The 127,636-nt window shown below is 34.0% G+C and overlaps 9 protein-coding genes, 3 long non-coding RNA genes and 1 pseudogene across 17 annotated transcripts; 4 read left to right on the top strand and 9 right to left on the bottom strand.

Annotated features, from left to right (window-relative positions):
- Window positions 1-11,527: 11,527 nt before the first annotated feature.
- LOC140817278 (protein MIZU-KUSSEI 1-like) lies at window positions 11,528-13,264 on the bottom strand. Its single transcript, XM_073176919.1, has 2 exons — window positions 13,018-13,264; window positions 11,528-12,938 (listed from the first exon to the last, which is right to left on the bottom strand). The coding sequence occupies exon 2, from the start codon at window positions 12,638-12,640 to the stop codon at window positions 11,849-11,851; it is 792 nt and encodes a 263-aa protein (XP_073033020.1). The 5' UTR covers window positions 12,641-12,938; window positions 13,018-13,264; the 3' UTR covers window positions 11,528-11,848.
- Window positions 13,265-17,729: 4,465 nt separating this feature from the next.
- On the top strand, window positions 17,730-18,035 carry LOC140815979 (uncharacterized). The gene has a single exon (XM_073175043.1). The coding sequence runs from the start codon at window positions 17,730-17,732 to the stop codon at window positions 18,033-18,035; it is 306 nt and encodes a 101-aa protein (XP_073031144.1).
- Window positions 18,036-29,680: 11,645 nt separating this feature from the next.
- Window positions 29,681-65,810, bottom strand: LOC140817585 (uncharacterized). Its single transcript, XR_012114813.1, has 2 exons — window positions 64,288-65,810; window positions 29,681-30,184 (listed from the first exon to the last, which is right to left on the bottom strand). It is a non-coding gene; the product is annotated as an uncharacterized lncRNA (long non-coding RNA).
- LOC140817583 (flavanone 3-dioxygenase F3H1-like) lies at window positions 30,238-32,698 on the top strand. The gene is given in 4 exon segments (XM_073177345.1): window positions 30,238-30,360; window positions 31,075-31,487; window positions 31,734-31,749; window positions 32,181-32,698. Coding segments are annotated over 4 exon segments (876 nt in total). The 5' UTR covers window positions 30,238-30,252; the 3' UTR covers window positions 32,520-32,698.
- On the top strand, window positions 33,716-35,667 carry LOC140816716 (uncharacterized). Its single transcript, XR_012114613.1, has 3 exons — window positions 33,716-34,400; window positions 34,504-34,566; window positions 35,113-35,667. It is a non-coding gene; the product is annotated as an uncharacterized lncRNA (long non-coding RNA).
- Window positions 37,392-39,530, bottom strand: LOC140816818 (uncharacterized). The gene is made up of 5 exons (XM_073176289.1): window positions 39,262-39,530; window positions 39,042-39,172; window positions 38,882-38,969; window positions 38,714-38,794; window positions 37,392-38,275 (listed from the first exon to the last, which is right to left on the bottom strand). Exons 1-5 carry the CDS (start codon window positions 39,457-39,459, stop codon window positions 37,568-37,570), a joined length of 1,206 nt encoding a protein of 401 aa, XP_073032390.1. The 5' UTR covers window positions 39,460-39,530; the 3' UTR covers window positions 37,392-37,567.
- LOC140816856 (tubulin beta-1 chain-like) lies at window positions 47,023-50,054 on the bottom strand. The gene is made up of 4 exons (XM_073176336.1): window positions 49,458-50,054; window positions 48,313-48,582; window positions 47,510-48,096; window positions 47,023-47,427 (listed from the first exon to the last, which is right to left on the bottom strand). The coding sequence occupies exons 1-4, from the start codon at window positions 49,654-49,656 to the stop codon at window positions 47,341-47,343; spliced, it is 1,143 nt and encodes a 380-aa protein (XP_073032437.1). The 5' UTR covers window positions 49,657-50,054; the 3' UTR covers window positions 47,023-47,340.
- On the bottom strand, window positions 51,387-63,840 carry LOC140815885 (arginine--tRNA ligase, chloroplastic/mitochondrial-like). 6 transcript variants are annotated; one of them, XM_073174896.1, is made up of 19 exons: window positions 63,708-63,840; window positions 60,780-60,965; window positions 60,008-60,078; window positions 59,692-59,831; window positions 59,445-59,520; window positions 59,260-59,361; window positions 58,961-59,176; window positions 58,110-58,190; window positions 57,661-57,744; window positions 57,370-57,474; window positions 56,711-56,889; window positions 56,309-56,393; window positions 56,013-56,199; window positions 55,830-55,899; window positions 55,558-55,627; window positions 55,215-55,304; window positions 52,197-52,265; window positions 51,808-51,906; window positions 51,387-51,606 (listed from the first exon to the last, which is right to left on the bottom strand). In XM_073174896.1, exons 2-19 carry the CDS (start codon window positions 60,826-60,828, stop codon window positions 51,496-51,498), a joined length of 1,884 nt encoding a protein of 627 aa, XP_073030997.1. In that variant the 5' UTR covers window positions 60,829-60,965; window positions 63,708-63,840; the 3' UTR covers window positions 51,387-51,495. The 6 variants fall into 6 exon arrangements, with proteins under 6 accessions (XP_073030997.1, XP_073030999.1, XP_073031001.1 ...); XM_073174898.1 differs by lacking the exon at window positions 63,708-63,840 and adding an exon at window positions 61,383-61,692; XM_073174900.1 differs by lacking the exon at window positions 63,708-63,840 and adding an exon at window positions 60,581-60,668 and having other exon boundaries at window positions 60,008-60,082; window positions 60,780-61,347.
- A 16,290-nt stretch (window positions 65,811-82,100) lies between the features above and the next one.
- Window positions 82,101-85,492, top strand: LOC140817176 (uncharacterized). Its single transcript, XR_012114726.1, has 5 exons — window positions 82,101-82,413; window positions 82,570-82,638; window positions 83,754-84,935; window positions 85,139-85,327; window positions 85,361-85,492. It is a non-coding gene; the product is annotated as an uncharacterized lncRNA (long non-coding RNA).
- LOC140817174 (uncharacterized) lies at window positions 84,571-85,760 on the bottom strand. Its single transcript, XM_073176808.1, has 2 exons — window positions 84,996-85,760; window positions 84,571-84,884 (listed from the first exon to the last, which is right to left on the bottom strand). Exons 1-2 carry the CDS (start codon window positions 85,620-85,622, stop codon window positions 84,783-84,785), a joined length of 729 nt encoding a protein of 242 aa, XP_073032909.1. The 5' UTR covers window positions 85,623-85,760; the 3' UTR covers window positions 84,571-84,782.
- An 834-nt stretch (window positions 85,761-86,594) lies between these two features.
- On the bottom strand, window positions 86,595-93,045 carry LOC140817173 (uncharacterized). The gene is made up of 4 exons (XM_073176806.1): window positions 89,326-93,045; window positions 89,159-89,246; window positions 88,172-88,299; window positions 86,595-87,115 (listed from the first exon to the last, which is right to left on the bottom strand). The coding sequence occupies exons 1-4, from the start codon at window positions 92,766-92,768 to the stop codon at window positions 86,842-86,844; spliced, it is 3,933 nt and encodes a 1,310-aa protein (XP_073032907.1). The 5' UTR covers window positions 92,769-93,045; the 3' UTR covers window positions 86,595-86,841.
- Window positions 93,046-98,578: 5,533 nt separating this feature from the next.
- Window positions 98,579-103,417, bottom strand: LOC140817175 (proline-rich receptor-like protein kinase PERK10; annotated as a pseudogene).
- A 12,488-nt stretch (window positions 103,418-115,905) lies between these two features.
- LOC140817021 (uncharacterized) lies at window positions 115,906-119,561 on the bottom strand. The gene is made up of 8 exons (XM_073176577.1): window positions 119,193-119,561; window positions 118,157-118,281; window positions 117,471-117,508; window positions 116,846-116,956; window positions 116,680-116,759; window positions 116,421-116,457; window positions 116,247-116,288; window positions 115,906-116,175 (listed from the first exon to the last, which is right to left on the bottom strand). Exons 1-8 carry the CDS (start codon window positions 119,304-119,306, stop codon window positions 116,090-116,092), a joined length of 633 nt encoding a protein of 210 aa, XP_073032678.1. The 5' UTR covers window positions 119,307-119,561; the 3' UTR covers window positions 115,906-116,089.
- Between the last annotated feature and the right edge of the window lie 8,075 nt (window positions 119,562-127,636).

Below are 127,636 nucleotides of genomic sequence, written 5' to 3'. Positions count from 1 at the left end.
GGCTGTATTTTTTTCAATATTGGTACATATTTGTTTTTCTGTGGGCTCTATATGGTGTGATTGGAAGTGTTGGTGAATGTTATTTGGCAGCATTCTTGCTCCTAACCCTCTCGACATTCTTCGTAAATTAACTTGCCACTACTTATTTAGTTTTGTACTCATTCTCGATATTTGTGATACATCTTGTCTCACATGCTAAAAATTAAAGATTTAAAAGTAATTTATAGTGGACTACAATAGACTTTTATAGTTATGTGAGTTAATCGCGACGATGAATACGGAATAGTTGTTATAAAAATTCTTTGTATTCCTATATTATGTGCTGCCCAAGTTTGATCGGATCGAACAGACTAAGCTGGTCCAGCCCCATGCGAGTTGCCAAGTATAATTCGTTGCACAGCTCCTCTCTAGAATTTGTTATAGATTCATTATAATCTATCAGAACCATCCAGTGGGAAATAACATAATTATATTCTAAATAAAGATTTGTTGTATTTAAAATTTTGTTTTATGCTAGAAATTTAACTTACATCGCGTATTATAAATATCACATCTTGTTTTTGGGTAGCACCACCAATATTTCTTAAAATTTAAATGGTTTTTTATTATATATATATAATTTAAATGGTTTTTTATTTTATATATATATATATATATAATTTAAATGGTTTTTTATTTTATATATATATATATATATATATATATATATATATATATATATATATATATATATATATATATATATATATATATGTGTGTTAGTGTGGCCTCAAAACCCTCGTATTAATAGGATTAACGTTTATCGTTTCAGGTGTTGGCCTCGGATGTCCGGTGGAGTAACCCGAACAGGGTTGGTGAATCGGCCACAAAAATTAAGGCTTCGCGATGAGTTTGTTTTGGGAATTGCTTTTTCTGTGCTGGGATATAGTATATTAATGTCCACACAGAAAGTTAAAAAAATGAAAAAAAATAAAAAATTCCAGGTGTACAGCCATATGGGCTGTCGCCACGAACGCTCACCAAGGGGTGAGCAGTGTATCATTTTCGTATATATATATTTGAGTGTGGCCTCAAAACCCTCGTATTAATAGGATTAACGTTTATCGTTAGATCAAAAACTATGTGAGTAGTGATAACGGTGTAACTCGGCGTAAACATCACACGTCGATTGCTCTATTGCTTCCAACGAAGACAACCAATAATCCCACGAATTGATTTTCAGCATTCTGTCATGTGTCGTGCTCTTGTTGCACGAATGAAGGAAGAATGGCCGGACTGCCGGCAGTTAAGGCATTTGGACAGCCGTTAGTTGTCTCTCATAACAACTGACAACTTCTTGAATAATGTTATTATTATTATAACTATTATTATTATTAATGTGAAAGCTAGCTGGTGCTTGGTAATTTTACGTTAGAAATTTGCTAGGTAATGAGATAGACATGATCATCAACACTTTTTATTTAATCTATGCACAATTTATTACATTTAAGATGGCAAAAAATAGCTTATATATTCAGACCAAATCGGTCGTTTAAAGAATACAAAGTGAAGTATATATATTTAAATAGAATAATTTTGATTTAATTCATATTGAATTTATATTGTGATAATCACTACAACGAACGAGTAAGGATTTATATTTGAAGAAATAATAGATTTTTATCGCAATCGTATCGAGCAGTAACAAAGATATGGCTTCTTGTTAATAATTTAAACAACTAGTATGTACGCATATATTAAATTTTAGTGTAACAAATTTTTATATAAGTATATTTATATTGAAAGTTTTTTGTCCTAACCGAATGTTGTTTTTGAATTTTGAGTTCTCGAACATTTTTTATGAATTGTTATATTTTTTAAAAAAAAATTACAAAATAATCTTCAAACATACCAAAAAAAGAAAAGAAGTAGAAGATGTAAAGATCAAAAAAATCTTAAAATTAAGAAGGTTAGATTTCAAATTCATCGTCAAAACAAGTTATTTTCTTAAATATATATTATGCCGTTGCATTGAGAAACTTCGACTTTTAGTAAATGGTGGTGATTTAGTATATTTTAGGGGATAAAATTTATTTATTTAAAGAAAATTTTGTATATTTATTAAAAGAAAAGAAAAGAAAAGAAAAGGTGTCACCTTTAAAAAACAAAAATTGCCAAATGAGCTAAAAAAAAATCCAAGAAGCAATTGTCAAGAATATTTTGTTTTGACTTTTGAAGCTCAATAATTTTTTATTACCAAAAATAAAATGAGCCACCGACTCTTCATCTTATCGATGTAATTTTGAAAAGAAATGTGCAAAATATTATTTAATATTTTAACAATTTTGAACTGGGATATCATAAAATAATACAAGGAGTGTAAATATATTGAAACTTATATTAAGTTTCCAAAAAATTCCAGATGTCAATCCCTGTCGGGTTAATTTTAAGGGAACCCCCAATATTAGTTGGATTTTATTTATTTATTAATAATTAATTCTTCTGTCTTTGCACTCAAAAGATCGAGCAAAGCATTAAACATGGACCAAAATTAAAGGGAATTTTGGACTTCTTGTTGTATATTTGCAGACATAGTCTTTCCTAACAATTCATATATACAAACCATTTAAAATCAATTAAAAAAAGTAATGATCAATATTCTTAGTAAAAAAATTTCTGGGAGTTAATATCTTAGAATTTTTTTAAGTACATTTCAAATAACAAAAATCATTATAATATTTTATTATCATTATTAATTTTATTTATCATATATTGACTTTGCATATTTGACAAGTTCGCAACGTGGCACATGATTCCATAAGCGGGGTCGGAGTAAATTGATTTAATATAAAACTCCTATTAAGCGATCTCACAAGTTAATATTATAAGACATAAAGTCTATTTGATTTACTCATGAAAAATATTACTTTTTATTGTAATATTATCAGACTCATGAGACCGTCTTACAATAGACAAACTTTTTATTTAATTGTTCCCCGAAAGTCAAATTATAATATAATATAAGAAATCGTGACAATCTTACATGCGAGCTGTGTAAGAAAAATAGACGAAAAAATAAAAAATCTTACGTAGAAGAAATGAAATTTCTATCTTGGACTTCCAATTATCAAATAAAATAGAAGCCGGCATCAAATTAAACATAATTTCGTTGACATTTTACATGATACATAGTCCATATTTTGCTATTGCGTGACACACACATCATAAATTTAAATTATATCTATTAATAGTTCTCAACTCTTCACATCGCAGCCTCCCACACCACCTAACGATCATGCATGCTTCCTTAACCACCAACATTTTTATATAAATCCTTCTTCATATTCAAGAAAAGGCATTCGATCGAGTTTCTCCGAAAACCCGAAGATAGATAAAGAGAAGAAAGCAAACCCTAATATGGCTTCTTCTTCATGCTCCTCAAAAACCCTAATCACCCCTTTTCGAACAATTCTTTTGTTGATCTTTCTCGAATCTTTATTGATCAGTTCTTGCTTTGCTATCAGGACAAAAGGGGTATTGATGCAGAAGGACGACGTTTCCGCGATGCGTTTGTCCACGTATTCTCGAGAAAAGCAGAACATAGAGATTGATCGTTTGTTCTTCGCTAAACTTCCTAAAGAAGTCCCTATTCCACCTTCGGCTCCGTCCAGGACTCACAACTCCGCGCCTGAAAATCGATAGAAGTTCCAAGTTAGCCTTTTTAAAAAAATCATCAAATGGGACTTCATACTTCGGGTTATTATTTAGTAGCATTTAGTTACATGATATATTTCCATACATGACATATAGAAATTTTCGAATATTTCTAGCTTAAAAGTTGGTGATTATCTTGAATTTTATAATATAGTTTTTAAAGTTATATAAATGTAGAGATCAGTTGGATTTGGAATGTATGTGTTACGAACTTATATACTACAGAATTTGTAAAATAAGATATTACTATTTGATGATTTATGTTAATTTGTCGAAGTCATGGTGCCGGTGATTCTATGTAATTAACATGTCCAAATCTGTAAGCACAACCCACCCCAGGAGGAACCCAAATCTGGCTTTGTTCGGAACTGATTATCGACTAGGAATGTTATAAGATATGAGTCAAGTTGATTCATGTTCTTATCTCTCATTCGAAAGTTTATGAACCAGTTCGCGAAATTTTGCTTGAGTATACGAATTTATAGTATTGATTCAATACTATAAATTAAGGAAAATATTATGTTTATTATATATTGATATATTTTACTTTTGTTTTCTGCTCGAATTTGAATCAGATCAACAATACTAGAACACTAATGAACCAAGATATGAGTTCGAAAAATTTTAAAAATCCGACTCAAACCGTTTATACCAAGAGCATGGCTGTCTCTTTTGCATGGTTGACGTTTAGGTTGCATTTGGATTGAAAGATTTAAATTTGATAAAATATTTGTTGGGCGAATTTAAAATGATTTCATCATATTGAAATATACTTGAAATATACTATTAAGATTTAAAAATAATTAGCTAAAAGATTTAAAATCGATTGTAGAGTTGATTTATTATTATATTTAAATTTACGAATAATAATTATTATTATTATATTTAAATTTACGAAAATGAGGCAAAGTTTTGTTGGGAAAAATATAAAATAAAGAATAGTTTTTCATTAAATAAATAAAAAAAATTGGATTTGAAAAATGAAAACAAGCATGAGACGTAAATTGCAGTGGGCCGAAGTCAGTCCCAGGAACTATCATTGACAAGCCCGGAACCCATGCCAAGCACAGTTCTGGGCCGATACAATCATGGCCAATCCGTTTGGAATGTGTAGTCACCATCGGACCTCCACACACCAGTTTTTCAATCCAACAGAGCAAGATTTGTTATCAATAAATTATTTACTGATGGTTTTTTTGATCGATCAACTGTCGTTTTGGAACAATTTAACTGTAACTAGTTCAAATACCATGTTTTCATCACGATCGATCCTCTATCGTTTTGGAACAATTTAACTGTTAAGCAGTTCAAATACCATGTTTTTATCGTTCTTCTAACAGAAGCAATTGTCGTTTTCGAACGACTGTTCTTAGATGTGATCTATGTTACATCGATGGTGAAAAAAAAAAATTAAGCTCGGCACCAATGGATATTGGGAAAATTTATGGATTCTTATTTTTCTTGATTTTTTGCTTGTATTTTTAGCATTTATTTTTTAAAATATTTGATATTGTAGAGAAAATTTCTATGGATCGCTTTTATTTTAAGGATAAAACATTGATTGTCAACATTATTGGCACCAACATATACATAAATCTATATGGCTATCTTACAAAAAGTAAAAATTGAGTGTATTTAGAAAATAATAATGTATAAATATAATTATCCAACGTATACGTATATCTATATGACTATATCTTTTAGATACAGTTTGATACATAGAATATGATAAGTAAGGGATATATAGTATAAGAATAAATCAAGGATAAATATAATGATAAGATAATATGTTGAATATTTGGTATGATTTTAACAAGAGTGATTAAATTTATATATTGAATTGTAATGACAAAATTAACCCTATCACAAAAATTTATATATATTTGTGTGTGTGTGTGTGTGTGTATATATATATATATATAAATATATATTTACACACACACGCATATATACATGTAGGATTATTTATCAATCACACCCTTATCTCATGTATCAAACAATGCCTTAGTGTATATAATACAAGAGAACTATGTACTAACTATATGGAGTTATAAAGTAATTTTGGATTTGTTTGAAACATCTTTCAACTTATCAAATTAATTACATTTTTTATTATTATACTACAATAACATTTTTCTTTTATTTTATTTTATTTCCTGCCATTTTAGTTTAAAATTTTATAACCTTTATTTAAAAATAAAAAAAATGCTTCATTTTTTTAAAATTTTTTTTGGAACATATGCAACGTATGTGTCATGATCCGTTTATACTGTATTAAAGTTAAACCTTATATTTAAATATTTTTATGTGTTATTGAAGCCCATCATTTTTATTCTTCATGATTTCATCTATCAACCCCTCATTCTTTCTAATTTTTCAATCAACCAATCAAATTATAAAGAGTGAGTCTTGTGTGAGACCGTCTCACGGGTCATAATTGGTGAGACGGGTCAACCCTACCCATATTCACAATAAAAAGTAATACTCTTAGCATAAAAATTAATACTTTTTCATGGGTGACCCAAATAAGAGATCCGTCTCACAAATACGACCCGTGAGACCGTCTCACACAAGTTTTTGCCTATTATAAATTATTAATGCTTAAAATATTTATAAATATTTACATTTTTACATTTTTTTCGAATTCAATAAATATAAATAAATGTGTGTTTGTATTGTTCATGCAGTGTAAGTACGTTAAATGCTAGTACTATTTATTAAAGTTCAAATAGCTTTATTAATTAACTTTGGTTTTTATAATTTCCAAATTACCCAATAATCATCCCACTATATACACTAATATATCACATTTTTCTTTATGTTTTATTTTATCTCGTACAATTTAAATTTAAAGAAAATTATAATTTTTATCTCGTACATGTATCGTGTGTACCATGATTCGGTTAATACGTATGCAGACATATGTATGTATATATTTGACATGATAACAATAAATTCAATTGCCAAACCAAATGACATACATGTAGATATACATATCATGTGAACAATTAGGTCAAAATTACATGATTAGCACGAATTAAAGGAAAAGATTATTTACTCATATAGAAAGCATGGATTTCTTGAAACTATTTATTAAATTCCTATAATAATTATTATTTTTTTATTATAATCTTGATATTGTATCAGTCAATAAAGATTTGAATATACCAACTTTGTATCAGTAGTTTAAAAGAACACTTGAAGCGTTGGGCGATCGCACACGGAGCCGTTTTTCAAAAAAGTGATTCCTCTTAGGTAGCATCGACTTAATCTTTTTGCCTGTTAAAAAAATAAGCTGTCTAGTCGCCACCCGATGTAATTTATATAATTTTTAAAAAAAATCGTTCGACATATTTTTCAATTAATTTAGATCAAATTAAAATGATGAATATATCATGGATTATGAGTTTAAACCTGATATAGAGGAATTATTAGATAATAATGACGACGAATAAAAAAGTTTAGATATTTAAATTTAAAAAATCATCTAGGTATCGCCTAAGCGCCTAGTCGCTAAGCGTTGGTTGGCCTTCCGAATACAGAATACTACATACCCTTTTTTAATTAGAAATTGTTTTTTTTCAGCAAATAAGAATTATCCAACAAAATAAACGTGATCTAATTATTGGTAGATATTAGATTGTAGGCAAAAATTTGTGTGAGACGGTTTCACGGGTCGTAATTGTGAGACGGATATCTTATTTGGGTCACCCATGAAAAAATATTACTTTGTATGCTAAGAGTATTAGTGGGGTGTATTCAATTCAGAGTTTTGATGACTTTTAATAATTTTTTTAAATGATGGACTTTTATGGATTTGATAAATTTTTATTGACTTTTATGGAATCTCACAGATTTATAAACAGATTTATGTGGATTTATGTAGACTTTTTTGCAAGATTTTTATAGACTTTTGTAGATTTTTTTTATAGAATTTTATAAATTTTGTACTTAACTATAACATATGATTTTTTATTAATTTCTTTGAACTAATAATTAATTGACATATATAACATATTCAATTTGAAATTATTTTCAATATTTATATTAATAAATAAATTTACTTATTTAAAAGTTAAATCGTTTAATCCTTACATATGTATATATGTGGGTTTATATGCATGTTTGTAAATTTTTTAAAATACATCAATTGATTAACATGTAATCTTATTTTTAAATTGATAATATACATGTGAAAATAATATTATTTATTATTGTGTGAATATAATTTTGTATACTTACATATTAATTGAAAATACGAAAATGAATTTAAAAAATCATTGTTGTTACGAGACTATTCAATTATTAAGAATTAAAAAACATATTTTTATCATCTTTTATTATTATTGAATATTACATTAATTTATATAAATCATAAATTAAAAATCACAAAATCAATTCTATAATTCAAAATTTCCCGTGTTATTAAAATAAAAAATTATTAAATGAACAATCAGCCAAAAAATGAAAAATTTGAAAAAGAAAGATGAAAATATATATAGAGATACACTTCGAAAATTTGAGAGAGTAATAGAAATAGATGAGAGGAGAGAAGATATGAAGAGATGTGATATGAAGCGACAAAGATAAAAATAAATAGTTTGTGTATGAATTAGAAGTTTTAAAAATTCATTCAAATCTTTGGGGTGAACCAAATATAATTTTTTACAATTTGTAGTTGTACCTTAGGTTTTAATGTTTGTATGTAATGAATTCCATGGAGTTATTGAAAGTCCATGGAAAATTTGAATATCTATAGACTTTTATAGAGTTTATAAAAGTCAATGTTGAATACCACTTGACTTTTTAAAATTCCATGAAAGTCTATTTTGAATACCACGAGACTTCTATAGAGTATGCAAAAGTCTTGATTGAATACCTCTAGATTTTTAAAATCTACAAAAGTCATTAAAAGTCAATAAATTTCCCACGAAGAATACACCTCTCTTACTTTTTATTGTGAATATGGGTAGGGTTGACTCATCTCACGAATTATGATCCGTGAGACGGTCTTACATGAGACTTAGTCTTTAATTTAATACGTTGGAAGAAGTATTGAAGAATTCAAATATCTACAAATAATCTCAAATTTGGAGAATATTTCGTATCACGCGAAACAATAAAATCCCAAGGGCCTACGCAAATCTCTTCGCTGGCAAGCTTTGACTACAAATAGAAATTTTGTCGAAGAATGCCCTTCAAACTATAACCCATAAATATATTATTAAATTTCATTTCATTCTCCATAAATTTTAAAGCATGACCAAAAAAGGTTTTTTTTTTAGATTAAAAAATAATGAAATTAATTTTCTAGAAATTATAATACATAAATAATAATATTTTTTAAATTGAAGGGCAAGTGGGTCCCATATAAAAAGCCATGAAACTGATAATAAGGGGCGTGATCGATGTGTAAAGGGAGATAATGGGACTTTTGTTTTGCATAAAAAGAAGAAAAAACTTTAGAAAATGAAGTTTGAATTTGTATATTTTGTATTGGGTTTTGACTAGCATAGTGTCACAGCTGTACCAAACACCACCTGATAAATTATCTTAATTTTTTTTTTTTTTTTTTATAACCACACTTGTATTCTCTACTTACATATATGTCCTCAAACAGAGCTGTGTGTGTTTGTTTGACGAGGTCTGAAGTAAAAATTTAAAAATAAATTTTTATGTTATGATAAATAATGATAAAGTTTAGTTATAAAATAACAAATACAATCAATTATTGTATTTGAAATAATTACATAATACTATTCGTTTAACTCTTTTAGAGGTAAAAATATTTATGAACACTGTATAATCTAGTTTCAGATCATTTCTTTATCAATTGACGACATAGCTAGCTAATTTAGTCTATTTTATGACATTATTAATCGAAGACACGTCTTTATAACTTTAATTCTGATAAGATTTTTGTTGATGCGACTGTTTATGCTACGGTTAACAAAATCTTATAGATAATATAAGTATTTGAGAATAAATCATTTAGTTTAGCCAAACACTGTAGTATATTAAAAAACTGATGAAGCTTCATACATTATGTAACGCCCCAAGATTCGACGACTGTCCTCACTGTATCAAGACAGATCTTTCCAGCGTGCTTATGTCCTCACTCACACGCACTCTGAGAAACTTCCCAGGAGGTCACCCATCCCAAAATTGCCCCAAGTCAAGCACGCTTAACTTTGGAGTTCTTATGTGATGAGCTACCAAAAAAAAGATGCATCTTCGTGATATGAGTAGTACCAATCAAATTTTTTAAGCCCTTTTCAACTGTACAGTCCATTACATTGACAGTCTCGGAATCCCTCTCATTCCCGTGTAGGTCGGTTTATTCATGTTCCCTCCACCTAGAAGCCTGCCAGGAGTCGCTCATTATCCGTGCAACTGATGGTACCGGCGATCACCCTCCGCCCTCTTCGGCCTCGGGCCTCACACATTATTTCATTGAGTTAGTTAAAAGCTAAATTGAGTTAGTTAAAAGCTAACTCTTTAATTTTTCCAAACTCAAAAAATATTTAAAGTCTGATATTGTTTAAATTGTTAAACCAAATTTGAAGAGAACATCCACCTGATAATATTTTCGTACCCGAATTGTATTTGAGTTCGAATATAAATAGAAAATATTCGAATTATTCTTTTTTTATTTAATATTGTTCCAAATTTTATATTTCTATAGGCCACAAACTTAACATATATGCAATAAATAAAATTGGACCCCCTCCAGTGTTGGACCCTGAGACGGTAGCCTCCTTGGCTTTATAGAAGGTCCGATCCTGGTCTCATCTCAATCGTCTCACACACACACACAAAAACTTAACATATATATATATATATATATATACATATATATATATATATATATATATATATATATATATATTTTGATATGCTGCACACCTATCGTGCACACTTTTGTGAGCAACGATGAGATGTCACTCACCCATTGGATGCACAATTTTTCTATATTTCATCACATCTAATAGGTGAGTGACACCTCATGGATGCTCACATATTAGTACACGGTAGATGTGCAGGATATCAAAACTAATATACATATAGAACCAACGTTCATCAAAATCCAAAATGATCTTGAGCATCAAAAACACAATATGTATGTTTTTAGGCTCAGATAAGCGTGACTTGACAATAAACTACATAATATACATATGAAATAGTTGATCTTTGTTGTTGGACCTATCATTAATCATATAAAATAAATTTTTTTGCCCATTTCATTTTTATAATCAATTATAGTCTTATAAAAAGAAAAAAAGACTTGAGCAGCCAACATTGTGATTTTAGACAATCGGGATGAGTTTGACGACATCAAGAAAACAATATTAAGTGGCGTTGTCCTAAATCATTCTTATGTCATGATTACAACACCACCAATACAATGAGTTGGCGCATACAATAATTTTTTTTATAGTTATTTAACATAACACGAAATGTTTTTGTTCAAGAACGAAAATCATACTTGAAGTTCAAGAAACCATGAGAACTCAAACTCATGAATGATTATTGTGTCGGACATGTGCATCATACCAATGATTTGCTCGGGGCAATCATTACACTCCATTTGTCTTTGCTCCATCCTTCATATATACATTCTTGATTTAAATAAACAAATGACAACTATTATACTTGGAATAATATATCAGCACCAATTCACCAAAATATGGCCATAGAAACTTGATCTAACTTGACAAATTTGATATAGAATTATCCATGAAAGTGGAGATAGTACTAATGATGTATGTGATATGAAACTAAGTTAAGATTAGGAAAAGTAATCATACAAAGTTTGGAATGAAACAAAAATAGACAAAACTTCAATGACTGCAAGTGTCTCAGGTTTGACATAGATAAGGAAATTTAACAGTAAAAACCCATCTCATACACAGATATACCCACCCCACCAAACTGCATTTGCCATTTACTATACCCTTTTCACCCACCCCTCACCACTAAACCAGTACAAATTTCCCATTTCAAAATGTCCAAGAACCCAAATTACATGGAGAATCTAGCCTCCGTTTTCTTCATAAAGACTAGTTTTAACCAAGTAAACTTAAGCTCAAAATGATATAATTAAACTAGATAAAAATAAATACTTGCACAGGTCAAGATCAGATACTGAAGAATCTCAAACTCTAAGTAAATAAATGCTGAGCTCTGGACCTCCATTGCCATCAGGATTCATCATGTAAAAAGCTTCAGAATCTTTAGACCCGACGACTCTTTCAAACTTAGCTCTCATATACATCAGTTCTCCATCTGATTCTGCTCCGTTTCCACGCCCGGGGAGCACCCCTGCGCCCATGGAGATCGGGCCGATGGCATTCAAAACCTTCCATTCTTCAGGCCCGCATTCCCTCTTCATCGCGTACCCGCATTTCTTCCCGTTGCAGTAAGTCCTCCACATGGGCTCCTCGATGAGCTTAAAGCCCTTTTTTTGCACCCTTTTCTCACACTCCAGCGCAATTCTGACCAGGCCTGAAGCCATCTCCTTCACGAGAATGCTCGTAGGCGTAGCTAATTCGACCAGAAACGCCGGGTTCAGCTTGAAATCTTCTTGAAAGGCGATGTGGACATGCCCACGCCTGTGGCCGAAAAGGGTACCCACAACTTTCGTCCCCAGGCCCGGTGTGAACTGGGTTTTGCCTAGAGCAAGAGCTGAGCGGAGCTTGAATGCCGCCATAACCGAGAGTTTTTTCCTTGGGACTTTTGCAGAGCCTAGAGAAAGTGAACGCATTTGGGAATTTATCTCCTCCGTTTTACCCTTTTCTTTCTCCTCAAACTTGGAAGAGGAGTTCAAGTTCAAGATTTCCACCATGTCTTCATCCCGTTCATCTTCAACACCTTTCTTCTTCCAGTGAAAATACCTCCTGGAAAATGAGAATGAATCATGCGGATTTCTAGTCATAATCGTCCTCATTTTCGAAACAATCAAACTTCACAACCAAGAAAACAAAAGAACAGATCAAAAAGGAAAGATGGGTTCTTTTTGTCTCGAAAGGTGGTCAGAGAAATGTGAAAGACAAGAACAAATAAAGAGGGATGAATTTTAATTTAATTCAAGAATCCTCTACAAGTCAATATATATATATATATATATATATATATATATAAATATATTTATAATGGGGAGTGATTATATTCTCCAGCTTCTATTCCCTTTTAGTCAGCTATGGCAGAGAGAAATCTGACAAAAGATGTTGAGCAGCCTCACCAACCTGAATAAAAATAAAATTAAAATTAAAATGAAGAAAATATATAACAAGAAAGTGAAAAATATCAAAAAACACAAACTACACAGAGGCGTAGGAAAGAGATGGATGCAAATATTTGAAGCGAAATGGGACAAATATTTGGTAGAGTGGAATGTGAGGGAACAAGGATTTATCGTGAAATCTTTCATTCAATGGTAGAGGCTGATGCAGAGAACAAAGAAGCGGAGTGGGGAAAGCTGCTGGAACAGGGAGAAAGATTGGCGTCGACCGATCCAAAAGACATTTCATTGGAAACTGATAAAGAAATATCCATAATTGCATTTACCACCTTCACTAATTGAAATCTTCAGTTATCGTCCAAAAATTGATATATATATATATATATATTGAAAATTAACATAATTATAGTGTATTTGGCTTAAACATATTTTAAATATCTTAAAATTTGTTTTGAGAAGTTGTTAAAATGTCGCTAAATTAAGATAATAGAGTTTAAAGAAGCTGATATTGAGACATTTTTATGTTGCAAATTATTAAAATTGACGTGACACAATAAATGTTTTTGGACATAACTTTGGCCGTGTGTACATATCCATGAAATAAAAATTTTATTTGATTGAATGATGCAATTTTTTAAGAACGGGCTTATAAATTACCGAACAAATTATTATATTATTTGTTTACCAAATATTTTTTCTCAGAAATTACAAGATTTCAGACACAAATGTGCAAAAATGTAGAATCAAAGGCAAAGATATGATTCAAAATATACCGAGCCAATAAAATTATATTTATTAGTCTACAAAAACAATGATCGCCTAGTTTTAATTGTTGAATTTTAGACAACAAAAGTAGATCCTTAATTTAATACAGAAAGTTTTTGCTCCACAGGCCCCTCCATTTGCACTACATGTATTATATGTAACTAAAATAATGATTATTCGTGATTAATAATAGATCAAATTCACTCTAATAAAATTTTATTAGACTTTTTAATTATTATTTAAATAAAAATAATATAAATACATTAAATATATGATTTGTAAATATCATATGTGAATTTTTAAAATAGATTAGATATTATAATTACGAATAAATTATATGAAAAATATTATTTATCGAAACGATTATGATATTTTTTGTTAAAAACTCGTTAGTGTCACAATGTCGCCGTCAGACTTTATATATAATACAAATATAGATTATCAGATAAATAAATAGATTTTCATTGATATTTCGGACACCAAAGTCTATTGGACCAACTAATCATCATCTGCATCCAACAACTAGAGATGAAATTAAGGTTAGTTTAGATACCTAAAAACAATAGTTAAGTGCATGTTGGAACTAACTTCCAATCTAAATATTTATCTAATTTCAGATTAATAAGCTTTAGAATAAACAACCCACATGATCGTTAAGTAGTCATTAAGACCTATGCATTAGGTGGAGAAAATAAGTAGTTTACTCGGCGGGATCATGGATTTCGAATACGACCATGTAGGATGTATCAAAAGGTTAATCTCCAAGTAAAACTCGAAGTTTAAATGAATTTTCACGTCGAATCGGGGACATTTTTATTCGAAAATCGACTGTTAAGCATGGTACGCAAGCTAATTGCGTTATGTATGTATGTAAACACTTTGGGCCAGCGAAAGAGTTAAGAGATTTATTCCTGCTAGGAGATTTCAAGAAGTTTGAAACTTCCCAGTATACTGGCCTCTCCTCACTTTTAGACCCCGTTAAATTTGTTGGACTCGTTAAAAATATATAATTTTTTTAACGATTTTAGTCTTTTTTTTTTTTTTTTTGCTTCTACGGGATGGGGTTACCAATTACAAATTGCTATTGCTGGGCACTCTCCTTTGTCTACTTATTCCTAGCTTGTCTTCATCGATAATCCTTCGTAGTCTTGGTGAAGGGATGTCGACCCTCCTCCACCCTCTGTCATGATCCAGTGATGTCGATGCCAACGAATCCGCCACTCTGTTTTGTTCTCTATATATGTACTGCACCCGAATTTCCCATGTTTTCGCTAGTAACTCTTGACAAATATAGACCAAGTTGGACGCTGGCGAGCAAGGGGCCACTTCTCCATTGAGCCACTGCACCACTGTTGCTGAGTCTATCCCGAGCTCCACTTTTTTGAACAGAAAATATTATGTTAGGGTTGGAGTCAAATCGAATTGGATCCGAAATCAGACCCGAAAAAATTGGGTTACGTTGGGTTCGTGTTGACCTAAATTAAAAATCAGGTTATCCATCAACTCGAACTCACACGAACCATTTATACTTTTTTTTTCATGACGCAAACATCCCATAACTTTTATTTTAGGGTTAAATTACTTTAAGATGCTTGAAGATTTTTTATATATATATTGATATCATAACTTTTTATCGTGTAATATTTATTTTATGAAATATTTGAATTTTCTAAACAATTGTTTCTTTTGTGAAAAATTCATAGTAGACAACAAAACCTTAAAATTATTAAATCCATGAAACATATTTATTATATTTAGGTGAACTTTTGTTTAAATTAAAATATTATTAATATATTATTTGAATTTTTATTTAATTATTTTGTTAAAGAATAAAAAATAATGTTTCATAATGGTTCGAGTTCGAGTTTATAGTTTAGGGTATGTTCATGTTCAGGTTTTTATTTAATTATTTTGTAACCGTAGCCATATAGCGACGGTTTTTGAGAAAATCGTCGCAACATATACTAAGTGGTCTCCTAATGCCAAAATCTTAGATCAGTCCCTGGATTTATGCCTCTCAGCACCGCGGTCTCCAATGGCGGAAACAATCCCAGCCATAGCATTTCTCAGGTTCAAGATTGATCGGCGTTTGATCACTATCAGAAAGAACTGCACGCAACAGGACGGCAATCAACTGCACCGATTTCGGTTCTGAAAGAACGTTGTTTGTCACCGTCACGAGCTCCATCCCCGTGATATCAAGTCCCGTCTCCTCCTTCACCTCCCTCACTGCGCATCCCTCAAAACTTTCGCCTGCAAATAACATAGCAAGATCTGAAAATTGAAGAGAAAATCATTCACTAACTAACACTAATTTGTCCCTATCACACACAGAAGATGAATTAAAGGATGACCGAATTCCAGGTGGCCGCCCGGAAGAGCGAAGGTGCCGAAACCAACGGCTGTGCGGCGGCGGCCGAGAAGCACTTTGGTGCCTTTAAACAGAAACACCCCAACACCGACTACTTGCTCCGGTGGCGATGGCATCATCTCCGGTCTCGTTAATCTTGTGCATATAAGGAGCAATTTGTCTCTTATGGCTTTTTATGTATCTGTGAGCAGTCTCATATGGGACTGCGGAGTATTTATTCTCGCGAAAATATTTTATTGTCATCTACAATTAAATTTTTTAATTTTAAATTATTTCGATTAAATTATACATATTTATCAAATTTTTAATAAAAAAAATAAGAAAAAATCCTCATACATAGATAGTTACTATGTAGGAATTAGGATATTACTATATCAATTTCTATCTCCGAACCCGAAAATCTTCATATCCAATTATCTTTATTAAATATTCGCTATTATGTTATCTATGAAACAAAGTAGAATTTTAAAAATTTTGCTAAATTTTTATTCTTCCCTCACTCTGTATCAATCTATCTATAGATAGATATAGACAACACAAAAGTGTTAATAAGTTTAGTTAATTGGCTATCATAAAAATTCTTATTAGACGATCTCAAAGATCAATTTTGTGAGTCGAATATCTTATTTGAGTCATCCATAAAAAAAAATATTACTTTTTATGCTAAGAGTATTATTTTTATTGGATATGAAGAGAATTTTCCACTATTTCTCACACTTGCAAAATGAACCAGAGTTCTGTACATATATATACATCCGCTAATGTACTAGTTAACCAACTAATTAACAGAAACAAAACAACAAAGTAACCGTGCTAACTAATAATTAACTGCCTAAGTATGTGAAAGCCAATAATTTTTTATTGTGAATATCGGTAGGGTTGACCCGTCTCACAGATAAAGATTCGTGAGATCGTCTCACAAGAGACCTACTCATTGGCTACATGGATCCTTTTGCGCACTATCCATATGCTATTATATCAATATCTATATTTAGACGATGCATAATATAGACAATGAATTTCAAGTTCGTTAAATAAACATTAGCAAAACTCGTCAAAATTGTTTCCATATGGTCATGTTCCACGTAAAATATATATAACGAACAACTATCATGTGATCATAATTGGATTTACAATTTAGATGAAGTTACAATCAGAGATAGAAACTGGTCGTGATATAAATTTATTTAGAGATATTTTTATCGAACGAGGGATCCGTGAAAAGAAAATAAAAGTGCTAGAGGAAGACAAATTTAAAATCAAAACTACAATAATAGCAAATTGTAGAAGAGTTTACTGATGGCTAAAAAATTCCTTCTTCATATCTGTTTAGCGATAGCTGTAGAGATTCGGTGATAAGACCAATTGCCAGACAACATACCTCTACAGTACACATCATGCAATTGCTGTGCACAACACACAATATACCAGGCCACCTTTGTTTTGCGTTACATTTTAGAAGAAGTCAAATTTCAATTTCAGGTTGTATCAGTTAAGTGATCAAGAGTATGCATGGCAAACAAACGACGTTAATAATTGTTAAATTTCATGACCCTTTAGGAACCTTCAAAACCTCATCGATTCCTTAAATAGGTGGAGGAGGTGAGGAGGAATGAGACAGTAATTAGCTTTGGTCCGGATGATTTGAAAGGCGTGAACATGCCCCACAATGATGCCCTGGTCATTCAAGCCCGGGTTGCCAATTACGTAATTATGAGAGTCTTTGTTGACTCGGGCAGTTATGTGAATGTGATTTTCAAAGATGTTCTTGTGCAGATGGATTTGCAGGGTTATCATTTCGAATCGGTGGAGACTGCACTGTTTGGTTTTGCCGGGAATGTGGTTTACCCGGAAGGGGAGATTGTCCTACCGTTAACTTTGGGTTCCAGGGATGTAAAGAAAATAGTGATGACTACTTTCACCGTGGTGGATTCCCTCTCTTCTTATAACATCATTTTAGGCTGACCAGCTATGAATGAGTTGAGGGCTGTGGCTTCCACTTATCACCCAAAAATTAAATTTCCTGTGGGAAGCCGGTAGGAGAAGTCCGGGGAGATCAGCCTTGTGAAGACCATGCACCAGCCGAAATCACTCCAGCCGAAATCACTCCATTTCAGCATGAAAATCGAGTGAGCACCTTGAACCAAAAAGTGGCCACATTCATCCGGGAGAAGTTAATGCAACCAACCATTGATCAAGCCATCAGCGTCATTCATGGAGCCATCAACGCAGCGTCATTCAGGGAGCCATCAACGCAGCGTCATTCATGGAGCGACTGGAGCCTACCTTGTAGAAGGTTGTTCGTGCCTATATAAAGGAGGGCTCCTCATTCGAATTGGAACATCCACTCTCGAAATCCTCTCTAGCAACACTGTAGTCTCGAAGCTCTTCGCCCTCTAGAAGCTCTGCCGCAATCTCGCCGTTCGTGTTTACGTTTCTTTGAGCAATCAAAATACTGTAAGTGGGTTTTTGCTACTATTTCGATTGGCATATTATATTTCGAAAATAGCTATGACTCTGAAAATTATATCGCCATATATATTCGTTCTGCTTCTTGGAATTTTTCGTTTATTGAAAGCATGTTGAGTATTTGTTAAGCACTGTAATGATTCGACTTAGAAATGGTAAAGGAAATTCCGAACTTTGAAATCTTTGTTTAGGCCCTGATGCGGTGGGTTATAATAACCGTTCCTTTGGCCTCGCCCCTTAGAGGAGTAACATATAGGGGACTGATCAGTTAAAAACCATAGAAAATGAGATGATTTCAGTGCTGTATCCGTTTTTTTTGTTGTATTGAAATTTGATAATTCGTTTATATGTATAACCTCGACATTTTTCATGCACGATTGGCCCCCCATTTACTGAGTATTTTCCCCAAAATACTCACCCCTTACTTTCCCACCCAGATAAGAATGAGAATCAAATTGAGGATGAGGAGCAAGAATACTTTTGGGGATGGTGAAGAAGCAGTCGAATTCGTGACGATTGATTATTCAATTTTATGATTTCAGTATTACGTATTTACGCTTCCGCATGTTTCTATTTCTTTCTGAGTTGTAAAGACGTTGAACTTTTGGGGAAATTTATGATAATAAACTGGTTTGGTATATGCTGTACTACGAGGCTAGTTGTTTTACAATTATGTGATTGCGAGACAACGCCAGTGTCGACTAACACCGGTCTCGGGGCGTGACATTTAAGTGGTATCAGAGCAGCCAGGTTCATAATCCGGTTGGGGAAGGAAAATGTTCAAAAATTCTTCGGTGGAATTTTATCAATCGGCCAATGCTATCCCCTCCGAAACGGCCCAAGGATCAAGACTCCCGACCCTTTCGGGTGCCCCAGCGAAAAATCGCGAAATTCCTTCGTTTAGGCCTCCGAAACCTCGATTTTGCCGTTTTAGGAAAGTTTCGTAACTCCTATAACTTTTCGTAGGAAACTCCGAATTCGATTCCGTCAACTGTTCTGGAACCCTTTCGACATATGCTTCGAATCCATATGTCTATCTCGAAACTTTCCATTTTTGGAAATTTTCGAAAAGTTTCATTTATTTTCCTTTATTTGACTCTATATGACTGACATTTTATTCTGGCCTATTTTTGATATTCTGAGCATTTCTTTTTTTTTTTTTTTCCAGGAAATGGCTCGCACACGTTTGACTGCCCGTAAGAATGTAGCTTCGATTACTCATAGAGAGACGTTCCAACTAGACAGTCCCCGACCTCGCCCGCGCGCCCAGTCCCTTATACGTTTAGATGTTTTGGCTCCAGCACGCCACGATAGGACGGTTAGGAGGCTGAGAGCTAGCAATCTGCAGAGGAGGAAGCAAGTGGAGGATCTGACTACCAAGCTATTGGCAGCAGAAAAGAGGATCGACCAGGTATATGAGATGTTCCAACTCGTTAATGAAGATAACGGCGAACTGCGAGAGTCCTTACAACTGACGAGGGGCCAAACCAAACGAGCTATGGATGAATTGGACCGACGTACCGTAGAATTGGCTGAAGCTCGTCACGCACGGGTAAGAGATAAGGAGAGAATGGAAGAGTCGTGGAAGGTGGTCACGCAATTGTCAGAAAATAACCAAAGGCTATCAAGGGAGATAGACGAAAGGAAGGCAAGGGAGAAGACACTCATCCAGAAGGATCAAGCAAACTGCGCGCGTGCAAAGAATGAGTTGGACAACGCGATAGGGAAGATTCTGACTCATAAGGAACAGATTGCTGAATTAGAATCGGAGAATCAAAGTCTGCAGATGCAGCTGGCAGAGTTTTTAGATCCGGAGATGCCGGAGGAGGATTCTGAGGAGGAAGAAGCCCCACCTGACGTAGCTGTGGGGAATGGAGAGATATCAGATTAGAATATTTTAGTGAACCATTTTTAGTTTATTTCCGTTGTCGCCATTTTCCATTCCAATAAATTCCCATTCAGTTGTTTATGTTTATTTGAGAAATCAATAAAAGTTGTTATTTCGATTACTTGTTGGCATCAATTTATTTTCGCACAAATTATTCAATGCATTCTATCAAATTTGTGCAACAAATGTCTTAGAAACTTGTACACTTGTAGGAAATGGCCGGAAGACCTCCACGAGCCAATCGCAACCCACGGTACGCCAACAACCACAATGACAATAATGAGAATCCGAATCCTGACGGAAATCCACCGCCACCACCTCCCAGAGTGGGCCTGAGCCAAGCAGATTTGATGGCTATAGCCACCATAATGGCAACAACTATCCAGGGTTTGGGAAACCCCAATGGTAATCAGCAGCCACAACCACCACCGGCACAGAATGGGATCAAGTATCATTATGAATCCCTTCGTAAGAACCGTTGCCCAGTGTTCAAGGGAGACGCCGACCCTGAAAGTAGCCAGAGTTGGTTGAAAAGCGTGGAAACCCAACTGCGACTGCTAGAAATACCTGAGGCACTTAAAGTAGAGGTGATAGTGCCATTCCTGGAGGATAAGGCAAGCAAGTGGTGGGAAACAGTCTCACATGCCCTGATAGCCGCCGGAGTAATCACCTGGCAACAATTCAGAGATGTCTTTCTCAAACAGTATTTCCCAACAGAAGTCAGACTACAGAAATTGAGCGAGTTTGAGAACTTCTCGCAAACTCCAGACATGTCAGTGGTAGATTACACCTCCCGATTCAATGACCTTGGAACTTATGCCCCGACAATCATGGCAGATGGAGTTCTGAAAATGCACAGATACAAAAAGGGGTTGAGCAGCCGTATTCAGTCATCCTTAGCAGTTTATCAACCTACAAGCTTTGCTGATTTAATGGGAGCAGCAATAAGAGCTGAGACAGACATCAAGCGTCATGAGGACGAGAACAAGAATAAGCGGCACCTTACTGGACAATCATCTCAAGGAAAACAACCATTCAAGAGACCCAATCAGTCCAATGGGTCGTTCAAAGGCGCTTCGTCCCACCCAACCTACCAAGAACTAAAGACGTGTCCCAAATGTAATAACCGTCATTCTGGAGAATGCCATAGACAGACGGGAGCATGTTTCAATTGTGGGAAATTAGGGCATCGAATCGCTGATTGTCCCGAGCCACTGAAGAGGGGTACCAAGCCTAATGCTGACGCTAACCCCAACAAGCCAAGGGAGAATAAGCACAACGCTCGTGTGTTTGCAATAACCCAAGAAGAAGCAGATGATGCAAACGATGTCGTGGCAGGTACTATTTTTGTCAATGAAATGCCAGCTTATGTGTTGTTTGACAGTGGTGCTACTCATTCATTCATATCTAAAAGATTCACTAAGAAACTAGGGCTTACCCCTGAAATACTAGTCGAACCATTTAGAGTAGCAACTCCTACTAGTAAGACAATCGAAACACATAGAGTACACCGACAGTGTAAGATCTGCATCCATGAGCACCTATTCCAAGCAGAATTGATACAACTGAAAATGGTGGAATTCGACATCATCTTAGGAATGGATTGGTTAGCAAGAAACAATGCGATGGTAGATTGCAAGGGAAAGAGTGTTAGGCTCCGAACCCCGAGCCAAAAAGAGGTCGTGTATCATGGCAAATCCAAGGAACGGAAGTCACTTCTTTCCGCATCCCAAGCATGGAAAGCCGTGAAATCCGGAGCAGATATCTATCTAGCAATGATTAACGTAGTGAAGGAGGAGATTGAACTTAAACCAGAGGATATCCCTATCGTACGAGAATTCCCAGACGTCTTTCCGGAAGAACTACCAGGGACAATCCCGGATCGTGAAATTGAGTTCGAAATCAACTTAGTGCCCGAAGCGGCACCCATCTCCAAGGCACCATACAGAATGGCACAAGCTGAACTTAAGGAGCTAAAGGAGCAACTTCAAGAATTGCTAGACAAAAAGCAGATTCGACCAAGTGCGTCTCCATGGGGAGCTCCAGTACTTTTTGTCAAGAAGAAAGATGGGAGCATGAGGCTGTGCATTGACTATAGGGAATTGAATAAGATCACTATCAAGAACAAGTACCCTCTTCCGAGAATAGACGACCTGTTTGATCAGCTTAAGGGAGCCACAGTATTCTCCAAATTGGATTTGAGGACGGGCTACCACCAATTGAAGGTCAGGGCCGAAGACATCCCAAAGACGGCCTTTCGGACAAGGTATGGACACTACGAATTCACAGTGATGCCTTTTGGTCTGACAAACGCACCAGCAGCCTTTATGGACCTAATGAACAGAGTATTCAAGCCGTTCCTGGATCGGTTCATAGTGATATTCATTGATGACATCCTTGTCTACTCTCCTAGCAAAGAAGATCACGAAGAGCATCTCCGCCTCACTCTTCAAACTTTAAGGGAGAAAGAACTATACGCCAAGTTCAAGAAATGCGAATTCTGGCTAAACAGTGTGTCCTTTTTAGGGCATGTGATATCGGAAGCAGGAGTATCAGTGGATCCAAAGAAAGTGGAGTCAATTCTAGATTGGCCGAAACCGAGAAACGCCACAGACATTAGAAGCTTTCTTGGATTGGCAGGCTATTACAGGAAATTCGTTGAAGGATTCTCTTCCATAGCCATACCGTTAACAAGGCTTACTCAAAAGAATTCTAAGTTCATTTGGGATGACAACTGCGAGAAAAGTTTTCAGACATTGAAAGAAAAGCTCGCGTCTACACCAGTGTTAGTCTTGCCCACTGAAGATAAGGATTTCACCATCTACAGTGACGCATCGAAGGAAGGGTTGGGATGTGCACTCATGCAAGAAGGAAGAGTGATTGCCTATGCATGAAGGCAGTTGAAGCCGCATGAGCGAAACTATCCCACTCACGACCTCGAACTGGCAGCAGTCGTCTTTGCTTTGAAAATATGGAGACATTATCTCTATGGCTCCAAGTGCGAAATCTTCACGGACCACCAGAGCCTCAAATACTTGTTCACCCAAAAAGAATTAAATATGAGATAAAGGCGATGGATTGAGCTGTTGAAGGATTATGACTTGACTATAAGCTACCATCCAGGCAAGGCAAACAAAGTAGCTGATGCTTTGAGTCGGAGGAATATGAGTAAGGTTACCTTAGCTGCACTCTCCGCTCAACCATGTCTGCGAGAAATCGTCAAGTTGAACCAGGATAGAGACCCAGTTCTAGCAAAACTTAAGGAACAAGCTAAGGAAGCAAAGTCTCAAGATACTCAGATCGACGACAAAGGAGTCCTTTGGATGAAAGGACGATTGTGCGTACCAGACGTAGATAACCTTCGAAAAGAAGTAATGTCAGAAGCACATAAGTCGAAATTTTCAGTCCATCCTGGCAGTACCAAGATGTACAGAGACTTAAAGAAGAATTTCTGGTGGAGTGGAATGAAAAAGGATGTTGCGATATTTGTTTCCAAATGTCTTGTGTGCCAACAGGTCAAAGCAGAGCACCAAAGGCTTGGAGGACTTCTTCAAACTCTAGAAATTCCAGAATGGAAATGGGAACACATCTCCATGGACTTTGTGGTTGGGTTACCAAAGTCTAGACAAAGCCATGATGGCATCTGGGTAATCGTAGACAGACTCACAAAATCTGCGCATTTCTTACCAGTCCGCATGAGCTATAATTTGGACAAGCTAGCCACGTTGTACATGAATAATATCGTACGATTACATGGAGTCACAGTCAGCATATTGTCAGACAGAGACCCGAGGTTTGTATCTCGTTTTTGGAAAAGTTTTCAACAAGCCATGAGAACTAAGGTCACCCTCAGTACGGCCTACCACCCTCAGACCGATGGTCAAACAGAGAGGACAATTCAAACTTTAGAAGACATGCTGAGAGCATGTGCCCTAGACTTTAGCGGTAATTGGAGTGAACATCTGCCTCTGATTGAGTTTGCTTACAATAACAGTTTTCACAGCAGCATCGGAATGGCGCCGTATGAAGCTCTGTATGGGCGAAAATGTCGGTCACCACTATATTGGTATGAAGTAGGAGAAAAGGCCATCACTGGACCCGATTGATCCAAGAAACAGTTGATAAAATCGCTACAATCAAGGAGAGACTTAAAGTGGCACAAGACCGACAGAAAAGTTGGGCTGACTTGAAAAGAAGACCAGTGGAATTCATAGCGGGAGATAAAGCATACTTGAAAGTATCACCAATGAAAGGTGTGGTTCGATTCAACAAACCCGGGAAACTGAACCCTAGATATGTTGGACCTTTTGAAATTCTAGGGAAAGTGGGGACACTTGCATACAGATTGGCATTCCCACCGAGTATGTCTAGAATCCATAATGTTTTCCATGTGTCACAACTAAGAAGATATGTTCCGGATCCAAGCCACATCCTCGAAGCTGAACCACTCTTAATCGAGGGAGACTTGAATGAAGGCCTTACTTATAAGGAAGTCCCGATCAGAATTGTGGATGCCAAGGACCAAGTGCTAAGACGACGAACGATTCCATACGTCAAAGTACAATGGTCCAATCACACCGAAAGAGAAGCCACTTGGGAACTCGAAGAGAAAATGAGAAACCATTACCCTTACCTTTTCGAAGGACAAGATGATCCAAGTTTCGAGGACGAAACTTACATTAAGGAGGGGAGAATGTGAAGACCATGCACCAGCCGAAATCACTCCATTTCAGCATGCAAATCGAGTGAGCACCTTGAACCAAAAAGTGGCCACATTCATCCGGGAGAAGTTAATGCAACCAACCATTGATCAATCCATCAGCGTCATTCATGGAGCCATCAACGCAGCGTCATTCAGGGAGCCATCAACGCAGCGTCATTCATGGAGCGACTGGAGCCTACCTTGTAGAAGGTTGTTCGTGCCTATATAAAGGAGGGCTCCTCATTCGAATTGGCACATCCACTCTCGAAATCCTCTCTAGCAACACTGTAGTCTCGAAGCTCTTCGCCCTCTAGAAGCTCTGCCGCAATCTCGCCGTTCGTGTTTACGTTTCTTTGAGCAATCAAAATACTGTAAGTGGGTTTTTGCTACTATTTCGATTGGCATATTATATTTCGAAAATAGCAATGACTCTGAAAATTATATCGACATATATATTCGTTCTGCTTCTTGGAATTTTTCGTTTATTGAAAGCATGTTGAGTATTTGTTAAGCACTGTAATGATTCGACTTAGAAATGGTAAAGGAAATTCCGAACTTTGAAATCTTTGTTTAGGCCCTGATGCGGTAGGTTATAATAACCGTTCCTTTGGCCTCGCCCCTTAGAGGAGTAACATATAGGGGACTGATCAGTTAAAAACCATAGAAAATGAGATGATTTCAGTGCTGTATCCGTTTTTTTTGTTGTATTGAAATTTGATAATTCGTTTATATGTATAACCTCGACATTTTTCATGCACGATTGGCCCCCCATTTACTGAGTATTTTTCCCAAAATACTCACCCCTTACTTTCCCACCCAGATAAGAATGAGAATCAAATTGAGGATGAGGAGCAAGAATACTTTTGGGGATGGTGAAGAAGCAGTCAAATTCGTGACGATTGATTATTCAGTTTTATGATTTCAGTATTACGTATTTACGCTTCCGCATGTTTCTATTTCTTTCTGAGTTGTAAAGACGTTGAACTTTTGGGGAAATTTATGATAATAAACTGGTTTGGTATATGCTGTACTACGAGGCTAGTTGTTTTACAATTATGTGATTGCGAGACAACGTCGGTGTCGACTAACCCCGGTCTCGGGGCGTGACAAGCCTTCTTCCCGGAAATGCTACGTGGAGTCAGTCCGGGTGGATCAAAGCAAAACCAGGAAGGAGGGGAAGAGGACGAGAATGGAGGAAGTAGGAGGGAGAATGGTTGGGCAGGGGGAAGTTCATTTTGTGGCTGAAGAGGAGCAGGATATTGTGGAGATCGGGCCAGGCCAGCAGATCCGGGTGGCTCGGGACCTTCAGCCATTAACCCGGGTCAGTTTGATTAACTGCTTAAAAGCTAATATTATTGTATTTGCCGGGTCCCAACAGGAGTTGAAGGGGATCTCATCCCTGTTATCTGAGCACCACTTGAATATTCTCCCGGGATCTCACCCGGTGAAGCAAAAGAAGAGAAATTTTGGTCCTGAAAAAGACAAAGTTATTAATGAACATGTGAAAGAGTTGCTGCGGGCCGGCTACATTCGAGAAATTCAATTTCCTACATGGCTCTTGAATGTGGTTCTGGTACCCAAGTCCACCGGAAAGTGGAGAATGTGCGTGGACTTCATGGATCTTAATAAATCTTGTCCCAAAGATCATTATCCCTTGCCCCAGATTGATCAATTGGTGGATTCCACCTCGAGCTATGAGTTGCTGAGTTTCATCGATGCTTACCAGGGTATCATCAAATCCCCCTGGCCAAAGCTGATCAAGATAAGGCCAGCTTCATCACCTCAGGAGGTACATTTTGTTATGTCGTAATGCCTTTCGGGTTAAAGAATGCAAGGGCCACCTACCAGCGTCTCATGAATAAAGTCTTTGAAAAGCAACTGGGAAGGAACCTGGAAGTCTACGTGGATGATATCTTGGGCAAATCTAAAAATGTTGCTGACTTTATTGCTGATTTGGAAGAGACTTTTGCCACTCTGATCAAATACGGAATCAAGCTTAACCCGTCCAAATGCATTTTTGGCATGAAGAGTGGCAAGTTTCTGGAGTTTATAGTGACAGACCGGGGAATCGAAGTGAATCAAGAGAAGGTTAAATCTGTATTATGCATGCCTTCCCCCCGATCTATCAAAGAAGTGCAGAAGCTGACCGAGAGGATTACTTCCTTTTCTCGATTTATATCACGGTCAGTACACAGGAGTTATCCCTTTTTCCAGGTCTTAAGGAAAGCCCAACAATTTGGTTGGGATGAGAAATGTGAACGGACCTTCCAAGATCTGAAGAGTCATCTAGCCGAGCTCTCCGTCTTGGTGAAGCCTGAAACTGTTCATCAATAGCCTTCAGTAAGTCTCAGACATTATTATGCTGATCGACAGAACCACACATACCAGCAGAGATTTTGGTCTTTATGAACATTACGCAGATTCGATTAGATCACTCTCATTTTTCATAAAGATCAACATCATCTGGAATGCTGTTTTCAGTAATAGCAGATGGTTCGTCTTTCCGTATAGCATAATCAACATCCATCCACCCTAATTGAAGAAGAATTCTTTCTTTCCATATTTTATAGTTATCGCCCTTTAGTTCGGGAATGTCACATTTCATATCAGAAAAACTCGTAGGTTGCATAACTGCACGAAATATCATATGCTTAAAATTTTGAGACAATATCATGTTTTACCAATGTAATTCATGTTTTAAAAATCTAATGACAAAAAATTTGCCTGTAGGCTAAAATTTTAATTCAATAAGATTTTTCTGTAACTTTATGATAAAACTATCAAAATGAATTTTCCTTAACTCCTGTGGGTAAATTAAGAAAATATATTTTGATATTTTAACCTAATTAGTTATATAAATATAATAAAAATCCCTGTGGGGTAAAATTTATTATGTCTATATAATTAATTACAATTGATGTCCATTATGTGATCCAAATCCACTTAATGCATAATTTTTCATAGTTAAGGATGATGTGGCTATTCCTCAATTATTTAAAATTATACGATTCACCGGACAAAATTTTAGCTTTACTTAATGCTTTATATAGTAATTATTTCGCAATTAACACTTTCCAAGAGTGCTCCCAGGAAAGATAGGTAGGGCTAAGGCCCTTTAAATACCTAACTCCTAGATAGAGCAACATTCCTCAGGGAAACCAGTGGCTAGTCAAGGCAATTTAAACCGATCTATGAAGAACTCCATCGGATCATTTTTTCTTACGTCACTTTATAATTATTATTCAACTTAATTATCCACATTTATGTGAATCTTTATAAGCCAAAATTTTTCATTAAATAACTTTATATTCACATTTTTACTTAATATGAACAAATATGTTTCCCATCAGTTTTTCTCTTCAATCAGAGTAGTGATAAAGTGAGGATCACATTTACGTGAAAATGTGGGCTTCTCATCAGTTTTTCTCTTTTATCAGAGTAGTGATAAAGTGAGAATTATTTGTTCATTTGTGAACATCTGAAATATTTTAAAATTTTATATTCACATCTTACTTGATATGTTCATTTCAAATTATAAACAACTCAATATAATTTAATATGAACATAATGTGAATTTTGATTTACCAAAAAAAAATTTCAATACAATTTGCATTTAAAAAAAAAACTTCAAAATAAATATAAATATAATATTAAATTTGCAGGTCCATATCAAATAAATATCCATAATATTTGACACAATATCTAACATGCAAAAATAATTTCTTAAAATGTATTGAAAATTGCATCGAACTTCAAATTATTTTAATGTATACAAATTATTTAACCAAAGGTTATATGTATACCGAATTAAACATATAACCTAATAACACATTAATCATTATTTATTAATTAATTATTATTATTAAAATAATAATAATAATAATTAAAAACATTACCGAGAATTGACAATTTTGTTAATTTTCGTGGGTCCCACATTTAATTTAATTTTTTTTTAAACAAAATTAAAATAATATAAAATTTGCATGCATTTAATTTTTCTGATGACTTCACGTGACATGTTGGATTCAATCACAAAGGCATTTAGGGCAACTCTAACGCTGCGCCAAGGCGCAGCTTTCAATGCTCCAATGGGGCTGCGCTATTTCGGGAGCTCTGCGCCAATTTGGCGCAAGGCACTATTTTTTTTTTTAATTTTTTTGGTTTTTTTTTAAATTATAAATATTAATATTAAAAATTATAAATATTATTTATATAATAATTATATATTATTTTAATAATTAGATATTTTTAAATAATATTATATTCAATAATATATTTAAAATAATTAAATAAATCGAATTAAAAAAATATTATGAGAATATTTTTTTTTAGACTAAGATTTGAAGTAGATGGGTTGGAGATGAATGTTATATAGTTTTTGCACCATTTTAGTGCAGAAACTGCACCAAAATAGATTTATGAGTTGGAGATGACCTTAATAATGGTTCAATCACGCATGCATTTTATAATGATTCAATCACAAAGGCATCTTCATTATATCGATCATCTTCATTCTCTCTGGAATAAAATTTTCCCTTCGTCTGAAATTTCTTTTCTCAAAAAATTTTCAGAAATCAGAAACATAATATTTTCATCTTCAAGATGCAGCCGAGAACAAATTCCAGGTAAGTTTCATATACAAAAACTTCAAAAGAAATTTTATGATATCGCGTATTTTTCAGAAAACAAATTTTAAAGGTAGAGGTATCACTGGCTCTGATACCAAATGTTAGAAATTTTTCTCAAAAATCATGTTTTGCACGTATATAAACATGATATATAATATACGGAAGCGGATCGAGAATTACCTCCGGCCATTGAAATTTTTTTATTTTCTCTGAGTTCCTTATGGTTGAAGCCTTCTAAGCACTTCACGTTCTCCGTAGATGGTGTATATTTCTTATGAGATGTGTGTGCTTAGGGACCTCAATCGTCTCTTTTTATAGGCGTTTTTTCATACCATCGATGAATGTATCGGGAGCCGAGATTCAGAAGGAGAATCGTGTACACATCTAAATTTTCTTGGTCGTCGTCAATATCAATTTGTACACGCTTCTTCTTTAACATGTCTCACGTTTTTCTTACAGATAGATCATGGAATCGATGTCAAACTCATAACAGAAATGACTCGTTTGGCTCGTGAGTTTTTCGACTTGTCACCGGAGGAGAAGCTTCGTTATGATATGAGTGGTGGCAAGAAAGGTGGTTTTATCGTCTCCAGCCATTTGCAGGTCTATACAGTCGTTGTTTTCATTTTCATTCATGCATTATCGAATTTTTTTTCATATATATTATAGTTTTGAAGCAAAAAATCCCATTTTAAAAAAATATGGTTAAAATTAATTATCTTTTTTCCCCTTATTTCCTTCTTATATATTGCTAGTGGTTTTGATTAATTTGCAAGACCATGCTAATTATTTTCAAGCTTTTTTACCACAATTTTCATTTATTAGAAATGTTTTAACGTGATATGTCACGGGGGAAAAGATTGCAATTAAAAAAAAACGTAATCAAATTCATTATGATTTTTGCATGCATAACATATTTGTAATTTTTAATAATTCATAAATATAAACATATTACGTTTTTCCCCCTAAATAAAAAGACAACGTGCAAACTCAAAAGTACCCATGGCGGTTGCCACAAATTAATAAAACGACTAACTAGATGGTCTAATGTATTATATATAGCATTTTCAAATTAAATTTAAATTTTTATCTGAAAAGTTCATAATGATTTGAAAAAAAAAAATTTAAAAAAAAATCGAGTCTATATTAGTTTTAATAAAATTAATAGTTATTTTCATAATGATTTGAAAAAAAAAAATTTAAAAAAAAATCGAGTCTATATTAGTTTTAATAAAATTAATAGTTATTTTCTTATGATAAAATTAAAAAAATCTAAAACCTCAATGATAAATAAGTTTTTTTTTCCTCTGTTTGAAGGATGAAACTGTGCAAGACTGGAGAGAAATTGTGACATATTTCTCGTACCCGATCAAGGCCCGAGACTAATCGAGATGGCCCGACAAGCCCGAGGGATGGCTGTCCGTGACGGAGGCCTACAGCGAGCAGCTGATGAATCTTGCTTGCAAGTTGTTGGAGGTTTTATCTGAGGCCATGGGACTTGACAAGGAGGCATTAACTAAAGCCTGTGTTGAGATGGATCAAAAGGTGGTGGTGAACTTCTACCCGAAATGCCCTCAACCGGACCTCACACTCGGGCTGAAACGACACACGGATCCGGGTACGATCACTTTGCTGCTCCAGGACCAGGTCGGAGGTCTGCAGGCGACCCGGGATGGTGGCAATACTTGGATCACGGTTCAGCCCGTTGCAGGGGCTTTTGTTGTAAACCTTGGGTGTGTTTGGTTGAGTAGATTAAATAAGGATATATTAATAGTCAAATATTTATCGTTAAAATTTTAAGTTGTTTTAATAATCATTTTGACCCGGTTTAAGATCCAATTTTATGGATAACTATTTGATAAATAAAATTAGATCTTAAATCGGGTCAAAATGATTATTAAAACATCTTAAAATTTTAACGATAAATATTTGACTATTAATCTATCCTTATTTAATCCACTCAACCAAACACACCCTGGGGACCATGGCCATGTGAGTAATAATTCCATTTTTCCCTTGACTAGATATCGATCCAGAGTTCGAATAACGTGACGTCAAAGTTGCATGGAAATTTTGTTTGAAGTGCTTATGTTAGAAGAGTGGAGTTAAATAACTTAGCAAATTAAATCAAATAAAGAAAATTTTTTGGGGGTTAATTTGTATACACCACTCTTATGAAATCATGAGATTGTTAAAAATCTGTCGTGACTATCAAAAGTACCTTGTATTTTCAAATCTAGAGAACACACACCAACAAGGACGTTTGTGCTCAAAATTTAAAAACACGGGGATGTATGTGTTTATTTTTAACGATCTCGGAATTTCACGACATGGTGTATGTAATTACCCGTTTTTCTTGAAAAGTTTTTAAAGAAATTGATTTAAGAGGGGAATTAGTGTTGATCTTCGTCCTGATCAAGTAGTATCTAAGTAATGGGAGGTTCAAGAATGCGGATCACCAAGCAGTAGTGAACTCAAACTTCAGCAGAATATCGAGAGCAACATTTCAGAATCCAGCACCAGACGCCACTGTTTACCCTTTAAAGATTAGAGATGGGGACAAACCGATACTCTATGAAGCGATAACATTTTCCGAGATGTACAAGAGGAAGATGGGCAGTGATCTCGAGCGTGCAAAGCTCAAGAAATGGGCTAAAGATATCCAAAAGACGCAAGAATTAGCAGAGGATGAGGTGAAGAACAATACCAGGCTTCATGTTAATGTCAAAACACCCAAAGGCATAGAAGAGATTCCTGCTTGACCACTTGATATAACTTTTATTGATAAAATACAGACTTCTTGTTTTCACTCGATCAATAATGGGGTTCTCATCTTTGGTTCAGAAGCTTATATCATGCGTAAGAAATTTGTAATATGTACAATTTGACTTGTTTGATATGGGATTGTTCGCACCAGAAATTAAATTTAGCACAATATATTGAACTCAAACTCAATAGGATAAAATTAGCCGAAGAAGATAACAAGCCCAATAAATTATAAACCCCTTAATTATCTGAAAGTTGGTGATTGAAATCAGAATATGGAATTATTCAAACAGAAGGAGAAGCTAGCTGGCTACACGATTCGAAGACGAAGATAGTGAAGAATTAAGGCACGAGTTAACAACACAATCAGATATAAGAAGAGGAAGAAAAATAACAAACATTGCTAGCAGAAGGACAAACAACAACCATCATTAAAAAATGCTCGAACAGTAAATATCTAGTCATTCAATTTCATTGGTCTAATTTCTTTATTTTGCAGTAATTTTCTTAATATTTCCAGTAAATTAAATTATTTAGGATTCAAGCAATTACTTTTTGTTTTTCAGGAATTTTTTTTTATGAATTTCATGTTTATCTGAATTTCCCTTGATTCTATTCTGTATGTATATAAATCATGTTTAGGAATTTTCATGCAATTTCCACTTTTATTTTCATTTTTCTATGTTTTTTCCCGTACATATTAGCTTAGAGCATCATAACTATCAATCAAATTATGGAATTACAATCTCTTTTGCTTTTAGAACTTAGATTTTTACATTTGTCGATCAAATTGGTGCAATCGCACATAGCACGCCTCCATTTACACAAAATTTGTGCAAACAAAAGTTGGCACGTCCAACGAAACCGAGTGAGTTGAAAAATAGACACTACAGTAAGTATCACAACTCATTTAATTATGCAATTAAATTTTTCGGGCTGTTAAAAATTTTTCAGGAAAAAATGAATTAGAAAATCTCGAATTCCTTCAAAAGAAATGAATCATCATTGTTGGTAAAAACATATAAAAAAAAAATTAAAACATTAATAGATTAATACATTCTCATTTTTTAAAAACCTAATATATTTTACTTTTATATGTTATAAAAACTCAGACACGTTCGATTAATTTTAAAATATGGTGTTTTTTGTTTGAGCATAAAGTCGATTAATTTTAAAATATGGTGTTTTTTGTTTTTAGTCGATGGTGATGGATAAGTAGCCCAAAAAAAGACCATTGTTCTTGAATAGGCCCAATCTGTTTGCTTAGCAGCCCAAGAGCACAGAGATTTCAGTAAAATGACATTTGAAACCCTTCGTTCTCCTTTCTCTCCGGGTTTCTCAAAATCCGAAAAATTAACGAATTTTTTCCTTTGAACTGATGATTTTCATGAATATTTGATTATTCCTTCTTGAAAATGCCTCGAGAAGATTCGAAACTCGTGAAGAAAGAGGAATTAGAAGATGAGGAATTCAAAAAGAGCATTGTGTCCACTGTTGCCAATCTCAAGAAGAAATCGCCTAGCAGCAATGCCAAGCTAAAATCCGAACCCAAAATCAAGAAATAAGTTAAAAATGTGAAAAAATAAGAAATTGATTAAGATTTTGAAAATCCCAGCTCAAAAAAATCCTCAAACAAGCCGGATAAGAAGGTAAAAAATATAATCTTTTTTTTTGGTTCGGTTTACTGCTTTTGGTTTATGATTATTAGTGGGTTTTGGATGAATGGAGAGATAAAGAAGAAAACGAAGAAAGAAGAGGTGGAGATGGAGATGGAGGAGAAGGAAGGAGGTAACGCAGGTGACACTGATAGGGATGCTAAGAAAAGGGAAAAGAAAGTATTTGATTTACCAGGTCAAAAGAGGGACCCGCCTGAGGAAGTAGACTTGCATTTTACCCCTTGAATTTCATGTGTTAATGTTGTAAAAAATGTGTTCGAATTTGGATATTTTGGAAGAATTTATGTGTTTTGAATTGGCTCAGAGAGACCCGTTGAGGATTTTCTACGAGACTTTGTATAAGCAAGAGTGATATGGCTTCAATATGGTAAGAAAGGTTCCTTTGTCGGCTCAAATTTGAATTTTACTTTTTGTGTATTCAAGTTTTCTTGTTTTAAGAAACAAGTATTCATGAATTCGGTAATATGTTTCACAAACACATCCTTTTAGTCGTTCATTTTTTAGCTTCGGTTTTCTCATGAAATACCTTGATTGAATACTACAAACTGTTGCTATATGATGATAGTATGGAAGCTAGTTTGTACCTGAAAATGCAAGAGAGAAACGAATTAAGTCGTTTCTTTTTCTTTCTATTATTTTTTTCCTCTGAAGCACTTTCATAACATGGCATTGAGTAAGTATATTCATGTTCTGAAGGAAATAAATGTGTTTTGCTGGAGGGAATTAAACTCTTGGTGTAATTTAGGGAATATGGCGTTCATACGAAATTTTTTACTCCATCGATTGCGGTTTCTTATCAACCTTTTGGTCTTCCATACCTCCCTTGCACATGTGCATATCATACAATGTGTTGGTTGTACATATGTGGTAGTCTTGTTTAAATCACTAGAGCTTAAATTTTATTTGTATACAGACCACCTTCGATATTACTATTTACAAAAATTCGCTGCGAACTAGAATGGATAAAGTATCCCGTCAAAAAACATTTGCTGATATAATTCCGGGATGATGGAGTCTGGTTTACTGAGAAAAAACAGAAACGGGCACAGCAACAAAAACTGTCGTGGTCAAGAAGAAATTAAGCAGAATCCGTTAGAGTTGTGAAGAACGTCTAGTTCCAAAGTTGTAATGAAGCAGTCAAAGAAACGCGAGAGCAAGGACAGCTCTTCGGAAGATTATACAGGTGACGATTATGAGGTAGGTTTTAAAAAGGAAAAGAAACGGACAGCATCTTAGAACAAACTTCGATTATTTCTCTTGATCTTCCTTGTTTCTTGACTAAAATGCTCTAATTTTACTATCGCCTTGTCCAACTAATCAACTACCGGGGAATCTGCAGTAATAGCATCTTGTTTGTTCCTCACATCCAAATTTTGGTGTGTTAATTTTTGCCTTTATTTTTCTTGAATGATGATTGTCATTGTGATGATGCAATTGCAGTACGTTCGAAGGATTTTGGTGCAAAATTCTCATCTCAACATTCTAATGGCTAACTGTTGATATCTGTGAAGCTTAGCTATCTTCTATACTAGTATTTAATCCAAGTAGTAAGGAGTCAAAATTTATCGCATTTATCTAGTGATAAAATTCTAAGTTTAAGATGGGATCTCGAGTTTATAATCCAATTATTATATATACATCCCAACTCAAAAAATAAAAATAAAAATCGTGCATTTTAAATTATTTAAGCTTATATTTACATGTTATATATATTGATGTGGAATTAATCTCCTGACCATTTTAAGATTATTATGGAATTAATCTCCTGACCAAAAAATAACAAATTTAGATTATATACGTGGGTAAAGATTTTTAAAATCTGTATAGATCGTAATCCCGCGAGGCGAAAGATTCTTAAGGCAAAGTTTGGCTCCTCCTACAAATGACAAAAACTTGTGTGAGACGATCTCACGTGTCGTATTTGTGAGACGGATCTCTTATTTAGGTCATCCATGAAAAACTATTACTTTTTATGCTAAGAGTATTACTTTTTATTGTTAATATGAGTAGGGTTGACCTGTCTCACAGGTTAAGATCCGTGAGACGGTCTCACATGAGACTCACTCCCTACAAATTAGGTTAGATAGCCTGAATTTTCCACCTATTGTTTTTTTAGTCTTTTAATTGATTGAGTTGAATTTTTTTTTTCTCAATATTTTTTTATGAATTGTGAATTTTAAAATCTGATGTGTTGAAGGGTGCAAGACGTCTTCCTATTTCAGCAATTATGCAGTTAACAATCGGACGTTGTGTGAAATATTTCTTTGACCGTAAAGAAAGAATTGCATGTATGGTGGCAAACAACCAATCGTGGCCTGATTTTGTATTCCACAAATACGAGCAATGGTCAATCAAATCAAGCTATCACAGTGTTAGCATATACGAAATCAGTGACAAATCTGCATCTGTAGTAACACGGGGACGACTAGGACACAATGAACATGTACAAGTTGTGAACTAGAGTAATCGTGATTGCTCGTGCGGGAAATGGACAATTTTTGGAATACCTTGCTCTCATGCCATATGTACAGCAAAGTGGTACAGATTGGACCCGATGGAATTAATGCAGCCGTGGTTTAATATGCACCAATATGTTAAAATATATGAAGGAAGATTTATCCCAATACCAGATGAAGCATATTGGGATGACGCAGAATTTGAATTAAACCATGATCAAGGTCGACGTGAAAAACGAAGAACTGGTAGACATAGAACATCAAGGTTGCATAATGAGATGGATCGACCAACAACAAGAGAGAGACAAACCTATGCACGTGGTGGCACGTCATAATCATGGAGTTTCATGTGTGATTTATCATAATAATATTAAGAGTTGTGTTGCAAGTTAAGTGTGATTGTGTATTAAGTGTGTAATATCAACGGTCTTTAAATAATTGTAGTTGTTGTCTTGGTTGTAATTGATATTTGATTATTTGCTTTGGTCTTTGTTATTTATTTTGTCAATAAATTTATATCACGTTATATGATTTATGTAAATATAAATCTGTATTAGAAAATACATTAAATTTTCAACTTGGTTAATTACATATAAGTCAACATTTTGTAAATAAATTTTTTTATAGTGTTTTTTAACAATATTTTCAAATATATGAATTGTAATTGTATAATATTTATTATACAAATGCCATTATATATCATATTATTTTCAAACATTGAAGTTTGTTTCCACGTTCAATAATACATTTAAAATAATAATACATTGCAAAACAATAAAAAATAGAAATAGTTACTTAAAAAATCCTTCAAACACAAATATCATAACAATCCAAAAGAAATATGCGAAAACAAAATGACAAACTACGATTGACGAGAATATGAAATCAACATGCATAGATGATATATTAATACTAGTAGTAATAGAAATGGCCAGTGCCGCAACCGTGTGGTATACGCACTCGTACACTTCTTCGCAAGTTAAAATGTTCTGTTTCCATCTCTGTATTACGATCCGTCTCTGTATTACGGTCTCTGTTTAAATTGTCTGGAGCAAAACTAGATGAAGTGGCGGAAAATCCATGGAAAGGAATCGGTGAACTCAAATAGTTCGGACGCATTTCGTGATAAAATGAACGTACTTCATTATCAAACTGTCGATGTTCAGAATTTAGAAGCTCAGTGAGAGATACACTACTAGCAACATCTGGAGTGTGAAAACCATATTGCATCAATGGTCGATAGTCAACATTATACACTGCTGAAGGCTGATGTAACGGTCCAGACATTTCATGAACACGTGACGGCCCATGCATGTAATGACCATGTGATGTGCCAGGGACGTCACATCCATGTGGTGTACGATGTTGATGTGAATCAGATGAGCTACTAGAACCCGATTCACGTCGTCGTCGACGGCTACATTCCTCACGATTTTGAAACGAGTTTCTACGTGGTATATCATGTTGCACTTCTTCTTCATTAGATACCCTATTCAGTGCATCACGAAAATGTCGTCCAATTCTCCAATCATCTTGAATGGCTTCTTCAAGTGCCTCCCTCGATTGTTCATGCACGTTAAGCCCTCCAAATCGATTTATGAGTGTGGTTGCTTCCTCGTCCTGTGTAACACAAATCAAATCAATTTAGAAAATGCTAGCAAATAAAGAAAATTAGTTTACATGGCTAAATTTTCATCAACACTAACCACAATGGCTCTGAAACATGCTTGTCCACTGGAGTAACCAACTCCTTCGCTGTTCGGAGAAATGAACCGTATAGTGATGTTGTTGTACCATTTCTTATATTGATAGTCCACCATCATATGTCCAGAGACGAGCATATCCTCTGCGATATGTTTTTCCTTATTTTTCCAAATCTCAATTGGACCACTATGAAATTCTTTCCAATCAAAATTACGGTGTCCTGTTCGAGATAGATTGTGTAGATCATCCCCCATCAGTTGCAGGTTCGGGAATTCGTTGTCGCATTCCAAATTGACGCAACACTCGATTTGGACGATACATTTCTACAATATCAAAACAAATGAGAGGACATACACATCGCCATATTTCCCCTTGATGTCCTTTAATGAATGCTTGCACATCAAGTGCTTCGAAATCGTAAACAGTCCAATTAAACTGAAATTAATAAAGAAAAATAAAAAATCAATACGAGTGTTATATTTTTGTCAGTATTAATATGGATGAATATTGATTTTCAGACACCTGGCCATCCTCCATAAGATCCAGTATCTCGCGTATAATCCGTACTGAGTGGGTAGATGTATGAGTATGACTGAAATGACGAGCCCACCTAAATAAACAAATACAATTAATTTTAAATATTTTCATAACTCAAATGTTAAATTGATTTGCAAAAGTTTACCTTGCTCCATAAGGAGCGATTGGAAGAATTGTATCATAATTGTTATCATTTACATCGGGGGGCGCAGAAACAATATGACAAAAACCATGTACATTAGGACTAATAGATGTCATCATGCTCCAAGCCCAAACCTGCATTAAACAAAATATCATCATTAAAAAAAATATATTTTTAGTTTCAAAAAATTGTCACATTATTGTAGACAAAATAATAAAGCTACCTGTAATATCAACAAAGGCCCGCATATTATTTTCCTCCCTATAATTGATGATTTACATAACTCTTGATAAAGGAAAGATAATACAGCGCTTCCCCAACTATACCTACTCACCCGAGGAATATTATGAAGTAGCTGTAAATACATAAGACTCACACCACCACCACGGGAGTAAGGAAACATGCATCCTCCAATTACCATCAAGGCTATACATCGAGTGTATTGCACCACCTCCAAGTCTGAATTGTCGATATGGTTTTCTCTACAATGTGCGTCTATAGGGATGGCAATGGGCCGGGGCGGGGGCGGGTTTGCCATTCCCATCCCCATCCCCGAATGCCATCCCCACCCCCATCCCCGCCCCCATCCCCGTTTTTTCGGGTTCGGGGAATCCCCAAACCCGAAACTTCGGGGATCAACTTACCATCCCCGTCCCCATCCCCATTTCAAAAATAATAATATGGCAAGATGATGACGGATTCGGATATTTTCTCAAACCAAAACTTATTATTATATATTATTATTTGATATAATTTTAATATTAATATTAATATCAATATCAACAATAATAATATTATTAATATTTTAAAAATTATATTATTAATACTAATAATACTATTATTTTATTATTGATAATATATTTTCGGGGCGGGTTCGGGGATTTCGGGGATGGGGATAGTAATCCCATACCCGCCCCGAACTACATCGGGGATTTAAAAAAAATCCCCGAACCCGAACCCAAACCCGAAAAAATCGGGGATCCCCATCCCCGTTTCGGGTTTTCCCCGCGGGGCCCCAAACCCGCGGGGGAAATTGCCATCCCTATGCGTCTAGAACAGCCATCGACAAGCGTCCTCCACTCACTAAAGATGCAGTGGGTGCGAAACCTAATAACTCGACACATTTTTGTTGCCATTCTTTAGCTGTGCGACTCATGTCGGTTCTCGTTACAGGTTGACCATTAATATTCAAACCCCATATTATTTCAACACATTGGAGTGTGACAGTGGCCTCACCAACACGCAAGTGGAATGTATGACTCTCACGTCCCCACCTCTCGATTAAAGCTGTAATAAGATGATTGTCAATAGGTCGAAAACCACATCGGAGAATACCATATAATCACATCTCATTCAGAAGGGTCAAGACATGATTATGAATTAAGCCAGAACTATAAAGTTTCGAAATTCAGTTATCCGATCATCTGACTTCTAAAATGGTATCGATATTATCCCTTGATATTGTTCTTGAGATATGAGTCTCCTGCAAGTGAAGGACATTCGGTTTGATATATGCCCCCATCTTGTAAGACAAAACAAGAATAATTTGTTATTAATTAGAAATAAAAATACAAAATCAAAATTACATTTTTAAAATTACAATATTTTTTTGAGTCCACAAAACTAATAAAAATTTGTTTTGTTTTATTTTAAAAATAAGTAGAATAATTATATACTGATAAAAAAATAATAAAAGAAACAAATTTATATTATAATTTCATATCAGTTCAAACTTGCTACAACATTTTTTAGTTTATAATATTTTTTAACATTTTTTATCCCTAAAATTTAATTAACATCACAAAATTATTTTTCATTTGATCAAAATTTTCATTCTATTTAAAAGTGAAGGATTAAAAAAAATTTAAAAATTCTCGGATTGAATCTAAATTATATTAATGTCCTAATTTATCTAAATTACGTAGTACTCAACAATTAACATTTGATTTGATAAAACAATAGAAATTATTTATTTTTTCAAAACACTCATTTTTCGTCTTAATAATTATATTAAAATTACGACTGATATAACTCTTCACGATAAGAATATAAAGCCATCCGTATCCGTTTTAACATTAAAATTTGTCACTTCTTTAAAAACATTACCATCTTAAATTATATGAAATAAAAAATATGAATGAAATATATAACACGAAATATAACAGTTGTAAATTTAATTAATAATATTGAAAATTTAATTTAATAAAAATCATTGACTTTATGATAGATGAAGAACTCCAAACTACTGATTTTTCAACACCTGCAAAATAAAAAAATTTAAATAAAAATTAAACTTCGTGTTGACACGAACAATTCTTTCCAAATTTCGTAGATTGCGCATCCCAATATTATATATGTGCTTTCTGAATATTGTCGTAGGAAGTGCCTTTGTGAAGAGATCTGATGAGTTTTCACTTGATGGAATGTGACGAACATCAATACATTTATTCTTCTCAAGCTCCTTGGTGAATGCGAAGAACTTAGGAGGAACATGTTTAGTTCTGTCGCTTTTTATGTATCCTTCTTTCATTTGAGCAACACATGCATCATTATCTTCATATAGTATCACAGGCTTCTCGTCAAATGATAATCCGCATGAGATTTGGATATGTTGAGTCATTGATTTTAACCACACACATTCACGGCTTGCTTCATGTAGTGCAATAATCTCGGCATGATTTGATGAAGTTGTTACAAGTGTTTGTTTCTGTGAACGCCAAGAAATTGCAGTGCCTCCACGAGTAAATACATATCCAGTTTGGAAACGTGCCTTGTGTGGACCAGATAAGTATCCAGCATTGGCATAACCAATTATACTTGGATTAGCATCTTTTGAATACAAAAGTCCCAAGTCTGTCGTTCCTCGTAGATAACGGAATATATGTTTAATTCCATTCCAATGTCTCTTTGTTGGAAATGTGCTAAATCTTGCCAATAAATTTACGGCAAAAGATATATCAGGCCTTGTACAATTTGTAATATACATAAGGGCACCGATAGCACTTAAATATGGTACTTCTGGACCAAGAATATCTTCATTATCTTCACATGGACGGAATCGATCCTTTTCTATGTTTAATGATCTAACAACCATTGGAGTACTTAAAGGATTTGCTTTACCCATATTAAAACGTTTAAGGATCTTTTCTGTATAATTTGTCTGGTGAACAAATATTCCACATTCTTTTTGTTCAATTTGTAAATCCAAACAATACTTGGTTTTTCCAAGATCTTTCATTTCAAATTCTTCCTTCAAGTATGACACAACTTCTTGAATTTCTTTATTCGTTCCAATGATGTTTAAATCATCAACATATACAACAATAATTGCGCATCCGGATGTTGTTTTCTTAATGAAAACACAAGGGCATATTGAATTATTTGCATATCCCTTTTTCATCAAGTGATCACTTAGCCGAGTATACCACATTCGGCCGGATTGCTTTAACCCATATAATGATCTTTGTAATTTCACAGAATAACATTCTCTATGTTTCTGTTCTCCCCCTAACATTGGGAATATTTCCTCATTAAAATGACAATCAGCAAAACGTGCTGTGAACACGTCGCCTGTCTGAGGTTCAAGATATCGAATGATTGATGGACTATCATAACCGATATAAATTCCAATCTTTCTTTGAGGTCCCATTTTCTTTCGTTGCGGTGGTGCAATAGGCATATACACCATACATCAAAAAATTATCAGATGAGAAATGTCTGGTTCTTTACCAAATGCAAGCTGCAATGGGGAGTATTTATGATATGCACTTGGTCTAATGCGAATTAATGCAGCAGCATGTAAAATTGCATGTCCCCATATAGAAATAGGGAGCTTTGTTTTCATAATCATTGGTCTAGCAATCATTTGCAGACGTTTAATCAATGATTTAGCCAATCCATTTTGTGTATGTACATGAGCAACAGGATGCTCAAAAATGATTCTCATAGACATACAATAATCATTGAAAGTCTGGGAAGTAAATTCTCCAGCATTATCAAGTCTAATTTTCTTGATTGTATAATCGAGAAATTGATTCCTCAATTTTATTATTTGAGCAAGTAATCTTGCAAATGCAACATTTCGAGTTGACAATAAACATACATGTGACCATCTGCTGGAGGCATCAATCAATACCATAAAGTATCTAAATGGTCCACATGGTGGATGAATTGGTCCACAAATATCACCCTGAATACGTTCAAGAAACATTGGTGATTCAGTTTGGATTTTGGATTGTGATAGTCTTATAATAAGTTTTCCAAGAGAACATGATTTACAGTGAAACTTATTATTCTGAAAGATCTTCTAGTCTTTCAGCGGATGACCATGTGTATTTTCTATAATTCTTCGCATCATTGTTGAACCAGGATGTCCTAATCGATCATGCCAATTGATCAGTATTGAAGAATTATCAACTACCATGTTTGATTCAATTGGACTTATGTATGTATAATGCAATCCAGTAGGGAGCATTGGTAGTTTTTCAACTACATATTTTTTTCCTGATTTGTATGTGGTAAGACACGTATATTTCTCATTCCCTTCATTCATTGTTTGAGTATCATACCCATGTGAATATATATCATTAAAACTCAACAAATTCTTTTTGATTGTGGTGAATACAAAGGATCATTGATCAAAAATTTTGTACCATTAGGTAATAAAAATTGTGCTTTACCACAATCTTTAATCAAGTCTACAAGACCTGATATTGTATTCACCATTGTTTTTGTTGGTTTTAGTTCCAAGAAATATCTTTTATCTCGGAGGATACTGTGCATTGTACCACTATCAGGTATGCAAACTTCAGCTTTGTTCGCAGCATTTTCCATATTTGAACTTCAAAAAAATATACAATGAAAAAAAAATTATTGACAATACATATGCAATTAATTGAAAAATACAACACATATCATAATTGTACAATAAATAATTATCATATGTATACATGAAAAATAAATTCTTTTACCCTTATATTTTACCAATATATTGTTCATTTTCGGAGAAATCATTGAGAAAATTTGCAGCATCAATATTTTTCATTTCTATCCCACCAAAATATTGATCAATTTCAGAGAAATCATTCATAAAATCATCAGCATCAAAATGAGTTGAATCACTCAAACGGTCACTACGTTCAGTGAAGTTGGTCTCTTTTTCTGTCCCCTTTATCGATTCTTTATAGAGCTTGCAAAGGTGCTTGGGAACTCGACAAATACGAGACCAATGTCCTGGAGTGCCGCATCTGAAACAAGAACTTTCAAATCTTTTTGAGTGATTATCATTAACACTCATATTCTCATGATGCCTTTTCGGTGGGTGGTTCGTGACGCTCTTTTGAGATGAGTTATAAAAATAACTATCTCGATTGTTCTCAAAACCACGGCCTCGACCACGGCCACGACCATTTCCTCGTCCACGTCCACGCCCACGACCTCGACCTCGACCAAAATCTTGTCTTTGAATTTGATTTTGATTTCCAGGTTTAAATTCATTTTTACTTACAGCATTTACTTCTGGAAATGCTGTTGATCCAGTGGGTCGGGACTGATGATTTCTCATCAACAGCTTGTTGTTCTTTTCCGCCACAAGAAGACAGGCGATGAGTTCAGAATATCTCGCAAATCCACGCACTCTATATTGTTGCTGTAGTGTTATATTTGATGCGTGAAACGTGGAAAATGTTTTTTCAAGCATTTCTGATTCTGTAACCTCATGTCTACAAAATTTTAACTGCGAGATTATTCTATACATCGCTGAATTTTAATCACTGACTTTTTTAAAGTCTTGGAATCTTAACATATTCTATTCATCACGGGCGGTCGGAAGTATAACTTCCCTTATATGTTCAAATCTCTCTTTTAATCCTTTCCACAGAGCCATGTGATCTTTTTCGATGAGATATTCACATTTTAAACCTTCATCAAGGTGTCGTCGTAAAAATATTATAGCTTTTGCTTTTTTTTGTGACGAAGATATACCATTTTCTTTAATGGTCTCGCTTAGACCCAATGACTCAAGATGCATTTCTACATCAAGAGTCGATGGCATATAGTTTTTCCCAGTAATATCAAGAGCGATGAATTCGAGCTTTGCCAAGTTTGCCATGGTGGTACTAAAAATTACGATGCATTTTATTATTTAATGAATATTGCAATATAAAGTAATGGATAAACAATAAGTACAAGTATTCGTAAAATAAAAAAACACATGAGGAGGATATTCTCCGATAAATACAAGACTGGTGAGTATGATAACCAAAATAATTAAAAATAACCTCATGAAATTCATCTTCTTTTTTCTTCGAAAATTTGATGAAGAATAATTTTTAGAGAAGAAGAGAAAGTTGGAATGATTGAATATATTTGTGAGATTGTATTTATAGAGCAAAAACTAGCCGTTTTGTTACCGTTTATTACCGTTGGTGTATAAAAAAATAATTGTATGTATTTGTATAATTTTATGGTAATAATATGGTGTATATAATATTAGTCATGTTTAAATAATTATGTATATCATATCACATTATTATAAAGAGGTATCATAAGTTATTTTGTTTAAAAATATTATAGGCTTTTATACTTGTCGTATCCCTTACCGGGAGTGTGGGATGTCGTCTTAACATCATCCCAGGATTTATAACAAGTTTTTGAAAAATTTATTTGTATTATTTCTAATAATAACATTATATTATATATTAAATATATACACAATAAATAAATAACAGTATTATAAATATTATTAATTTTGTTACTTTTTTCTTCTGTTTGGAGTTTGGAAAAGGATGTAGGACTTTTAGAGCTTCGTGATAATGTGTTGTGAAAAAGTAAAAATTTATGGTAAAAAATAAAAATCTCAAAAACTCAAAATTTACCAAACAACACACTTTATAATATTTTTCTATCTACTCAATTGTGATTTTCTTCACAAATGAGAGATCTATTTATAGAAATTTTTTACAAATAAACCAAAAATAAAATACATCATTACATACATCATCACACACTAATTTTCAATATTCAACACCTAATTTTACCTAATTTTCAACATTCAACATTCACATTTTCAACACAAATATTTTTCACATTTTTAAATAATTTTTCAACAGAAACAAGAGGTATAAATCCATCACTTTCATGAATTTTTTTTACAGAATAAGAAATTCACATTATTCGATTGCGAATTATGATGTGACAAATCATATAATAATAATTAGTATTATTATATATGAGATGGATGTTTTTGCTATTATTTTGGTTTATTTGGTGACCGTATTTATCTTCTTTACAGGCACTAAAAACTCGCCAAAGAAAAGAAGAGCCTGAAAGGTACATGGGAAGATTTCTGAACCTTGGAATGGATTTTATCCAGCATGATGAAACTATCATGTTGCCTCATCGCCAGCCGTTCGTTGCTGATCAGACGGCTCATAAACTTTATCTTCCATTTGGGCCCATTAGAACCCAAGTGTACCCACCTAATAATGGGCTTGAGTCGGTCAACCGTATCGGCCCAACCTAACTGGCTTTTGGGGTGGACTCAACTCAGCCGTTGGATGAGAATCAAGAGATAGCTGATAATCGGGTCAGATTGGCTGAAGCTAGGAGGATGAGGAAGGGAATAATCCAGATTAAGTCCATGAGGAACGCTTGTGGTATAAAAATACCAAGAACATGATATTAATTACTCTTTTTTCAAAATTTAGGATTGACTTAGTAGTAGAGAACTTTTTAAATGATCATTAATTCGATATTTGCATTCTTCTATTGGTATTGGTTTTCAAAATAGCATTTACCCCAAAAATCTTTTTTTGCCACATTTCATGTTTTGGCAACTGTGACATGAGTCTGAGCCTATGTGTTACATAGAGTTTCATTTAACTTTTAACAGAGGGAGGGGTCTCCTGGTTTGGCCCATAATTAATCTCCAAGCAGAATACACTGATCATACTGGGGGAAATATTACATTTACCAAACAAATGCATTTAAAACACATTGACAAATAATATTCATACTAAACACAGTACATAACATGAAACTTGTGGAAAACACATCAGCAAACTGGAAGAATGAGAACACAACAAAGAAAATGTTACACGATACATGGAAGAAACAAAACGGGAATGCGATCTCAAATCTCCTATTTCTAATAATATTTCATCTGCTAACTCATGTGTATAGATGAATGATAATGTGTCTTAAAATAATTTATTCCACATATCATCATCTAAATATATGAAATGAAACACAATTATGTGGTAGAAGATTTGAGAGCGCAGAAAGTAATGAGAATACTACCATATTAACCTTCGTAAACCTCTTCACCACCCTCGTGTTCATACTCTTCATCGTCGTCTTCAGTGGCATCTTGATATTGCTGGTACTCAACCTTCGTAAACCTCTTCACCACCCTCGTGTTCATACTCTTCATCGTCGTCTTCAGTGGCATCTTGATATTGCTGGTACTCAACCACCAGATCATTCATATTACTCTCAGCTTCAGTGAACTCCATTTCATCCATGCCTTCCCGGTATACCAGTGCAAGAAAGCCTTCGAACATGACAGTGAATTGTTCACTCACTCTCCTAAACATTTCTTGAATTGATGTCGAATTTCCAATGAAAGTGGATGCCATTTTCAGACCTCGAGGTGGGATGTCACACACACTAGATTTCACATTATTTAGGATCCACTCAACAAAGTATGATGAGTTCTTGTTCTGCACATTAAGCATCTGTTCATCCACCTCTTTGGTGTTCATTTTCCCACGGAACATGGCAGAGGCGGTCAGATAGCGACCATGACGAGGATCAGCAGCACACATCATGTTCTTGGCATCCCACATTTGTTGAGTTAGCTCGGGAACGGTGAGAGAGATGTATTGCTGGGATCCACGAGAGGTGAGTGGGGCGAATCCCACCATGAAGAAATGGAGTCGTGGGAAAGGTATCAAGTTCACTCCGAGTTTTCTGAGATCGGAATTGAGCTGACCAGGGAACCTTAAACAACAGGTTACTCCACTCATAGTTGCAGAGATCAAGTGGTTCAAGTCTCCAACTGGCAAAAAAAAATTTGTTTTTATCTGGGAAAAAAAATGATTCAATAACTTGCAGTCTCAACAGAAAGAGCTTGTTTGATACAGAAGATTCTTAGAAGAAAAGGTGACACTTGGTTGGGATTTTACTTTTTAAAGATAAATTAAAAACAACGAATTAAAAACCAAGAGATGTGGCTTTTTATATGATTTCTTGAAGTAACTAAATAGTTGCTTACAGCTAGGAGTGCTGAGCTTCAACGTCCTGAAACAGATGTCATAGTGCGCTTCATTGTCAAGTACCATGCATTCATCTGCGTTCTCCACCAATTGGTGCACAGAAAGTGTAGCATTATATGGTTCAACAACAGTGCCGGAGACCTTTGGTGAAGGGAAAACAGAAAACGTAAGCATCATCCTGTCTGGATATTCCTCTCTGATCTTTGAAATCAAGAGGGTACCCATGCCAGATCCCGTGCCGCCTCCCAGTGAATGGCAAACCTGGAACCCTGACCATGTGAAACCAATGAAAATTTAATGACTGTCTGGGGAATTCTTCTTCCCCTTGTTTTTATTGGAAGAATTGCATAGTGATTAAAAACTTGATCAACTATATTATAGAAGGGGAAAACACGTGAGATCCTCAAGCAACGAGCAATGTCATACTAACGTGGACAAAATGCAATGTGTTAAAACTTCAGCAGTACAGTAAGTGTCCCAATATAATTGGAAGCAATGAAACATACTAAAATCAAATACAATAGCAAAAAAATTATAAAAACTAATATTTGTAATTTGCATCTGGTATGGAGTTCCCAAGTCCCATTAACAATAAATATGGTTATACGCATATATCTCAATTCAAGAAGGCAGACACTCTGTGAGGCGCAAGCATAATTTTGCAACAGAAGGATGTTCCCCACAGACTCTACCATCAAAATGCAAAACAACGTAATAAAGTTGAACGATCAATAATTAGCTCATGAAAATCGACATTTTCACCCAATTCAACGATCACAAATGTCTTGATTTTATATATTAAAAAAACTCCAAAAGAGCATCCGAAAATTACAATAAACTAGTGACACGACTCAAGCACAAGTACAATTCCAAATCTAGATCAAATTCCCAGTAAACCAACATCACATGAACGCATTTATCAATACGCTCAAGATCTATCATCAATGAGCAAACCAAAGCTAACAAGGAACCCGAAAGTAAATTATGTATCACATTTTTTTTCAAATATTCCCATTTCCCACAAAAAAAACATAACGCCTCAAACCATGCAGATATACAAAATGTAACCATGCATCAACTGATTAATTCGCAGGATGACAATTAGGAAACAAGAAAAGAGAAGATGAAGGATCAGGTAACAAACCTTGCAAGCAATCACAATTTTCAGCCTCTTTCCTGACAACATCAAGCACCGAATCAATCAACTCCGCTCCCTCGGTATAATGTCCCTTAGCCCAATTATTCCCGGCAGCAGACTGTCCAAACACAAAGTTATCAGGGGGGAAGACCTGTCCATACGTGCCGGATCTAATAGCGTCCATTGTCCCAGGCTCGAGATCCATGAGCACCGCACGAGGCACGTACCTCCCACCCGACGCTTCGTTGAAATAGACATTGATCCGTTCCAACTGAGTGTCAGACGACCCGTCTCCGCTGAATTTCCCGGTCGGATCCACACCGTGCTCATCGCAAATCACTTCCCAGAATTTGGACCCGATCTGGTTTCCTCATTGCCCTCCCTGAATGTGTAAGATTTCCCTCATTTCTCGGTCTTCTTAAACCGTATTCTTGCCGTGCTTTTGCAAAATGTGAAATGTAGAGTGCGAGGATTTAACGGAGGGAGGTGGAGGTTAATATTTGAAGAAGAGACTCGTGGTTCTCTCTCCAAATACTAACTCAAAATCGTGCAGATTTACAGAGTTGTCAAGAAAATGATTGATGGGAAGAGGAATTGGAGGGAAGTGAATGAGAGAGCATAAGGTAAGGAGGCAAGCGACAAAGGAAAAAAAATGCGGGACCCACGTGTGAGATATTATGTTCGATCCAACCACTTTTTTAAAAAAAATATATACAACTGTTTTTTGGCTGTAATAAGTAATATGTATATATATATATATATATATATATATGGATCCATTTGTAATTTAAATAATGAAGTTTAAATATTTTGCAATCACTATAAATAAATGATTCTCAGCTTTTGATTTAGAGTAGATCTCTTGTGAGACGGTTTCACGGATCTTTATCTGTGAGACGGATCAATCCTATCGATATTCACAATAAAAAGTAATATTCTTAGCATAATTTTTCATGAATGATCCAAATAAGAGATCCGTATTACGAAATTGATCCGTGATATCGTCTCGCAAAAGTTTTTGTGTTTGACTTAAAAATGTCTGTGTTTCGTAAACTCAAATTTTGCAATAACTTCGACCTATATGCTATTCTATTTCAATTTTTAATTAAAAAAACAGTGTTAAAATCACTTGTCTATATATAAAAAATCCTCACTTCTCATATTGCCAGATTTGTTTTCAAAAACTGCTTATTCCCGAGTTTTCTCAATTTTGTATAATTAATAAATTTAATCACTTTTACAAAAATATGATCTTATGCAAACAATCTTAGTAAGACTGTTGGATTTTATTTGATATTTTTTGAAGTACATTATTGAATGGAAATATAAACTAAATTAATGGGATAAAATGTACTAATTTATCACAAACCGTTGAATTTGTGTTTATTAGATTCAGCAAATATTAAATAAATTTTACGTACAACACGTGCATCCAACAATTACTAGCAAAAAATAATATAACTTCATATGAGATATAGATCTTAAAGTTATTTTTCCCATTAATATTTATCATTTATGTATAAATCATCATCCAAACCTATTGAACATATGATTTTTCATTAAAAAATATCCACAAGTCTTAATTTATCATAATTAAAACACACAGCAGGTCAATTTTGTGACACGAATATCATACTCAACTTGATTCATAAAAAAATATTAATTTTAAATATCAAATCGATCTATCTCACTGAATACCTACTCATTAAAGTAATAATTCCACAAATAAATAGGACCAATAGTTGTACCACATATTAAGTAGACCACATGACTTAGTTTCAACCGTGTATCGTGCAAACATACAATAGCTGCATCAGATAATTTCTATGTAAAGATCATTCAATATTGCTTTTGCTGAAACTATCAAACACAAGGTAACAATGTATCTGAAAAAACTCACAAATGGCTTATAATTTGTGATTAAGGTAACGGAAATTGTAAAGCCTACAATTGAATATGAAACGTCTTGTATCAAATAAACTGACATAATATGCCTGTTCAATGACAGATAAATATCTCAAGAATTTTTTTAAAAAAATATGGCTCAAATTTTGTACACTGGGGTGATTCCAAGCACATGAAAACATTTTCTCATGACAATTGCCGTCGCCTCACATAGCAACAGTCTACTTGTCTCCTCCGCCGAGCCAACAACCTACAAGTTTAGTAAAATCATGTTTAAACACAAATTGTCTCACAATCCCTATATGTCAACAGATAGGCATTTGAACACCAAATGGTTGGGATCATGCCATGTCATAGCCATTGCTATGGCATGGCCATTTGGATATGAGAACGCCCTGCTCTGGATCAATTACCAGCATTTTTCTTGATGCAAAATGAATGAACGTCATACCTGGCAGTTGGTGTAGAATTTTGTGAAGTGTTCGGATAAATTGTACAAGTATTCACACAGCACATTCGGTAAAAGATTAGTGCATGACTCTTCAACATGCTGTAAAGAAGTGCAAAAGTATAGTAAGATCAAACGGAATATGATGATGTCAGAGTAGTTATCTCTATAATCAGGGCCTAGTTTACATAACAATTCACATCAAGTTAAATACTTCTTGTATGGCCTAAACTGATGGATGTATCAGTATCATGTGTATGTCATGTGGGACTGACACTTATTTCAAGTCCACAGGTGTATATTACATTCTCTCAATTCAACATAAACTCGATCTAATTCCATCAATAATGAGTGCATCCAAGAAGGAATATCATGGCAAAATAGTTAGTTACCTCCGCAAACTGTAGCAAATGAAGCCCCAACCTGCGTTCGTCGGGATGAGCCAAGTCTATCGACCCTTTCTGTTGCAAAAGTAAACAAGAACAATTGCTGTGAATCATGAGTTAACTTTGAATTTGGTCAAGCGCAAAATATGTTCCTCAATAGTGTATGTTAATTTCGACTTTGATATTTGAGTTTCCTTTTATGTAAGATAAGCAGAGAATAAAAGCAATTAGAACACATCACAGAAACACTAGAATGTGTATCACCATATTAAGATCAGAAGAATCTTATAAGTAAGTTGTGACGTCCCGAAATTTGAGATTCACATGAACCACGTGCGTGCAAGTTATTAAATTCCTTATTTATTTTATTAAATGGTTTTCATGCATGCTTAATTCATTGATTTGGGTTTTAATTCACGATTTAAGAATTTGCATTATTTTAATATTTATGTTTAATTGGTGCACGGTAAAATACTTTTCGAGTTTCATGTTTCAGGCGATTATTCGAGGCGGGATCGAGGAAAAGACCGGTGACGATTTTTAGCAATTTAAAGTGTGGTATTTTATTTTAAGTCAAGAGTGGGGCATTTTAAATAATTTATTAAGTTTTTAGTATTTTAAAAGCCTTATTTATGTATTTAGGAATTGTAGAGCTTGAAACTTTTAAAATTAGCATTTTTGTGTGTGTTATTTGAATTAAGGAGTTTATTTGAAATTAGTGTGTATTTTATTTCTAAGGAAGTGATGAGCTAGTGTGGGTTAACTTTTAATTATTGGTTAAATTTTTTTTAAACAATATTTTAATCCTCTAATCTAGCCACACACACACACTACACGATTTTCACACTTTTACACACACACACACACACACCGATACACACACACTCACACACATTCAGAATTTTATTATTTTGAAAGAGTGAAACCTAGGGTTCCTCAAGCTAGAGCAGCCGCCCCTTCCCTCTTCGATTTCCAGCAACTTTTCGTGTGTTTCCTTTGAGGATTTTAGTGCCCCGTTCGTCCCGGATCAACCTCGCATCCCTCCCCGCTTCGGTATCGTCGTCACGGTATTTTTGAATATCAAAAAGCACGTATATTCTGTTCTTTCTGCATCGATCTTGTCATATTATGTGTTGTGTTATTTTTATGCGTAAAAATTCATGTGTGACATTCGTCGTTTGAGCGGAAAATGGTTTGAATGCGTTTTGAAATACTTTTTAGATCTGAAAACTCGTAACTTACTGTTCTGTTGAAAACTGCGATTTTTCCGTCGGGATTTTGAGAAAACTTTCAACTACAAAATTGTAGAACTTTTTGATGCCTTCGATTTGATATAAAATTCGAGATTTTTGGATGAAAATTGAGTGAGTTATGGAGTTTTTCGTGGGACTGCTCAAGCTGCGACTTTTATGTAAATTGTGTTCTTGAAGTTATTTGTTGCAGGCTTCGTTGGACATCGCCGGGCTTGTGCTACTGCATTTAGATATGTTACGAGATGTATTTAGGTGTTATTTGGTGGTTCGTTCGGGTCGGGTTTGGCTTGGGATGTAATAGAAGTCGTAGGAAGCGAAACGATGCCTAATTACGAGTTATTGTTGTGTTGGAATTAATTGTTGATGCTTAGGGACGTTTGAGGCGTTTTTATGGGTTTGAATCAATGTAATAACATCCTAGGATGAGTCTAGAGGTGTTGGTTCATGGTCCTTAAGCTTGGATTGAATAGGTGAAAGGTTAAGTTAGTGAATTTTCGTGAATTTGCAAAGACAGAGGGTACCCGGACCCCTTCCCGGACCCCGGCACGGAGTCCGTGTCCTTTTTCCTTCAAAAATACGAATTTCCAGAGTCTACCCGGACCCGTACACGTGTACACCCTTTTTAAAAAAAAAATTTTAAAAAAAAACTTATTTTTTATTTTTTTTCTAGATTTGCTTCGGGGTTCTATATCATGGTTTAGCACCATGGTTAAAATTTATTTATGTATAAATATAGGATTTGTTTTGTGGTTTTACGTCATAGTTTAGTACGATGATTAAACGAGGTCAAGCCAGGAGCGAACTAGAATGTCCTAAGCTACTTATTCACTTTGGTGGTGAGCTCGAGTACCTACGTCTAAGACATGCAAGTTAAGTATTTAAAATTTATGTTAGTTTGTGCAGTAGCAGCCCCAAGTGAGATCCAACGAATCCCTCAACGCCAAGTAAGTATGTTGACGTGCAAGAAAATATTTCAAGTTTTTGAGGTATGCTAAATGTCTTGTGACCAAATTATGTTTAGGATTGGAAAGCGTTAAATTATGAACGGGGACCAATCCGCCCGTTAAATTATGAACGGGTTAGATCGTGGTTGGAAAGCGTTAAATTATGAACGGGGACCAACCAGCCCGTTAAATTATGAACGGGGATCTCATGTATGTGGCAGTGGATACGTCCCTGTCAGCCCAGTACTGTGGTTTGTTTGATCAGGCATTTATTATGTTATGGGTCACTTGCTTTGAAATATGCCTCTACGCAAAATGATGAAGTTATGTATGTTCAAGTATGCAGTATGTTTATGAAAGTTTATGTTGATGACACGTCTAGTTATGTACGTATGTATGTTCAAGTTTATTATGCAAGCTCAAGTTTCAAGTTATGTATGTCCTATTTTAAAGTTGCATGCGATTTTATTACGTAGTACTCGTTATTCCAGTTTATACGTGTTGAGTCTTTAGACTCACTAGACTTGATCGATGCAGGTGAGTATATTGATGAGGAGACAGGAGGTGGCGACCAAGGGGCAGGCTTGGACTGAGCGGGAGGCTAACCCGAGGACCGCAATGTTTAAGTTTATGCAAAAGTTAAATTACTCTGATTCTATGTTTGATGCGAGATGTTTTGAGAAAACTTTTCTTTTAACAAAATCTTTATTGGGAATGGATGATGTAGTGACGACCGTATTGATTTTATTTTCGTATTTAAGAAAATTTTTAATTTTTCCGCAAATTTTGAGTATGAAAAGTTACAGTCGTTACATAAGTCGTCCCACCTTTTTCAACTCTTCCATGTCTTTACCCGATTTCCTGATAATTGAACAGATTCGAGCATGTGCATACAGCAAATACACAGCAGTATTCCCCTGCCCAAAAAGGAACAAAGTAATAAGCAATAAAAAAAGGATAGCTGATAAGAATTCTAATTAATGTACCAGAACAAAGGAAAAAGCCCAATCAGGTGGAGGCAATAAGAGGAAGGACAGTTTTATTGATTTGATGCAGCAAAGAACAGCATTTCATTAGAGGCGAAAAGTAAATTTTGCTATAGTTATATTGCCCAGAATAAACTAATACCTCAGAATTTAGTATGCAACTCATAGAATCCAATGGGCATACCTTGTCATTGAGCATTTGATGAAAACTAAATGTATAATTAGTCGTCCTGTTATTCTTCAGGTCAGCATATCTGTTTAATATACAGCAAAAACCATTACTTAATGATTCCAGAAGTAAAATCTAGGGAAAATTACAAAGCGCTTCCTCTAAACCAAACATACAAGTGATCCGTATATGGATCAATTCTTTGTGATGAACTAAAGATGTTTATCATAGAGATAAATTGCTAATTTCTCGGGACTCTTCATTAACTCAAAATCAAGGACACTCACTTAACAGCCCCATATCCAATCGCTTCAGCCATTTCATCAAGTTCAACTTCAGTCCACTCTTTCGCCTTACCTGGCCAGGTTCAGATTTCAAAAGATTAATTTAATGGTACAAGTAACAAAAGATAAACAATTCAGCAAAGCAAATTGAGAGAAACAATGCAAGAATTGCACATGGCAACAAACCTCTTTCAGTTAAGGTAGCTTTGCATTTACTTTTGGCTTCATCAAGTAAATCAACTAGTTTGACAGTTTCAGTACTTCGAGTACGGAATCGTTTTCCATCCTCTCCTAAAACAAGCCCAAACCCTACGTGACTAGCTCTAGGATAACTATTGACATCAGCTGGAAGCCAATCAGCCCGTCTAGCTGCCTGAAAGAACAGTCCATAAAGCTCTGTAGCCTTCTCCAATACAGGAAGACGAACAGTGCGCCAATAATATAGACAAGATGCGTACAAGAAGAAAAATGTTCAAACTTACTGTGAAGAACATTTCGAAGTGCTCACGTTGGCCAACATCAGTTACATAGATAATCCAATCAGCCTTTTCTTCATTCAGTCGATACCTATAAAGAAAAATAAATCATTTCACACTTTGCATTGGCAGAAGTCGGTACAAACATCGAGTGCAAGTTTCGAACTCCCAAGTAAAGATTAAATACTAAAATTTAGTTAACCAAAATTAGTTTTTAGTAGACATCATTGATACAAATACGCAAAATAGTGGTAAAAATATTCAGACAATTATCTAAGAAATGTTTCAGAACAGGAAAAAATGGTTGAAACAAGATAATCAAAATTCAAACAATTAAAAAAAAGGAAAGAACACAGAGAACTGCCTCGAATACAAGATGAATCCATGTACACAAAATTCAAAGCTCACCACAGAGCAGCAAGATCAGTTGAGGCATAGTTGAAGCCACCATCCCTTTTCACAACAATAAGCGGTATAGCTTTTCCTTCAATAAAAATAACACGAGCACCTTCACTTTCCTGAATCAATCCCTTCTCACTCAACAACTCTAAAACCCGTGGAATATATGGATTGTAAAAACTTTCACCCTGGTGAAACGGACATGTTCAACCAAAAAATAAATCAATTAATTAACTTTAATAGCATCACATAAATATAATCAATCACCTACCAGGCCAATTACTACGTCATAAATATTAATAATTAAATTACAAAAATAATATATTTTGTATTAGCCACCACACCATAAGATTGCCTATCAACTGCATAGACTGCATAGTGCATTTTGGTAATACTCTGATGCGTATACAGAATCATGTTATCATAAATCTAGCATTCAATGGAATTGTTACAGTACAAGGTCTACACAATGAGCAATTCCAACTCTCAGTAGACGAGTTAGAGGCAGCAAACAAAAAATGAAATGGCGTCGTGCCGTTGAGGTCTCGAGGAACAAATGCACCCATATTACATATTTCTAGAACAAAATAATATTAAAAAAAACACACATTCCACTAAAATTAAAATAAACCAGTATGAATAACTTTACTCAGATAGTTGTGCAGTACCTTTTCCTCCAAATGTACTCCAAGCCGCTGATAAACTTTCTCATATCCTCTTCGGCTAATTTCACAAATGTGAGCCCACGCATCTCTATACTTCTGCACTCCGGTCTTTACCGTGTACAGTCATAGCATCAGGTACCAAAAACAAAAACACTGATCAGTAATTACATGGCTTCATGCTTTGATTTGACAAAAAATATTAACAGGTCATAATTGCTTGTCAAGGCTTGAAGCATGAAGAACCAAACAATTACAAGAACTCAAACTCAAATCCTTGAGCTATAATTAACACACCTGGAGACTGACCACCGCCCTTTGTGCCCTCTCCTTGAAATCGGGATCATTATCAAATCTCTGCTTTGAGGCCTTGTAGAATGCCTGATTAAGAAGAAAGACAGTGGTTCATGGGACCCTTCACCATAACTCCATTATTCTTTTATAGAAATAAAGCATTTAGATTTGTTCTCATGCACATAAGTGTAGCCAATATTCACTCTTCAAAAACTGAAATTTTAAAAGAATAAAAAGTTAATGCTAAAAAGAAATTCCAGAGTATATACAAGGCTAATAAAATGCAATAAAATGTAATGAGAATGAATATTCCACAAGCTTCTGGTTGCTCAGATCTTATGCAATCAGCCTGGTTACGTACAAAGACCATTTTCAGTCTCCACGTCGTTAGTGTAATAAGTGAGGAATACAACAATCTACAAGATGTTAGGTATTCATATTCATTCTCTCACCTCCAGATCTCCAATGGCTTGATCGCTTGAAACTTCTCCACTTGGAAACTTTTCAAAAAGGTACTCAATCAACATACCAAACTGCAAAGCATTTCCCACAACCTTTAGTGTTCATGATAGAAATAACAAAAGAATCTTTATAATAATCATTCACTTGCATCAGCAAATTATTGAACCATAAAATCAATTCCATAGTTGTCCAGAAAAGAGAAAATGGAAAAAAGGAACGAAGAACTATAGCAATCCAAATATTTTCCTTCTAAAAGACACATTCTACCCATAATTTTTTAACATATAATCTCATTGGTCATGTTCGGGTGACTACAATAGATTTGAGACCCAAACCCTTTCAAACTAATGTTAAGAAAAACCGCTAAATGAAACCATTATTTAAAGCAATAAAAAATTACAAGGGAGGTAAATTAGTCTAAGACCTCACTAGTAGCCAAAAAGATCCCCAAAAAAAACCCCGAGAATTACAACTTCACAAGAACTAACTTAAACCCTAAACTGAGCTACAAGGCTAATGACACATTACTAAAACAGTTACGTGGACTTACGAGAAGTACGTAAATAAGGCAATCCAATCCAATCAATCTTACAAAGAAGTTGGAGGTGAGCATTGAATTCATGTCCAGTTAGGAGTTGAAACCTCTGTTCTCAAATGCTTCATAAATAATTGAAGGGAAAAAACTTAAACATCAATAGCTAATCCACGAGTATATAGGATTGATTATTACCAAAAGCTACTCCACAAATAAATTAGCTCATACGAAAGGTGTTCATGACAAGAAAATCAATCATTTTTCTAAATAAGACCATAGCATCTTTAAGACTGATAATATATCCACCTGTGTGCCCCAGTCGCCGACATGGTTCCTCCTTAGAACCTCCACATTTGAGAATTCAAGCATACGAGCAATTGTATCTCCAATGATTGTTGATCGTAAGTGACCGACATGCATTTCTTTTGCAATGTTAGGTGAGGAGAAATCAACCACGGCTCTTTTCACCTGAAGCTTAGGAGCCCATGTTTCTATACCATTGACTAGCATATTTTGAATGCTCTGCACCAAAATTAGGTAATACTTTACTAAAAAAACACACACGCGAAAGTTTAGCTTAAAGAGAAGTCCTCTATGTTAATTACTTTTGCTATGTATTGCCGAGACACTACAACATTTATGAATCCAGCTCCAGCTATTGTGCATGAATCTATAATCTCAGACACGGGAAGATTTTCCCTGATGGCCTATAAAGCAAAAATACATTTTACAAACATTAAATTCTATAATAACACTTTCTTTAAGAAAACGCGTAAGAAAACATCAGTACCTGTCCAATTGGTTGTGGGCCTCTAAATTGAGTACCCTTGCCTTTAACTTTTGACCATAATCCCATGGCATTGTTGCTGTAACAACAAAAAAGGATTCCATAATTAACAAACACATAGATCATAGGTCATATAAAGTTATCTGATGCAAGATACAAAGAAAGAAAACGAATCATAAAATAAGAAAGTTGCGACCAACTTGCTTTTCCAATAGTTCTACACTATAACCTTAAAAGAAATGCACCATACCATTGATAATCACCAAACTCGGGTTTTTGGCATATAGCAATAGAGGGATCTATGTCCTCCTCCTCAGGGACAGTCAATCTCAATGACTCTTCAAATATCTTCTCTAGTTTTTGTTTAAGACTTCCCACAATCTCCTGGTCCTGCTCAAATGGGCATGCACCCAAAACATCAAAAAAGCTCACCACAAAAGTTGCAACCAATTTTCTAACTATCAAGTTCAGTAAGTGATGTGTCACGACATCGGAATTACAATATCAGTAAGTGTTTTGTTTGCCTTAGATGTGAAGCATCGTAGAAATGGGTTACAACAACTCACATTTGACATAGTTGATAGAGACTGTGCCTTCACCGAGCAGCAGCAAAGTTTTCGAGAAGTTCTAATAATACCTGTCTAGTTTCATGAGAACCACGAGAACTTACAAAAAAGCACCAGCGTGTTGTTGCATTTTGGATGAAAACATAGAAACTGCGGAAACTTAATGAAAGTAGCATCAACACACGACATAAATTAATAGATAGGTCACCGAAGGTTTGATTCTTTTGGGAGACACGTGTGCCATTCAGAATTTTGGAAAGGTGTTTAAAAAACATGAAATTTAAGCAACTATTACAAAACAGATGTGTTTTCATGCCTTGTACATTTGCATTCCCTGCAAAACTTACTCTGTAACAGTAACAATGATCCCATTGCATCACAACCATTCAGAACCCATTTTAATCAATTGCAGGTGAATTTGGACACACTCGCTCAGTCCAGACTTACTCAAAAAACCAATGTATATTATTTTAGAAATATCAACATATGAAACTTCAAAAATGTTCAGCAAAAATCACACACTTTGTGGTTATCTAATAAATTCACAAGCTCAGGTTTTGCGTATCACAAAACCTTGTATCAAGAATATGGGGCAAGCTTCAAACCATTGTGAATGCTTCAAGTTAAAGTTAACTAGTTCCTGTAAACTTATGTTGAACCACTGCAACGAAGGGATTCCAAATATCAGAATAATAGCAGTCCAACTGATCCACACACTCAATATACATAAAACGTGGAGAACTTTGGATGAAATGAGCGGAGAACTACATACCAACTGATAAACTTGTAATTGGGCTGGCAAAATTAGCACTTAGTGACATCTCAACGCCGAGTGATGATGAGGAAATAAATTATGATGTTCGACAAGATGAAAAGACGTGTATTTATAAAGCTTCGTGTTGGTGTATTGTTGATTCCAACAACAACAAAAAATCGTCAGTTCGCATTCTGAGAGAGCCTGCACACATATTCAAAAGTTTCGAACCAGTATAGAACACAAAATAGAAAATAAACCAACAGATAACAATTATAGATATAGCAAACAAGACCTAGCACTATTAATAACATGAAGTATATACTACCATACATTAATATCATTCACACCTTTCGACAAAGCCGTCTAGATAACTACAATATTAAAAAAAAGAACATGTTGAATAATACAAAATTAGGTTTCTTATTCACATCTTTAATTGACACGATATTTTTCTAGATCAAGATTTCGCAAATACTGAAAATTTGAAGGAAAAATCATCGTGTTTTTACTCGAAAACTAACACATTAACAATCTCCGAAAACTTGAGGAATCTTTAAAAAAATGGATAGAAAAACAAAATTCTTTTAAAAAAAGAAGCATTAAAGCTACTGACTGCACCTCAAATTATTCATAAGAGCAGAAGAACGCGCCGGTCGTGAGGTGTGGGAGCAGTTAGTGAGGGAGGAAACGAGAGAGGAGAGAGGAGGCGCCGATGAGAAGAAGCTTACATAAGAAGATTGTGTGGCGCTTGGCACTTGACTTTTGGGTTATTCTATTATTATAGATAACTGTATATATATCTAATTAGGGTGTGTTGGGTACAAGTGGTGAAATAAATAAATGATTGATTATGCTATAGATAACAAAATTGATATATTATTAATCAAACATTATGTGATACTATTAAGATTGTTCGGTTCAACATTTTGAAGATATGATTAGCTTTTAAATATTAATAAATTTACTATTATACCCTTGCTAAGTTTATTTATTTGTTGTACACATCTGAAAGCAATACATAATATTAGATAATAATAATAATAATGTTAATAATAAAGATATTAATAATATTTGAATTAATAAGTGTAAATATCATTAAATTAGATATAATATAATCTTTTATTCAATAAATAACGTAACCCACCACTTGGATTCAATAATCCACCTAAAATCTGAAATTACAGAAAACAAATATAATTAAACCCTTTTCAGTTTTAAGAACTTGAATCAAGCCGTTGGTCATCATTTCTAGTTCATTTTTTATTTTGGAACTGAAACCAAGTTCTAAATCAAAGATTTCGTTAAGGCTTTAGATATCTCCCTTATATGTGTTATAACCGAGTCGGACTTCCATGATTTTACAATCGTTCAACTACTCGTAGTTCAATCAATAATCATATACCATACTTGAATTTGATTTGTTTGTGTATTAGAGCACCAAAGTCTGGGCTTGAAAAGTAGGAACTTCTTCAAAAAATTGTTAAATGATCAGCTTATGATTATGAAATAGACAACTCTTTTTAGCATACTTGAGATAAACACCACTGAAATAGCCTCAATAAATCATTTTCAAACTTGATCCATTTTCAGTAGCTCAGATGGAGATGATCAAATCTCTTTCTATAAGCCGAAAATGCAAGTGATTCATCGACTCATATATTCATACATACTGTAACTATACAACAACAGATAGTACCAAAACCAAACCAAGCAACCTCATGCACAGACAACACAAGGAGCACAATTTTTTAACCTCTTCTTCCAAAACACAGGAAATCTCATAAAATCCCCTAAATACAGACTTTATACATCGTATATTCCATTCAGCAATGTGACCACAAGATATTTTTCCTCAAACATGGCAACTCGTTAGAAATACAGAGGTTGAGTAACTCGTTGGTTTGCATCTTCAATTTGATTGCTAACAATTCACAATAAATTTTCTTGTTTTTATCAGCCAAATAAACAATAACTTCTATCCAATCATTGATCTTTTAATTTCACAATATTTTAGATGCAAATACATATCAGAAATCAGTGTATGGAACAAAAATCTATAATCATCTAAAGTTTCATTATCTGCACTAAACGATGTCTAACCAATAAAAACATTAAGATGCTACATGAGATTACTTTCTCAGAAAGAAAACGAACCACATCTTCAAGCATTTCTTCTCGAAACGCAATGCCAACAACCAATCCACCACACTACTTTTTAAAATAAAATGTCGGGCCGCTTAGAAAAGTGGAGCACTCTTGGCACCAACGATTTTAGCCACACAGAATATTGGAATACGATCATTAAAGTGTACACTAATTGGCAACTCAAATGCGTAAGTCAAAAACCAATAAAGAAACGTAATCCAAAGACAGCTTAAACCTTAAGAACAAAAGAGTGGATTTATAATTAAGCAGAGATGGGAGCAACTCACAAGTAATTCACATATTCAAAAGCAAGTCCAGTGAAACATGGATCAGATACAATGAATGAACTATTGCACATTGACAGTCCACTGGTCCAGTGAAACACATTTTCGGCAAATCCATTTATTTACTCTCCAACTGATGAAAAATAAAAACTTGAAGGCATATTGGAATCAAGACAAACAAGCTTTAGTCTCTTGAGTAGATCAAGTCACAGAAAAGTCTATTAACATCAATGCACCTTCATCATACCAGGAAAGCCACAAAAAAACAAGTTTCTCTACTATTAATAACACGACCCAAAAATCTATCAAGCCCAAAGAGAAAACAAAACCCCCAACAAATAATAATATTTCACAATCCTAAAGCAATTCATCACGTTTAAAATGATTCCCACATACCAGAAATCATTCTACCTTGAACAAATCTCAATAACACCGATTCAGATATACAAATTAGGAGAGATCTTTGCGTTATACAATTTCGGTGTATATACGATTTAATCAAATGTATACTCACTTTTTGAGAAGAGGCGGCGACTGGCTGAGGGCTGAGCAGCTGAGGCGCAAAGGGAGGGAAGAGGGAAGAGCGAAGAGCCGAAGAGTGGAGACAGTAGAATATTAGAAATTAGAATTAGGAATTTAGTTTTTTTATTTCTTAATTTAAAATATAAAACATTATATATATATATATATATATATATATATATATATATATACTATTATATTAAGTGTGAGGGCCTTAGAATCACTACCTATGAGGACATCAAAATATTTAATTCCATTATTACCCTTCTTATCATGCTAAAAAATTTTTCAAGCTAAATCGAGCGTTACCTCCGGCCATTGAAACTTTGAAATTCTCTGATTTCTTTTCGGTTGAAGTCTTTTGTTTTACTCCGATTGAAGCCTTCTAAACACTCCAATCTCTCTATAGATGGTGTAATATTCTGTATGAGATTGTGTATCTAGGGACCTCAATGCCTTCGGTATTTATAGACAAACTCATACTTTATTATGGGAGCCTTATTGTCAAAGGAAGAGTCGTGTACGCATCTAAATTTTCTTGGCCGTCGCCAATTTCAATTTGTACACGCTACTTCTTTTAATATGTGTCACGTTTTTCTTACATTCTCCTACTTGACACATATATCTCATTTACCATAGGAGAAAACAAAATACATGAATCATGGCGATAGGTCCTCTAGAAGCGAATATTATCTTCCATGTATTACAATGCATTATGTCTCTTAAATCTGTATAACTTAATGAATAAACCCAATGTTTATTCGAGGTCCAACTTTATTGATATTTTTCTCAAGATAACTGAATATGTACATAACTGAATATGAGAAATATCATAACTGAATGTGTTTCATTATCAAAACCAAATGTATATAACATAAATTTATTATGGTATCAAATCCATCAGTAATTACCATATGATCCTTTAACATCTTAAATTTGCATGCCTTTAGGTTAAAAGATCATCAATTCAGTGCTAACGTATTCAATGACCATTTTATTAACACGTTCTCCAACGGTTTAAAATACATTATGTCGATATACTTAATTCGACCACCGCTTTAGTCACAAAGACCATAACTGAATTGCAGTAATATAATCATAATGGCTTAGACATAGAATTCATAATTCTAAGCCCATAATGAAACTCCTTAAAATACACCACACAATAGTACTTCAATGACAAATTTTGACTCAATAGTGGAAATAGCAAATCACCTTCCAAATTGTCAATTCGTCTCGCATAAGCATGTAAAACTTTAATACCATAAAGGTATCCCAAAACATTTTGCAGCTTTTTAGTGGTCAAATACTTATATTACTCTGATAATAATTAAGCTCACACTAACCTTATGGTATTCATAATGGCCCACAATATTCTCAACAAAACTTAATGAAGAGATAACATTGTAAAACCTGAAATACCACTAATGTGAGACATGTTTCAATCCATATCATTTTCTTAATCTTGAAATATTAAATATTCTTCATCACTAGAGAAGAATTCTTTATGTTGTTCGATATTGCCTAATGAGACTTTATTTGTTTCAAAGACTCATTTAAAAAATGAATAGCAATTGAACCAACTTTCTATGGAATTTATATGATTGATTTCACAATACACCTATTAATTGGAGGATGTTGTGAATAGCAATCAATATATATAACTTGTTTGGATGAATGAGCATCATAATGATCAATATTCTGAATTTGATCGCTCTCACTAATCAAGTCATTCTTAAGAAATTAATATCAGAGTAATAGCAATATGCTGCAAATTTAATGAATACATGCTAATGTTATTAAATGAAGCAATAAACCATATATCATGTTTTACCCATGTAAATCATGATCTACATATGAATCACTGACATAAAAATTGTCTGTGGACTGAATTTTTAATTCAATTAGATTCATACAACTTAATGATATAACTATTGAATTATATTCAATTCTTAATCCATGTGGATAAATTAAGAAAATAATTCAATATTGTATCCTAATTAATTATATTTAACATAACGAAATTTCTTGTGGGATAAATTTCAATGTTCAAATATAATTAATTACAATTTATATCCCCTATAACCAAATGTGATCCTCATAATTTATGTATAATTTTAATTTAATCAAAGATGTTGTGGCTACTCTTCATTTAATTAAAATCATACGAATCACAAGGATATTAAATTCTTTATGCATAAAATATTTATTCTTCATAATTATTCATCTCAAGGTATTATCAAAATGATGAATAATTTTATGCAATTTATGTCTCTTATAACTAAATGTGATTAAAAATGTATAATTTTAATTCAATTAAAGATGCTATAGATATTCTTTAATAAATTAAAATTATACGAATCACTAAGACATTAAATCATAAATTTTTTTTTAAATATTTATGCTCTTAATAAATGTCTTTCATGTGATCCTCAACCCACTTAATGTATAATTTTGCATAATTAAGGGTGATGTGGCCAAACCTTAATTATTTAAAATTAGACGGTTCACTAGACATAAATTTTGATTTTATAAATATCCTTTATGTGATCCTTAACCGACTTAATGTATAATTTCTCATAATTAAGGGTACTCTGGTTAAACCTTAATTATTTAAAATTATACGGATCACTAGATAAATGTTCTTTATGTGATCCTTAACCGACTTAATGTATAATTTCTCATAATTAAGGGTGATGTGGCTAAATCTTAATTATTTAAAATTATACGGATCACTAGACAATTTTATTTTATTATGCTTAATAAATGCCCTTAATGTGATCCAAATCTGACTTAATGTATAATTTCTCATAATTAAGGGTGATGTGGCTAAACCTTAATTATTTAAAATTATACGGATCACTTGAAAAAAAATTTGGCTTTACTTAAATCTTTATATAATAATATTTAGTAACACAATCAACACTTTCCAAGAGTGCACCCAGGAAAGATAGGTAGTGCTAAGGCCCTTTAAATACCCAACTCCTAGACAGAGCAATGTTCATCAGGGAGACCAGTGGCTAGTCAAGGCAGTTTAAACCGGTCTATGAAGAACTCTCTCAAATCATGTTTTCTCATGTCACCTTATAATTATTATTCACTTTAATTATCCACATTTATGTGAATCTTTATAGCCAAAAATTTTCATTAAATAACTTTATATTCACATTTTTACTTAATATGAACAAATATGTTCCCCATCAGTTTTTCTCTTCAATCAGAGTAGTGATAAAGTGAGGATCACATTTACATAAAAATGTGAACTCCACATCAGTTTTTCTCTTTTATCAGATTAGTGATAAAGTGAGGATTATTTGTTCATTTGTGAATATCTGAAATATTTTATTATATTATATTCACATCTTACTTGATATGTTCATCTCAGTATAATTTAATATGAACATAATGTGAATATTGATTTTCAAAATCTTTTTCAATACAATTTGCATTTAAATTTCAAGAATAAATGCAAACACAATATTAAATTTGCATGTACAAATCAAACACTTATCCGTAATATTGACATTATCTAACATGCAAAAATAATTTCTAAACATGTATTGAAAATTACGTCGAACTTGAAATTATTTTAATGTGTACAAATTATTTAACCAAATGTTATATATATACCAAATTATACATATAACTAAATAATACATTAATCATTATTTATTTATTATTATTATTATTTAAATAATAATAATAATAATAATAATAATAATAATAATAAAAATCCAACGACAATTTGCAAGCAAATTCAAATGAGTGGGTCCCGCGAAATTAAATAATTTTTTTTTAAAAAAAATTTATGCGGACACAACTTTGCATTATATAAATATGTGAGGTCCCATTCAATTTAATACTCTGTCTGAATAATTCATATTTCACCGAATTCAATTGACTCATCATCACTTTGCAATTTTTCATTTTGCTGCAATCTTTCGTCTTCTTCATCCTCCATTTTCAGAAAAAACCAGTAGCATCTTTTTCAGAATATTTTCCTCCCGAAAAAAAAAAAATCTCCAATATTTAAGATTTCAAGGAAGAATTTCAAGATGCAACCGGGAACACAATTCTCAGGTAAGTTTCTTAATATCATTTTATCTGATTTTCAACTTCAAGTTTTTACGTAAAACTTTCCCGATATCGAATTTTCAGAAAATGAAATTTCAAGGCAGAGGTTTCATGGCTCTGATACCAAATGTTAGATATTTTCTCTAAAAATCATGTTTCTGCACGTATATAAACATGATAAACAAAAATGCAAAAGCTAAATCGAGCATTACCTCCGGCCATTGAAACTTTGAAATTCTCTGATTTCCTTTCGGTTGAAGTCTTCTGTTTTCCTCCGATTGAAGCCTTCTAAACACTCCAATCTCTCTATAGATGGTGTATTATTCTGTATGAGATTGTGTATCTAGGGACCTCAATGCCTTCGGTATTTATAGGCAAACTCATACCATCAACGAGTTTATTATGAGAGCCTTATTGTCAAAGGAAGAGTCGTGTACGCATCTAAATTTTCTTGGCTGTCGCCAATTTCAATTTGTACACGCTACTTCTTTTAATATGTGTCACGTTTTTCTTACACTGCTCGCTGCAACTGGGGGAGCACGAGAACCAAGGCGACAGAAACAAAGGAAGAGGAGGAAAACTGAAAAACGAAGGAACCTCGGTGCCACCGGAAGCAACATGGTGTGGTGGAGAGAAGAGCAGAGCCCACGTGATATAGTCCCTTGGTTGTGGTGAAGTGGAAGTGATGCGTGTTTTTTCTTTTAACCGGGAACCGTACAGAGACTGGCCATTTACAAATTATATATGCTTTCATATACCACGTGATATATTACATTAAAGCATGCTATTGCGGAAAATGGCCAGTTTAATTCCGGAAGCAGTTAACCCCTGAGCCACGTGTCCCTTCAACTACACCACAGCCGGTCAATATCACGTGGGATGTGCTCATCTCTCCGCCACACCCGTAGCTTCCGGTTACACCACTGCTTCTTCGACTCCTCGTTTCCCTCGTCCTTCTATGTTTTGCTTGCCTTGGCTCTTGTTTTCCTCCGGTTGCAGTGAAAAGATCCCAGCAAAAAAGCTTGCTTGGTGTTTTGTCTGCGTCCTTCTTCTTCCACCTTTTCGGAGGCACCTATGCTGCGTTGCTTTCTCCTTGTACAGACTGGCAAGATTTTGCTGTGTTTGCTTTCTTCCCCTTCTCCCCGCGAGCTTATCTTGAACTCTTGGGTTTGTTCTTCCTCTCCTCTTGTTATTGTTCGTCTTTGGTTGGTTCGCTACCTTCTTCTGTTTTTTATCCGTTTGGGACTGAAAATCAACTGGCTGATATATTCACGAAACCTTTGGATTTTGAGAGATTCTCCAATCTTCGGAAGTCTCTCAGCATGTGCGTACAATAATCACACACACATGTTGTCACTGGTGTTGCCAACACCGAGGACAACACCATTTATGCACGACCATTATTAGGATACTAGACATTCTGCATAATCATAAATTATCCTTTTTTGTGTTATGTACATCATGTCGACAATTTTCTCAAAGTGTATACCCTGACTGTGCACAATCCTTCTATGATAAATGAGTGTTGTATACTCAGTTTCTAACTGCTGAGAAAAAAATTTTGAGAATTTCTTGGATATATCCAATACTACTGTCGTAAGTTGAGTCCCTCAAGGACACTTATCAGGTGAAAAAAATAAAAGAGGAACAAAATTTTATAAGCTTAGAAGAAATTGGAAAAAGCTACCTAGAGAAGTTCATTGAAGACCGTTCCTCTATTGTGGGAGCTACCACTTCTAAAGAGACAATAGAAGAATGGAAAAAGCTACTTAGAGGAGTCCTTTGAAGACCGTTTTTCTATAGTGGGAGCTATTATGCCTAAAAATTTTAAAAGAACGTTGTGCATGTCAGTGGTGTTGCACAATGGTGTTGTCAACACTTAGTACCAACACAGATTCACCTCCACATTGCCTGACACTTTGACTCATCATCTAAATTTAAGGCATCATTAGGATGTGCATATTTGTTTCGTGAATTCATTAAGTCTAGTAGGCTATCTGCTTCTAACACAAACCAGCTGATGAGATCTTTCTTACCCATTTTGAAGAGAGGTGACTTCTTATGTTCATGGGGTGTAATCGATGTGGGCTTGATTTGGATCATCTGTGAAAATATTTAAATGCACACCCAAACCTTTGTTATCTGTTAATTAAGGATTAAAATTGTGATTAAGCCGTGAGGAGAATTCAAAAAAAAAATATTACCGTTGCACTGGATTGAATCAGTTTCATTTTTACCGTTATTGTGCGTTGTTTCCGAATCAAATAGTTACCATTGCAAATAGGGTTTATATACTCCATCGCTTGAATTTGCTCTATTTACTTTACCCTCATCTTTCGTATTTGTCTCTATTTGTGCTTTATTTTCACTCACAATCACTCTGGAGTCGTCTTATATTCTGTTCCTCGTGTAAAATCGTCACATTTTCTTCTTTGATCATGGCAGATAATCAATTCGATCCACAGGATATCCGTAGTGAATTAGGAGCGAGTCGTAGTGATTCCCACCAAAGAGCAACACCATCACCAACACTACGGCCTGATACTCCTCTCGAAAACCCTCTGCAGATTATAGTAATTCTTCCAGAGCCTGTCCCGCTTGAGGAAATTGCTCCAGGTGAACCTGGAAACCCATGGGATCCGAACATAACAATTGATTACAAAGCTTATAGGCGGGCTTTTCCTCCACGGCCTTCCACTTTTCTCCGGCGATCGAAGAGGCATGCAAGATATAGCCCCAATTTTGACGCCCCGAAGAAACTGCAGATGGCCACATATTTCACTCTCGACCCAGATTTTTCGTCTGGAGACGATTCTAATGATAATAATTTTGAGATGGTTCATGGAAAGCGGTCAGCCCGCACGAAGAAGACAACTGCTCCATCATCCTCCGCTGCTCCTCAAACTGATAAATCTCCTGAACCCTCTCCAGATATAGGTTTCTCTTCTGAAGATGAACAATCACTGGCTGATTTCCTTAACAGCTTGCGTGACTCAAAGAAAAGACAAGAATCTGTGGATAGAGGAGGTGATGTTCAATCTGAGTCCCTCGAAACGAGCCAATCAAACTCTGAGTTTATGACTGAAGTCGAACAACCTGAGGACGACTCTGATCAAGCAGCGAGGACTGAGGAATTCACGGATGGTGTTGAGCCAAGTGCTAACAACACTGATCTGGAGGACTATAATCTTGCCTCCTCTTTCTCCACTAAGTTTTACTCGGAGCTGGTTGTGGCTCAATGGTACTTGTATGCTCACAGAGAGTTTATCGAGGAACGCAACATTGACTTCGAAGCATACGGTAAATACAATCTGACTGCCTTTATTCAATATTGCAGACTAAGTTCCACTGTCAACTCAGTGATGCCCTATGCTCGTAGACCAATCCTCGAATTTTACTGCAATTTGGTCTCCAGTGTTGGTGATCGGAGATCTGTTAAGTATGGAAGGGTGTTTGTACGGGACACCATATATGATTTCTCACCCTACACCATAAATGAGTACTATAACACTCCCACTCCTGAATATGAGGATGAAATCCTGCACATTGACGAGATTACATCGGCACTCACGGGGGGCCTCATCACTGAATTTCCTAGCCTCCCCAAGCGCCTTGCTGCTGCCAATCTGACCTCTTTTTACTCTGTCCTCCAAAAAACTGCTATTCGAAATTGAACTCCCTCATCCAATATACGGTTGTCACCATACCACAAGCAGTTACCCTCTTCACCATTGGAACATGGCGCAACTTCAATTTTGGACAGCTGGTATTCACCACGGTTCTTCAGTTTGCGGAAAGATGAATGAAATCAACGAAGCTCCCGTTTCCGTCCTTGATTTTTGGAATCCTGGAATCCCAAGGTTTTGTAAATGATGCTGAGGACCAGTTGATCGACATAGGAGAACCATTGAAAATTGCATCCGCTTATCTTAAGGGAACTAGAATTGTTGATCTTCCTTGATCTGCGACCGGTGCTAGACCGCGTACTACCCACACTACTCCTGCTTCTGCTTCACCAACTGCTACTGGTGTTGCTCCAGGTGTTGCCCCTGGTGTTGGCAACACTGCTACTTCATCACTCTTTGCCTCTGAAGACTATATCGTATTGATGGTTCCTGAGGTCCATGCTCACATCTCCTTCGGACTTCAACAGATCCAACAGGCTCGTGACACCATTGCCTCTGCAAACACGCAGATATCCCAATCCAATGCGACAATCGCTTACTATGAAAATCTGATTGCGCATTATCGACTACTCCTCGAGGTAGGCGTGCATTCTGGCCAAAAAGGGGGAGATGATGCACTACCCAAAATGGGACAAGAGGTTGCTGGTGGTCCTTCCTCTGGTGATAATGGGAACGACGGTGATAATGAGGAAGACACTGATGAACGAGTTGATTAGGCTTATGCTTTGCTCTTGGTTTTTGCTTATGCTTTGGACTTAGTTTTTGCTTTGCTTCTTCTTAGTCCTTTGTTCGTGTTTCATATATGTTGTTGAAGATATGAACTGGGGTTACTTGTGTTAAACATTGTTTTTTTTTTTCGTGTTTTGGTACGTGTTGAGCGTCTGAACTAACTTGTCAATCTCAGGGGGAGCTACTAGATTCATATCTCAGGGGGAGTTACGAATGTCCATTGCTTTCTGTGGAAGTTTTGTCCAGAAATGCAAAAAAGGGGAGATTGAAAGGAATATTTTATTCCGAAAATCTATTAAGATTTTATTTCGATTTTGCACTTCTCGACAAATTTGATAGATCTGTTTTCCTAGATATGGAGAATCCTATTATTAGGAATTATTTAATTAAGTAGGAAACTTATCGATAAGATATAAGGTATTTGTTTTAAATTTGAGTTTGATTCATATTAAACTCCAGTTTCCTTGTTTATAGGTGGGAAGGATCCTTGAAGATTTAGAGAGAGAGAGGTACTTAATAAAAAGGTGAATAATCATTGAAGGTAGGTGCGCGACAAGTAGAGAAGATCGACTGACGTCTACAGGAGCGTTGCTGGAATTAATTCAGCATTTTGCATTCGGAGCTTGAGTATTTCTAAAACACGGACCGTGTTGCTGATTGGTGTTGTCAACGCTCGAAGAACAATACTGATGCAGAGTATTGGTCTAAGGGTGTTTTTCGGTTTTGTTTATTTATGCATCGTGTATTTACTTTGAGTTTTTGATGCTTTTTAGTTCCTTGAATTGTCAAGGAATTTAGTTTTGTTTAATCTCACTAGCATTGGTTTTGGTGTAAACGATTTACTTATTGTCTAGTGAATTTTCGCCATGAGGCACCACACAAGTATTAGTGCTTGTACATAATTTAATCCAAGTGTCCGTCTATTAAATTTATATTAGAGTGTTAAATAATTAATTTTCGCTGCCGTGTTGTGTGCCGTGTTGACAACACTGAGCACAACACTGATATCTGATAAACTAATTTCAACATATTTATTTCCTGTAAATTTGTGCGCAGCAATCCTTTCAATGCCAATATATATACGTGGATTGAGTATAGACAGTTGCCGTAATCTATATATAGACTAGAGTATGTCATGATCCATTTTTCTCACATTTCAACAGGTGGGGCTCCTCTTTTTCTTCTCAATATTCTGGGATTCTTCCCACTTTTTAATGCTATATTCGTCTTCCCACAAGAAAGACCGATGCTAACAAGAGAACGTTCCTCAAAAATGTATCGTCTGTCGTCCTACTTCTTTGCATGAACGATCGGCGACTTGCCAATTGAACTTGTTCTTCCAACAATATTTGTTACCATCTCATATTGGATCGATGGCCTAAAGCCATACCTAATAACCTTCCTACTAAACATGTCCATCATCCTACTCAATGTCCTAGTAGCACAAGGACTCGGGCTAGCTCTCGGTGCTGTCCTAATGGACTTAAACCAAGGAAGAACGCTATCTTCAGTGCTAATTAATGCTCGTGTTTTTGCTAGCAAGTGGGTATTACATCTAGCACATTCATCGAATGGTCAAAGTACATTTCGTTTAGTCATTACTGTTACAAGCTTCTTGTTGGGGTGCAGTATCAGGAGGATGAATTTTATGAGTGTGGATAGAATTTAGGGTATTGCAGGGTGATTGATAATCCAGCTATAAAGAATCTTGGGATTGATAATCTGGGTTCGGATGTGGGTGTTTTGGTGGTGATGTTGGTGGGATATAGGGTTTTGGCTTTTGTAGCTTTGAAGTTGAGGCAACCTCAGTGACTCAAAAATTCATTTTAATTAACATTTTATTTTATATGTATTGAATCCATTGAGTGATGAAACATAGATGGACATGTAATTGTCAATATATACATCATGAGTAATATGTTGATAGTGCTAATACAACAAAACACGAGACGTTAGATAAACTCTTAGAGTAGTACTCTTACGGTAACTTGAACTCAACCATATAAATCAACAGCATGGATGTCAACTACTCAGTCCCATATTTTGTCACGGTGTCAAATATCCATGTGGAAAACAAAATGTAACATTTTGTTCATATAAGAATATAAAGACAAATATAGAAAAATTTGTGCTTGTTTATATGAAATAAGTATATATAATGCATTAGATGACATTAAATAGATGAGTATAACTTACATTCAATTCGATTTAGTTCCTGGTGACATATGTAAAGACAAGTCTCATACCAGCTCTCTAAGCAGAAGGAACTAATTATAGAATGAACACATTAAGAATAGTGATGACAATTTCCTCTAAACCTGACAGAGAATCTGATACCCGACTCGAATACAGAATGGTATGGCTGAGATTTTCACCCGATTAAATAAATGGATAATCGGGTACGAGGATAGAGGCGGATTAACTCATACCTATACTCGATCCGAATACCCTATTAAATATATGTATATACATACATACATTATGTAGTTATTTATATTAAAAATATTAATTCTAATTTTCTTGATGTTTAGTTTGCTATTTTTTTATCTTTAATTTTTTTATTGTTCTCTTAAAAATTTGGTAAATAAGCATAGTTTTATCGAAATAATTCCATTTTGAAAAAATATAATTGTAGACAGTAATTAGATATTTGAGTAGGATATGACCATATGGATACTCAATCCTCCGACTAGTATAAAGATAAGGTTGAAAGTTAAATATATGATGGGGATGAGGATGAGCTAAGGATAACAGTGGATACAATAAATTAGGATGAAGACAGAAACATAGAATCTTACTCGAACCCGATCAATGTCATCCCTAATTAAGAATTCGTAAAAAAAAAATGTTAAAGAACTAAAGGGAAGGATAACAAATATAAAGCAATAAAGCAGCAAATTAAATAATATAATAACATTAAAGATGACTTCCAAAACAAGACAAGTCTATCCTGAAATTGGAAATAATATGATTTATTTAAAAAAAATTGACATATTTTTTTGTGATTTATACATCTATTAATTTATAGATAATTCTATAATTACACTGTATTTGTTGACCTTGTTTAGTTTATAAATATATCATTATAGTTTTAAATGCATACATTACGGATTAATTGTGTTTTTGTTTCTTGATTCTTATTCATATTTTTTGCTTATTATGTATATATTTTTTCAAGAAAAAAATAAATATATGCCTGTTTAAAATTAATACTTTTATTTTTTATTTTTTTTGACGAAAAAATTAATACTTTTAATTAGAAACATAAAAAAGAGTGGACTCGGAAAAAAATAACGTTAAAATTTGTCATTGTTGAAATTATTAAAATAATAAAGAAATATAATACTAAGAAATAATATAAAACTAGCCATTAGTGCGAGCGATTATTTACATGCATGAATTTTTCAATTAAATTAATAAATTTTAAAACTGTTGAAATAATATATTTGAATATTGAAAAAGTAATAGTTGAATATTTGAATGTTGAAAATAAGAGTTGTAAAGTTAGAAATTTGTGTGTGATGATGTAGGTAATGATGTATTTTATTTTTGGATTATGTGTAATGAAACTCTATAAATAGATCTCTCATTTGTGAAGAAAATCACAATTGAGTAGAGAGAAAAATATTATAAAGTGTGTAGTTTGGTAAATTTTGAGAGTTTGAGATTTTTACTTTTTACCATAAATTTTTACTTTTTCACAACACGTTATCAGCACGAAGCTCTAAAAGTCCTACATACTTTTCCAAGCTCCAAACAGAAGAAAAAGGTAACAAAAATAATAATATTTATTTTACTGTTATTTATTTATTGTGTATTTATTTAATATACAATATAATGTTATTATTATAAATAATAAAAATAAATTTTTCATAAACTTGTTATAAATCCTGGGAGGATGTTAAGACAACATCCCACACTCCCGGTAAGGGATACGACAAGTATAAAAGCCTATAAAGTTTTTAAACAAAATAAATTATGACACTCATTATAATATTATGATATGATATACATAATTATTTAAACATGTCTAATATTATATATATCATATTATTACCATAAAATTATAAAAATACATACCTTTATTTTTTTGTACACCAACGGTCATAAATGGTAAAAAACGGCTAGTTTTTGCCCAATAAATATGATCTTACAAACACATTCAATCACTCCAACTTTCTCTTCTTCTCTAAAAATTATTCATCATCAAATTTTTCGAAAAAAAGAAGATGGCTTTCTCAAGGATATTTTTAATTATTTTGGTTATCATACTCACGAGTCTTGTATTTATCGGAGAATATCTTCCTCGTGCGTTTTCTTTATTTTTACAAATACTTGTACTTGTTGTTTATCCGTTACTTTGTATTGCAATATTTATTAACTAATAAAATGCATCGTAATTTTTTTTAGTACCACCATGTCAAATTTAACAAAGCTCGAATTTATTGCGCTCGACATCACGGGAAAGAATTATATGACATGGACTCTAGATGTAGAAATGCATCTTGAGTCATTGGGTCTAAGCGAGACCATTAAAGAAAATGGCATATGCACGTCACAAGAAAAGGCAAGAGCCATGATATTTTTGCGTCGACATCTTGACGATGGATTGAAATGTGAATATCTGACTGAAAAAAATCCCATGGTTTTGTGGAAGGGATTAAAAGAAAGATTTGAACATATAAGGGAAGTTATACTTCCGACCGCCCGGGATGAATGGAATACATTGAGATTCCAAGACTTTAAAAAAGTCAGTGATTACAATTCGGTGATATATAGAATAATCTCGCAATTAAAATTTTGTGGACATGAGGTCACAGAATCTGAGATGCTTGAAAAAACATTTTCCACGTTTCATGCATCAAATATTACTCTACAGCAACAATATAGAGTACGTGGATTCGCGAGATATTCTGAACTCATCGCCTGTCTTTTGTGGCGGAAAAGAACAATGAGCTATTAATGAGAAATCATCAGTTCCGACCCACTGGATCAACAGCATTTCCCGAAGTAAATGCTGTAAGTAAAAATGAATTTAAACCTCGGAACCAAAATCAAATTCATAGGCAAGATTTTGGTCGAGGTCGTGGACATGGATGTGGACGTGGAATTGGCCGTGGTCGTGGTCGAGGCCGTGGTTTTGAAAATAATAGAGATAGTTATTTTTATAACTCATCTCAAAAGAGCGTCCCAAACCATCCACAGAAAAGGTATCATGAGAATACAAGTGTTAATGAGAATCACTCAAAAAGATATGAAAGTTCTTGTTACAGATGTGGTACTCCAGGACATTGGTCCAAAGTTTGTCGAGCCCCTGAGCACCTTTGTAAACTTTATAAAGAATCATTAAAGGGGAAAGAAAAGGAGACCAACTTCACTGAACGCAGTGACCATTTGAGTGATTCAACTCATTTTGATGCTGGTGATTTTATGAATGATTTCTCTGGAAATGATCAACATGTTGGTGGGATAAAAATGAACAATTTTGATGCTACAGATTTTCTCAATGATTTCTCTGAAAATGAACAATTTAATGGTAGAATATAAATGTACAATAATTTATTTTTTATGTATTCATGTAATAATGTTTTATTGTACAATTATGATATGTGTTATATTTACATATGTATTTTCAGTAATTTTATTTCATTGCATATTTTTTTGAAGTTCAAATATGGAAAATGCTATGAGCAAAGCTGAAGTTTGCATACCCGATAGTGGTACAACGCACACTATCCTCCGAGATAAAAGATATTTCTTGGAACTAAAACCAACAAAAACAACGGTGAAAACAATATCAGGTCCTGTAGACTTGATTAAAAGATGTGGTAAAGCACAATTTTTGTTACCTAATGGTACAAAATTTTTTATCAATGATGCTTTATATTCACCACAATCGAAAAGAAATTTGTTGAGTTTTAATGATATATATTCTCATGGGTATGATACTCAAACAATGAATGAAGGGAATGAGAAATATATGTGCCTTATCACATATAAATCAGGAAAGAAATATGTGATTGAAAAACTATCAATGCTCCCTACTGGATTGCATTATACACATATAAGTCCCATTGAATCAAACATGGTAGTTGATAATTTTTCGATATTAACCAATTGGCATGATCGATTGGGACATCCTGGTTCAACAATGATGCGAAGAATTATAGAAAATACACATGGTCATCCACTGAAAGACCAGAAGATCTTTCAAAATAATAAGTTTCAATGCAAAGCATTTTCTCTTGGAAAACTTATTATAAGACCATCACCAGTCAAAATCCAAACTGAATCACCAATGTTTCTTGAACGTATTCAGGGTGATATTTGTGGACCAATCCATCCACCATGTGGACCATTCAGATACTTTATGGTATTGATTGATGCCTCCAGCAGATGGTCACATGCATGTTTATTGTCAACTCGAAATGTTGCATTTGCAAGATTACTTGCTCAAATAATAAAATTGAGGAATCAATTTCCCGATTATACAATCAAGAAAATTAGACTGGATAATGCTGGTGAATTTACTTCCCAGACTTTCAATGATTATTGTATGTCTATGGGAATCATTGTTGAGCATCATGTTGCTCATGTACATACACAGAATGGATTGGCTGAATCATTGATTAAACGTCTGCAAATGATTGCTAGACCAATGATTATGAAAACAAAGCTCCCTATTTCTATATAGGGACATGCAATTTTACATGTTGCTTCATTAATTCGCATCAGACCAAGTGCATATCATAAATACTCTCCATTACAGCTTGCATTTGGTAAAGAACCAGACATTTCTCATCTGAGAATTTTTGGATGTATGGTGTACGTGCCTATTGCACCACCGCAACGAAAGAAAATGGGACCTCAAAGAAATATTGGAATTTATATCGGTTATGATAGTCCATCAATCATTCGATATCTTGAACCTCAGACAGGCGACGTGTTCACAGCACGTTTTGCTGATTGTCATTTTAATTAGGAAATATTCTCAATGTTAGGGGGAGAACAGAAACATACTGAAAAAGAAATTACATGGTATGTATCATCATTGTTACATCTGGATCCAAGAACAAAACAATGTGAAAAAAATGTACAACAAATTGTACACTTGCAAATAATAGCAAATCAAATACCAGATGCATTTGCAGACACAAAAGGGGTAACTAAATCATATATACATGCTGCAAATGCCCCTGCTCGAATTGAAATTCCAAAGAAACAAATGGAAGATACTCATGATGTCATTAAACGCCTGAAGCGTGGAAGGCCAGTCGGTTCCAAGGATAAAAATCCTCGAAAAAGAAAATCCATAGAGAAACACGATGATCACAAAATAAAGAATGATGTTTCTGAAGAAACACATGATGATCACAAAATAGAGAATGGTGTTCCTGAAGAAACACATGATGATGAAAATGTTCTGTCAGAACCACAAACTGACGAGAATCATGAAATCTCTATCAATTACATTAATACTGGAAAAATATGGAACCGAAAAGATATAGATGAAATTGATGATATATTTTCTTATAATGTGGCAATCGACATCATAAATGATAACGAAGATCATGAACCAAAATCTTTTGGTGAATGTAAAAATCGGCAGGATTGGATAAAATGGAAAGATGACATCCAGGTTGAATTAGATTCGCTAAATAAACGTAATGTTTTTGGACCTATAGTCCTTACACCTGAAGGTGTAAAACCTGTTGGATACAAATGGGTTTTTATTCGAAAGCGAAATGAGAAAAATGAAATAGTAAGATATAAAGCTCGACTTGTTGCACAAGGTTTTTCTCAAAGGCCTGGAATTGATTATGAAGAAACGTATTCTCCTGTGATGGATGCAATTACGTTTCGGTATTTGATTAGTTTGGCGGTATCTGAAAATTTAGAAATGCGTCTTATGGATGTTGTTACAGCTTACTTATATGGATCACTTGATAGTAATATATATATGAAAATCCCTGAAGGATTTAAGATGCCTGAAGCACAAAGTTCAAAACCCAGGGAATGTTATTCTGTGAAATTACAAAGATCATTATATGGGTTAAAGCAATCAGGTCGAATGTGGTATAATCGACTAAGTGATCACTTGATGAAAAAAGGATATGTAAATAATTCAATATGCCCTTGTGTTTTCATTAAGAAAACAACATCCGGATGCGTAATTATTGCTGTATATGTTGATGATTTAAACATCATTGGAACGAATAAGGAAATTCAAGAAGTTGTGTCATACTTGAAGGAAGAATTTGAAATGAAGGATCTTGGAAAAACCAAGTATTGTCTGGGTTTACAAATTGAACAAAAAGAATGTGGAATGTTTGTTCACCAGACAAATTATACAGAAAAGATCCTTAAACGTTTTAATATGGATAAAGCAAATCCTTTAAGTACTCCAATGGTTGTTAGATCATTAAACATAGAAAAGGATCCATTCCGTCCATGTGAAGATGATGAAGATATTCTTGGTCCAGAAGTACCATATCTAAGTGCCATTGGTGCCCTTATGTACCTTACAAATTGTACAAGGCCTGATATATCTTTTGTCGTGAATCTGTTGGCAAGATTTAGCTCATATCCAACAAAGAGACACTGGAACGGAATTAAACATATATTCCGTTATCTACGAGGAACGACAGACTTGGGACTTTTGTATTCAAAAGATGCTAATCCAAGTATAATTGGTTATGCTGATGCTGGATACTTATCTGATCCACACAAGGCACGTTCCCAAACTGGATATGTATTTACTCGTGGAGGCACTGCAATATCTTGGCGTTCACAGAAACAAACGCTTGTAACAACTTCATCAAATCATGCCGAGATTATTGCACTACATGAAGCAAGTCGTGAATGTGTGTGGTTAAAATCAATGACCCAACATATCCAAATCTCACGCGGATTATCATTCGACGAGAAGCCTGTGATATTATATGAAGATAATGCTGCATGTGTTGCTCAAATGAAAGAGGGATGCATAAAAAGCGACAGAACTAAACATATTCCTCCTAAGTTTTTCGCATTCACCAAGGAGCTAGAGAAGAATAAATGTATTGATGTTCGTCACATTCAATCAAGTGAAAACTCATCAGATCTCTTCACAAAGGCACTTCCTACGTCAATATTCAGAAAGCACATATATAATATTGGGATGCGCAATCTACGAAATTTGTGAAGAATTGTTCATGTCAACATCAGGGGGAGTTTACGTGACTGCACTCTTTTTCCCTTACTATGGTTTTTATCCCAATGGGTTTTTCCAAGTAAGGTTTTTAACGAGGCAGTACAAAACACGTAATGAAGACATCATCGTATCATGATCATCATCACAAGGGGGAGTGTTGAAATAATATATTTGAATATTGAAAAAGTAATAGTTGAATATTTGAATGTTGAAAATAAGAGTTGTAAAGTTAGAAATTTGTGTGTGATGATGTAGGTAATGATGTATTTTATTTTTGGATTATGTGTAATGAAACTCTATAAATAGATATCTCATTTGTGAAGAAAATCACAATTGAGTAGAGAGAAAAATATTATAAAGTGTGTAGTTTGGTAAATTTTAAGAGTTTGAGATTTTTACTTTTTACCATAAATTTTTACTTTTTCACAATAAAAACTTTTTAGTTATAAGAATGAAGTAATCTATTCTATATTTTTATAATTCAAAAGAGAAGGTAAGAATAAAAAAATATTTAGTGATTCTTTTAAAAAAACTGGAAAGTGGGCGAGATATATATGTCATATCATATGTTTTTTCATAAATTCAAAATTATAGATCAAAATAAATATTTTAAAATTTTAAATTTAGAAAATAAATGAGATATAATAGTTACCAGTGGTTGCACGTTTCTATGCAATTAAGTGTTCATTTTGTGATCCATTTAGTTTATAGATCTTCAAGCACAGCATTTGTTCAAACATATATTTGATTTTTATGCTAAACACGTTTGAATCATTTAAATTTATTCATGGTAGGCTATAGGATTACAGGAATTCTTGCCCTTGGGGGTGTCATGCTTTCCTTCTTCTCCCTTGTTTTTTACAAGGTTTGCAAATATATTGAACATCCATTGTCGTTAAAACGGCATTTTTCGATATTTTTATCTAAAGATGAATATGAGAGTTACATTACCTGAAGAAATGTAATTTCAGATGCAGTTGGATATAATTACTTCTACTCTGGCGACATTCATAGAGGTATAGTTTATGGAGACCAGCCAGAAATAGATAGAATTTAGTAGGATGTATTTTAGATATTATATTTTAATTCAACTACAACTTATTGAATGTTTGATGCTTATCTCTATTATTTGTAACTGTTTCATGGGATATTTATCAAGATTTCTTGTGCAGGCTTGAACTCTATTTACCGAAAAATAGAGATGGACCGAAGCCAGTAACTGGTGGAGCCTGGATTATTGGGTATGTAGTCATTCTTGTTTGCTTTGATATTTTTTAATATGGAAATGTATGTTTCTTCTAACAAAATAGTACTAGAAAAAAAGCTCTGCTCAGATTATTTAAATTTGAAACATGGACTGTTATATTTCACTGTTATTTGTGTAGAAAAAACACATATGTGCGAATTGGACAGCTACGAATCTTGACGAGGTAATGCTTAAAAGAAAATGGCCATGGTTGTATGATCTGAAACACAGAACCTTTGGTGGTGTTTCAAAATTAGTGTCAGACAAATTAGAGCACCAAAGAACTGAACCTAGCAATATTTAGAAGGGGAAATAAAAGATTGACTTGGCAAGTTAGATTTCCGCAGCCACAGCTGAAGAGAAGTTTTATATATACAAATCCATGCATTAATATTTCATTTTTTTTTTATCCAAGATTTTATGTTCCAAACAATCAGTTAAAATTTTCGGTTGCTAAGCTTCATTGTTGGATCTTTCTTCTTGATGAATTCTGACAATCAGAACAACATCTATCAGAAAGAGATATCATTGTACTTCGCATAGACTACAAGTATATTAACCTATTGAATGATCATTTTTACTCGATGGTTGCTTACTTGCTTACAAGATTTGTCCTGGCACTAAGTATGGGGGCAATGCTGAGATCAATTATTCTAACTCAGATCATTCGGGAGAAATCAGTGTGAAATATTTTAACTTTCAGTCTGATCCACAGTGACAGAACAATGTAGTCCCAGCGGTCGGCAGGTCTTAATTTTTAATACACAGACAGATCTCTTTGATCTAATATCTTATATAACCCCCATTTTTCATGCATTAAATGAGTCATCTGAAATTCAATCTCAATTATACAACTACTTTATACAAGATTATGTTAATGGCCATTTGTGTGGCTTAGAGATATAGCTACTTTTGTATTATAGGAATTTCCCACAGGGTACAATTAGTGACATGGTGAATGATGTTTCTCGAGGTATTTCATTTGTTTGCAGTAATATTGCTGATTATAGAGTTGATCCTAACAGGTAGCCTGTTTGTTTTTACACTTGCTCAAGATTAATACTCTTAACTATCAAGCAATTATGACTCGTTCTCTTTTTCTTCGTTTAGAATTTTCCTCATGGGACAGTCAGCTGGTGCGCATATTGCTGCTTGTGCTCTACTGGAGTAGGCAATCAAACTTGTTTCGTTGCTCTGTGTTTGTCTCCAATGTACATCACAAATACTCATGTATCTTTGTAGTTTTCAAGAATATATAATTGTTCTGATGTTTGGTAGATATAATCAATTCATTTAGACTGTGATTTCTGTGTATATATATTTCATGTTGTTAAATGCCATGGCATGATAATCAAATCTTTAATGACAAGTTAATTTTATTATTATGGGGAGTTCTGTAATATGTATAAATTGTGAAATTGTTTGCCGATCTTAGAATTCTCACATCGCCTGTTGCCTTATTCTCTTGAATCTATTAGCTTTGGAATGATATGGACTTGTGTGGCATCATAATTAGGGAAGTCTCTTGCTTTATGTTCCTGATCATTAGCTGTGATTTTCTATTTTGTTCCTTCATCATTGTCGCATAATCTCTTGTCTAGCATGCCGTGCTACTTCCGACAGATTCTTCGAACCTTTTGTGGATGTGGTTGCTGCTTTCTTCTGTTAATAAACTTAAGCTACATAGTCTAGATTAACTATGATTTCTGTTTTTTCCATTCATAAATTTAAGCTACTTTCTTCCTTTGAATGTTCGAGTTTTGTGTTTTTATTGCTTGCTATCTTAAACAGTGTTTTCAGGATGTTCCCTGTATTTCAAGCTAACTTGATAATAGTGGGCTTGTGGCAGTGTACTACTTATAGACAGGAATATTTTTAGATACAACTACAAAGATGCTACAGTAAACTTCCCTTCATTTCACATTCGTCTGTACTGGAAAAGCTTGTATTGAATTTAATAAATGAATTAATTTCATATCATTATGTAGTAAGAAAACAATACAAATGAGGAAATAATGAAAATTAAATATTTGAAAATTGAGTGATGCTCTGATCCCCTTCTGTATGCCCACAAACATACGTCTCACCAAAATCTTTCTAATGATTTCATCCACAGGAGAGTGCTCGTCCTGTAAAATGTTAGGAACAGAATGCCATGGCAGCCAAAAGGGTAGCCACAATCAGTCCTGCAGTCGCCGGCATTCTAGTTCTTCTCAGCTGATGAATGGATACCCCTCCACTCTGTAAATGAATTTTGAGGAATCATCAAGTTTATGATATTTTGATATATCGGTAAGTTTCTTTGTCACCTTTCATCTGAAATATAGTCAAAACTTGAGGCAGGTGCCTTACCAAATCTAAGGTTGGCGCTGGTGCTGGTGTTGTTTCATCGGTTATTTGAACTTTAGGAGGTGCCGGAGGACTTAAGATAGTAGGTGCTGGTGCTGGTGCATGATGATGCTTATGCTTTTGCTTCCTTTTTTTGTGTTTTCCAGGTGCTGGTGCAGGTGATGGGACTAAATCAGGTGCCGGTGCAGGTGAGGTAGTTGTTGGTGCAGGTGCTTGTACTGGTGGTGTGGTAGGTGGTGACACTGGTTCTGGTATCACAGGTGGAGATGCTGGTGGCAGCACTTGCACTGGTGCTGGGGACTTCGTTGGTGGCAGAACAGTTGGCGGTGGTGCTGGTGGTGGAACTGTTACTGTTGGCGGTGGTACAGGTGGTGGAACTGTTGGCGGTGGTATTGGTGGTGGAATAGTAGGTGGTGGAGGCAGCAATTCAGGTGACTGTGATGGACTTGAGACTGGTGGATATTGTGGCGGTGGGGTCGTTGGACTTGAAGTAGGCGCAGTTACTGGAGGCGGGACTATATTCGGGGCAGCTGGCGTATTAAAAGGCGAAGATGCCGGTCCTTGGCCATTAGCTATCACCAAGAAAATGCAGAAGAAAGCTGGGAAATGAGTCCATTGTAAAGTTCCCATTTTGTGGAGGTAGAGTTGATGTGCATGAATTTGTAAATTTATAACTCAAAATTGCGACAGAATTTTTAAATTTGGAAGAGTTTGGTGATATGTCATTAGAGGAAATGCAGTTCTCACTTGAATGCTACATGTGGCTTGAAATATTGTTTATGTGTTGCAATCAGATAATCTAACAGATTAAAGGGCAATGATGAAATTATATTAGGACAATGATGAAATTATATTATTGATGCATCAAGTAATGAATCAATCTAGAATATCACTTTACACTGTCCTTTCTCTGTTGGAGTTTTGAGGGTTTTTCTTCAAAGTGAAAGAAATGCACTCTGGTTAATACACCAAGAAAGTTATTGTAGGGCAAGGTGTGCATTGTAAGAAAAATGTCTTCATCATACAACGATCTCTGATTTTCAAGTTGGAGTCGATTTTGTAAATCTTCAATCTCTATTACAAGATCTAAATTCATGCCATCTTTTTCTTTGATATATGGTATTTTTATGAGCAAAATAAAAATATGTCGTTCGTTCGGATAAAACAAATCATGTGGAACATTAAATTATTAATAATGCAGAGTACAGCTATATCCAGGTGGGAAAAAACCTTAAACCAAACAGTTGGTTTCAAAATAATTATGATTTTTGTAAAGCACCATATTTTGGTATTGAGTCACATCTCATTCAATTGAAATAAACATTGGTGGGAGAAATGCATTTTTTGCTCTGCTGTAATGGATGGTGTCTAGACGGATAGTAGACTAATAAAATATCAGCGTTCCGACTCGCATGGAAACAAAAAGCTTGAATTAGCAATCCTGTCTTTGCACAAGCAATCTGCAATCCTGGTTTCAAAAGTGGAACTAGCACTTCCCACTTGAAAAAAAGATGTTATTCACACAATTTAAATATTTTAAACTATAGAACACCTGGAAAAAAAAAAAAAATCATCAGAAATAATATCGAACATACAGCACAATTTTCCATATAACTTCAGCAATTTATTTCCAGAAATATTTTTCAAAAGACACCGAGTTAATCCAAACATAACCAAAGGTTTGGCAAAAAAATTACACCCGCGAGGAAAAAAGTGTGTTAAGAAACTAGCAACGCAAATACAACAGAATACAAAATACAGAAGAAACCTGCTCATCTAACTGATGGATTTCTGCAGCTACCGAAATGATCCTGGAACATGATGAACGTCTAATCTATTACCCGGGTAACTACAAACAAAACATAACATGGAAGGCATCATGAATCTTTGTCATGAACTTAGAAGGATGGTGTGTAATGGGAAGGTATGAAGGAGGCGTGGGAGGGTCGAGTTTGTTGTTTTTCTTCTTCCTCCTTAGCTGAAAGAACTGTTGCATTGCATCCGCACATTCTGATGCCAACACTCCTCGTCGAATTGTTATATTTGGGTGGAAAGGGTGAATTGGAGCAGGTGGCTTATCAGTTTGGTCCAAGTGATTTTCTTCATCTCCATTTGGAAAAAGTCTGCAAACGTAGATCAAGATTGTTGGCTCTTTATGAAAGTATCATAATCCTTGTAATACCAATATGATGAAAATTGTTGATGGGATCGATCAAGAAGAGTAGCAGATAACCAGTTAATGGGAACATAAAAGTTCGGGGGAAATGAAGAAAGATACCATCGAGTGAAACATTTTTCACTTTCATTTTCCACCAATCAAGCACTTGCAAGCTCTATTACAAATTATCCATAAATAATGTTGAGTTTTAATTTTAAAGAGCAGAAACATAATAGAGAATACTACAAAATACATTATTTACATGCTTTGGACATGAAACTTTACATCTACTATATGATATTCAGCGAACAAATTTAGATTACAATCAACTATATATAGCGGTGAAACATAAATAAAAATAAATTTGTTTAAAAAATATATCATAATCTTAATTATATCGAATCTAATTCTAGAATATACTTTTTTATTCTAATGACTGAAAATAAACTAAATATGCTTCCACTTTGCTGGCACAATAATATTTCCTTATCTTCCCCTATTACAAAGATAAAGACCAGGTATGAGGGAGGTTCTCGTCTACATAAGAAAGCAACATCTTAGGCTTTAATAATTAACGGATAAATGCGCCCAAACATTGAACTAACTGCATTATCAGCACAATGGTAAAGTCTGAAATGCTTCCTTGGAATCAGGTTGTAGTAAATCTACCACTAACTGGCAGAAGTAAAGGAAAGGAAATTGTAATGGAATGAGATCAGTAACCCAGTTGGAAAAATTTTGGAACGGATATTCTGACGAGGAAGTAACAATTTTTATCAACTTAACAAGGATAGCGGAGAGGACAAGAAGCATAGAAAGTTGGAAACGCAAACTTAAAATGTCGAATAAAGTTGCTATCATGTAATGATTATGATGAAATACAATAACATACAAAATTAGCAAGCAACTTACCCAGATCAAAATGAAGAAGAGATTACAACAAATCATATCCAACATAAGCACAGAAGACATCATAGATTCAGGATTTCTTGAAAATAACCACGGACTATTAACTGCTTACCTGATCCAGCTGCCGTCAGCTCCTAGAAGCTTGTTAGGTGCTCCCCATACAACAGTGTCTATTCTAGCTTGAAGTATTGCTCCAGCACACATTGGGCATGGTTCAAGAGTCACGTAAAGGGTAGTTGCCTGTTGAAAAAAAAGTCGAATATTTATTTAATTTTTAAGTTTTATGGTACTAAACACAGCCAGAAACTTAGCACGCATTTTTTCATTTGTGTGTCTTCGAAGAGCAACATTTAGAACAAATCAAAGGTTTCAAGTCAAGAGATCTAATGGTTTATTTTTCCTTCAAACAGAAAACATCCCCCTTCTTGTAAAGATGGGAAAGGAAAGATAAAACTATAAAAGAAAACTTCTTAGGAAAGTGCTTTCTAACTTCGGTTCTACATCAAAGTTACAAGCAACAAACATGGTATTTCTAGCAATTTCAAAGAGAAATCATGTTTAGAACTTCTTCATCAAAATTATGTTACATATTCATCCTTGCACTGGGAAAAACTAAAAGAGAAAAAGAATCAGTAAGAAGAAAAATAACATGTTTAAACAGGAGTAGTCCACTGAGTTTAATGCAGCGTTAAAACAAAATTTAGGTACATACAAGTGTAGACTGCTTAAGTGTATGCTGCAACAAGGTTATCTTTTTTTTTGGCACCATATTACAGGTTAATAAGTCATTTCTTTTGTTAGATTCCTAAACTTACCAGAAACTAAAGCAAAGAAAAACCTTGTTCTTGTTGCTAATTACTTCACTAATCAATACCAACTACGGTAACCTCTCGCCTGATAATATTATGATATTAGAAAAATCGGATACATCATGCCCCAGTAAAATAGATTAAAGAAAACTAATCAAAGTAGTACCACCACCCCACAAAAAATATGTTGGTTTCATATTAGTCAAGTTTGCAGAATGTTGAAATGTTCTATCTGGATAAATTAAAATATAAATATGTTTTGTTGTGAAATACAGAGAAAGAGATATTACTGAAAGCCTCCATGTCCTTAATATGTTTGAGGCCTCACGTATGCAGATCATTTCTGCATGAGCAGTGGAGTCACGTGACTCTTCTACCCTGAAACATTGTCAATCATGAGTAACTTGATTTCTGCATAACATTCAGATAAAAGGAAAAGCACGTCTTAGGAACTTACATGTTGCATCCACGAGCAATTATCTTGCCATTTTGCACTAACACAGCCCCCACAGGAACCTCCCAGTTATCAGCAGCTTTTTGGGCTTCCAAGAGTGCTTCTCTCATAAACATTTCATCATTTTTTCGTTGTTCTGATTCAATCCTATATGCTTCTTCCCATACATCAAATCTATCCTTTATGACTTGGTCATTTCTCTTATATTTCCTCCCTTTCGCTTCCCCCACAATAACTGCTGCTTCTGATTGCTCCACTGATCTAGTATTTAATTGCTCACTCATGTTACTATCAGATGCATTTGATTCTCCACCCTCTGAAATCAGTCTCACAACAGGAGATCTTCGCAGTCGTAATGCAGGAGAAGTATTTAAGGGCACTACTATTGCAGCTGCAGATGATGATGATCCATGATTTGTTTTGGAAGTTTCTTCAATGGAAGGCAAAGAAATGTCCATCGATGAAGAACCACTTCCTAAAACAACTGAAGAAGATGATGCATTTATTTCTGCATGCTCAAGGTGGCCCCCAAAAGTTGATGAGCTAGAACCTTCTTCAAATTTTGAGTGGCTTTCTTGTTCATGTCGTTGAATGCCAGACATAGGTTCTTGTGGCATGCGTCTCATTTCTTTCTCACCAATTGGCCCTTCATTTTCCTCAGCTTCATGACCAGAGAACCATGTCTCACTACTTGTTGACTGATTGGGTGAACTCCTGCCACCAGTCATTCCAACAGTGCTTTGACTTTTGGATCCTGAAGACCACCGCAGCTGGACAATATCTGTTATGATGTTCCATAAGGATCTGCCAGTTCTCTTGACAATAGCATTGCCACTGTTTGCATCCTCCTGTAGTCCTGCCTTTGCTGGCTCTTCAACAGATGGCTCATCTTCTCTCCACATCTCATTCAAAGGCCCCTGTGTGCTAGAGTCCTGGTTTGAATGTCTCGTGTCATGCTTCGACTGAGAAACTCCAGAAGTATATTGAACCAAACTCGTTTGGTCATGCTTCTCCTCAAGAACAATCTCAGTTCCATAGGTTTTCTTCTCCATTTGGATTTTAGAACTCAAAAGCTCATGCCTTGCCTTGTCAACAAACTCACCAACATAGTGGGCTGAGGATTCCTGTAATCGGGCAGCTGATCCAATTTCATCATCCTGCAATATTAACTTTGAAGGCTGACCTGCATTGCTCTTGACATCACCATATGATTCATGATGCAATGCTGGAGATCTCTCCAGGTGACGCCTAGGTAATGCAGTAGAATCACTATGTATGTTTTGATCACGGAACTTACCACTAACTACTACACCAGTTGACTCAACAGTTAGCACACCTGTAGCTCCTAATTGAGAAGATGGAGGTCTCACCAACAGCTCTGGATCAATTTTATGTTGTTCCTCTACAACAATTCCAACAGAATCTGTGGCATGAGTGATCAATAAGTTAGTCAAGTTATCAGATCCACTTATGTAATCCCCTTTGTTAATAAGTTTAGCATGTTCTGAGGAATGCTGCTTTTTGTATCCTAAAGATGAACCAAAATCTAAGCTCACGTTATCTTCTTGAATTGTAAATTGACTGTCAGGATGCTTCTTCAAGATTGAAGTGCTTTCTTTTGTTGCCGATTGTTGGGACTTTCCCCTTGATTCCACCAGCCTGCTAGCCTGATCAGAGTGTTCCTGCCTTTCTGCGTCATTAGTTAAACTGAGAACTTTACTTGAGTAGTCTTCCCTGGTTTTAATATTGGTCTCAAACATTTGGTGAGAAATTAAGTTCTTTCTAATGTCAATCTCTTGTGATTGCTCCATAACCTTTAGAAACTTCCTTTGATATTCCTCCTCTCTGGTACTAAGTCCAACGGTTGTTTTATTCTCAGCGACCACTTCCTGGCTGGAGCTTGTTACTTTAGCAGAAATCTCATCCTTGCCACTAAATATCTTTCGAGAGTCATGGGAAGTCCTAACATTATCTCTTTCAGTGCCTGGGATTTCCACCAAATGTTTATGCTTCAGCTTTGTTTCAGATTGCCTTGAAAATTTATTATCCGCATCCCTATTCTTTTGAGCCCTCTCCTTAACAAATCCAGTGCTTCCAGTTAATTGTGATGTCCTGCCTTCGTATTTCATGTTGGAATCAGAAGTATTTCTGTGTTCACTTTCATGCACCAGCAAAAGTTCTGATTCCTTTCTTGATGTTTCTTTTCTATTTTCTATCTCCTCAATTGAGATATCAGTAAGTTTCTTCTCTGTCTTCTTTCTGAGTTCCGAATCAACAAAAATTGATCCAGAATGGGATCGTTGTGCAGGACTCTTCTTTGTCATACTAGCCCCATGTTCTTCTTCATAATCCTCAAACCTCTTGTTCTCTTGCGTAGCTTCCTGGTAAACCATCTCATTGTTCTTTGAATCCCTCCCATACCCACTTGACAACTCTCCCACAAATCTCTTGTCGCTGATATCAATTTCATTGTCACTTTCATAATCACCAGCCGAAGAAAATGAGTAATAAGAAGAGTAACTAGATCCATCTTTCCTCTCTCGCTGTCCGTGATTTGCTCTTCTCAAAAAATCTTCATTCCCTTCCTCCCGTGCATGTGCCACCCAATTCTCCTTCCTTAACAAAGATTCTCTCTCTTGGTTTTCATCGGCCTTTTGGCTCTCTTTTCTCAACAAGGTTTCCCTCTCTAATTTTCCTCCAGTTTTATCCTCTTTTCTTATTGAGGCCTCTCTCTTTTCTTCTTGTAGCCGAGCCTTTAGTTTTTCTTTCCTCGATAAAGCTTCCCTTTCTTCTCTTCTATTATCGCCCCTCATTGAGCTAGATGTCGATACTTCATTCTTAACCCGTGTCCCACTTCCGTGAACACCCAAATCATTTCTTCTTTTCTTACTCCCACACTCGTTACAAACTTCACCATCTTCTCTCTTTTCCACCGAGGATTTCTTAACTAATCTTTTCGTTTTCTTTCCCACATGAAAACTCTCCTCGCCAACATCCCCAGACAACAAACTAAGCACAACCTCAGCCTCATCAACACCTCCAAGATCACACCTTTCACCCCTTCCCTCAAAAACCATACATTTTCTAAACCCAAATCTTCTCCCACCAAAAGCCATCTCCCTAAACTTACCACAATAACAGCTTCTATCAAAATCCCAACCTGGAAACCGGTAATAACACTCATCATAACCACCAGAAATCAATTTCCTACACGACCGTTGGATCAAATAGGACTGCCTTAACCCGTATGAATCGTAGCAATAACTTGGTGTTATGGGCACTCTATAAACTGAATTGGCACAGCAAGAACAACAAGATCTCGACGAAGAATGTGATGTACAGGCGAACGGGTGTCTTTCATTTCGGTAGTATGAGTAGTCATTTAAAGAATATAAAGATGACCTTGTTCTAAATGAAATTCTTGGAGCTATACAAGTGTCATACATAGTAGCTCAAATTCAAAGACGGGAGATTTGAGGAAGAGAGTGTTACCTTTCTCAGTTGAGATGTGGGTTTTGGTTGATTCGTTGCACAGTATTGCAGTGAAATCATGTGCTGAAATTGAATTAATTAATCGACTGGGATAGGAGATAAGATGGATTTCTCACATGATTCATCATAAAATAGGGTAGGAGAAATTAGACATGCTTAACTATTCCCTGGTTCTTGTTTTGGTCCGGTCGCAGGTCGAGGGCTTCTGGAAGTGGTCGACCAGTTCCGGTTCCGTTCCAAATTGGGGATCCGTTCATGTTCGAGTCGAACCGAAACAGAATATAAATTATATTATTTTTTAATATACATTTTTTTTATTAATGAACAAATTTTTTTATTTAGTATTTTGAGTGGAAACAATACTGATTGATTATAAAAAATAAAATAATGTAAACATTGAATCTTATACTTAAACATCCAATATTCATCATGGTTTATGAAAATATATTTTGAATATTCTGAATCGTCATCGGAGCTTGAACTTTGAAATTTGTCGATAACTCCAGCGGTCATATTCTTTTTCGGCTGCAAATCAATCTCGTAGACATATGAGCATGCCAAATGTTGCTTTAAATTAGTTATTTGTTCACCAATGATTTTTCCACATACTGAAAATTCTAATTAGGAAGGAACACTTGAAATTTTGAGTGAGTCTCATGTGAGACCGTCTCACGGGTCATAATCCGTTAGACGGGTCAACTCTATCCATATTCACAATAAAAAGTAATACTCTTAGCATAAAAAGTAATATTTTTTCATGAATGATCCAAATAAGATATATGTCTCACAAATATGACCCGCGAGACCGAACGGCTATGACATGTCTTGCATTTTCTGCTAATACTGGATAAAATTGATAATTTACTTTTGACCAATCAAGAACATTGAAATTTTCTATAGTCTTAATATATTGGCTTAGATAAATTTGGATCTCATTGTAATTTGTTGTTGTCAACAATTTTTCTTTGAACATTTGTTGTTTTAAACTTTGAAAGAAGTCGATTGCTTCACATTTGCTTTTTCTATGTCGGCATCTCCTCCGACTGCGCATTCGGTTTACAATGTTCACTAACACACAAATCAAACAATTTTTGGAGAGAAATGCATGATTGACTTCTTTTGATCGTCAACATTCTTCCGAAAAAATTTAGCATAACATTCAAAAAAACATGTATAACTTACAGTGACTTTGACTAGGTTCAAGTAATGTTGCTAAGCCATGCACAATTGGGATATTCTCCTAATATTTTTTTTAAAAAAAAATTCATATTTGAAATAAAATCATGTGTATCAACATCATCATAATATTCAATAAATGTATAAAAATATTGAAAATTAAATGTAGAAACGTGATTAAAGTAGGGTAGTTAATGCTAGAAAATTTTTCGGTTGCTTCTTTGAAAATTTCTAATAAAGAAACACAGCTAGTCAAAAAATTCCAATCATCGTCAGTCAACATTAAAGACCCTACATCAATATTATTATAATATAGAGTAACTAAATCTTGAAAATGTAATAAAGTATGAAAAAAGTGATATAAAGAATTACATCTAGTTTCAACATGAAGAGGAAATTTTAAATTTTAATCTTGTTTGTTCGACTAGTATTTTTCAATCATGTTCATGTCTTCTTTCACGTAGTTATTTACCACATACTTTGATTTTTTTATTACAATAGTATTTGTTCATCACATGCACATTTAACACATAAGTTGATACTATGACATGCACATCTAATAAGAAAATTACTATATAAAATCGGTTTTAGTAAATCTTTAAGGTATTTAATCGCAAGAGTATTGACACTTGCATTATCTAATGTGATCGACATTATTTTATTTTATATGTCATAAATCTTAACAATATTTAAAACATATCTAGCTACAGCGTATGTGTTGTGTGACGATTCTAAATGATCTAGATCTCAAATTCTTTTTTGCATAATCTAAGTTTCATCAATCTAATGACGTGTATCAAAAAGATAAGACTCGTATTTTAAATTAATCCAAATATCAGTAGTCAAATTATCTCTACAAGAAATATTTGAAAGATAAGTTCTATGGAAGGTAAAGTGTTATGTGGGTGGAAGCCACATTTTGTACATGTGGGGCAAAGTGCTACATCACATGGGTCATCTCTTGAACATGTAGAAGTCATCTCTAGATTCTCGGTGGTGGTGGATCGAGTGATAGGCGTGACGAGGACGACGCATTCTGATGGAAGCGTGATAATGATACTCTTGTCCCATATTTGTTGACAATGAAAGTTTAAAATGTTTTATAAAGGCTTACAATATACTCATATAACAACTTGGATTGACCATTTTAATAAAGGTGGGAATATATATGAAGTAGTTTCTATAGGAGCCTATCGTGCAGTCACACGGGCCTGAGCACCTGAGCCCGAGGCATGAAAAGTATTTTCGCAAACATCAAGTTGTGATTCGTAAGCCCTGGTTTATCATTACTTATTTATTCCAGATAATATGAGTATTTTCTGTCAAATTTAGTCAATGATAATGTATCAAATTTGAAAACGCTTAAATAAGAATTCATAAAATCAGAATTCATAAATCTTTTGGATCTTTGATTTAAAAAAATATTCATTTATCGATCCAGGAGTTTCTAGCTTCTTCATTTACATCTTTGTACACTATCAATCGTTTTTTAACTATTTATATAATTTGTATGCTCAAGTCAATCGATATACCAAACTGTGAACCATTTGTATTAATGATACTTTTATTAGTATCAAAACTTTTTAGTTTACAATATCATTTAACCCTTTTGTTTACTATTAAGGTTATGCAAAACACGATAAAAAAATATTTATTATGAATAATAAATTTATTCACATCCTTTTTCTAAGGGAAAATGTATGTTAATGGTACATAAGTTCTTATAAAAATGGGAAATGCCCTATCTTTGAGTGCGGTTTGAACTATTGATTTACGTAATTGGAAATAACCAATTAGGTTTATGACGAAACCTAAATCCGAATTGATCTTGTAAAGATCCGTTACAGAACGAATACATTTATTTTTCAAATGATTCATATCGTCAAATGCACTCATTCCAAACTTCAGTCCAATCAAATGATCAGCGGCTACCAAAATGTCTCGTGGTAACAAAAATATATTGTTCTAGGATATATCAATGTTCATTCTTTGGTTTATATTTCGTCGACCAATCCTTCCCAATTCACATCTTTGTTGAAAGAACTTTTTGGGATGCTATAGCTCTTTTAGAATCATTGATTTGTAATATCATAATTTTATCAAATCACTATTGGCTTTGGATTCAAAAATCCATACAGGTCAATGTTTATCACTATTTTATTATATCAAACATATCATTTTTTTAAAACATCAATTTCTTAAGTGTGTATCTGGATATATTGTGAAACCATGTTGAATAGTACTAGTAAATTCAACAAAACATTCATGTTCAACTATTATAAAAGGTTGACAACATTTCGTAACAAATTTAACGACATCTTTTCGAGAAATTTCTTTTGTAATTGCGAAAGTTTTACCACTTGAAGGATTAATTTGTTGTTGAGTTGATTTCCTACCGAATGGTTGTAGAGTATCAGGGTCAAGTTAATATACCTTTATTAAATGTTTTTTCAAAGTACCGGTACTACTGGAACCACCGTCTGTTTTGTAAGAATATTTGATTTTGCAAATTTTACATATGCCAAAAGAGTTGTTCTTACCTTATTTTTCAATATCGAAGTGATCTTTGCTTCGTTTTGCTCGAGTTGTCGTCATGCTCATTGCCATCGTTGCTCGGGCAGATGATGGTATCCTTACATCTTTGTTGGGGAGTTCAATGACTTCTTCCTCCTCGTGACTAGATTCGACTTCATCAAAGTCAGGGATGTAGCCAAAATTTTCACCGAAGTTGGAAATATATCACTTCCACCACCATCATGGCTTGAAGATGATGCTATTGAAATTCAAATTATTTATGTTTGTGAACTGCAAAATAGTAAGGAGTGTAGATAAAATTATAGTAAAATTTATTGAATATATGTTGACAAATGATAACAAAGACAGAAAATTGATTGTTGAGAAATGAAGAGTTAAAGAGAAAAGCGGTGTGAAAATGTTAAAACAGGATCTTGTATATTTGTGGGGTTAAAAAAATATGTTTGCAATTTGGTCCCCAACAATTAAATACCTATTATTTAAAAAAAAATTAAAAAATTGATTTCGGTCCTATAATGGGCTGGATTCGGCCTCAGAACTGGAATCGGAACAGTTTTAAGAAATACTGAACTTATCAATCCATTGAAAAGTGGACTAGAGGCGCTTTGAGGTCCAGTTCATCCATATCGATCTCAATTTCGGTCCGAACCAGTCCATTAAGCATGTTTAAGGAAAACTAATACCTCTTGTTACAGTTTATTTTACCAAAAATTTGCCTCTTAGCTTTATTTTTTTTGTGCTTTTTTCTCTTCTTATTTCTAATATAAATATTTATTTTTCTAATTATCTTAGCTATCTACATTAATCAAGGTTATTTTTTTTTACTATGGCTAATAAATTAATGTTTCTCATGCATTTATTATTTATTAATGAAATTATAAGTATATATCCTATTTTTAAATAAACTAAATTTAATTATTTAACCTTATCCACATAATGATTTACCTAATTAACTGACCAATAAATAAAAATTATTTAATACTCAATATAATTGTAAATACTTTTATATTCATATTTTTAACTCTCCACCCAAATTAAATTAAAATATAACAAATATATATATTATTTCATAAATAAAAATATAATGTTCCCGCAACACGAGTGATGAACGCTAAGTTAAAAATAATTAGTGATAACTATACAAAACAAATTTTATATTGGGAAATAATAAAATAAAGTAGATTTTTTTCCACATTAGTCAAAATCTAAATACAATTTGTTCGATGCATTTTCATTTATTAGCATTCAATTATCATATTTAATAGTAAAAAATAAGCACTTGAGCACTAAATCAGAATTAATTAATATTATTAGGATTTATTATTTTGATTACTAGTATTTTAGTAACTGAATAATAAAATGTATCATAATAAATTGAAACGAACCAGATAAATCTATCGATTTAAATCAATGTCTATTCAGTAATGATTTGAATGAAGAAGTGCTTATTCAGAAAGAAAAAAAAAAATTATTCAGATGATCACATCTTTTGCTGGACAATCACATCGGAAAAGATGTTTCAACCTTATAAATATAATTTCATTTCTGAATCGTGCTGTACGAATTTCTCTAATCTATTATTTTGGGAAACTTTGTCTATAATTTGTGTTCTTTGTTATGAAAATCCTGGAAAGAAATTGTCTTTATCCCAACAACATAGCAGGAGTTCTTTAATGGAGTGGATCTAATGTAAGACCGTCTCACAGATCTTAATATATGAGATGGATCAACCCTACCCTTATTCACAATAAAAAGTAATACCCTTGACATAAAAAAATAATATTTTTTCATAGATGACCCAAATAAGATATCCGTCTCACAAATACGACCAGTGAGACCGTCTCGCACACAAGTTTTAACCTCTTTAATGATATCACGATCGAAACAAAATTTTGGAACATAACAAAATCACATTCTGGAAAATTATTTTTCTAGCACGCTACATCCGTCCAACATGTCCAAGAAATGGGAGGGCATGAAAAATAAGGAAAGTTACCTCGTTTACAACACATGCATAACTTGTCTTTCAGTGCCACACCAATCCATTGCACAACAATGAAAGAAACTTTATTCCAATGGATACTGCTAAATTCAAAACTGTGCTTCTATTTACAGAAAAGAATTGCCCCAACAAATAGAAAGCACATGATATATACCGTACAAAACCGAGCCAAAATCAGACCACTCGTCAAAAACTAACTCACGTCTGCAAACCCAAATCTAAACTAGATGCAGCTGAGTCAGAGCAAGAGATAGTGCTACCTCCCAGTCTAGCCGCCATCGCATTTACGTTTTACACCAATCTAGCATCTAACTATCTAAGTCAGAGCAAGATATAGTGCTACCTCCCAGTCTACCCGCCGTTGCATTTATGTTTACACCAATCTATTCATGTTGATAGGAAGACTTTGGAACTTCTGTGCATCAATTTCTTGGGCTATGTACTTGGTTGCCATCACTACTGGAGCTATTTTGATACAAAAAATCTGTACTATAATCTTGACTACCAAATGCCATCCTACGAAACAATCTAATTTCTTCGGAATGTTGAGCCGAGTTGTATATTTCACTTTCACCAACTCTCATTCCATTTGACAAATCCGAGGTAGCCATACTCTCTAAAGCCCTTACGACCTGGAATGCCACGGAAAGGTGTAAATGATTACACAACTTCTACAAGGAAAAGCATGCATTTTACAAGAGACATTGAATGTTTTTCTAAAATCCATAAAAGGTAGGAGGTGCGACGAAATATATGGGTGTTTCACTTTTTTATAATTAGAGTTAACATGATTTGTCCTAGAAAGTGTCACCTGTCCCATCTTGGGTCTCTTGGCGGATGAATGACGTACACAAGCCGCAGCAACTTCAATTGTTCGGAACATCTCGCCATCGACATATTGCCCTTCAAGCCTTGGATCTGCCAACTCCCCAAATTCTTGTGTCTCAAGCGCATGACTAAGCAAAGGTCGGGCCTGGGAGATACAAATGTTAGATATGAAACTTCTGAGTGTCTATATTTCTGTTTTATGCAAACAATTATGCAGTTGTGCAATGGCACAGAGCAACTTGAGTCCAGGTTGCAATTAGCACACCAAGTGACACCAATCTGATTTGAATGATTGACACTTGGAATCTCACAGCCCGACGAATGAATAATAAGTTGACTCAAAACATCAAAAGATCATAGGCAAAGCAACTTAATGAGAAACTTATCTACAGTTCAAAAAAAAAAAAAAACCGTGACATAAACTAACAATAGCAATTAAAAAGAAAAGGTTAAAACTTAGAAATATCCAAGCAACTTGTATGATGAGAATTATTATGTTGGACGAGGGATCTGTCCCAATGCTTCTAGATAGATGGCCCTCAATGCCCCAACCAAATAGATATTACATATTACTCGGTCATACATGCCAGAGTGAAAAGAAAGTCATTTGACTAGACAGGTCAAGGTTCCTTGGGTTCATGAATAGTGTCTTTAATCAACTTACCCACTCGACTATGCTCTCCTCCCCTAAGGGCTGAGATGCATCGACAGGCTTGCGTCCAGTAATTAACTCCAAGAGCACAACGCCAAAGGAATACACATCGGATTTGTCAGTCAACTTGCCACTGGATGCATACTCAGGAGCCATGTATCTGGACCAATCCAACCAGAGGAAAAATATTGAAGATATGGTAAAATACAATCTTTTGATGCTCCTATTTAGCCTCCTTTGAACAATTAAATGGATGCCAACTTACCCAAAGGTTCCCATTACACGTGTTGTAACATGTGTATTAGCATCCATAGCTAATTTTGCGAGTCCAAAATCAGAAACCTGAAATGTAGATATTATAAAGATGGTCTGAAAGATATAAAAAAATTATAGTTCTTCATAAATAAGGCTTACCCGTGCTACAAAATTGTTATCTAAAAGGATGTTTGATGACTTGATATCTCTATGAATAATACGGGGGTGACCTGAAGATTGATAAGCCACTTAACGAATTAATGTCTTTTTATTGCATAAAGATATAGATATTCAAATGTTAATAAAAGATTAAAATACCAAACCAATGATTCAGGGTGAACCACCAAATTAATGATTACTGTCCATAATTTTTTCAGTAGCTTGATTACTAAATGACTTCTAGTTTCTGAAACCATTCGTTTGTAAAACTGCCACCAATTTCTTTACAGACCTTTCAAAAAACAGAACCACGTAACTACACATAGAAAAAGTATAACTTTGACAAATTTCAACCAAAAAAGGGGGATATGACTTCTGCTCCCCGCAATTTCTCATTTCCCAAAGTACAGTCTAGGAGTTAGTATTTCATAGATATTCTATCCTGTTAGTAACCAAGATAAATATATAGTTGCACAATAAATATGAAAGACGAGAAGAGAAAAATGTTACAAATAACCAAGTAGGAAGTCCTCGAATAATATCAAATCTGGAGGTATATTCTGATAGATTTATTGATGTATTGGAAACAACGTGGATAAATAGCTTACAGTCTTCATGAAGGTAGGCAATGCCACGAGCTGAGCCAATTGCGATCTTCACACGTGTAATCCAATCCATAACTGGCCTACCTTGACCTAACAGGAGCAACGAAAACATAAGTACACTTTTGGCCAACATACCTTAAACTCCGAGCAATAAAATTTACCATGAAGGTGGAAGTAGAGAGTATTATTTGGGACATATTCATACACAAGCAGCCTTCTATTCTCTGCAATGCAATAACCTACAAGTGAAACCAAATGGCGATGGTGTATACGACTTATTATCTCGACTTCTGATCTGAATTCTCGCTCCCCCTGCCCTCCACCAACCTTTAACTGCTTAACTGCTACTTCTCGACCATCCACAAGTCTTCCTTTGTAGACCGGACCAAATCCACCTTCACCTAAGAGATTCTGAGGGGGAAACCCAGCAGTGGCCTCAACTAATTCATTGTACGGTAACCATGACCTTGAATTCCCCAACCCACGGGGCTCGCGAGGTGAATGAGAGATGCCATTGCCAGAGCCGCTTCCATAACCGGATCCTGATATTTGCACCTTCACCATGCCAGAACCTGGTCACAAATGAGAGCACTTCTTTAATCATTTGCGACATTTAAAAGAGTAGATGTCACTGTTGAAAACCTCATTAGCACGCGCTAAAGAGAGCACCTGATTCTGTAGAAGGTTCAACTGAAGTTGGCAAAATGTGACCACCGTTTTGTCCAAAGTTCTTTTTCTTTCGCTTCCACACACAGCATGCAGTAGCTCCAAGGACACCGAGCAATAGAAAACCAACTACTAAAACAATTGCCACCGTTCCTCCAGTGCCTATCCCACCACCTCCAGGAGATGGTGAACCATTTGATGAATTGCCATCGAAATTATTGGTATTTGTATTACCTGGTGGAACTAGGGTAGTCGAAGGAGGTGACAAGGATGGTGGTGACACAACCTGGGGAGATGGTGGTGTTGGTGGTCCTACTACAGGTGGTGGAGATCTTCCTGGAGGAGAATTTGAAGATGGTGGAGATGCAGGGTGGAGAACGGGGTGGACCAGGTGGCACAGAATTCGGTGGCGGTGGAGGTGAATTCTCAGGTCTACGAGATGGGGGTGGAGGTGAACTTTGGGGTGATACAGGCACATCTAGCCGGTGGTGGAGGTGAATCTCCCGGGGGTATAGGAGACGGTGGTGGCGGCGAATTATCAGGAGTCTGGGGCGGTGGAGGTGAGGTTTCGGGTGGGGTAGCAGAAGGAGGAGGGGGGCGAACTGCTTGGAGGTTCAGGTGACGTAGGTGTTACTGGTGGAGGTGGACTTTCAGGGGCTGGTGGTGGATTAGTCGAAGGGGGAGGTGGTGAAATAGGAGGATCAGACGGTGGAGTAGGAGGAGGTGGTGAGGAAGCCGGGGGATTAGGCGGTGGAGACGCTGTTGGAGGTGGAGTAGATGGCTGAGATGGTGGGGTAGGAGATGGTGTAGGCTGAGAAGGCGGAGGAGGAGATGACGTCGGTGGTGGAGAAGACATGGGAGGAGGCGGTGGCAAGGATGGCTCTGGTGGGCTTACGACGGTGGCCGTTGGTGGAGTGTCTGCAGGCGGTGGAGGCGAAACTATGTGAGGCGGTGGTGCACTACCAGAATTCTGAGAAATGGGCAGCTGAAATGGTGGCGGATTCGAAGGAGCATCAACAATTGGTGAATTTGGTGATGGAGATGTAAATGACATCTCATCAACAAACTTTGACCAATTCAATCATTTTACAGCCAATTCTAAATCACATTCCTACACAAACAATATAGCTTGGAATCAGAGATTGAATCAACCAATTCTTTCATATTCAAGAACAGAATACATCAGAAGTCATACAAAAGATTCAATCTTTACCCCAAGAATCAGCTCTCAACTGAACCCACAAATCAGTATTCAAATATTCAAATCCCAGCTTCCCAAATCACACTTGGAGGATAAACAAGAAATCCCAATCATCAAACACAAAAAGGGGCAAAACACAGACCACTTAACACACATTCGAGGGAAGGATAACCGCCACAAATTCAACGTTTAGCCAGAGAACACGAGTAACCCAATAAAGAATGAGCAATAATTTCACGCGCAGAATCTTTCTTCTGGTGTAATACTGTAAAATCCAAATGCTACAGACAAGAAGACCATTGCTTTCAAGGACAATAGGATAGACTACAAATGCTAAAAATCCCACCAAGAATTGTCATCCCCTCTGTTTGAATGTGAAAATATAAACAAAGCTTGCATCAGCAAATTTAGAGATTACATATGCAGCTAGGTTTGATTATTAACGAAAATGGAAACTTCTCTTATTTTGTTGGAAGTTTTGAATACAAGAGTCGACACACAGAAAATAGGGTCTGTCAAACATAAATGAAATACCAAACTAGCATTCAATACAAATTAGCGATGACCATGTTCAATGACTCGAATTCTTGGTAGGATTTCATATAGTCATATAAATCAATATTTATACAATATAAAAAATTCAAATTGTCAAAATCTCACTATATAATAACAAAATTTCGTGATATAATAACGATTGTAAATATCATTGTTGTGATATATTGGTTATACACTTAACATTATTCAATTTCATATTATCCATTTCATATTCATTTTTTATATTTACTTTCATATATATTGAGTATTCGATTTTCATCGTCATATACATACTCGCCGGAAATAAATATATATAATCTAATCAAATATCTTATCATCAATTACATTTTCAAATTTGAATTATTTCGATAAAACTATGCGTGTTCACCTAATTCTTAAGATAACAATAATAAAAAAATTAAAGATAAAAATTAACAAACTAAACATCATATAAAAAATAATAAAATATTATAAATAGTTTATCCATACACTATTATCCTACAAAAATTGCATATATAGGAGATATACCATTAATTTTTTTCGTTCCATGCAACTATCGTTATTCCATAAAAGCATATTTGAATTTTTTTTAATATTAATGAATATACATGTGTATTAAAATATATAAATATATATTATAATTGAATTGGGTATAAGTAAGATATTATCATACTCGCTTCTATTCCGAGCTCGGAAATCTCCATACTCAGTTACCGATTATTTAATCAAGTCAAAAAAACCTGTTATAATCTCGTCTATTTGGGTCGGATATCGGAATTTTTATCATCCCTATATACAAGTAGTGACAGTGGCTTGAGAGGGAATAAAATCATTTCCCTTCTAAGTTCCATTTATTTGAACGTGAATGAAATAAATAAATAGTGTTTTTTTAATTAAAAAAATAGATTAATATTCGAAATATTAACCAGTTAATATAATATGCAAATACCATGTGATATACGATGTGGATAAAATAGATATGCATGCACAATTAATGTTGTTGCCGGTCAAGTTTTTACCACATTGGTCATAAGTAATAAATGTCTTTTTAGCTTTAAATAAGAAATCTTTTTTTATATATATAAAATATTAAATTTATCCCAAATTTTGTTATAAATTTTAGGAACTTAAAAGCAGGATGGAAAATATATAATATTGTTGCATTTGTTATTGATGTTAATCGTTATTATTTAATCATACACTAAATTAATTTATTTCTCTCGGTACAAATTTTATTATTATTAAACTATCACATGGAAGAAAATCTTCTTAGAGATAATTTATTAAATTCATATGATATAAGACCAAAATAATATATGGCAATTAAACGTTGTATTGTGATCTAGATTCAGCCGCAAAACTACAAAGTTCAAAATACGGGTCAAAATTACAATTTCATGATTTTTTTAATTAAAAAGTAAGTTTAAATTAGTTTGTAACTTAATGTTAAAAATTTAGTTTCAAAATGTTACAAAATATTCAAACTTTAAATTTTTTTTAAAACAGGAAAAGATTTGTGCGTTGAGATGACTTTTCTCGCGTACATGGGCTGAAACATTTATTATTTCTGTTGTAAAAAAGTAAAAATTTATGGTAAAAAGTAAAAATCTCAAACTCTCAAAATTTACCAAACTACACACTTTATAATATTTTTCTCTCTACTCAATTGTGATTTTCTTCACAAATGAGATATCTATTTATAGGAAATCATTACACATAATCCAAAAATAAAATACATCATTACCTACATCATCACACACAAATTTCTAACTTTACAACTCTTATTTTCAACATTCAAATATTCAACTATTACTTTTTCTATATTAAAATATATTATTTCAACACTCCCCCTTGTGATGATGATCATGATACGATGATGTCTTCATTACGTGTTTTGTACTGCCTCGTTAAAAACCTTACTTGGAAAAACCCATTGGGATAAAAACCATAGTAAGGGAAAAAGAGTGCAGTCACGTAAACTCCCCCTGATGTTGACATGAACAATTCTTCACAAATTTCGTAGATTGCGCATCCCAATATTATATATGTGCTTTCTGAATATTGACGTAGGAAGTGCCTTTGTGAAGAGATCTGATGAGTTTTCACTTGATTGAATGTGACGAACATCAATACATTTATCCTTCTCAAGTTCCTTGGTGAATGCGAAAAACTTAGGAGGAATATGTTTAGTTCTGTCGCTTTTTATGTATCCTTCTTTCATTTGAGCAACACATGCAACATTATCTTCATATAGTATCACAGGCTTCTCATCGAATGATAATCCGCATGAAATTTGGATATGTTGGGTCATTGATTTTAACCACACACATTCACGACTTGCTTCATGTAGTGCAATAATCTCGGCATGATTTGATGAAGTTGTTACGAGCGTTTGTTTCTGTGAACGCCAAGATATTGCAGTGCCTCCACGAGTAAATACATATCCAGTTTGGGAACGTGCCTTGTGTGGATCAGATAAGTATCCAGCATCAGCATAACCAATTATACTTGGATTAGCATCTTTTGAATACAAAAGTCCCAAGTCTGTCGTTCCTCGTAGATAACGGAATATATGTTTAATTCCGTTCCAGTGTCTCTTTATTGGATATGAGCTAAATCTTGCCAACAGATTCACGGCAAAAGATATATCAGGCCTTGTACAATTTGTAAGGTACATAAGGGCACCGATGGCACTTAGATATGGTACTTCTGGACCAAGAATATCTTCATCATCTTCACATGGACGGAATGGATCCTTTTCTATGTTTAATGATCTAACAACCATTGGAGTACTTAAAGGATTTGCTTTATCCATATTAAAACGTTTAAGGATCTTTTCTGTATAATTTGTCTGGTGAACAAACATTCCACATTCTTTTTGTTCAATTTGTAAACCCAGACAATACTTGGTTTTTCCAAGATCCTTCATTTCAAATTCTTCCTTCAAGTATGACACAACTTCTTGAATTTCCTTATTCGTTCCAATGATGTTTAAATCATCAACATATACTGCAATAATTACGCATCCGGATGTTGTTTTCTTAATGAAAACACAAGGGCATATTGAATTATTTACATATCCCTTTTTCATCAAGTGATCACTTAGTCGATTATACCACATTCGACCTGATTGCTTTAACCCATATAATGATCTTTGTAATTTCACAGAATAACATTCCCTGGGTTTTGAACTTTGTGCTTCAGGCATCTTAAATCCTTCAGGGATTTTCATATATATATTACTATCAAGTGATCCATATAAGTAAGCTGTAACAACATCCATAAGACGCATTTCTAAATTTTCAGATACCGCCAAGCTAATCAAATACCGAAACGTAATTGCATCCATCACAGGAGAATACGTTTCTTCATAATCAATTCCAGGCCTTTGAGAAAAACCCTGTGCAACAAGTCGAGCTTTATATCTTACTATTTCATTTTTCTCATTTCGCTTTCGAATAAAAACCCATTTGTATCCAACAGGTTTTACACCTTCAGGTGTAAGGACTATAGGTCCAAAAACATTACGTTCATTTAGCGAATCCAATTCAACCTGGATGGCTTCTTTCCATTTTATCCAGTCCTGCCGATTTTTACATTCACCAAAAGATTTTGGTTCATGATCTTCATTATCATTTATGATGTCGATTGACACATTATAAGAAAATATATCATCAATTTCATCTATATCTTTTCGGTTCCATATTTTTCCAGTATTAATGTAATTGATAGAGATTTCATGATTCTCGTTAGTTTGTGGTTCTGACAGAACATTTTCATCATCATGTGTTTCTTCAGGAACAACATTCTCTATTTTGTGATCATCATGTTTCTCTATGAATTTTCTTTTTCAAGGATTTTTATCCTTGGAACCGACTGGCCTTCCACGCTTCAGGCGTTTAATGACATCATGAGTATCTTCCATTTGTTTCTTTGGAATTTCAATTCGAGCAGGGGCATTTGCAGCATGTATATATGATTTAGTTACCCCTTTTGTGTCTGCAAATGCATCTGGTATTTGATTTGCTATTCTTTGCAAGTGTACAATTTGTTGTACATCTTTTTCACATTGTTTTGTTCTTGGATCCAGATGTAACAATGATGATACATACCATGTAATTTCTTTTTCGGTATGTTTTTGTTCTCCCCCTAACATTGGGAAGATTTCCTCATTAAAATGATAATCAGCAAAACGTGCTGTAAACACATCTCCTGTCTGAGGTTCAAGATATCGAATGATTGATGGACTATCATAACCGATATAAATTCCAACCTTTCTTTGAGGTCCCATTTTCTTTCGTTGTGGTGGTGCAATAGGCACATACACCATACATCCAAAAATTCTCAGATGAGAAATGTCTGGTTCTTTACCAAATGCAAGCTGCAATGGGGAGTATTTATGATATGCACTTGGTCTGATGCGAATTAATGAAGCAGCGTGTAAAATTGCATGTCCCCATATATAAATAGGGAGCTTTGTTTTCATAATCATTGGTCTAGCAATCATTTGCAGACGTTTAATCAATGATTCAGCCAATCCATTCTGTGTATGTACATGAGCAACATGATGCTCAACAATGATTCCCATAGACATACAATAATCATTGAAAGTCTGGGAAGTAAATTCACCAGCATTATCAAGTCTAATTTTCTTGATTGTATAATCGGGAAATTGATTCCTCAATTTTATTATTTGAGCAAGTAATCTTGCAAAAGCAACATTTCGAGTTGACAATAAACATACATGTGACCATCTGCTGGAGGCATCAATCAATACCATAAAGTATCTGAATGGTCTACATGGTGGATGGATTGGTCCACAAATATCACCCTGAATACGTTCAAGAAACATTGGTGATTCAGTTTGGATTTTGACTGGTGATGGTCTTATAATAAGTTTTCCAAGAGAACATGCTTTACATTGAAACTTATTATTCTGAAAGATCTTCTGGTCTTTCAGTGGATGACCATGTGTATTTTCTATAATTCTTCGCATCATTGTTGAACCAGGATGTCCCAATCGATCATGCCAATTGGTTAATATCGAGGAATTATCAACTACCATGTTTGATTCAATGGGACTTATATGTGTATAATGCAATCCAGTAGGGAGCATTGATAGTTTTAAAATCACATATTTCTTTCCTGATTTATATGTGATAAGACACATATATTTCTCATTCCCTTCATTCATTGTTTGAGTATCATACCCATGGGAATATATATCATTAAAACTCAACAAATTTCTTTTCGATTGTGGTGAATATAAAGCATCATTGATCAAAAATTTTGTACCATTAGGTAACAAAAATTGTGCTTTACCACATCCTTTAATCAAGTCTACATGACCTGATATTGTGTTCACCGTTGTTTTTGTTGGTTTTAGTTCCAAGAAATATCTTTTATCTCGGAAGATAGTGTGCGTTGTACCACTATCGGGTATGCAAACTTCAGCTTTGCTCATAGCATTTTCCATATTTGAACTTCAAAAAAATATGCAATGAAATAAAATTACTGACAATACATTTATAAATATAACACATATCATAATTGTACAATAAAACATTATTATATGAATACATGAAAAACAAATTATTGTACATTTATATTCTACCACTATATTGTTCATTTTCAGAAAAATCATTGAGAAAATCTGCAGCATCAAAATTGTTCATTTCTATCCCACCAACATGTTGATCATTTGCAGAGAAATCATTCATAAAATCACCAGCATCAAGATGAGTTGAATCACTCAAACGGTCACTGCGTTCAGTGAAGTTGGTCTCCTTTTCTTTCCCCTTTAATGATTCTTTATAAAGTTTACAAAGGTGCTCAGGGGCTCGACAAACTTTGGACCAATGTCCTGGAGTACCACATCTGTAACAAGAACTTTCATATCTTTTTGAGTGATTCTCATTAACACTTGTATTCTCATGATGTCTTTTCTGTGGATGGTTTGAGACGCTCTTTTGAGATGAGTTATAACTATCTCTATTATTTTCAAAACCACGGCCGCGTCCACGACCACGACCAATTCCACGTCCACGTCCACGTCCACGTCCACGACCTCGACCTCGACCAAAACCTTGTCTTTGAAATTGATTTTGGTTTCCAGGTATAAATTCATTTTTACTTACAGCATTTACTTCTGGAAATGCTGTTGATCCAGTGGGTCGGGACTGATGATTTCTCATTAATAGCTCGTTGTTCTTTTCCGCCACAAGAAGACAGGCGATGAGCTCAGAATATCTCGCAAATCCACGTACTCTATATTGTTGTTGTAGAGTAATATTTGATGCATGAAATGTGGAAAATGTTTTTTCAAGCATCTCAGATTCTGTGACCTCATGTCCACAAAATTTTAATTGCGAGATTATTCTATACATCGCCGAATTGTAATCACTGACTTTTTTAAAATCTTGGAATCTCAGTGTGTTCCATTCATCCCGGGCGGTCGGAAGTATAACTTCCCTTATATGTTCAAATCTTTCTTTTAATCCCTTCCACAAAGCCATGAGATTTTTTTCAGTCATATATTCACATTTCAATCCATCGTCGAGATGTCGACGCAAAAATATCATGGCTCTTGCCTTTTCTTGTGACGTGCATATGCCATTTTCTTTAATGGTCTCGCTTAGACCCAATGACTCAAGATGCATTTCTACATCTAGAGTCAATGGCATATAATTCTTTCCCGTGATGTCGAGCGCAATAAATTCGAGCTTTGTTAAATTTGACATGGTGGTACTAAAAAAAATTACGATGCATTTTATTAGTTAATAAATATTGCAATACAAAGTAACGGATAAACAACAAGTACAAGTATTTGTAAAAATAAAGAAAACGCACGAGGAGGATATTCTCCGATAAATACAAGACTCGTGAGTATGATAACCAAAATAATTAAAAATATCCTTGAAAAAGCCATCTTCTTTTTTCTTCGAAAAATTTGATGATGAATAATTTTTAGAGAAGAAGAGAAAGTTGGAGTGATTGAATGTGTTTGTGAGATGATATTTATAGGGCAAAAACTAGCCGTTTGTTACCGTTTATGACCGTTGGTGTACAAAAAATAAATGTATGTATTTGTATAATTTTATGGTAATAATATGATGTATATAATATTAGACATGTTTAAATAATTATGTATATCATATCATAATATTATAATGAGTGTCATAATTTATTTTGTTTAAAAACCTTATAGGCTTTTATACTTGTCGTATCCCTTACCGGGAGTGTGGGATGTCGTCTTAACATCCTCCCAGGATTTATAACAAGTTTATGAAAAATTTATTTTTATTATTTCTAATAACAACATTATATTGTATATTAAATAAATACACAATAAATAAATAACAGTAAAATAAATATTATTACTTTTGTTACCTTTTTCTTCTGTTTGGAGCTTGGAAAAGTATGTAGGACTTTTAGAGCTTCGTGCTGATAACGTGTTGTAAAAAAGTAAAAATTTATGGTAAAAAATAAAAATCTCAAACTCTCAAAATTTACCAAACTACACACTTTATAATATTTTTCTCTCTACTCAATTGTGATTTTCTTCACAAATGAGAGATCTATTTATAGGAAATCATTACACATAATCCAAAAATAAAATACATCATTACCTACATCATCACACACAAATTTCTAACTTTACAACTCTTATTTTCAACATTCAAATATTCAACTATTACTTTTTCCATATTAAAATATATTATTTCAACAATTTCATCATTTTGTACTTTTTCACATGCATCATTTTACTTTATTATAAAAATAGCGCCGCTGTGTAGGTATGTCAAAATACAACACGACTCGTCAACTCGACACGACTCAACACGAAAAAAATCAGGTTCAGGTTGAGGTTTTTCGAGTTCGGGTTAGTGTCAGATTAGACAGATTTGGGTCGGGGTTAGGTCACGAGTTGACCCTAAATTTTTTTTGCAATATATTACTTATATTTTTACATATTGTATGTTCGAACAAAATTTATTATATATTTATATGATAAATTTTTCATCATTTAATATTTATTTTATATATATTTTTATTTTTTAATAATTGTTTATTTAATTTAGTAAACATACTTTTAATTTTCTATAATTAAATTTTCAAATTTAAATTAAAAATTTGTTATTATGTGTCTAAATTAAAAGATTATTATTATTTTTTCGAATTTTTTTCATTAATATTTTTTCAAAAAAATAAATAAAATTCGGGTTAGATTGGTTGAGTCGGGTTAGACGGGTTCGTGTTCGGGTTGGGGGTTTTCAGGTTGCTTCGGGTTGAAAAAAATAAAATAAAAATTCGCGGGTTGACCCGAAACCCGACCCACCCGACAAGATTGACACCCCCACTGCAATGCACATTTTTTTCAAGTGTACGAATTTTGTAAGATGATTTTAAAATTTTTATTTTTGAAGCAGGTCAATCATATATATATATATATATATATATATATATATATATATATATATATTATATATATATATATATATTTACAATAAAAAACAATTTTTTTAGCATGAAAAATAACATTTTTTTATGGATAACGCAAATAAAATATTAGTATCACAAAATTGTTCAATGAGGCTCCAGTGAGTTTTTGTGTATTTTCAAATAGAATTTGTTAGACATGAATTTTATTGTGGCGATGATAACTAAAACCAGTAGACCAGCAGACCAGAACAACAGAATAACTTATCAGTAGCTGCTGTTCTAGTAAAACTAAACCAGTAGAAAAGGGATAATAATACAAAACCAGTAGAGAACGTTTTCTAACGTTGCTATCTTAATTGTTACCGTTAAAGAGTTCCTAGTACTAGTATTAATTGCAACATTAAATACTATACGGAGTCATTTAATGCATATTACCCAATTAAGTATAAAACAAGACTGATTGTTTTATAGCTTTTCTGCAGGAACTTGTTTCAGTAATAAAGCTGATTGTATCAGTTATCTGAAGACTTCTCTGATTGTGAACGTTGAACTCAGTCGATTATATATACGTGGATCAAATCTTTGTTCGACACGACACTTCGCATAATATCATTTTCAAGGAACAAAGCTACTCTCTTATCAGACGAATATAAAAAATTCCTTGAGCATTTAAAAAGTTCAACACAAAGAAAAGTAGCACAAGCTTCATAGCTTGTATCTGATCTTTTAAAAGATCATCTTGTGCTACTAATTCTTACACTCTTCACGATCTTTACATCACTTATACTTTATCAAGAAGAGTCTGTAATCTGAAAAGAGTCTTTTCAGAACTTTGTGTTTCACATTTTTGTGAGTTGAGAAACTAAGAGTTTCAGTAGGCTGAGGTGTAAGTCCTTCTGAAGTGGGTGTGTACAAGAGTTGTACTGTAATATCCAAATTCTTTTAGTTATAACTTCTGGAAACAGAAGAAGGGGAGACGTAGAAGAGTTTATCTTCGAACTTCCATAAACAACTGCTGCCTACTGCTTTATTGTTTTTCAACTACTTCATCAGATTGTTTCCGCACGTTTTATTGTAATCAGGTGAAAGTATTCGCACAAGATCAACTACTATCCTTAACAGAATTTTAGTACCTCATCAGAACGAAAAACGAGAAGAGTTTATTCACCCCCCTCTAAACTCAACTTCGATCTTCAACAGAATTATTTACATTTTATGTTTATTAATAAAATAAATTTTTGTTTGTATTTTCCTAAAATTCTTGTAAGTCTTCGTTTAAAAAAATTATCAATGTAAAATAATTCGTGTGTTATCCAAAATTTTAATGCAATAGATCATCGAGATGAATTTTGGGAAGACGGTTTCTTTTTCTTAAATATCATCCTGAACGAATAATTCCAGTTTGCATCATTATAATTTTCTATTCCTTTATTTGCGGAATGACCCCTTCATTAATTGTAATTTTATTAAGTGGGCGCAAGGAATATTTTTCTTCATAAAATAAAATAAAATAAAAATAACAAAAAATCATGTAATACAGTCTAATAAGTCAATTTTGCGAAAATTATATTTCATCCGACTCGACTCATGAAAAGTACTATTTTTAATCCAAAAAATATTTATTTATTTATTTTAGACATGGATCGAGTAGACCCCTCTCAAGGATATAAATTCGTGATACAATCTTACAAGAAAACTTACTTAATAAAAATCACAAAAACTCATATGAGACAGTCTCGCGGATCAATTTTATGAATCAAATATAATATTCAATCCGATCCGTGAGAAAATATTAAATATCATTTTTAACCTAAAAAATTAGTTTTATTCTAAATATGAACTAAATCGATCATTTTCATAGATATAAATTCGACTTCCGAATAAAAATATACACTTCAAAGAAAATCCTTGAACATAACTAAAAACTAAATTTCACTTTTGGGTTAAAAAAAAAAGAAGAATAAAAGAATACTTGGCCATATTGGAAAAGTTGACACTGACATATGTATAACTATTATATTATTAAGAACCAATCACTAAATTCGATCTTTTTAACTAAATGGACCAATAAAAATTATCTTAAAACATGCTTTAATAAAGTTATATATAATCTACCTACAACGGGTCTTACGTACCCTTGAAAATGGGTTTTATATGAAATAATAAACATTCTCGAATTTATTCCATTCTTTTTATGTTTCTACAAAAATATTCATTCTTATCGAAATGCATATTTGTATATTTCTTCTGCAATTAACCTTAATTATATTAATCTTTTACGAAGCAATCCTCGACATACAACTTAAACTTCATTTGATTCAACGATTCGATCCATTTTTTATAATACCAAACATACGAACGGAATAATATAATTCTTTTCACGTTCTTGTTTCATTCTACTAACTAATTCCATTTTTATTATGTTGTGTTCAATCAGGATCCTACGTCTCATTTTGTTACTTTTCAAAATTTTAAAAACGACCAAAATATATATTTATGTTTATCTATACCGTAGAATTTATAAATAATTTTTAATTTTAATCATGATTAATAAAAAAATATAAAATAATTAATATGATTCAAAATTTGTGCGCTCTGAATTGATTAGTTTTAAGGGTAAGAGCACAAACTTGTGTGAGACGGTCTCACGGGTCGTATTTGTGAGACATATCTCTTATTTGGATTATCAATGAAAAAATATTAATTTTTATGCTAAGAGTATTACTTTTTATTGTGATTATCGATAGGGTTGACTCGTCTCACAGATAAAAATTCGTGAGACCGTCTCACAAGAGAATTAATCTTAATCAAGACACATATAATGTAACTACTAAAGGATACTAGTATACTACACCACTAAGTTCATTCGGGATAAAACAATGATGAAAAATGTTGCTTCACTCTTTCACTATGCAGGCTTATTCCTATTGAATCATTTGGTTTCGGGATAAAAAATAATTGAAATTAAATACTTAATTTTATATATATATATATATATATATATATATATATATATATATATATTGAAGGGGTTAAAAGCTTTTTTTTCTTTTTTTTTTCATTCGATTTTTTATATGTATAAATAAACTTATTACTAGTATAAAAAAAAGAAATTAATATATTAGTCATGATTTATTTACACACAAACTTCTATTAGACTATTTCACATATCAATTTTGTGATATAAATATTTAATCTGACTTGATGAAAAAATTATTATTTTATGTCAAAATTATTATTTTTCATTACAGTATGATCTAGATATATAAAACCACGTCACACGACACATGTTCCTTTATTAATACAAGAATGCCTCCATGACAATGTTAGGTTCCGTACCACGCGATATATTTATTACCTTTCATGAATTAATTGTCCAAAAGCTAATGTAATAAATTTGAAGCATCCTATCATGATACCAATCATGATAGGATTGATTGAACAAAAGGTGAAAACTTGTAGATTTATAGGCCAAATGAAAATTTATTATATATTATTACTAAAGAGTCATTGATTGATAAATTATGTGGTTCCATACCTAAATTTGATTCTAAGATTAGATGGGATTTTACGTAAGTTATATTGAGTCTTTAGGCTCACTAGACTTGATTGTTGTAGGTACTGATGAGATCGGGGCCGAAAGCGGGGACCAGTGAGCTGGCTTGAGTCGTCAGTAGTAGAACCCGAGGACCTCATTTCACCATTTATTATTTTTAATTCAAATCAAGTTTTTATGTTGCTGAATTATTTTTAAGTCATTATTTTACTAACATTAGATTTCTTCCGCTGCTATTTTGAATATCAAACATTTTTATCAGTTTAACTTATGATTGAGACATTTTAATTATTTTAAAAAAAAAATTTTAAATTTTTCCGCAAATTTTCAAGCACAAATTTCTGGGCTTTTACAGTTGGTAATAATTAGACATTAATGTTTTTTAATTTGCTTTTTAAGGTGGTAAAAAAGTTTATACGACAGGTACATCTAATATTAGTGAAATGATCGAATATATGTCAAATTATATGTATCTTAGTATCAAGACAACACGAGTTAATTTACCAGGAAAAGAAAGTACAACAGATTTTGGTACTACATTAGTAAAACAAAGTTTTTTTCAAGATTATGTGAATCATAACTCGAACACGATCTCGAACCCGCGACAAGAAAAAAAACGATCGGATGTTATTGTGTAAAAAAAACGAACCGGGATAATACATTATTAGTTAGGCCTATTTGCCAATCTTGAATTCCTTCTGGAAGTGATCACTGCTGCCCACTTTTTTCCAATTTCAGTTTGAAATTTACCTGCATGACATATTCAATCAAGTATGATTCTTTACGAGATTGAGTGTAATGAAATGAGGGTCGATTCTTACCTGCTGTCGACAGAAAAAATTCGTCCAAAACCTTCCCATGCTCTGCGAGAAAATTACAAACAGAAATTTAGTGTCAAATATGGAAATCTGATATAAAACTCATAGACTGGACATATTCTTCCAATTTCTGTGTAAATAACTACACCAAACAAATTTTTGTGACCAATCATTTACCAGTTTCATACTCTAATGCTTGAAGAATCATTTCTACCTGACAATGCATAAAGGGAAATGAAATGACATCAGATAGATATTTCTCCAAGTTGTATAAAATTAAAAACAACGCTCTATTCATGTAAAATTTTAATAGACAAAAACAGGAAATTGCTTAGTACATGTATATCAGAGCCTTGAAAAATTAGAAACCATGTAAATATTATATTGCTTTAGGATTTGAATTCAGTTATGGTATAGAAATGCAAGAATAAGATACTTTATCGAAATCTTTAACAAGATTGGCCTCCAAGGACGAGTTGTTTTCATACTCCAGCCATAGTTCTTTAATCTCTTCAGCTGCAAAATTAAACATAAAAGATGATGCAATAAAAAAGAAACGAAGATAATTAAATTTTTTTATAATTCATAAGCCTTGGTCAAACCTCTCATCCCTCCGCCAAGAACCATGCACATCTCGTCCAAAGCTGCTTGTTCAAGTCTACTTTTTTCTTCCTTCGGCACGCCATCAGATGGAGTTATATCCCCAACAATAGCTATAAAATAGAATAGAAATTTCAACAATTTGAATGGTCATAAGACCGGACTTGTGAACTGACAATCAGTTTAAATGCATGGAACTTTCTGATTAATAAACACATCGTATTTTTCTCCTATCACATTATATTATAGCCAATCATTGATAAATACTATAGAAAAATAGTCCAATCCAAGCAGATCCAAACTCTTTTCAGAAATGATGATTTTAACTTAGCCTATCTCAATGATGCTCAAGAAAGTTGTCAAACCGACAAATAGCAACAGTTTTGAGATATTGATACAAAGAAAACTGGAGAAAGACTATGTAAATGAGCAGAAAAAACAAAATGATGCAAATCAAATGAAACATATTGAGGTGCTGTGATACAAAAAAAAAGGGATGGTGGCATGAAGGACGAATACAAAGTGAGTAGGTTATACTTTTGAGAAATGAAGAAGGTACTGATACTATTTGATACTGTAAAACATTAATAATTAATGAGCAAAAATAAAGCTGAATCACAAAATCACCTTCTGCAATGTCGTGAACGATTGCCATCTTGATACACCTGGATGCATTTATATTCATAGGTGCAAGCAGCAAAAAATAAACATTATTAGGTCCAGTGTAGTTCAAAGGAAAAACAAGGCTCTACGACTTCACCTTCTTCGTGCCAAAATAATAGGAAGAAATTTAACAAGCTCGTGACCAACGAACCCCAAGATATGTTGTGTGGATGTTTCCCACAATTCTTTCTCATATGATGATGTGACATTTGAGACATTAGATTGGAGTCATATGGTGAATGGCCCAGCTAGCGCGAGTCCAAGACCCAAGGGTTTGTCACACAAAATGTGAAGGGCAAGGTGTTTTGGAGTTGAAGAAAATCACACATGAAGCATGCACAGGAAGAAATCTCTGAGTAAACAGCTTCAAGAGGATTTGGAAATCAAGAGTGAGAGTTGGTTGACGTGTATGTTTTCTATTCTTCATTGCTGGATTGGTTTTTCCTCTGATACATAATTTTCCTTCAAGTTCTACAAAGCTGGTTGATTGAGTTATTTGGGGTTGCAGTTTTTACAATAAGATTATCCCCTCGTCCCAATATGAGACTCCCAACACAAAAATGCACTACTTACCACCCATTATAGTAACTAGCATAGCTACTAAAGACCGGAAAGGAGAAAAAATATTACAAGAAACAATTAAAGACAACCTTTCCCTGTTAACGCCAGGAAGGTCATCAACGATCAAAGCCATCAATGCCATGCGATACATATGATCGGCAATAGATTCGGGGCCCCTTATACCATGATTAATCCATCCTTTTCGTTTCGTAGACTGTAGAGAGACAGCATCAAAATGTGTTAGTTTCCAAAATATAAATGAGTAAACCATCAAAGAAGCAGCAAGTATCTTGTCTTCCATTTTATTCTTTTCCATTTTTCCTCTTTAAATTTCCCTGTCAAGTAACTTCAATATTGAATCCTACCTTAGATGTACACCTGATATATATTTATAATTTATTGACAAGATTGCCCAAAAAAATAATGCAGTGGAACTCTTTATTGATACTTCTGTGCACACTTGAGGAAAACGGAAACTTAATACAGTCGAATGCCCCATTCATTGTAGCTTGCAGTTCTGTGTGTGATCCTACAGTTACCTCAGCCCCAATCATCTCGAATTGAAGGGAAACTTGTACACAAATGAAAGAACCATGCCGATCCCCCACATTTTACTAATGGATACTGTCCATGTATATCACACAAATTGAACCGATTTAACTACTTATTTTGAGAATCCATCCCCGAAGGTAACTACAGCTAGCATGGTTTACATAGTGTGTATGCAAATATCTGATAACATGGTCTACTTAATTCTGACGAACAGGACGGATCTTCTAAACTTTGCCCTTTGATTCAGTCTTTCTTCTTGGAAAGAATATCAGATAAATGCCTCATGATTCAAAACAATAAGCTTACAAAATCAATCAATTAATCAAACCACCTAATTGATCTCATCACCAAACTAGAAAATGTATGAATTCAACAAAAAGAACAATGCAAGCAATCCACAAAACACTTTTCAAATTCAAAATGTTCTAACCCATCATATGCAAAAAAATAAAAATAAAAAAAATCGAAGCAAACACTGAACAAATCAACCGCATCTTGGCATCACACAGACTACCACAAGATTCATTAATGCAAAGGTCTCGAGAACATGCAACATTAGACATGCACACATGCCTTCAAACGATGGCAAAGTGTCAAGAAATCAATGGCAGAAGAAGGCGAGGCAACTTCATGCAAATGGGTATCTCTTTCGGAGTCCGATCCGGACCCAGATGCAGTATGATCCATTTTGATGGAATCGAGTTGGGGATTGTGAGAATGAACAGACACGAGCCTTAAACTCGACGGGTCCGAGAAAAATTGGATTTTGATCGGGAAGTTGCAGGAAAAATTAAATTTTGGAGCGGAAAGGACTGAGGGTGAGTAAGGGAATATGGATTTGCTTTGGGTGTTGCTGATGCCATTGTTCTTGTGCTATGCTTCGAGGAGAACTGCAGAATTATTTTTATTTTAGTTTCTGTTCTCTCGTTTTTCGGCTCTATGAAATTTCCTTTCAATAAATACTAAATAGTGTTTTAAAAAAAAAGATTTACTCCAGTAAATAGAAAGCGTCGTTTTTTATTTTTATTTTTTTTAATGGCAGCAAGCGAATTGATTAATTATAAGAGTGTGTCTCATCTGAGACCGTCTCACGGATCATAATCTATCAGACGAGTCAATCAGAACCATATTAATAATAAAAAGTAATACTCTTAGCATAAAAAGTAATACTTTTTCATGAGTGACCCAAATAAGAGATCCTTCTCACAAATACGACCAGTGAAACCGTCTCACATAAATTTTTGTCTAATTATAATTATACATTATTATACTCTTTATTTTTTTTATTATACTTTTTATTTTGTTCACTATTCATTAATAATATGACACTCACATATCAAAGTTATATATATATATATATATATATATATATATATATATATATATATATATATATATATATATATATAATAGGAGAAGTATTTAGTTGAAAGTGGTGATTGAGAGAAACAAAATTTTCATGTATTGTTTCTTAATCTTCCTTTTCCTTTCTAAATGATGTTTCTCTATATTCAATTAAAATACGATATCTCAAGATTAAAAATATCACCTATTTTAGGTATGTAGAAAATTAGAAGAAAAATATGAGATTTTGTGTATTTTAAAATAAAATAGAGATTATCATAAATAAAATCATGAAATATATAAAATAAAACGTGAAAAAATAGAGATTTTGTGTTCACACTAATTTAAAAAAACCTTTATGTTATTTTAAGTTCGCTAAAATCCTCTATAAAAATTCAATATACCATTTGAATAAAAATAAAATAAGAGAAATTAATTATTCTAGTTTATTTCAAAATCATAATTTTAAAAATGATCTTCTTTATTACACATTTTGCATTATGTCTTATTTAATTAAAAAATACTAAAATATCTTTTTCTTATGAACACACATATTCCATTTTCGTGAATCATTTGTTCAATTATCTATTATTTCTATTTAAGAGTTAATTTAACATTTGTTCAGTTTTATTTAATTTATATTATATTAATATTTTTAATACTACTTACTTATATCAATAAACAAATTATGAATTGTTAGTTTGAATTAGTGCATACGAAACCACCAAGGTTATAATATTTTAATTACGATTTTTGTTCGTCTAAAATAATATAAACAAAATCACCAATCACCGTGGTTATGAAACGTAATAATTATATCAATGTGAGTTTATAAAAATATAAAAAAAAATCTGATGGTCTCAATTAAGTTTCTACTTTATTCCATGCTAACAGTTTATGAGTATGCACAACAAATCTTCAAAAAAATAAAATACATAAAAATGATATTCGACAAAAGAATTATCTCAAATGATCACAACTCTATGTTCAAATGCATGAAATTCATAAGATTATTCGAAAAATTGCGAAAATCAAATAAAGAGTTTGAGATAAAAAAATTGATGGTGAATAAAGTTTAAATGATAGGGGATATCTATGTAATTTGATATGATAAAAGACTATTATGTTAAATTAATTTAACTGAAAATTAAAATTGATTATAATAATTGTGTGAAGTCTATTTAAGAAAATATCCCTAAAAATAATCAATAAACCTAACTCCTCGTGAAAATTAGCGAGTTGAATATAAACTTACACGAGACAACCATTCACCAAACACAGCGATGGTGGGAAATGTAAGAACAAATATTCAAATTGATATTTGTTAAAAGTAAAAATTTACAGTAAAAATAAAAAATCTCAAAACTCTCAATATATTAAATTACACACTTTATAAAATTTTCTCTTTACTCAATTATGGTTTTCTTCACAAACTGATAGACTTATTTATAGATTTTTTTTGGAAATAATCCAAAAATAAATACATCATTACATATATCATCACATTAATTTTCAATATTTACAACTCTTATTTTCAACATTCAACTTTCTTATTTTCAACACTCCCCTTATGATGATGATCATGATATGATAATTGTCTTCATTACGTGTTTTATATATATGAAAACGTTTAAGGACCTTTTCCTTATAATTTGACTGTGAACAAATATTCCACATTTTTTTGTTCAATTTGCAAACCCATACAATACTTTGTTTTTCCAATGTCTTTCATTTCAAATTATTCCTTCAGGTACGACACAATTTTTTGAATTTCCTTATTCGTTCAAATGATGTTTAAATCATCAACATATACAACAATAATTACGCATTCAGATGCTGTTTTCTTAATGAAAACGCAAGGCATATTGAATTGTTTACATATCCTTTTTTCATTAAGTGTTCACTTAGCCGATTATACCACATTCGGTCAGATTGCTTTAATCCATATAATGATATTTGCAATTTAACAGAATAACATTATCTGGGTTTTGAACTTTGTGCTTCAGACATCTTAAATCCTTCATGGATTTTCATATATATATATATATATATATATATATATATATGTGTGTGTGTGTGTGTGTGTGTGTGTGTGTGTATTACTATCGAGTTATCCATATAAGTAAGATGTGACAACATCCATAAGACACATTTTTAAATTTCCAGATACCGCCAAACTAATCAAATACCGAAACGTAATTGCATCCATAACAGGAGAAATTGTTTCTTCATTATCAATTCCAGGCCTTTGAGAAAAACCTTGTGCAAAAAGTCGAGCTTTATATCTTACTATTTCATTTTTCTCATTTCGATTTCGAATAAAAACTCATTTGTATCCAACATGTTTTACACCTTCAAGTGTAAAGACCGTAGGCCCAAAAATGTTACGTTTATTTAGCGAAGCCAATTCAACCTGGATGACGTCTTTCCATTTTATCCAGTCCTGTTGATTTTTACATTCACGAAATATTTTGGTTTATGATCTTCATTGTTATTTATGATGTCAAATGTCACATTGTAAGAAAATATCTCAAAAATTATTTTATATCTTTTCGGTTCCATATTTTTTCCAGTATTAATATAATTGATAGAGATTTCACGATTATCAAAAGTTTGTGGTTTTGACGGAACATTTTCATCATCATGTATTTCTACCGGAATATCATTCTCTATTTGTGATCATCGTGTTTCTTAATACTTTTTCTTTATCGAGGATTTTTATCCTTGGAACCGATTGGGCTCCCATGCTTCAAGCGTTTAATGACATCATGAGTGTCTTCAATTTGTTTATTTGGAATTTCAATTCGGGCAGGGGCATTTACAACATGTATATATGATTTAGTTACCTCTTTTCTGTCTGCAATTGCATCTGGTATTTGATTTGATATTCTTTGCAAGTGCACAATTTGGTGTACATTTTTTTCACATTGTTTAGTTCTTAGATCCAGATTTAACAATGATGGTGTATACAATGCAACTTTTTTTCAATATTTTTCTTTTCTCCTCCTAACATTGAGAAGATTTTCTTATTAAAATGACAATCAGCAAAGCGTGTTGTAAACACGTTGTCTGTCTGAGGTTCAATATATTGAATTATTGTTGGGCTATCATAACCAACATAAATTCCGATTTTTCTTTGAGGTCCCATTTTTGTTCATTGAGGCGTGCAATAGGCACATATACCATACATCCAAAAATTCTCAAATGAGAAATGTCTGGTTTTTTACCAAATGCAAGTTGCAATGAGGAGTATTTATGATATGCACTTTGTCTGATGCGAATTAATGCATCATCATGTAAAATTGAATGTCCTCATATAAAAATATGGAGTTTTGTTTTCATAATCATATGTCTAGCAATCAGTTGTATACGTTTAATCAATGATGCTAATCCATTTTGTGTATGTACATGAGCAACATGATGCTCAATAGTGATTCTCATTAACATACAATAATCTTTGAAAGTCTGGGAAGTAAATTCACTAGCATTATCAAGTCTAATTTTCTTATTTGTATGATCACGAAATTAATTCTACAATTTTATTATTTAAGCAAGTGATCTTGCAAATACCACATTCCGAATTGATAATAAACATACATGTGACCATCTGTTGAAGGTATCGATCAATACCATAAAATATCTAAATGGTCCACATGGTGGATGAATTGGCCCACAAATATCACATTAATACGTTCAAGAAACATGTGTGATTCTATTTGGATTTAGCTGGTGATGGTCTTATTATAAGTTTTCCAAGAGAACATATTTGCAATGAAACTTATTACTTTGAAAGATCTTCTGGTCTTTCAGCGGATGACCATGTGTATTTTCTATAATTCTTCGCATCATTGTTGAACCAGGATGTCCTAATCTATAATGCCAATTGTTCAGTGTTGAAGAATATCAATTACCATGTTTGATTCAATTGGACTTATATATGTATAATGCAATCCATTAGGGAGCATTGGTAGTTTTTCAACTACATATTTCTTTCCTGATTTATATGTGGTAAGACACATATATTTCTCATTTTTTTCATTTATTGTCTGAGTATCATACCCATGAGAATATATGTCATTAAAATCAACAAATTTCTTTTCGATTGTTGAAGGATCTAGTGCAGAGCACCTTCGGGTGCTTCAAACAACATATTATCCAAGAGCTGCAATAGCTCGTGTTCTAAGAATGTTTACACTGATGAATTAGATCGAGTTTGGTATAGAACCAAGCGGAAAACACTCGAAATAATCCTTCGTTAAGAAACATCGATATATTTGTATACTTTGCAACTGAATAACCAAAAGACTAGATTAGTTTTTGCATTCATTAGTTCAGTTATGATGAGAACTGAACCAACGAAAGCTCTAACTAGTTAAATCAGTTTGAAAACAATAGTTAAAAATTTAAATACACAAGATATGTTTATGGATGTTCGGAGACTTCAACTGCTCCTACGTCACCCTTTCTACCACCTCGGATAGGGTTCACTAGAAGACTTTGATCTATACAACAACTTGTACAAACCCACCCAGCTTAGGACTTACCTACTGCCTTAACTGAACTCCTAGACTAGACTGAATGTAGCACCTTCCTGTCAACATTTCTTTAACGTCTATGTGAGAAAGACTACATATACAAGTTTAACGTCTTTGTGCAAGATGGTATTTGAGTGGTGGAGAGAATTTGTGTGTAAGAACTGAACAAAGATGTTCTCACACACCGAGGGAAAGTGGCTTCTATTCTAAGCTGATAAAGCGTTGAAGTGTTCCCTCACAACTGGGCTGAATGCTTCTCTCTTAAACTGATATGCAATGTGCGTGCCCTTTCTTTTCTCTCTTGAAGAAGCTTTCTGTTTTTGTATATTGTTCTTTTTATTCTGCTTATTCTTGTTGAGTCTTCACTGATCTTCTCTTCTATTTATAGGCGCGAAGTTCGATCGTTCAGTGAGACTCATTAATTTATCTGTTGCAATTTGAATCGGCTCCTTGGACTTTGTGTCTCGTCTTTTTGACTGCCCCTCTGGAGCGCTTTTTCTTTAATGCTCTGATGTAACGTCCATTATTGTCCTTTGGATGGACAAATGTTTTGTACCTTTGCGCACACCTGGATTCCACTTAAATCAGCTTGTCTTGATCTGCAACTGATTGCTCCAAACTGATGTTCTGAACTTGTCAGTTGAACCTGTCTTCCGTTGGGCTGGTGAAATCAGTTGACTCGTCAGTTGAACTGATCTCACTCTTGTTCAGTTGAACTGATCTTCATTTGGGTTCTTCATCAGTTGAACACTCCTTCAGCTGGCCGACCGGGCTTCTGAAGTTCTCCTGCTGAAGCACCTATCAACTGATCAATCAGTTGACTCATTTACGATACATCAGTTGAACTGGTTCAATTTGGTTGATCAGTTGATGCTTTTAGTTGGCTTCTTCGGCAGCTTCAGTTTTACCTCGCTTAACTGATCAGTTAAAAGCCTGATCAGTTCCTAGCTACCTGCGCACTAAAGTAAATAACTAGAAACAAAATAGCAAGTTATGTTAACATCAAAATTAAGATTGTGAACATGAAATGTTCCAACAATTGTGGTGAATACAAAACATCGTTATCAAAAAATTTGTACCATTAGGTAACAAAAAATGTGCTTTACCACAACCTTTTATCAAGTCTACATGACCTGATATTGTATTCACCATTGTTTATGTTGGTTTTAGTTCCAAGAAATATCTTTTGTCTCGGAGAATAGTGTGTGTTGTACCACTATCAGGTATGAAAAATTTCCATATGATTAGTTCCTTGTTTAGCTTTGTTCATAGCATTTTCCATATTTGAACTTAAAAAAAATGCAATGAAAAAATTACTGACAATACATATGTAATTTATTGAAAAATATAACACATATCATAATTGTACAATAAAACATTTTCATATGAGTACATGAAAAATAAATTATTTTACATTTATATTCCACCAATATATTGTTCATTTTCAGAGAAATCGTTGAGAAAAACCGCAACACTTTTCATTTATATTCCACCAGCATATTAATTATTTCCAGAGAAATCATTCAGAAAATATGCAGCATCAAAATGAGTTGAATCACTCAAACGACCACTGTATTCAGTGAAGTTGGTCTATTTTTCTTTCCCATTTATCGATTTTTATAGAGCTTAAAAAGTTGCTCGTGAGCTTGACAAATACGAGACCAATGTCCTGGAGTGCCGCATCTAAAACAAGAATTTTCAAATCGTTTTGAGTGATTTTCATTAATATTCATGTTCTCATGATATTTTTTCAGTGGGTGGATCATGACGCCCTTTTGAGATGAGTTATAGAAATAAATATCTCAATTGTTTTCAAAACCACGGCCGCGACCATGACCACTTCCACTTCCACGTCCACGACCTCGACCTCGACCAAAACCTTGTCTCTGAATTTGATTTTGGTTTCCATGTTTAAATTCATTTTTACTTACAACATTTACTTCTGAAAATACTGTTGATCCAGTGGGTCGGGACTGATGATTTTTCATTAGCAGCTCGTTCTTTTATGCCACAAGAAGACATGCGATAAGTTCAGAATATCTCGCAAATCCACACACTCTATATTGTTGCTGTAGAGTTATATTTGATGCGTGAAACGTAAAAAATGTTTTTTCAAGAATTTTCGATTCCGTAACCTCATATCCACAAAATTTTAATTGCGAGATTATTCGATACATCGCCAAATTGTAATCACCGATTTTCTTACAATATTGGAATCTTAACATATTTCATATCACGGACGGTCAGAAGTATAACTTCTCTTATATGTTCAAATCTTTCTTTTAATCCTTTCCACATAGCCATTATCTTTTTCGATGAGATATTCACATTTTAAACATTCATCAAGATGTCGACGTAAAAATATTATAGCTTTTGCTTTTTCTTGTGATGAAGAGATACTATTTTCTTTAACGGTCTCGCTTAGACCCAATGACTTAAGATGCATTTCTACATCAAGAGTTCATGACATATAAGTTTTTCCTGTAATGTCGAGCGCAACAAATTCGAGCTTTGCCAAATTTGACATGGTTGTACTATAAAAATAACAATGCATTTTATTAGTTAAGTTCTATTAATATGACAATAAAAAGTAATGGACAAATTATAAATAATAGCATTCTTAAAGATAAAGAAAAAACGCGAGCCGGATATTCTCCGATAAATATAAGACGAGTGAGTATAATAACTAAAATAATTATAAAAAATATCCTTGAAAGAACCATCTTCTTCTTTTTCGAAAATTTTGATGGAGAAAATTTTTAGGAGGAAGAATAAGTTTGAGTGATTGAATATGTTTGTGAAGTAATATTTATAGGGTAAAAACTAGCAGTTTAGAAATGTTACAAAATCTTAAAAAATAAATGTATGTATATGTAATTTTATGATAATACTATGATGTATATAATATTAATCATGTTTAAAAAGAGTCTCTGACACCTCATTATAATATTGTGATATGATATATATATAAATATATATATATAAAATTATTATATAACATAATAAAAATATATAAATAATAAAATAATCACATCACGTTATTATAATGAGGTGTTATAAATTCTTTTTATATAATAACATGATATTATTTAAATATATATATACAATAATTAAACAGTAACACAATAAAACTATATA

Source organism: Primulina eburnea, chromosome 16, assembly GCF_022965805.1.
Source record: "Primulina eburnea isolate SZY01 chromosome 16, ASM2296580v1, whole genome shotgun sequence".
In the NCBI taxonomy this organism is placed as follows: Eukaryota; Viridiplantae; Streptophyta; class Magnoliopsida; order Lamiales; family Gesneriaceae; genus Primulina; species Primulina eburnea.
Note: the sequence above shows the minus strand (reverse complement) of the source record. Positions and strands in the feature narration are given on the sequence as shown.

Bases quoted from the DNA above. Each gene is read 5' to 3' on its own strand.
- LOC140817278 (XM_073176919.1), bottom strand. From the start codon at position 12,640: ATGAGGACGATTATGACTAGAAATCCGCATGATTCATTCTCATTTTCC.
- LOC140815979 (XM_073175043.1), top strand. From the start codon at position 17,730: ATGCCCCACAATGATGCCCTGGTCATTCAAGCCCGGGTTGCCAATTAC.
- LOC140816818 (XM_073176289.1), bottom strand. From the start codon at position 39,459: ATGGTAATTGGAGGATGCATGTTTCCTTACTCCCGTGGTGGTGGTGTG. The intron at 38,970-39,041 runs GTAAACTTTTGC...TTGTTTATTTAG, and splicing joins ATCGCTCCTTATGGAGCAAG to GTGGGCTCGTCATTTCAGTC. The intron at 38,795-38,881 runs GTGTCTGAAAAT...TATTAATTTCAG, and splicing joins ATCTTATGGAGGATGGCCAG to TTTAATTGGACTGTTTACGA.
- LOC140816856 (XM_073176336.1), bottom strand. From the start codon at position 49,656: ATGGATCTCGAGCCTGGGACAATGGACGCTATTAGATCCGGCACGTAT. The intron at 48,097-48,312 runs GTAAGCAACTAT...TTTTTTTGCCAG, and splicing joins GAAGCTCAGCACTCCTAGCT to TTGGAGACTTGAACCACTTG. The intron at 47,428-47,509 runs GTTGAGTACCAG...AGGTTTACGAAG, and splicing joins GTAATATGAATGATCTGGTG to GTTGAGTACCAGCAATATCA.
- LOC140815885 (XM_073174896.1), bottom strand. From the start codon at position 60,828: ATGTCACTAAGTGCTAATTTTGCCAGCCCAATTACAAGTTTATCAGTT. The intron at 59,177-59,259 runs GTAATTAACATA...ATTTTGGTGCAG, and splicing joins CTCGGCAATACATAGCAAAA to AGCATTCAAAATATGCTAGT. The intron at 57,745-58,109 runs GTGAGAGAATGA...CTTCTTAATCAG, and splicing joins AAGCCATTGGAGATCTGGAG to GCATTCTACAAGGCCTCAAA.
- LOC140817174 (XM_073176808.1), bottom strand. From the start codon at position 85,622: ATGGGAACTTTACAATGGACTCATTTCCCAGCTTTCTTCTGCATTTTC. The intron at 84,885-84,995 runs GTAAGGCACCTG...ATTCATTTACAG, and splicing joins CAGCGCCAACCTTAGATTTG to AGTGGAGGGGTATCCATTCA.
- LOC140817173 (XM_073176806.1), bottom strand. From the start codon at position 92,768: ATGTATGACACTTGTATAGCTCCAAGAATTTCATTTAGAACAAGGTCA. The intron at 88,300-89,158 runs GTAATATCTCTT...TTTTTTCAACAG, and splicing joins TAAGGACATGGAGGCTTTCA to GCAACTACCCTTTACGTGAC. The intron at 87,116-88,171 runs GTAAGCAGTTAA...CTACGTTTGCAG, and splicing joins GCTGACGGCAGCTGGATCAG to ACTTTTTCCAAATGGAGATG.
- LOC140817021 (XM_073176577.1), bottom strand. From the start codon at position 119,306: ATGGATCATACTGCATCTGGGTCCGGATCGGACTCCGAAAGAGATACC. The intron at 117,509-118,156 runs GTTGTCTTTAAT...AAATGCATCCAG, and splicing joins CCTGGCGTTAACAGGGAAAG to GTGTATCAAGATGGCAATCG. The intron at 116,458-116,679 runs GTATCTTATTCT...ATGCATTGTCAG, and splicing joins TTGTTAAAGATTTCGATAAA to GTAGAAATGATTCTTCAAGC.